We start from the raw sequence: 144,179 nt of genomic DNA on the forward strand, positions 1-144,179 counted from the left end.
CTGCTTACCGTGGGACTAGATGCCGCTTTGTTAATTGTCCAGGTTTATTTAATTTATAAATGAGTGTTGTGTTATTAAAAATATAAACTAAAAATTGGATATATTGCTCACTGGCTGTTACCCGTGACTTCATGTGCGGGGTAATTAATTTTTTTATTTAAAATAAATACAATAGCAGTAGCCTAAGTTATTCCTTACAACATTAGCTATACACGAGTGAAAGTCTCGTCAAAATCGGCCTAGCCGTTTTCAAAAATTGCAAGAACAAACATACTCTATACTTTAATTAGAAATTACAAAAAGACACTTCAATAGTGTTTATTTGTATAAATTATTAAAATTTAAACTAGGTATATAGAAATAATAAACAATGAAAGAAAATTTTACATCAAAAACAACCGTTCAATACGATTTGTATAGGAGAGTCTTTACGTTTATAAACGTCACTCGGCAAGTGTTGAGATTTATACATTATTCATATATTATAACTAGGTTTTGCCCGCGGCTTCGCTCGTGTTACTTTATCCCCTTAGGGGTGAAATTTATCAAAATCCTTTCTTAGGGAATGCCTACGTCATAGTAGCTTTATACATGCAAAGTCTCAGCCCGATCGGTTTAAAATTGACAAAGTTTCATACGAACTTTCATCCCCTATTTTATCCCCTTGGGGGCAGAATTAATTAAAATCGTTTCTTAGCAGATGCCTACGTCATAACATCTACCTGCATGTCAAATTTCAGCCCGATCCGGTAATACTAACATGGTTGTTTGTTATCTTGTTTTACGGCATTTAGAATCTGTTTAATGGGTCAGTAATGGATAGAAACTTGGAGGTAGGAGGAGAAAATTCCGACTGCCTTTGGGGATATCGTTCTCTGTATAACAAATTTAATTATACAAAATTACAATACATATAGTATTACAGACCTTACAGTTAATGGTACAATCCGGCTCGAAGGACCTGGTTTGGATGTCCAAACAGCAACGCATAACGGTGTCACATGGTCACGTGATCGCGATGCTGTACCTGAATATACGTGACGTTACTTAAACTTCGGTAGAGACTCAGCAATTCTAGTCATATAAAATGAATTTAAAATTGTAACGGTATTCTCATTGTCGACATTTATAGGGCTGCCACTCAAGAGAATTGTCAAATCTGAATATTTAACTGGCAACCCTACATACAAATTTGCGTACCGAATCGATAATACTACAATCTGCTACCTCTTTTATGAAGATACATACAGTATTACAGACCTTACAGTTAATGGTACAATCCGGCTCGAAGGACCTGGTCTGGATGTCCAAACAGCAACGCATAACGGTGTCACATGGTCACGTGATCGCGATGCTGTACCTGAATATACGTGACGTTACTTAAACTTCGGTAGAGACTCAGCAATTCTAGTCATATGAAAATCTAGTCATATAAAATGAATTTAAAATTGGAACGGTATTCTCATTGCCGACATTTATAGGGCTGCCACTCAAGAGAATTGTCAAATCTGAATATTTAACTGGCAACCCTACATACAAAGTTGCGTACCAAATCGATAATACTACAATCTGCTACCTCTTTTATGAAGACAAATATTTATAAAGGATCCATTTTATTATGGCTAGAGGTTCTATCATAGAAAATATTGTTTCACTATATACGTGACAATGTTTCATCTAGTTGTAAAATAACCAATTTCCCCGGCCTTATCTTTCGAAGCTATGTAATACTGTTTTGACATTAGACAAACCTTTGTTTGTTTTTCATTTCCATTTTTACAACAATACTTTTTACGTTCGAGAATTATGTACCTTAGTGGTTTGTTACTGTGAACTACACGTAAGAGGTCGTTTTGACATTCAAATCTTTGTTTTTTGTCATTTTACAAAATAACTTTTTTTTTTTTAAAGTTATTTTGTTTATAACACACGTAAGAGGTCGTGGCTTCAAATCTGGTTGACATAAGAAAATAACTTTTTTTTTTTAAAGAACCTCCTCGGGTGCCTTGGTACAATTATGTGAAGGGTGCACGTTTGTACATTGTAAAAGTGCATAGACTCTGTTCTGGACATTATCCATCGGCAAAGTTAGCATACCTGATGAAAAAAATCAGTTCACAAAATTGTGAAGTATGTAGTACAATATATATGTATAATAATATATATGTATGTATACTCATAATTTGTTTGTATGTATCTATTTAATATAATTAATATCATTTGGTAGAGAATGATGGCCTATTGTACAAAATCAATAAAGTTTTAAATAAATAAATAAATACAATAGAGGATGTATAACGAGAGTCTGCGGCATGGAGTAACGTCAGACCATGAAATAAATATATTGGATGTTGGTGCCATACAAACTTTTTAGCCGGTCTTTCAGGCGGTGCGGCTAAGGCAATTTGTTCATTGGTGAGGTACTGGGGTGATTGGTTTTAGGGTACAATGGGACTGACATGTACTTAGATGGTACAAAAGTCCATAAATTTAAAAAGAAATAAAAAAAAAGGAAATAGCTTGGTATCTCAATTTCCATTTCAGATTAACTCTCCGCTAAAGGAAACACTGTTATCAAGATGAAAATAAATCCGAGTAGTATTACGGAATGAGACCTATGTATAACCAATCTATCTATATTATATATATTTATATATGTTTCTTCACTTACTTTTTAAGAACAGAATAGAATAGAATATAAGTTTATTTCTAACTGTATAGATATATATATATATATCAACAGTATAGTATATGCTCGGACTTAGCAAGGGGCGGTATTATAAAAGACACAATAAGAATAGACTCTTGTAATTCAGAATTTTCGTTATTTTGAAGTAGGTTAATCAAATGACGACCAATAAAACTGTAACAAGATACTCATTTTATTGATCTATTGTGTTTACAATAGAAACAAAAGAACAAAACACTCCATTAGGTAATTTGTTTCGACATCAAGTTAAACGAATAGGTCGCTAATACGTTTAGTCTGTTTATCCCAGTGGTTCCCAAACATTGGTGGATTTTATACAAAGTGATATGTATAAGATAACACTGTTTTTTTTATTACTAACTGTCATTGAGTTACAGGCACTCTTACATTATTAGGAGGTAGTTATAATAATAGTGCTAGGTACCTACCTAAAACCAATCACTCCTACCAAAGCAGATGACTTTGTGATGTATTCCTACCTTTTTTTTTTTTTTTGACTTGGAGAAAATCCGTGAAATTCCACTGAACAATTGCAAGGTATTTCAGTTTTCAGTTACTTAATGGTTGAAACATATTTTAATATATTATTTATTAAAATAGTTAGAAAGTCGTACCAAAGCAGATGACTTTGTGATGTGTAGCTACCTAGCTAGCTAAAATATGTTTCAACCATTAAGTAACTGAAAACTGAAATACCTTGCAATTTTTCAGTGGAATTTCACGGATTTTCTCCAAGTCAAAAAAAAAAAAAGTTGTGGCGTGTTAATACGATGTTGTCGGTTGAGACGGATGATAATAGACTGATGTCTTGTCTGTCAACCTGTTATATATATATATTATTATACATGTATTTTACGTCACTACTATCTAATTATACATAACTCAAAGGTGACTGACATAGTGATCTATCAACGTGCAGCCTAAACCACTGGACGGATCGGGCTGAAATTTGGCATGCAGGTAGATGTTATGACGTAGGCATCCGCTAAAAAAGGATTTTGATTAATTACCTCCAAGGGGATAAAATAGGGGATGAAACTTTGTCAGTTTTAAACCGATCGGGCTGAGACTTTGCATGCATAAAGCTACTATGACGTCGGCATCCTCTAAGAAAGGATTTTGATAAATTACATCTCTAAGGGGATAAATTAACACGAGCGAAGCCGCAGGAAAAAGCTAGTTTTAATTATAAGCTAACATATGTTGTGTTGTCCTTATTATTAGCATTCTCAGCCCACTGCAACAGTATCTACGAACACAGTCAAGAAAACCGTAAACCAGACCACTGTGTCTCCCAAACCACGACGTTGGCAAAATCACCGAGCTCATTTGGTGGAAGCCATTTAAATTGAAAGAAGAAGAAGATTAATGAGTGACAATATGTACATAAAAATATTGATCTTATATACTAAATAACAATAGGAAAATGTAAGGTAGTGACACAGTTCAGACACGGCAGTACTTAGTAGACGATACTGAGTTTGTCTTACTAGCCATAATGTAACTGTGTCCCATGCTATTTTCTTTTAATACTAAATAGTCTAAATTGTTATATTGTAGCTAACATTTATTTCCAAATAAATGATATTTATCTCATTCGTCATACCCGTGAACGGGTGTTGCTTGTAGTGGTCTGTTTGGATTACGGACACTGATTACACTATTTTCTTTTTATTAAATTGCAATAGCATATGCTAGTAGTCACTCTTCTTCTTCCAAATTTGAATTTAAAAATGAATTTGTATTTTTGTAAACATATACAAGCTCTTTTGAAAAGAATAAGAGCTGAGTTTCTTTGCAGTTATACCATGTATGTCTTTACAAATACAATATGTAAGTTTCTACCTCAGTTGTCTACCTATAACACAAGCTTTGCTTACTGTGGGACTAGATGGAGTTGTGTTAATAATCCTGGGTTATTTATTTATTTATATGTAACTAAAAAAAGAATCTCCGTTTCAGAGAACTTCGATAACACTATAACACGAAATTTATACATATTAGTTTTTAAAAAAGTATTTTATTTTTATGGTACAGGTTGGGAACCACTGGCTCACCCGAATTCCATCATGCACAACTCTGTTGTTGTTAACTTTTCAATTAATCTTATCTTCTAAACTGAAACGTGGCTCAAATATACAAGAGCTTCATTCTTGATCTTGTATTGCCTTACGTTATGGGTTTTGAACGCACGAATTGTTTCTATTTGATATTTAATAGCATATGTCGCTTTCAATGGTAAATTGGGTTCGATTATAGTTTTTATTTATTTACCCAAAATGGATTGTTTACCCTTCAACTACCATTTACCATTGCCAGCTAATAACAGGTAAGTCATCCTCACATTCTATTACCTAAGTGGGTAGGTACTATAGGCATTGATAACTGTTTACCTGAGTAGTCAAGATGAACATGAGGTCAGGTTAGTTAGCCCATCGTGACAAATTTACCAAGAATTTATCATGAGGGAACAAAGTGGTCACCCTGACATGGTACATTGTTAGAAACGAGATCGTTAGTCCACATTACTAAAAATTATCTTACCACCTAAATAATAATTTTAGTATTATTATTAATAATAATATCAGGACAATTCACACAGCGCCATCTAGACCCAAGTTAAGCTAGCTAAAGCTTGTGTTATGGGTACTAGACAACTGATACAAATACATTCATATTTTATTGTCGTAAATACATACATATTATACATAGAAAACACCCAGATGGATACAAATAATCATACTCATGAATACAAATGTTTATGCCTTGCGAGGAATCGAACCCGCGACCACCGGTAGTAAGGCGGTATAAACCGCTATACCACTGAGGCTCAATATTCATCGTACCATACATCTCTAGAGTAGATCTCTTTCTATACATCAACATTTGCGGCTTCTTTAAGATAGGGTAATCCGCAATTGAGATTTCTCACATAAGCGGGAAATTCTCAAAACGAGAGAAAAATAACGAAGTGATTTCCCTCGCTATTATGGAAGATTTGTGGCAGGTGGGTAACTCATGGTGCTTTTAAAATCGTTAAACGATAACAGCGCGTGACCTGATTTCCATAATAACCATTGAGAACTGGAATTATAATAATAATATTATTATTATTCTGGAAGAGATAGAATGATATAAAGCAAATCAATGAATTACAATATCTTTATTCATTAACTATACACTGAACTGGACAGCCCTACCGTCCAGTTCAGTATACATACAATATAAGAAAATTAAGTTCATAAGCGGCTAAAATATCCTACGTAAGTAAATGATTTTTTAATTTGAATTTCAATTTCATGTCTCTACAGACTCATATGATGTCAACACATTGAGTCTACAGACTCATATGATGTCAAATGTATCGTCAGTTCGGAATGATTTCGAGATGAGAAGAACTGACAAGAAACTCAGCTCGTATTCTTTCCAATTAAGCTTGTATATGTTTACAATAATACTTCTCCCAAATTTGAATTTAAACATGAATCACTAGTATATGTTTTTACAATTACGTCTAAAGCAAATAGTCTAATCATTGTTCGTGGCTGAACACACCTGTTCTGAGAAGCAGCATCCATTCACGAATATGACGGATATAATAATAAACAGTTATGTTCATATGTGTTTAATATTAAACTAGCTGATCTCCCAAGCAGCACCCATTCACGAGTATGACGCGTATAATCATATGTATTTATTATTAAACTCGTAATTTCGTCTGCATCACACTTACTTAACAGTTATAATTATATTTCATCCAATTTACATGATATATTTTTAAATTATAGCCTATGTTATTCTAATGTCTAAGCTATATTACTGTAAAGTTTAGTCAAATTTCTTTCAGTAGTTTTTGCGTGAAAGAGTAACAAACATCCATCCATACTCACAATCTTTCGCATTTATATTTTATCTATTCCTTATCTTAAAATTTTAAAGTTTTTTTATTAGGTTTACAATTTGTTGATTTTAGTATCAATCTGTCTGTTTGTTATCTTTTCACTGCTAAATGGGAGAACGGATCTTATTAAGATTTTTTTTATTAGCTTTACAATTTGTTGATTTCGTTTTAAAAAAAAAATCTGTACTTATATTATAAATGCAAAAGTGAGTATCAATCTGTCTGTTTGTTATCTTTTCACTGCTACATGGGAGAACGGATCTTATTGCTAAACTTCACGTTAACAGAACATTTAAAAAGAATAAACAAAACCACGATATCCGTAATGTATAAGACTCATATAAAAAAACGGCTATGCAGTAATTTTCTTACCCCTCATCTGCTTTATTACATCTATAGCAATAACAGGCAATAATTTTGGACAACGTAAAAGAAACAAAGGCAACATTACGTTCAGGGTATTCTTGGGACAGCTGTGGTTTTTATGGCATTTGGTGTAGTCGTTATTTGCTGGACGTCACCACTTAGGTATAAAGTGCAAACGGCCCTCTATGTAATAAAAAAACGGTCAAGCGTGTGCAGGGCAAGAAAATTAAAATACATGTTTCATTTTTAGTGAATAAGAACGAAACATATAATATTTATATATTCATCCTTTAATGCTCATAATCTGCTTCTTCCTTTCCCATTTATTTGTGGTCGGCGTAATATGTTTTTATCTTCCATTCATCTCTGTTCGTAGTCATCTCGTTATTTACTCCCTTTCTCACCATATCATCTTTTACACAGTCCATCCATCTCTTTTTCGGTCTTCCTCTACCCTTATAACCATCCACATTCATATGTAACACCGTCCTTAGGATATGATCTTCATAAATACAAAAATAAAGGTGGATTGCAGGATTTAACATCTTAAGGTATTTTCTCCTATTCAATCATAGCCCAAACAGAGATTAGTGGGCGGAACATTTAACTAAATATGTAACTCAAAAAATTCAAAATATCTTTATTCATGTAGGTCTATTACAGACTCTTATGATATGTGAAATCTACCGTCAGTTCGGAATAATTTCGTGATGAGAAGAACTGACAAGAAACTCAGCTCGTATTCTTTTCAAATAAATATTGTACATGTTTACAATAATACAGATTCATTTAAATTCAAATTTGGGAGAATAGAGTGACCACCAGCATATGCTATTGCAAAAAACAAATAATCTAATCAGTGTTCGCAACCTAAACAGACCAATCCCCACAAGCAGCACCCGTTCACGAGTATGGCGGACGACATGAAATAAACATAATAAACTCAATTATACTCTTAACAATCATACAATATAAATTGGACCTGTAAAATACATAGCTTTTCCATTACAACAGAATCGTCAGTGGCGAGTTAATTTGAATTGAAATTGCTATAATTAACATTATAACTGCGGTTACCATATATCAAAGTGCTTTTTTTACTGACAAATAGACCAATTTATATTCTGATTATGGACCGTAGGTACTTAATAATTGAGTATATTTTAATTTACATCTAATGTAATGTAAATTAGACTCTATTCTCGGCATTTCGCCTACGGCCAAGATGGAAGCATCTGGGCCGTTGTTCATGTAGAGTCGAAACTACTAAAGTAGTTAAAAAGCTTCTCCAAGAAGCGTAGAAGCCTGGCTTCACAAGCTTCACGGAGCGATCTCCGTTCTGAAAATTTGTCTTCATTACGTGAGCGGCCGTTTCTTGAGCGTCAAAGCAGCCCCGACAAAGAGGACTGTCTGTACCACCTATTGTGTACAAGTGTTTGTTCAAGGGACAGTGTAAGTTTTAATTTACATGTGATGCTTTTTTATTGTATATTTAAATCTAAACTAAATAACTACCATGTGATGAATCTATTTTTTATTTTATATTGAATAAAAGATATTGGGGTCTCTTTGGTTAAGAAAACCTACAAATATATACTATACGAAAATGATCATTTAAACTTTATATGAATGAAGGCAAAAAATAAAGACAGTAACTGGTTGTCACTATATTTTTTTTAAAAATTCTGTATTACAAACGAGCTGAGTTTGTTGTCAGTTCTTCTTTGAATACGAGTAAAAGAGTAAAAGAATACGCTGAGTTTGTTGTCAGTTAAGTCACAGGATGCACTCGGAGTTTTTTGTGACCTATCAAAGGCATTTGATTGCGTGGATCATAAAACACTTTTGTACAAGCTCGAACATTATATAAAAGATAATGATCTAAAATTAATGAACTATGCAAACTGTGATATTGACGGTATATAGACATTACCAATCTTAGGCCCCTTTCTCCATCAAATGACCTTCCCTTTATGGTAGAGAAAATTGCAGATATAGTGCTGTTTATGATACTTCGTTAGTGTTTAAAATTGGACGTCAAACTAATCAATTAACGATTTTGTGCTATGTCTGCTATATTAAATTTTGTTAATTATTTTCAAAACAAAGTGTATAAAATTTACACTTCCTAATGTAAGACCAATAACAGTTATTTTAATACAATGTTTGTTAATGATCAGTTTTTTTGTATAACTGTCCATTTGTTCAAAATTGGCCAATAGACTCAGTTCAGCTGCATATGCAATTGAAATGCAATTAACAGACGTGGACCGATTTTAGATTTCCATAGCATTATTTATGGCAGGTAGGATATAAATACTATATTTAGTAGACTATGGTCTATTTTTATGGGTTCAAGAGAAACGTCAGTGTTTTAACTCAAATATCCACCGTTACTTCACAATACATTTATGGATGAATGTATACGCGGAAGAATTTAGACAGTTTTAGAAAACTTAAAGACTGTATATATATAAAATACCTAAATGCCGCCTGCACAAAGTCAGTAATTCATTCTATGGTAATTGAGATTTTATAATAAACTGAATCTGCACTAAATCTGACAGAGAGGCAATTCAAATCTTATATTAAACAATTTTTATCATTACAGGATGAATTCATGGACAACATATGTAAATAAAGTTTATTAGCATACAACGTTATAATTTGTTTATCTCATTGCTTTCTTGATTCAATTATTTTAGAAATATGAAAGCGTAGCGGGTTTTGTGTCTCTTTGTGAAATGTGAATACTATAAACATCAGATGGCAAATATATACGTGGTCTGGTGTTTTGAGTAGTCATGCTCACTAAAATGTGACTTGTCATTTAAATATGGTTATATGAATGAAGGCAAAGCTCTAATCAAAGACTTATTAATTGTTTAACAGTTGGTTATGTATTGTGCTAATCGGTGGTTTATATTCACACACTTAAACTTAGATTTGAATAAATTATTTAAAAGAGCAACAAAAATGAATCGAATGTATTAAAAAAAAAAGAATATTCAAAAGTGCTTCAATGTAAGTTTATTTGATGATTTTCTATTTTCTATTCTCTATCCCGAAATTATCCGAACTGACGATACATTTGACATATCATATGAGTCTGTAGACCTACATGAAATTCAAATTCAAATTCAAAAATCGTTTACTTACGTGGGACATTTTAGACGCTTATGAATTTGAATTTTTTATATTATATGTATACACTGAACTGGACGTTAGGGCTGCCCAGTTCAGGATATAGTTCATGAATAAAGATATTGTAATTCATTGATTTGATTTATATAATTCTGTCTCTTCCAGAATAATAATAATATCTAAATATATATAACTCAATGGTGACTGACATAGTGATCTATCAACGCACAGCCCAAACCACTGGACGGATCGGGATGAAATTTGTCATGCAGCTAGATGTTATGACGTATATCTGTATCCATCCGCTAAGATAGGATTTTAATGAATTCTACCCCCAAGGGGATAAAATAGGGGATGAAAGTTTGTATGAAACTTTGTCAATTTTAAACAGATCGTGCAGAGACTTTGAATGCATAAAGCTCCTATGACGCAGATATCCCCTACCAACGGTTTTTGATAAATTCCACCCCTAAGGGGATAAATTAACGCGAGCGAAGCCGCGGGCAAAAGCTAGTTATTATTACCAATTAATAATAATCATTGAGAATTGACATATTATAATGCCAATTCTCAATGGTTATTGTGGAAATCAGGTCACGCGCTATTATCGATAGATTTGACATATCATAAAAGTTTGTAATAGACCTAATAATAAAAATATTTCGATTTGATTTGGATTTGATTAGTTATTTCTATTCTACTCTATATTATACTACTGACCCCAATATTAGTATTCGGGATACTCTTTACCCAGAGAGTATCTAAAATCTTCCCTTATTCTTCATCCCGTTTAAACAAAGTCTGTGTAAAAAAACAAAAGACAATTCAATTATGGGGAAATTGTTGAAATCCTCTAAAAGTAATATTTCAACAAACCAGTGCAAGCTGGATTATTTAACCGAAATTTACCGGTTCTATCCGGATCTCGGTCAAGTGCTTGAATGTGGAGAGCTGACGCCGCACAAATGTGATGAGCAAAATTTTATTTGAAACACTCTTTCGTTGTATTTGTGGGAAATTTTAAATTAGGAATATATATTAGTGTCATATAGATTTTTTTGTCATCAGACGACCGACAGACATCAGACTGAGACGACCACTGGTCATCCATGACCAGGAGTGAGTACTAAAAATAATCGTTTGCCAAAACCATTTGTACTTTTTAATTTACTACCACTCAGGAGCTCTTAAAACAAATAATAAAAAAAATAACTTTATATATTTTTAATTTCAATATAATTAACTCAGTTTTCAAATAAACTTTAAAAGGCGCTAAAACAAAACACCGTCATAAAATATAACAATTAAACAGAACTTTCTTTGTTGGAGTGAAACAATAAGATATTCACAAAAGAGTTATAAACAGTGTAGTAAAAATTTTAATGCAAAACACTCCCACTTGTACATAAATGAGGTAATTAATAAATTTCTATAGAAAACTTTACGATTTTCAAGTTGGAATCGACATCATTTATATTACGAACTAGCTTTTGCCGGCGGCTTCGCTCGCGTTATTTTATCCCCTTAGATGTGAAATTTATCCAAATCCTTTCTTAGGGGATGCCTACGTCATAGTAGCTTTATGCATGCAAAGTCTCAGCCCGATCGGTTTAAAATTGACAAAGTTTCATACAAACTTTCATCCCCTATTTTATACCCTTGGGGGTAGAATTAATCAAAATCCTTTCTAAGCAATTGCCTACATCATAATATGTACCTGTATGCCAAATTTCAGCCCGATCCGTCCAATGGTTTGGGCTATGCGTTAATATAGTGATCTGTGACTGTCTGACATAGTGATCTAGACAGTCAGTCACCTTTGAGTTATGTATATTTAGACTGACTGACTACTATTATATATATTTAGATTTACTACAAGAATAATAAACATAAAGTTAAATAAGAACGTACCGGACTTGTGTTAGCTAGGGTCCGTAGTGTATTTTTTAATTTCATGTTACAATAGCTCAGGACGACTGTCCTATGGTGCATAAAGAGATTCTGCTTTTTAGCACACAGTAATTCATTTCAATTTAATTCAATTTATTTAATTGTCTTAATATTACAATAGTTTCAAACATGCCCTGCCGTTTTCGGCGTGTAAAATATTACAATAATATTTATATTACATTATTATATTTTAAATTATTATTATTATTACAATCCATTATTATCATTTAAATAATCATTTGTGGAATAATAACATTTATTTAGTAAATACTTACTTTAAAATTTTTTATTGGTAATATTTCTATAATTGTCTCGAAGATAATTGAAAATATACATGTAAATGAGATACTTGTAGATAATATACTTGTAGATACTTATTGATGTTTTTTTATCCTTACTTCCTTACTAAATATATATGCGAAAGTAACTCTGTAACTCTGCCTGTCTGTCATACGCGCTTTCACACCCAAACTACATAATGGATTTAAAGGAAATTTGATATACAGATTGTCTAGATCCTGAGCTATTTGAAAAATTTATATCTATGCATTCTTTTAATAGATTCAAGAGGAAGGTTTATATATATAAGACATGTACACCCGTGCAAACCGAGGCGAGTAGCTAGTACATAATATTTATATTTATCCATTGATCCCTAAACTCGGCTGACTTACAGAAAACGATTGTTTTGTTGCTGTTAGAATTCTAAAAAACAATATAACTCCTTCAAATGTCTTTGTAGGTGCCTAATCTTTAAAGCAAAAGTCATAACAATTTGTATTTAATATTTTTAATTCGTATAATGTACATTGTTTTTGTTTCTGACTTAAATATATTTAAGTACTAGCTGAAATCGCGACTATATTTCTAATATATAAAATTCTCGTGTCACAGTGTTTGTAACAAAACTCTTCAGAAACGGCTAGACTGGTGCTTATGAAGTTTTATGTACAGATTCAGTAGATCTGAGAATAGGACGTAATTAAATTGACGGGATATATATACAGTATAGATATTTATATATGGTAGTATGTCGTAAATGTTTACTCTGTGTTGTCCGCCTAGATCTATGTATGTATGTGTATTATTATTTTATTATATTTATTATATATGAAGGTATCCGCAGAAAACCAGCGTCGTGGCACCCCGTCACGACATATGCTGAGCGGAGACCTATTTGGTACTGTAATTATTAATATAAAATTTAATTAAATTTTAAAAATTATTTTCAGTGTACCAAATAAACAATTTTCTTTCTAGATATATGGGAGACTGGTGGTCCTAAAGCAATTTTTTTTCCAATTTTATTTTTCATATTTTTCAGCATTAAAATTACATATATAGTAGCTGATCTGGCAAATGTTGTTTTCCTATAAATATTAATATCGCTATAAAAAAAATAGGGGTTCGTGATAGAACGCTGAAAATTTAGGGTTGTATATATTTTTAATGCCACGTTTTAAAAAATTAATAAAATTGACAAAAAAAAAACGTTAGGAGTGGACAGCCATTATCACTTAGGGGTATGAAAATTTGATAGTAGCCGATTCTCAGACCTGCTGAATATTCATATAAAATTTCATCAAAATCGGTTAAGCCGTCACGGTGAAGTATGGCAACTAACATTGTGTTAGGGTTCACATAGATATTGTCGAAAAATCTGATATTTTATATTAAAAGAAGGTAGTTTAATTACTTGGTATCGTTAAACTAGTTGCATATAACCCCCACTCATATCTTCTCTGTATAAAAGGGAGGGTTTTTGTAGGCCGCGGCATTCGGTCTTTGAGCACAGGATGTGCTGGTTGTATTTTAATTGCTAAAATGAATTGTGTTAGAGACATAGTTAAATTAATGTTATATAGTTGTTATTTTATTATAATACATACTTTTACTAGTACATAGAGTTGATATATCTAACAATTCTAACACGAGAATTTTATATATATAGAGTTATATACATAATATCAGTCATAGTGATTACAATAGATGGAGCCCAACACGTAAATTTGATTCAGACAACTGAATGATGAGTCATTGGGAACGACATACGCTATTGTTTTTCCGAAACAGCGTATTTACCACTGTACCACTAAGGTCACAGCTGATTTAATTAAACGTCGTTTAAGTTTTTACGTCATGTTTTTACTTCATTTGCATTTTCCCCATAGAACCATTTGTTTTTTTACATTATGACCCGAAAACAAGGAGGTTAGAACTAAACTCACTTCCACCGTAAAAAGATAATTAAAGTTGGGAATAGCAGAACTGGGTAACAGAGGGTTCAACTTTTAGTTTTAAGGTTTATCGGTCACAATCCAAATAAGGATTACAGTTTGTAGAAAACCGCACTGTGGAGGACCGCCATTCATTCAGATGATCAGGATGGTATTTTAGTTTCTCGGGTGGTACGGTGGTGAAAGTCAGCAGGTGGTATTAATCCAAACAAATCCCCAGAACACTCCCCGTGGTTGCTGTAGAAAATGCACAGAGATGCAATATCTCGCCGCAATCTCATCAATTAAGTCAATGGGTCGAGCTCGAGAGAGTGACGTTGACACAAAGACGTTGATTACCAATGATTCTGTCTACTCGGTTCTGATTTAATTAAATGTCATTTAAGTTTTTACGTCATGTTGCATTTTCACCATAAATCATTTGTTTTGTTGTAACTGTCTAATCAGAAATGTATTTTATATTCTAAATTTCTATTTGAATTTATTTCTTTTATTGTACATTCTTGTTTTGGTACATTAATTTCTGTTGTACAATACTTTCTGAATATAGAATAGAATTTATTATTAACTCGTTTTTACAGTTATAACATAAGAAGTACAAGAATAATTTACACATTAAAAAACGTAGTCAAACCACAACTCAGCATAATGCTGGAAAAATTGAATTTCTTCTATTCTGAGAAACACTGTTTCTCAACTGTATCTATATAGTGATTGTAACTGGCTAGTAAGAAATGTGTTTTATATTCTAAATTTGTATTTAAATTTATAGTTCCTTTTAGTACATTCTTGTTTGTTACTTTCATTCTATTCTGTTATATGTCAGTCCATCCTAATATAAATTTTTCTCCGTATACCAAATCCTTTTCTTTTTCTTACCTCAATTTATAATAAAATACAACAAATTATTTATTTTCTCTTTATTGTACTAGAAGTATAATACAAAGTACATTTATTTCTCTTCACAATCTATTTCGCGTTAAATTTTATAAGAATCCATTCATTCGTTTCGTAAATGTTTACAAATATACAGACAGATATACTTTCGGATTTATAATGTTTGTATTTTAATATCCTTGCATAATACACACAGCGCCATCTAGTCCCAAGCTAAGCAAAGCGTGTGTCATAGATATTAGTCAACCGACAGATATAATTAAACACCTTTTTGGAAGTACATACATAATATACATACTCAGACTGACGCAAACAATCATACTCATGAATGCAAACATTTGTACTGTGGCAGGAATCAAACTCACAACCATCGTAAGTAAAGCGGTATTCTAAACCGCTCAACCACCGACGCTGTTCTGTAGGTGTATTTACGACCTTATCAATTACGATTCCAATATATTGTTTAGTGTCAAATACAAATTGACATAGATGTAAAAAAAAATTTAAAGCAACACAATTCCTCGAAAGTAAGTTTCCTCAGGAAACCATCGTGATAAATTCACGGTTGATTTATCAGGATGGGCTAACTGACCTGACTTCATGTTCATTCTATCATCCTCCACTGGTGACCAGCGTCCCTGGAAATAATTGTGATAAATTCCTAGTCAATTTTTATGATGGGCTAACTTACCTGACATCAAGTTCATTCTATCATCCTCCACTGGTCGCTTGGAAATAATTGTGATAAATTCACTTGGTTCATTCTATCATCCTCCACTGGTGATTTGGAAATAATTGTGATAAATTCCTAGTCAATTTTTATGATGGGCTAACTGACCTGACTTGACTTCATGTTCATTCTATCATCCTTCTAATTGTGATAAATTCCTAGTCAATTTTTATGATGGGCTAACTGACCTGACTTCATGTTCATTCTATCTCCACTGGTGACCAGCGTCCCTTGGAAATAATTGTGATAAATTCCTAGTCCACTGACCTGACTTCATGTTCATTCTATCATCCTCCACTGGTGACCAGCGTCCCTGGAAATAATTGTGATAAATTCCTAGTCAATTTTTATGATGGGCTAACTGACCTGACTTCATGTTCATTCTATCATCCTCCACTGGTGACCAGCGTCCCTGGAAATAATTGTGATAAATTCCTAGTCAATTTTTATGATGGGCTAACTGACCTGACTTCATGTTCATTCTATCATCCTCCACTGGTGACCAGCGTCCCTGGAAATAATTGTGATAAATTCCTAGTCAATTTTTATGATGGGCTAACTGACCTGACTTCATGTTCATTCTATCATCCTCCACTGGTGACCAGCGTCCCTGGAAATAATTGTGATAAATTCCTAGTCAATTTTTCATGACGGGTTAACTGACTTGACTTCATGTTCATGCTCTCATCCTCCACTGGGACCAGCGTCCCCTGGAAATAATTGTGATAAATTCCTAGTCAATTTTTCATGACGGGTTAACTGACTTGACTTCATGTTCATGCTCTCATCCTCCACTGGTGTGTCCCTCTAGCCATGATGGGTGACTTCATGTTCATTCTATCATCCTCCAGACCAGCGTCCCTTGGAAATAAGGTCGCTAGCTGACCTGACTTCATGTTCATTCTATCATCCTCCACTGGTGACCAGCGTCCCTGGAAATAAAAAACTAGTCAATTTTTATGAACCTGACTTCATGTTCATTCTATCATCCTCCACTGGTACCATGGAAATAATTGTGATAAATTCCTAGTCAATTTTTCATGATGGGCTACCTGACCTGACTTCATGTTCATTCTAATTACCATCATATCATCTAATTTGCCATATTTTGTCCGCATGGTAAACAGTACGGTATGTGATCTTTTATGGAATGTTAGAAATTTCGCAATGGCTGTATGACATTCTCGTATCTCACTGCACTGTAATTAGCTCACGCCCCTGCAAATTAAAGGGAATGATGGAAGCTAGAGAATGTTCTATGCATGCATAACTACAATCCTTACTAACATCATAAGTGTGAAAGTAGCGATGTTAGTTACACTTTGACCCAAAAACTACTGAACCGATCATCATGAAACGTACACATATTCTTGGAGGCATTGGAATGAACATAGGATATTTTTTATTTAAAAACGATCTCGGATACTTATTTAATGTATTCAATTCGAGCGAAGCCGCGGGTCAGAGCTAGTTTGACATATAGTATACAGTTTTATTTTTAAATATTCTTTATTGCACTTAAATACATTTGTAATTATATATTAATTACAACTAATGTTAACAAAGGAGGACGTATCTCTAAAAGAGATCTCTTCCAGTCAACCCAATATAGCGTGGCATAGGAAGTATTGAGTGGGTCAAAATGTAAAAATTTTTCGTAGCAAAAGAACTTTATATAATTCCTAGCAATTAAATTTAAATTCAAATTCAGAATTATAAATATCTTTATTCATGTAGGTCTATTACAGTCTTACGATATGTCAAATCTACCGTCAGTTCAGAATGATTTCGAGATGAGAAGAACTGACAAGAAACTCAGCTCGTATTCTTTTCAAATAAATGTTGTACATGTTTACAATAATACAGATTCATTTTTAAATACAAATTTGGGAGAATAGAGAGACCAAATAACATCTCACTACTGAGCACACCTGTTTTAGTTACTTGTCCTCCAAAATATTATAATATATATATAATTCATATTTTTTTAGTAAATACATACCTACAATATATATATATATATATACTAAAATATACGTACAATACACCCAGACCGATACAAACAGTCATACTCATGAATACAAACATATGCACCGTGCGAGGAGTCGAACCCGCGACTGGAAGTGAAGCGGTGTGCTAAACCGCTATACACCGAGGTTCTCATAAAACGGTATTCATTCCAACTGTATGATACTGTAGCTGTAAACGGTTCTCAATTTAGTTTTGAAAAGCTTGGTACCGAGCGGCAGCAGTTCATTAGTTTTGTTTGGGCTGTTAACTTAATACCGGAAAGTCGCGCTTCACTGAGCGGAACAGTTTCATTTTGAATAGTAACTAAATTTTTTTCTGTTTTTTGTAGTTTACTTACACAAAATGTGACGATGACAATCCCATCATACCTATACTAAATATGAAATTAAAAAAAATGTCAACTTAAAAAACTTAAACTAATGTGTATTAGGCACATTGATTTAAGTAGAAAAAGTATAATCCATCACATTTAAAATAAGTATTGTTGCTAAGTAACAGTTTGTATGTAACGTGCAACTGTGATCGGCACGAAAGTAAATTATATTTACTGCTATATATATAATCCACTGAATATCTCTATTAATGTGATACCACCTAGAATATTCTAGAACAATAACTTGGCTGTTCGAATTGAAATATAAGGTAAACGTGTTAACGTAAAAGTATTGTTTTTTTAAGAATACAATATTCTTTTTTTTGACCCATGTACGTATATGGATAAAAACTCAACCGAATCGTTGTTTTTTAAGGAAAAATTTTTTTGTTAAATTGATGCATTTAAAAAAAAGTAATTCAGGCGAAATTTTAGCCAATTCTCAATTGAATCTTTATGCGGATAGTAGAGAAAAAATACTAATAAAAAAAACTGACGTTCAGAAGCAGCTATAGTATCCTACAGATTTTTAAAGTGAATAATTAAGAGAAATTATAGTCTCTTTCTACCTAATCCATAAAGAAATTGGCACAAAGATAGATTAAATAAAACGCGGTCATAAAAACAACAAGCTTGATTCAACGGAGTGAAATATTTGAGGTGATTTGAAACTTTCTTAATAATGTTTAAGGAATTACAAACAAAATTCATAATTAGTAAGTGCGCCTCCCATCAGATAAATGTTATAATCTGTATTGTCAACAAAGATCCGGTAAACGCAATTAAAACTTTGAGCAATGACCACAAGTCACAAAATAGAGCGATAGACTTATCAAATGTATTCATAATATTAATACTAGATTTTATGACAATCTTGCTGTCCCCAAGCATCGTTTAGAAAAAGTCAATAGGTCTATGGGAATAGGTATTAAAATTTACAATAAGATACCAAAGGATATACTGAAATTTCCCTTAAATAAATTCAGAACGTCTCACAAATTATATTTACTGAGCAAAGCCTAGTAATCACTAAACGATTATTTGAATGACAAGCGTGCATGGCAATAGTTGTTCATGCACGGGATTTCCATTTAATGTTAGATATACACACCTATATAAAAGTACATTGTAAATAAACTGGCTTTTAAAAAAAAAGTAATTCAATTGAGTTTCTTGCCAGTTCTTCTCAATTGGATCTATATACTGAACTACGGACGGTAAGGAAAACAATTATAATATAAAAAAATTGACGTTTTGGCGGCTAAAATGTCCTACATGAATAAATATTTTTTGGATTTTAATTTCAAAATAATTATTCTAAAATAAATATGCAAGTCATTTTTAAGACCGTCCAGTTATGTCAATTGGGAATAATATGGTAATTTTTTTTACTCACTTTCAATCTTTGCGTATTGCATAGCGATTAAATATAAAAATCTCTTGCCTGAAGAATTAACATCTTACAAGATCATCTTTCAAATAATCGTTCACCGAATAGTTAGCTTAATAGCTTTTATTCAAAAACTATTTCTTAATAAGATCCATATACTTGAATACCACCAAGGTGATATAAAAAACTATATTCCAATATTTAGTGTGGGGATTTTAAGGTCACAATTCCATGATAATGACAGTAGTTGATTGATTGACTGATAAGGAGTTTTTGCTAAACAAAACAGCCTCGGTTGATGGCTACTCGAACACTGATTTTATTGCTAAAAGAAATGTAATGAGGTGAAATGCGTCATGAGATGAAATTGCATGTGTCGGTAATTCGCACAGTAAGCAGGCAAGTGTACAAATACTTTTATGATCTTGCGTGCTATCTGTTATTTTGTATTCGCTCAAAATCAGAACAACAATAATGTATATCTTTTATTAATATCTTGCAGTCCCCTCCAATCGATCCCCCGAAACGGGGATTGAAATTACGACGGCCTGAGCCGAGGTTCGAACCTCTAGTGGTGCCCTCAGACTAAATTCATATCCTTCAGGCGGGAGTTGGCCTTCAGCCGCTGTATAAGTCTTTCCTTTGGTTTTGAGTACCACCTGCACTCGCCCTATCGTTCCGTGAAGCTGTAAAGGCCAGCTGCGGCCAACAATATTAAAGTAGTTTTTTGAAAAAAGTCGTAGCAGTCCGCCAAAATCTTATAAAGTATACCACACCATAAATAAGCCTCAATTTGTGGACTTGCGGAGGATCCGCATAAAAGGAAATTGTCGGTACATCTCGCAGTATAATATTTCGTTGCTTTTCAACGTCCAAATTGATTTCATAGTACCTGAGTTTGAATTGAAGTATAATTTAATAATGTGCAGATTACATGCTCAGGATATATCAGTAATATAAAATATTAAATTAAATAATGATGTGACCAGTTTTGATTCAATAATTCCTCAATAATATTATAAATGAGAAAGCAACTCTATCTGTCTCTCTGTCTCCCTTTCGCGTCAAAACTACTGAACCGATTTAAATGGAATTTCGTAGAGTCTAGACCAGTGATTCCCAAAGTGACCTGTATCGACCCCCAGGGGTCTACGGCAGCGGTCATCTTCATGTTTGTAACACTAAACTTTACTACAGTTAGAAATTTATAAAAAAAATTAATATCAGGTAAAAATGGGAGGTCTACCCAAAACGAAAAAAATGGCAAGGAGTCTACGACACAAAAAAGTCTGGGAACCTCTGGTCCTCCTCAGTCTTCCTCAGGTGGACATATACTAATTTTTAATGCGAAAAAAAGGGTATGGACGTCATTCTTGGCCGGTGCAAACATTTGTATTCATATGTATGATTGTTTGTATCGATCTGCGTGTTTTCTATATATATTATGTATGTATTTACAAAAAAAAATATGTAAGTATTTATATCAGTTGTCTAGTACCCATAACACAAGCTCTTACCGTGGGACTAGATGACGCTGTGTTAATTGTCCAGGATAATTTATTTATGTTTATTGGATAAATTTTATTACCAATATTTTAAATGAAATATGATTATTATAGTAATGCAGGAATGCAGATAATTTCGCAGTATATATATAAGATCGATGACTCTACTGACTGACCATTAAATCGTGGAGTGTCTAGTAATTCCCTGTTCATTACATTCAAAAGCTTAAATATAAGTCTGATATAGTGCTAATTGCTTTCAATTAAACTAATTAAAAGCTTAATTTTTTTTCTTGCACAATAAAAATGCCGATTAAATTGTTTGTAACTAAGTGACAATTAAAAATAAAGATTTTTATGTGGGTAAAAAAATTTATTGTAATTTGTTTTATTTTTAACTCCGGATGCAAATATTCAAAATCAAAGCAATAATCATTTATTCGTGTAGGATATTTTAGTCCCTTGTGAAAGTAAAGCCTTTTGTATTATACTAGCTACTCGCCCCGGCTTCGCCCAGGTGTACATGTATTATACATATTGTAATGGATCGGTGCACTGTATGGGTGTCTAAATAATGAAAACACGTATAGAATAGTAAAATATATTTAAATACAATTGCCAACTATCCAAAAGACAATGAGTGAATAATAAAGTGACATATATCAAATAACATGACATATAAAAAAGAACTGTTCTAGAATATATAAATTTAAAAATAATAACAATATCAAAGGAGTTCGGCGGTCGGTCGCCAACACATATAAACCTTCCTCTTGAATTGCGTTGCGTAGTTTTAAAGATTTAAGCATATATATGGACAGACAGCGATAGTGACTATGTTTTATACTATGTAATGATTTTCTCTTCATCCTTACAGTCCAGTCTTAATAATACAGATGCAATTAGAGAACAACTGACAAGAGATTCAACTAAATTTATTTTGCAGGCAGTTCGTTAACATTATATTAACACAAGTGTATTTATATATTGTGTGATTTATTATGTATATATATATATTTACACGAAAATATATCTATGATATTAGTATCTAACTCAAGCTCTGCTTAGCTTAGGACTAGATAGCGGTAAGTTGTTCTGGGATATTAAATATGATTAAACAGAAGTTCTAAATTTATTTAGTTAAATTCCATTACTATTTACACTCCATAACACAAGCTCTGCTTAGTTCATGACTAAATATATATAAATTGTTCTGAGATATTAAATATGATTACGGTAGATTTGACATATCATAAGAGTCTGTTATAGACCTACATGAATAAAGATATTTTGAATTTGAATTTTGAATTTGAATTAAATAGAAGTTCTAAATTCAAAAATCCATTATTTACTTAAATTCCAAACCCATTTCTATATATGATTAAATACAAGTTCTAAATTCAAAAATCCATTATTTACTTAAATTCCATACCCATTTCTATATATGATTAAATAGGAGTTCTAAATTTAAAAATCCATTATTTATTGAAATTCCATTCCCATTTCTATCCGAATATTTAAAAAAAGAACATGACGCCTGATAAGCCCCGATCTTTGACGCCATTAAAAACTGAGATACGAGATCGATGGGTTTTCGAAGAAACACATATCCGGTACAACGCTTGTCGATATCAGGATTATCCGTATTTGGGGGATGACACTAACAAGGGTTAGATTTTCTGGCCCGTCGCCGCGGTGTTCCTGCTCCAATAGGGTGGACGATTGAGGGGTTAATTGGACAGTTTAACTGGGTATTTTTTAACCGTTTACAGGGTTAGTTTGTAGTGTGTAAATTTTCGGGAAAAATCTTAGGATGTTTATACTTGAAAATTGAAGGGTTTATTAAGTTAAGATATAGTGTGAGGTATCAGGAATTAAAAATTGTAAAGTAAACACATAGTTGCTTCATGTTTAAGATAACATGTGTATTGGCTTTACAATTTTATAGATTAAGGGAATATAAAGTAAGACTGAGACGGAACGTCAGACGCCAGACCCTATATACATAAGGTTTGAGGGCAATTAAAAAAAAATAGGACTTTTTTTCTGTCATTCATATTTTAGAATTATTTGTATATTGTATACTTCTTAATGTGCATTAAAGACGTATTGTCATTCAGAGTTAAAATATATATGTATATTCTAATAAACAATGGTCACAATTTTCTCCTACTATCTTGTTTTAAAGCTGACCTGTTGTCATTGATAAAATAGAAAAACGCAACATAATCTGTCCATCCGTTTAGTATGACGTATGATGACATCAAAACCATATACAAATACATAAAACATTTTATAGCGAGCATAACTGTTAAATTATATTATTTGCATAGGTCCAAAATACTGTTTTCACCCATTACATATATATAGAGAGTCATTACAAAATTTATAATGTTTATTGTTATTACATTATCCATGTCAATGGGAAAAATTATATGCCTCATAACAAAAGTTAAAATTGTAATTAAGTCCACACATTGAGTCATTTAAGTAGTCGTTTCTAATAAGCTTCAGAGCAGTGTTTTTTTTACATGTACAAAGGGGGCTGTCTGTAAAACACTATCTGGCAATTTATTATGTATAAATGTTTGTTTACTTTTTTGGACGACAATGGCATATTTAATTTATTTTTATTCCTTGTATTACGTGTGTCCCTATTTTCATATATATATTGAGGTAAGAATGTCTTTAAAGCGTTCTCTAAGAGATTCGCGACACGGTAAATTATATATTGAACGTGTTGTAATATAAAAAATTCTACATGGCTCTTCCCCACAATATAATACCATACGACATTATACTATGGAACTAACTAAAATACACTAGTTTCGCTGTTAGATTGTTCGCAATCAGTGTGAATTATGTTCCATCAATTTATTATTATTTCATCGGTCGCATCAACAAATCCATGATGTATCGAAGTTGTCGTTACTTTTTTACATACAATTTTTTTTATTGAATCTAGATTATTTATAAACCAGTTTAGAACATCCTCGCAATATTTATATTATTAAAATCCGTATTTCTTTTCACTTTGAAAATAAGTGATGTCATCAGCAAACAATACTATGTCAAGTATGTTTTGAAACTGGTATGGTAAGTCATTTATATAAACAAGAAAAAGTCAAGTATAGACAATTTCATATTATTTAACTACGATCGATTCGCAAATATGATCCAATGAGTTCTGGAGGATTTTTCTCTAATTCCATAATGTTAGTTTGCGTAATAATATCTCTGTCAACGCAATCGACTCTAGAGAGATACTAACATTCTCATCCGCCTTGTTTCACATGGACTTAACTAACGACCGACACGATTATGAAATAAATAGTATTAAAAACTAAACGAATAGAGTCGCAAAAATCAGACTAAATCCTGTATCGAATCTAAAATTTGATATATTGTTTTTACAGATTTAAATTTTTTTATGAAAAATAATGAATATAGTATAGTGTCCGCCATTCATTTCGGAAGATGACAAGATTAGCATGACGTCAGCTCAGATAGTTCGTCCCAACAATTTTAGTAAAGTACCTGCCATTCATTCCGGAAGATGACAAGATTAGCATGATATCAGTTCAGTTAGTTCGTCGTGACAATTTCACTATTATTTAACTACGATCGATTCCAGGGGCGACCGCGTGGAGGTCGACCTGTTACTAATATCTCTGACTTCGACTCTGATACTAACATTCTCATTCGCCCTGTTTCACATGGACTTAAATAACAACCTTAGCCTCTTTCTTAGTTTCTTTACTGTAAAATTTTTATCAAAATGATTTTATATTATATTTAAAAAACGATTATATGATATATTTGTATCGTGTAAACTTCCATTTAATCTGTTTTTAAAAAATATATTTATACTACGAACCAATCCAAATAAAATAGCGAAAGGTTGCGTTCAGAAAATTCAGTATAATCAATATACCCTTAAATCATCCCTTCAGTTCGCAGGCAACGAAAGGTTATATCATGGAGATTCATAAAACGCTAACCTTTAATGTTATTTAATAAAATAATTGAACCACCTCTAATTGAAATTTGCCGAGTAAATGTATTTCGGAACGCGTTTCAACCAATGCTGGTACAATGTCAATATTGATTAAAACTAGTTTGTGCCGGCCAGAACTAGTTTGAACTGGTTTGTGATACCTACTAAATCTAATGAACGGGCCTTGAAAACGGAAGCTGAATAGTTAACAAATGAAGCGGTTTTGTGGTTATGCAAATTTTGTTAACGGTTACTTTGCGAACTGCTTTATTTGTGAAAATGCATTGCTTTATTAGAAACTAGGGACCTATTACGTTCTTCGCACGGGTTGAATTTGATATTTTATTCAAATAAACTTGTTGATTAAATAAAACATTATACAACTAACACAGCGCCATCTGGTCTCAAGCTAAGTAGAGCTTGTGTTATAGATACTAGAGAACTGATATATATACTAGTACAAAAGTAAATAAATAAATAAATAAACAACCCTGGACAATTAACACAGCGCCACTTGGTCTCAAGCTAAGTAGAGCTTGTGTTATAGTTGTTCATGAGAACTGATATAAATATATAGTAAACAAAAGTAAATAAATAAATCTAAACAACCCTGGACAATTAACACATTTGACGTTCATAAGCGGCTGGTCTCATGAATAAATGATTTTTAAGTGAATTTAAGAGTGTTTTTGTTATTACATAGTTTGTGTATATATAGATGCTAAACAACTGATATAAATACTAGTACAAATTTATTTAATAAATAAACTTTTCAAAAAATAACGACAATTAACACAGCGCCACGGACTAGTCTCAAAATAATAATAATAATATTTTAATAATATACATCATATTATATTTTTTTAATTTTAGGTTCTAAGTTGTGTTATAGTAATGTTAATATAAAGAAATGAATATTAAATACTTAAAGTACAATATATTAAATAAATAAATAAACAACCCTGGACATATTAACACACGTTCTGCCACTTGGTCTAAAGCTAGGTGGAAAAAGCTATTGTGTTATAGTTCATTCACAATTTAAGAACAACTGATATAAATATTTAATTTTGTACAAAATGAATAAATATAATAAATGAAAAAACAACCCTGGACAATTAACACTTGAATACAATTTTATGCATTGTATAAAGGTCTCATTGAAAGCTCAGCTAAAATGGACTAGACAAGATGAGCAATTGTGTTATAGACTAATCCTGTATCGAATCAATTTTTACATACAATTTTTTTATGAATCAATGATATAAATACGGAAGATGACAAGTACAAAAGTAAATAAATAAATAAATAAACAACCCTGGACAATTAACACAGCCCTGTTTCACATGGTCTCAACCTTATCCTCTTTAGAGTATCTTTTTTGTATCGTGAGTAAAAAAAATATATTTATACTACGAACCAATCCAAATAAAATAGCGAAAGGTTGCGTTCAGAAAATTGATAATAAATACTAATCATCCCTTCAAAAGAAAGGTTATATAAATAAATAAACGGCCCAAGTGTTCCCGTATTCGGAACAATTAAACACAGAACTAGTTTGAACTGGTTTTGGTCTACTAAATCTAATGAAGGCCTTGAAAACGGAAGCTGAATAGTTAACAAATGAAGGTTATCAAATTTTGTTAAGACAACTGATATAAATACTATTACGTTCTTACGGGTTGAATTTGATATTTTAAAGTAAATAAATAAAAATTATAAATAAACAACCCTGGACAATTAACACAGCCCCACTTGGTCTGGTCAAGCTGGATGCGAGTAGAGCGATTGTGTTATATGTCCAGCAGTGGACGATGATGATGATAGAGAACTGATATAAATACTAGTACAAAAGTAAATAAATAAATAAACAACCCTGGACAATTAACACAGCGCCACTTGGTCTCAAGCTAGGTAGAGCTTGTGTTATAGGTACTAGAGAACTGATATAAATACTAGTACAAAAGTAAATAAATAAATAAACAACCCTGGACAATTAACACAGCGCCACTTGGTCTCAAGCTAGGTAGAGCTTGTGTTATAGGTACTAGAGAACTGATATAAATACTAGTACAAAAGTATATATAAATAAATAAACATGGACAATTAACACAGCGCAAAATGGTCTCAATCATACTTGTGTTAATACAAATGTATAAATACTAGTACAAAATACAAATATAAATAAATATAACAATTAACAAAGTTGGTCTGCTAAGTAATGTTATAGGTACTAGAGAATGAAATAAATACTAGTACAAAAGTAAATAAATAAATAAAATTTTTGGACAATTAACACACACTTGGTCTCAAGCTAAGTAGAGCTTGTGTTATAGGTACTAGAGAACTGATATAAATACTAGTACAAAATTCAATTATAATTAATATTAACACAGCCACTTGGTCTCATTACTATGTCATAGTCAGTTCCATATAAAAAAAAAAGTAAATAATTGAAATAAAAACCCTGGACAATTAACACATTCGATTAGCTTGTGTTATGAATAATAAACTGAATATTACTTAAATAAATTAATAATTCAACGACAATTATTAGAATATTGTGTTAAGTATATAAATAAGATTTTTTTTTATATATATTTATAATATACACACAAAATGTACGTAAAAAGAATCATACTCATGAATAAAACATTTAAATATCGTAAATATAACACAAAGTTTGTAAAAATATAAAATAAAATAGGGGAAAATTAAAAATATGAAATTTGAAATTTTTAAATAACGGAAACTTTTTTCTTTAGCTATTTTTAAGTTTAGTTTAGAAATTAATTATATTAATATCAAACTAGTTTTCCGCTATGTCTAGTCTATATGGACAAAAAAAAAAAATTAATTATTTTTATTATCTCTATACCAGTGGCTCTCAATCTTTACAGGATGATATATTATATCAAATCAGGTGTTATTTTATGGAAGTCCATTTCACTACTTAATGGATTTATATTATTTTGTTTCTTTCAGTTGCAATGAGCCCGTGTGATTTCAATAGCAGTGGTACTCAATCTCTCATTGATGATATATTTTATTGAATTAGGTGTTATCTTGCGGAAGTCCATTTCACTACTTAATGGATTTATACCATTTTGTTTAATTCAGTTACAATGAGCATGTCTGAGTTCTATACCAGTGGCTTTCAATCTTTCCAGGATTCAGTTACAATGAACATGTGTGAGTTCTATATTTACTGCTAAGAGTTTTTCTCAATCTATTTCCAGGATGATTCCTGGAAAGATTGAGAATATTATATCGAATCAGGTGTTATTTTGCGGAATTCCATTTCACTACTCAATGGATTTATACCATTTTGTTTAATTCAGTTACAATGAGCATGTGTGATTTCTATACCAGAGCTTCTCAATCTTTCAGGATGATATATTATATCGAATCAGGTGTTATTTTGCGGAATTCCATTTCACTACTTAATGGATTTATACCATTTTGTTTAATTCAGTTACAATGAACATGTGTGAGTTCTATACCAGAGCTTCTCAATCTTTCCAGGATGATATATTATATCAAATCAGGTGTTATTTTACGGAAGTCCATTTCACTACTTAATGGATTTATACCATTTTGTTCAATTGCTATTATATATTGATTTATGCCTACGTCATAGTAGCTTTATGCATGCTGCGGCATCTCCTAAGAAAGGAAACAAAAGTAAAGCCGCAAAAACTATACCTAATTAATAATAATACTTCTTAACGCGAGCGAAGCCGCGGGCAAAAGCTAGTATGATGTTAAATGTCAAGTGCGTTGTAGACGAAGTTGCACGAGTCAGCTAGTATAAAATATATGTTTATGTGTAACACTGGGAATGTACGATCCCATCAAAAACATAAATGTGAAATGATAGCCGAGTTTAATATTATGATATATGGCTTGATTGTTGACTTCTACGACAAAAGAGGTGAGATCTAAATGGGTGCCAAGTTCAATGGTCTGTCCTGAAATGTATTTATAACAATATAAAGTATCATTTCTTCTTATAACTTAGGATAATATACTGTAGCCTAAGGTCTGACTTGGCCAGTTCTCATATACCAATTATTACTTTCGATTGCTAGTTACTACTAATAATAAAATAGGAACCGACAAGTAACATGTTTAGAACTTGCGAAGGCTACAGTATATTTCGTATATGAAAACTAGCCAAACACACGGTGCTGCTCGCCAGTTCTCTTACTTGCAACTCGGCTTGACACGCTACCGCGTGTCTAGATAAATTAATACCTATATATTTTGAAGGAGGTTAATCATTAGAAATTTACACTAATCTCTGATTTCCTTTGTCTTAACATTTACATACATATCTTAAATAGAAAGGCTTTGAATTATTAAGTCACTGATTGGCAGGATTTGACTATGTAATGGCACTGAAGTGAATATATTGATTAATTAGAAGCCAATTTCCTATTTACGTCTATTATTGTTTACAAATAATGACGACCTCGGTGGTCTAGCGGTCTAGCACACCGGTTTACGACCGATGGTCGCGGGTTCGATTCCTCGCACGGCACAAACATTTGTATTCATGAGTATGATTGTTTGTATCGGTCTGGGTGTTTTCTGTGTATAATATGTATGTATTTACAAAAAAAAAATATCTATGTACATGTATCAGTCATCTAGTACCCATAACACAAGCTTTAGCTAGCTTAACTTGGGTCTAGATGGCGCTGTGAATTGTCCTGAGATTATTATTATTATTATTAAATAAAGATTTAGCGTATTAGGATTACTGTTGTATCTCAGACTAGCTGTATTCGCGACTTCGTCCGCGTGAAATTTAACTTTACTTTTCTAAAATAAGAATAGCTTAAGTTATTCTTTATTACATAAGCTGCCTGCCAAAAAAAGTTCCGTCAAAATCGGTCCAGCAATTTCAGAGATTAGCCGGAACAAACAGACAGACGCCTGTCTGTCTGTTTGTTTCGGCTAATCTCTGGAGACAGACAAAAATTGTAGAATATGTTATTTTGGTGTATGTACTGTATTTATATTCATATGCATGCAGTAAAAAACGGTTATTTCAATATTACAAACAGACACTCCAATTTTATTTATATGTATAGATAATGAGCATTAATTATTATCCCTTGAGTTATAGTTTATTTCAAAAACTACACAGAGTACTTATCATAATACAGATAAATAATATACAGACAAGGTGACAATTAGTGACGCATGACATTCTCTGTGCTTATATAAATATAAAAAGAAAACAAAAGAAAAAATATCTTGTATGTAAGAAAAACACAACTTTATCGAGTTTTTACCGTTTTCCGTAGGAAAAAATCTCGTACAAATTTGTTATACAATACATATAGTAGAGTTAGATATACAATACATATAGTATATATATCTACATTATGTAACGTATATGTAGAATAAGATTATTTATTTATTTGCGTGTTCATGTAGTATTATTTTAGCAAGACTTTATACGGCTAGTATGTATTAAAAATAGGGGTTGATGGTGGAAGGGTAAAAAATCTGCTATACAACCCAAAATTTTTACCCTTCTACTATAACCCTACTATATATTATATATGTATTATATATCTTATATATAAAATTCTCGTGTCATGTGTACCATACTACTCCGAAACGGCTTGACCGATTTTATGAAATTTCATATACAATATTTAGTAGGTCTGAGAATCGGCTACTATCTATTTAAGTCTAATTCTAAATGATAAGGGTTGTCCACCCCTACTATTTTTTATTTCTTGGACAAAATAGTTTTCTTTTTTTATAATGTAGCATTAAAAAATCTAAATTTTTACCCTTTTAACACTAATCACTATTTTTTAATACCAATATTACTACTGAATTTTTTATAGTAAAACAACGTTTGCCGCGACAGCTAGTATATATATATATATATATATTCGACGTATGTCTCTTCCCGTCAGCTATATCCCATTAACTTATTGCTAATTAACCTATTGTATAGATATGATAAAATTAATTTATAAAAAACTTGCAAAAACTTGACGCTTTTTCAAGAAAATTTAAAAACATTATAATGTAAAAACTTGACGTTCATAAGCGGCTAAAATGTCCTACATGAATAAATGATTTTTGAATTTAGAATTTTTAGAATTTTGAATTTTGAATTTTCAAATGTTGAAGAAAATAAACATTAGTCGTCATAACGATTCGGATATAAGCCGATTTGTATTTTGCTTACAAACTAAAGCAGTTTATGTTTGCACGTAGCCTTACGTTTTTCGCATGAATATTCCCCAAAGTCGGCTAATCCGACGCGGGTAAAAAAGTGGAATTTGTAGGCCCAAAGAAATAAACAAGCTTGCTTCACGGCTTGATCCTGAGAAATAATTTGGCATTAATTTTCGTGAACAACCAATGGACCACGCTTCAATCGCTTCAGCTTTATTTATTTACAGGATCTCTACAGTAATTTAGTATAGCGTTTTAGATAGTATAGTATAAGGACAACCTATATATCAGTCACTATTATCTTTACTTCATTACATAGTCTATACATGTAAATAAAATTGGAGTGTCTGTTTGTAATATTGAAATAACTCTTTTTTACTACATGCATATGCATATATATACGGTACATATACCAAAATAACATTATTTACAATTCTTGTCTGTCTGTCTGTTTGTTCCGGCTAATCTCTGAAATGGCTGGACCGATTTTGACGGGCCTTTTTTTGACAAATAGCTAATATAATAAGGAGTAACTTAGGCTACTTTTATTTTAGAAAAATAAAGTTAAATTCCATGCGGACGAAGTCGCGGGAACAGCTAGTATAAAATAAAGTCGCTGTCGCTGTCTGTATGTCCCTATGTATGCATTTTAGACCTTTAAAACTACGCAACGGATTTTGAAGCGGTTTTTTTTAACACATAGAGTGATTCAAGAGGAAGGTTTATATGTATAATACATGTACACCCGGGCGAAGCCAGGGCGAGTAGCTAGTAATATTATAAATGCGAAAGTAACTGTATCTGTCTGTCCTTGTTTCACGCCTATATTACTGAACCGATTTAAATTAAATTTGGTACATATATAGTTAAGACCCTGAAAAAGGACTTAGGGTACTTCTTAATGCGAAAATAGGGTAGTAAGTGGATATAAAAAGTTGTATAGGAGTATCGTCATTTTTAAAGCTAAAACCTCGAAACTTAGTTTTCAAACTGTTGATTATATTAAATATGACATTTAAAGTTTAAAAATTCGCCACTTAAGGGAGTAAAATATCATCATCATTGCCTTGCCTTTATCCCATTATTTGGGGTCGGCGCAGTATGTCATTCTCTTCCACTGCTCTCTATCAGTCGTCATATCTAAACATACTCTTCTTTTATTCATAATATAATATTCATATTAAGGGAGTAAAATAAAATAGATGAAAGTTTGTACGGAAATTCGTTCGGCTTTTTTTTATTACATCATTAAATATTTTTTCTTTATTTGGTCATTCCACGCGGACAAAGTCGCAGGCATGACTAATGGTATACGATAGTGAATATAATTTACAGATTCATATGGATTGATTAGCAGAAATATAATAATATATTTATATGGTATAACATAAACGTTAAACTCTATTAGAATAGAATAGAATAGAATAGAAAATCATTTATTCAAATAAACTTAATTTAAGCACTTTTGAATAGTCAACATTTTTTTTAAATCTACCGCTTATTCGGAAAGCTGTCTCATCACAAGAAGAATAAGCAAGAAACTTGTGTGTTGCTTTTTTAAACTTTTAAACTCTTTTAAAATCTTTGTAAGTTCACATTTACAAGTCGAAACGTGTGAATACAAACTACCAACCAGCACTAATTTATTTAGGCTCAAATATAAAAACACAATAAGATTAAATCAGTCGTAGTGATAAGATTAAAGTGTATATTTTATTTATATTATTAAACCGGGTCTTAAAACGAATAATATTATGGCAAATAAAGTTATTTACCTCTCTCACGTTTCGACTAGGTTACACTAGCCGTGGTCACGAGCTGACTGGAGCAACTGGTTATATTTTTATACTCAGTATTAGGTAAGACTGTTATGGTTAGATAACTTATATCTTGTACTCAAAAATAAATATGATTATATTAAACTTCTAGAATATACATTTCAAATCATATGATATAATAAGATTTAATCTTCGCTATTTATATATTTACTCAAGTATATAACAACTAGTATTTATTATTTTAAAGTAACTACCTCTTAAGAGTCGTATCTTATGAAGATCGATGATCATAAAAATGTACTTTATAGTGGCAAACGTATTAGGTGCAGAATTGACAAGCAAGATTGTCTACTTTATCGGCTTCACCGTTAGCAAACGTTCCGTTTTCGAAAAAATAGTCAAAGTTGTTGAATACAACTAGTATATATATGATTTTGAAGTGACTACCCCTTAAGAGGCGTACCTATATACAGGTACAAAAATCTACTTTATAGTGGCAAAGGTATAAGGTGCAGAATTGACAAGCAAGATTGTCGTGTACTTTATCGGCTGCACCGTTAGCAAACGTTCCGTTTTAAAAAAAGTAGATAAAATCGCTGGATACAACTACTATTTAAGATTTTAATTAGACTACCCCTTAAGAGCCGTACCTTAAAAAGTACAAAAATCTACTTTATAGTGGCAAAGTTATTAGGTGCAGAATTGACGAGCAAGGTCGTCTACTTTATCGGCTTCACCGTTAGCAAACGTTCCGTTTTCGAAAAATAGATAAAGTTGTTGGATGCAACTAGTATATGTATGATTTTGAAGTGACTACCACTTATTAGGCGTACCTTATAAAGTACAAAAATCTACTTTATAGTGGCAAAGGCATTAGGTGCAGAATTGACAAGCAAGATTGTCTACTTTATCGGCTTCACCGTTAGCAAACGTTCCGTTTTCGAAAAAATAGTCAAAGTTGTTGAATACAACTAGTATATGTATGATTTTAAAGTGACTACCCCTTAAAAGGCGAACCTTATAAAGTACAAAAATCTACTTTATAGTGGCAAAGTTATTAGGTGCAGAATTGACGAGCAAGATCGTCTACTTTATCGGCTTCACCGTTAGCAAACGTTCCGTTTTCATATCTTACACCAGCGTGTTATGACGTTGATTTTTATGACGCCCTAGTGGCTTTATCAAATGAGTAATCCGTTTAGTACGAGGTGTCTAGATTCTGTAAGTGAATTTGCTGATATTTCATCGTTGAATATTACTTTTAATCTTACCAACGTTGTGGGCGATAGAATAAATGGATTGTATGTGTGATATAAGTTAAATAGTGAATAGAAAATAATAAATACTTAAAATAAATATTACAATAAAAAATATGTCAATTCTAAATAATAATAAAAATAACAATAATCTCAGGACAATTCACACAGCGCCATCTAGACCCAAGTTAAGATAGCTAAAACTTGTGTTATGGCTACTAGATACATATACATAGATTTTTTTTTGTAAATACATACATAATATACATATAAAACACCCAGACCGATACAAACAATCATACTCATCAATACATTTTCTAGTACTATGTTTGTGCCGTGCGACAAATGCTGTTCATCTTATCATCAGGTGGAACCCCAGCGTCTTTCTCATTCCAGGTTCATAGAATAAAATTGAAAAATGTAATATTAGTTTAGTAATATTTGTTATAGCATTCTAATATAAGTGTGGGTGGGTGTGTTTTACTAATATTATAAAGTTTTATGCGGATAAAACCGCAGGCGAATCTAGTAAGTAATAATCTAAGACAATTTACACAGGGCCATCTATTTCCAAACTAAGTATAGCTTATGTTATGGGTACTAGACAACTGATATAAATATTTATATACAAGTTACAGATATACGTAATCCTTACTAATATTATAAAAGCAAGAGTACTCTGTCTGTCTGTCTGTCTCGCCTAATCTACTGAATCTATTTAAATAAAATTTGGTACACAGGTAATCTATATCCTGAGAAAGGACATAGGCTATTTTTAATGCGAAAAATGGTTTTAAGGGGCTGAAAGAGGAGATGAAAGATTGTATAGAATTATCGTTATTTCTAAAGCTAGTAGCTTGAACCTTATTTTTTGTGTTGTTGATTAAATATAAACAAATATGACATTCAAAGTTTATGTCTATATACACCTAGATACTGCTATATAGTCATAAAATAGGCAATAAAAGTTTATACGGAAAATCGTCATTTTTGAAGCTAGAATAATGAAATTTTTTTCTATGCCTTTTTGGGTTACATTATTGAATATTTTTTCTTTATTTCGTCTATCACTATAAAACGCGTACGAAGTCGCGAGCACAGCTAGTTAAATTATATTCTATCAAATTATCAAAACACCATTTCTATTATTATATACAGCGGCATAAAACAACATAATTGAACAGAATTCTGGGACCGTTGCCGAAACGTGTCTGAAATTACATCTTCCACTCTCAATAAATTATATTGTCTCTTAAAAATTATGTCTTCAAGTTTTCCTTGAAGGCATTTATTAAAATTGCTACCAATTTTATATTGGCTCCATTATTTTTGCGAGGGAAGCGATACTTGGAAAGTGTTAATAAATGTTTCTGAATTGAGACGGACGATACGATTCTATTTGGGCTGATTTATATACAGGATGAAGAAGCATATTAAATTGCACCAGTTCAGTTACACGGATAAAATATATATATACATATCTTATATATAAAATTCTCGGGTCACAGTTTTCGTTCCCATACTCCTCCGAAACGGCTTGACTGATTCTCATGAAATTTTGTGAGCGTATTGAGTAGGTCTGAGAATCGGCCAGATAAAATATATATAACATCTTATATATAAAATTTTTCATCCCCCTAAGTGTTAGGGGTAGTCCACCCTTAATTTTTTTTTATTTTCAGGCAAAACAACGTTTGCTGGGACAGCTAGTATATATATATAACTTATTTAATTTAATTCGGACTACATCCATGTTGTGTTACTAAACAACTTATAAACTATGTTATTAAATTATAATATATCGTCGGTTAAATAGAAAAATGGCAGTTTTTAAAATGTACATTTTTGTCTAGTCTTGTAGACAAGCAATTAAAATTTTTAAAATTTATTTAAAATATTTTTCCCTTTAAAGTTTCAAATTTACACACAAGTATTATATATCACTTTAAAAGTATTTAGATAATGATTAATATGGCGTAGTTAATTTAATTGACTTATATATAAGGAGGCAATTCTAGCTTCTAATTTTGAAAAATGACATTTTTCTGTTTAATTGACGATATATAGAGATATGCTCTCAGTTCATATATCTGTGTCCACGTCCAGAAGCACTGGGTCTACAGCAGTGCAACGATATCCAGTGCCTCTGAAGCGAACAATCTGACATATTTGCAATAGATGTTAGGAGGCTGTTGGCGCTCCCCCGACTCCTAACCATCAGTGATGCAGCTCTTTTACGCATTATGACTTGAAAAACTTCTATCCGCGTTGCTGCAAAAATCTCTGATGCATTACAGAACCGAGGGAGCCCCAATATATACATATATATATATCAAGTTGTTTGCGTGAGTGTCTCTGTCTCATTCTCCATAACATCTCGAATAATATCCAGCTGAAAATTTTATACACCCTTGAAAAACACATTTCGTAACTCAAGTCCTCGTATTGTTTAACGACCAAATATTGGTACAGACATACTAAAATGTAAACTTTATAAATTCTTCGTTGCGTGACAATCCGCTGTACCTCACCGAACTTTATAGAGAACTGTCGTTTCCCATAAAAATTCATGTCTTTTATATGCTATAAACAGAAGCTATTTCAAACAAGCACGACCATTAGATACAACAACAATGTTCAAAGATGGCTCTTCCCTTCTCCTGTCAGCTATAAATTTTACGCACAAATACGTAGACCTGCACGCCTCTCTCGACGCTCCAGTAATATGATGATACCAACAAGATTTAAAAAGAAATACCAATAACAGCTTTATACCCCTTTCCACCGATATGTACACTAAGTTTGTTGACTTGGATCCCTTTCGATCGATCCCCCGTCCAATTCAAATGGGGATCGAAATTACGAAGGTCTGAGCCGAGGTTCGAACCCCTAGTGGTGCTCTCAGAGTAAAGTCGTATCCGTCAGGCGATTGGAGTTGGCCTTCAGCCGCTCTAAAAGTCCTTCCGCGGGTTTGGAGTGCCATCTGCACTCGTCGCTTATCGTCCTCTGAACTGTAAAGCCAGCTGCGGCATTAGAGTAGTCTGAAAAAAAAATTTGGACCCCTTTTTTTGCACCTTAGTTACATACAGAAAGAAATTAGGTATACGAAATACTATAGTAACCCTTTTTATTGCTATTATTATAATATTTATATAGTTTTTTTTATTGTTTATCGCATTTTCCTATTAATATAATTACGCTATATAATTATGTACAAAATTTCGGCACATTTTAACATTAGACATTGTCTATTGTTAAAATACATTTATTTGTACATTTATATATTTACACTAGCTGTACTCGCGGCTTTGTCCGCGTAGAATTTAACTTTATTTTTCTAAAATAAAAGTAGCCTAAGTTACTCCTTATTACATCAGCTACCTGCCAATAAAACTCCCGTCAAAATCGGTCCAGTCATTTCAGATATTAGCCGAAACAATCAGATACAAAGACAGACAAATGAAAATATATTCTTTTAATTGTCAAATCATAAAAATATATAAATAATAATTTTATCCAAAAAATAAAATTGGCGTGGACTACCGTTATAAGCTAGGGGTATGAAAAATAGTTTACGTCCTATTCTCAGACCTACTGAATATACACACAAAATTTTATAAGATTTGGTTAAGCCATTTCGGCGGATTATTGATACAAACACTATGAGACGAGAATGTTATATTAATAGTTTTTTTTTCTAGCACAGGGGACAAACAAGTTTGCGACTCACCTGATGGTTAGTGATTATAGTCGCCCATGAACACCCGCCACGCTAGGGGAATAACAATTGCGATGCCGGCCATTTAAAAAGGAATAAGCTCTTTTCTTGAAGGTTTCAATATCGTATCGGTTCAGAAATACCATTGCTAGAAATTTTTCTGAAAACCACACCGTGGGGGACCGCCATTTATCCAGATGATCAGGATATTATTTTAGTTTCTGGTGGGTGGTACGATGGTGAAATTCAAGTGGTATTAAAATCAATATTAAAAAGATAAATGATAATAATTAATCATCATTGCTGTTGCCGATGGCAACCTTTTTGATAGTTTTTATGTTTTTTATATATATTTGAATTTTATATTTTGACGTTCTGTTTTTATATACTATTTGTTTTCTTATGCCATATTGTCTTTATATTTTTGCTAGCGAGCTGATTACACCTATTTTACCTCACCTAAGAACGTGATTTTTAACCAGCCTTAATAATTAATCCTTATAACAATTGTCTTGCCTTTATCCCATTATTTGGGGTCGGCGCAGTATGTCATTCTCTTCCACTGTTCTCTATCGGTCGCCATATCTGAACATACTCTTCTTTTATTCATATCATCTTTCACACAATCCATCCTTTTCTTAGGTGGTCCCCTCCCTTTACATCCATCCACATTGAAATATGATAATAATTAATGTCAAAATAAAAATATTTTTTCATCATTAAGTATCTGTATAATATGTCTATCTGTATAATTGACACATTCATTGCAATAAATCATTTCATTCCATAAAACAAAAAGAAGTCAAAGCTACTTACACTACTGTAATAGGTATAAATATTGAAACAACTAAAATAAATTTAAAAAAATCACTGCACAACTGATTTTAGAAAATAAAAACCAATCTCTCAAGAGACAACCTGAATAATATATCAAAGCAATGAACTCATTTTATTTACTAGTTTCCAACTCATAAAGTGTATGAGCGAAATTATTTGGGCTCAAATTATTTAGATTAAAATGCACGGCTTAGCTCCAGATTTTAGATGCTGGCGCCTATCCAAAACGTCTGTCAACACAGAACGAGATATATCCACATTGCGTGTGAAATTATTTCCCGCGTTACATAAACATGATAGAGTTCAATTTACAATGTACATTGGTTTGTAACTTATATATATTTTATCTTAGATCATACTAAACTTTGACCCATACATATTTTAAGGTGTACAAGAACATTCATTACATAAGCTGGATTTTAACTGTTCAAATTAAAGGATTCATTTTACCGTTATCAAATAAATCAACTAGATTCAAATATTCTTTGACGAGATTTGTATTTACGTGTTTTATTTCAACACAAAACATAATATTAAGTACACACATTCAATTTACATATATAATCTTTACATAGTATAAAATAAAGTCCTTTTCGCTTAAATCTTTATGGATTGTAATGCAATTTTTAGCAGGGGAAAATTTAGACTCGTGCGAATCTGGGGCGGGTATCTAGTATAATAATAAAATATAATATAGTATTCCTGGAGATCCCAATTGACATAATACTATCTAGTCAGAAACTAAATTGAGTTTGTGTTAGGGGTAATACTTAAAGATATGTTTTTTTAAATATATATATAAGATTGAAAACACCAAGATCGATATAAACAAACAATCTCATTAATACAAATATTTGTACCGCATGAGGAATCGAATCCGCGACGATCGCAAATAAAGAGGTGTGCAAAACCACTATACTACCGAGACCGTCTAAAATTGTTTAATCATCTATGTTCGTTATCGCGTTACAAACTATTTGTGGAAATCTGATATCTATATTAAAAGAGCCGTATATCAGAGTTATGATTGATTTTGATTTATCGATGATACTGGACATTCTCAGCGACAGAATGGACTTTTCAGTTATTGATAAATGAGTTATATTTGAATAGCAACACAAAATATAATAAACATAAAGGATGCCTTACCCACACATTTGCATGGGTCGATTCACAAATGATTGGAGTTTGGGTTTTATTAACATTTACAAATACTAGCTTTTTATCCTGTAAAAATAAAATATTATATATATTTTTGTGTAATACTTTCTTCTTAATGAATTATTATATGTATTTGTATTTGACGACCTCGATGGTTTAGCACACCGCTTTATTTACGATCGCCGCGGATTCGATTTCTCGCACTGTACAATTTTTTGTATTCCTGAATATAATTGTTTGTCTGAGTGTTATGTATGGTTTAAAAAAAATGTAAGTATTTATTTGAGTCGTCTAGTACCCATAATACAAGCTCTCCTTAGCTTAGAACTAGACTCTGTAGAATTATTGTTAAATATTACTATTATTTTTATTTGTTGTTTATTTCAACATCTTTGTTTTTCTTATAATTTAGATTTTTAAATATGTATCTATTGATAAAATATTGTTTATATATATCATGTTATAATAATTTTCATTCTCCTATAATAAAAGTACATGTATCCTTTTTTTTTTCTCTTCTTTTATGGATTTAAAAGAAGGTAATACTCACTTACACGGGCCTTAGCCAAGTGTCATGTGCTGGGTGGCTAATGTTAGTTCAGAATTGTCTGGTTATGCGACAGGTATTTAATATTGTGGCTTTCTGTGAAAGGATTGATAATGTCTATTTTGAATGTTTTGTACCTATTGTATAAATAATATTGTGTACAGTATCACACACTGAATTTAATAAAGATTATTATTATTATTTCTTATATATATCTTAATCAATAATCAACCATAATTGAAATTAAAACATCATATTTAACCTGCCACTTTAAGAAGCAAAAAAAAGAACGAGTAAAATATATTTTAAAAACTTTTAAAGAGACTTTTAACATTCATCTAGGTCAGTGGAAAGCCTTTACCTTAAGATTGCTCAGGTTAAGAAAAAAAACAGTTTTTTCACGGCCTGTCCCTCCGAGCGTTTATACTCCAAATGTTGTTATTAAATAGAATTATTTTTCACTAGGACTTGGGAAATTCTTGATAACTTTTTAAAGCAAAATTTACCCATATTTACCCCGGATTTCTTCATAACTAGTCGCCCAGTGGACTATAATTAATTTAAATTATAAGTTTGAACAGTGGACTATAATTAATTTAAAAATTATAAGTTTGAATATTATATAATGTACTGTCTGTGTTAAAATATTGTGCAATATTGTTTAATAATTAGATAAACTATAATAAAAATAAACACATCTATACTCAAGTTAAGCAAGCTAATGTTTGTGTTATGGGTACTAGACAACTGATACAAATACATAGATATATTTTTTAAATAACATATGAAAGAAACCACCCAGACTGATATAAACAATCATAGTCATGAAGGAATGACGTAAAGTGGGAACCGAGGTCGTCAAAACATATATATTGTATAATAAACATTTGTACATATGTATATATTAAAAAACATATGTATATATAACTGCCCCACAACGCTTTCTGTATACCTAAAGGTTAGCTGGTGGAGAATGCCATACAGCATTAAGCTCGCCTTTGTACGAGTTATATTGTGCATTATAGAGTAAATTATATATACATATAATAATTTTGTACTCCTCTATATAAACTCTCAGCGTGGGAAATATCATACTCCTTGATCATCGCAAATATAGTAAAAAACAAAGGTTTTGTTTCTCGTATTAATATGAAGATTATAAAATCGGCTACAATAAAATAGTATTTACTAATATAATAAATTTGGAAATGTATCTGTACATCTTTCTGTTTGTAATCTTTTCCTGGTTGATTTAATAATCTTTTCTGAAATGTTCATTAAATGACTGAATGCATGTCAATGATGACTATTGTCCGACTATTATATGACTTTGGTATTCCTGAGGAATTATTATTGCTTCATAATTTAAGAGCTACGCTCTTGTCGGTGGAGCTCTTGCCACTTTCCGCGATCTTCCATCATGCTCTTTAATTTATTATATTATTATAACTAATAATTATTATATATAGCTCAGTCTATATTCCATCTAATTAGAAAATACCTAACGCGGACAAAATTAACTACAATGTTTCAATTAGTTTTTAATAAGTGCCTTCATATTTATTATCTAAATAATATAATAAAAAAACTGGCTACGAATAGCTGACGGTATGAGATTTCCTGGAATAATAGAATTATTTTTATTCCTAATAATTACAAACTATTCTGAGGAATTGTTCGGATTAATACCAGCTGCTGAGTTTCACCACCGTACCACCCGCCAGAAACTGAAATACCATCCTGATCATCTGGATGAATGGCGGTCATCCACTGTGCGGTTTTCTAGAAACTTTTTGCCTCGCACAATCACATTGTGGACCTCACCTTCACCTTCCAGCAATGGTATTTCCGAACCGATACGATATTGAAACCTTCAAGAAAAGAGCTTATTCTTTTTTAAAAGGCCGACAACGTACTTGCAATTCCCCTGGTGTTGCGGGTGCTCATGGGCGGCGGTAATCACTTACCATCAGATGAGCCGCATATATATACATATTACGCCGACCCCAAATAAATGTGATAAGAAATAAGCAGATGATGATGTTTGAAAGCGGAAAAAGTGCCACTGACATATTAATATATTGAGTAATCTTATTTTAGAATTTGATATATAGAATACAATAGAATAGAAATCATTTTTCAAATAAACTTACATTGAAGCACTTTTGAATAATCATTACATTTTTTTAATCTACCGCTCAATGGGAAAGCTGTCTCATCCCAAGAAGAACAACCTAGAAACTTGTGTGCTGCTCTTTTAAATAATTTTATTCTTACTTTACAATTTAAGATTAAGTATGTGAATACGAACTACCGATTAGCACTAATTCAAGTAGTTAATCAAATAGAAAAAATATTTAATACACAACAACTGGTTAAACAATTAATGGTCGGCCCACCATGACAAATTCATCAGGTCTTATCACGACGGTTTCCAGGGGAATAAAAAACATTTCTCTTAAGAACATTCTTCAATTGATGTCCCTGACGGGTATATGCGCAAACTTTGAAAAAAGAGTGAGCACAGATGAGCACTGTGGTAAATTTACAGGTCTAAATCATAGAGTAATAACTCGAATTACGCGATAAAAAAAGTATCACCTTTTCTATCTGTATCTATACACTTTCTCAATGCCTTCCATCGAGTGCGATCTTCCGCCTTTTGCATCCATCCACTCCTGGCCACCTTCTTGATGGAAGATGACCAAGAAGCCAAGAAGACGCCCGGTACTCTGGTCCAAAAAATCCGCATTTATAAAAATTGTACGAAATATTTCAGCTTTAAACACATGCGACGCAATTCTTTACAATATCAAATGTAATTTTAAAGGCGATGTCTTTGAACATTTCTGAATTGATTCAGCACGGTCTTCATTATGCAAACTCGTAACTAACTTGATTTATTCGCGCAGTGCGTAAGAATTTTCACACATTACGTCGCTATATTTGAGATGTTTTTTAAAAATTATTAATGGGTATGCGCTTGGTCTTACCTCAATTAATGGGAAATGATGACCAGACCTAGGATGTAGCGCTAATCCAGAAGATATCTATTCATCATAGACTTGAAGAATCAAATATTTCTCCGGGAACACAAAAGCTGGAAGTGTATTCCACTCTTTGGCAGTGCGTATTAAAATGACGATGCAAAATGCTAGGTCCGAATATGTGGAATTTCGACAACGTAAGGATGAAGTTCTACTGTTCGTCATGAAGTTAGGTGATAGAAAGGAGAAGGCAAGACTAAATTGTGCAGGTTGCACTGCACTGTGCACACTTGCCAAAATGTATCCTATAAAACAAATATATACAGTAGTAAATATAATTTAATCTGGTTTTCTTCACAGTTGCACATTAGATATGACAGTTACTTAGCAACAAAAACAAGTGATGGAATATTCTTGTATTCCAAATCAAAGTACCTAATAGACACTTCAGTTGATTTTAAAGTTCACTAATGTGGCGACCTTAGATGGGAAATAGAAGCAGACCGGTTGCAAGATGTGCGGAGGGCATTATGAAAACGGCAGAGCTGACCTGGGCTAGATGCGCTGCAGACCGAATAAGGTGAAATTTATGCAAGAGGCATACATCCAGCAGTGGACTAATATACTCTTATGTTGAAGAAGAAGAGACAAGAAGAAAGTTCACCTTATCCTCTTTTATTTATTTTGTTATTGGAATGGCAAAAAATATGCCCTTCTACGTGATGATAAGTGGTGATAACCTTAGATCCCCGTTTGAATTGGACGGCAGACCAATCGGAGGGTCGACCAGGGATAAGTAAACACTCTGGTGAAGTAATCACCGAGATCAACTAAAATTATTCCAAGCTACGGTCGTAGGGTCTCTCACTGCCACGTTGGATTCTAATATCGAAAAGTGGGCATTCAGTGTTGCGTCCACCATGACGTCGATAATTGATTAATAAATAACCCTAGACAACACAGCGCCATCTAGTCCCACGATAAGCAAAGCTAGTGTTATGGGTACTAGTGTTATGGTTATAAATAATTGGACATTTTTTTTTGTAAATACATACATTTAAACACACCCAGACCTATACAAACAATCATACTCATGAATACAAATTTTTGCACTGTGCTAGGAATCGAACCGGCGACCAAAAGCTAAACCGCTAGACCACCGAGGCCGTCGATATGCATTTGACTACCCCATTCGGGATGACAGTCGTTTTTATACCTTTAAAAAATCAACTGATATAAATACTTAGACATTTTTTTTGTAAATACATACATAATATACCTAGACACACCCAGACCGATACAAACAATCATACTCATGAATACAAATTTTTGCACTGTGCGAGGAATCGAACCAGCGACCAAAAGCTAAACCGCTAGACCACCGAGGCCGTCGATAATGCATTTGACTACCCCACTAGTGATGACAGTCGTTTTTATACCTTTAAAAAATATTTGCGCAAAACATTTTCGTCTCCCAATGCGTGGAATCGCCAGCGACACGATTGAAATGTTAAAAGTTGAATTGACTACAGGTTGTTAATTTGAAATTTTGCATATTAACTAAGTTGCGAAATACAATGTAGGCTTTCATTAGCTTTCGCATCTTTGATAACTCTACCGTGACGTTATTAGCTTTTTGACAACTTTAAAGCGTTTCAGTATAAGAATTGTTAGCCAGCTGCTCAATTAGAATGTATTTCGTGTTAAATTTTAAATGATGCTATATGATTATACGTTTATTAATTTAAATATGAATATGAATGGTTATAAGGGCAGAGGAAGGCCGAAAAAGAGATGGATGGACTTTGTGAAAGATATGAAAATAACGGAAGAGAGAAAAGACGGATAAGAAAGGAAGTAAATAACAAGAAGACTGCGAACAGGGATAAATGGAAGAAAAAATATTACGCTGAACCAGAAATAAATGGGATAAGGAAGAAGCAGATGATGTTATTAATTTACTTTAAAATTTGTGTTTTACTAATTTTATGATGATATAGGCGGTTTAACACAACGCCTTATTTCCAATGCTTGCGGGTTCGATTCCTCGCACCGTCAAAACGTTGTTTTTATTGGTCTGGGTGTTTCATATGTATTTAAAAATGATGCACTTAAGTATATACAGTTTTCGAGTCCCATAACAAGAAAATATATCCGTACTTACATGAATAAGTTTTTATTTAATTTTTTGTCTGTCTGTTTTTGCTAATCTCTGATACGGTTGGACCGATTCTGATACAACTTTTAGTCGCCGATAGCTAATGTTATAAAGAGTAACTTAGACTATTTTTTTTTTTAATTTTATTTATATTTTAAAAAGTTAATTTCCACGTAAGATATAGTACATAATATGGGATTTATGATACATTCAACCGATTTTTTATTCTCGGGAGTATTTCTGTGCTCCAATAAATGATATATTGAAGCTAGACTCGGTATCAAACTGTTCGCTAACTTTGAAAAGTTCAATTGAATTTTGAAACGTGCGAAGATAAACTTTTTTTTTCATTTATATTATACTACCTACTCGCCCCAGCTTCGTACGGTGGTACATGTATTATATATATAAACCTTCCTCTTGAATCACTCTATTTATTAAAAACCGCTTCAAAATCCGTTGCGTAATTTTATAGATTTAAGCATACATAAGAACAGACAGCGACAGCGACTTTGTTTTATACTATGTAATGGTTTTGACTATATTCTGCCCATGGCGCTGGCCATGTGACTATGAGTAATCGTTCTAAAAAATAATATCATTTAAATCATGAATAATTGACGACCTCGGTGGTCTAGCGGTCTAGCACACCGCTTTACGTCCAATGGTCGCGGGTTCGATTCCTCGCACGGCACAAACATTTCTATTCATGAGTATGATTGTTTGTATCGGTCTGGATGTTTTTTCTATGTATATATGTATGTATTTACAAAATATATATATCTATGTACTTGTATCAGTTATCTAGTACCCGTAACACAAGCTTTAGATAGCTTAACTTGTGTCTAGATGCGCTGTGTGAATTTGGCCTGAGATTATTATTATTATTATAATAAATTCATGTAGAATATTTTTGGTGTATATAAACATTAAGATTTTTGTATTAATGTTTTGTAACATAACATAACTTACTAACTAATATAACTCCTCGGTGGTCTAATGGTTTAGCACACCGTTTTACTTCCGATGGTCGCGGGTTCTATTCGTCGCACGGCACAATCACTTATATTCATGAGTATGATTGTGTGTATCGGTCTGGGTATTTACTATGTATAATATGTATGTATTAACGAAAAGAAAATGTATTTGTATCAGTTATTTATGTAGTACCCATAAGACATGCTTTAGCTAGCTAAACTAGGACTAGATGGCGCTGTGTAAATTGTCCTGAAATTGTTATTATAACTTATAATATGTAAAATACAGACACTCTTCTTTTTCTCAAAATAATAAGAAATAAAGAAATTAATAAATTCAGCTAGATTTATATCTCACTATTAATTTAAACAAGGGTTTAAGTAAATCCTGTCATAGCAACGAAGGCAGAAAATTAGGCCTCGTTATAGGAAATTTTCATTTATTCAGTTTACATTGGAATTCGTTGATCTTTGATGTCTAACCTTACGAAGTTACCGACTAATTGACCTTTGGGTTTATTAAAGGTTGTAAAAATCGGCCAAGTGTAAGTTGACTTGCGATTTCATTTTCTTTATTGAATTATATTTGAAAAATTATTGGATAAATCATTTCTGATATTATAAATTCGAAAGTAACTCTGTCGCGCCAAAAATATTGAATCGATTTGATTAAAATTTGATACACCGATAGTCTAGACCCTAAGAATGGACATAGTGATTTTATATGCGAAAAAGGGGTGAAAGGGGGGATGTTTGGTTGTATGGAAGTTTCATCCTTTTTAAAACATGAAACTTATTTGTTGTACTTTTAAGGGGAGAAAATAAAATGGGGGATGAAAATGATCATATAAACACGAAAATTCGACAATTTTGAAGCTAGAACGATGAATTTTTCTTTGTTTTGGGTTAGATTATTGAAGATTTTTTTTTAATTTTTAATTTTAAAAGATTTTTTTAAATCTACGTGGGCATCGTATCGTACAGCTGGTATTCGATATTTTTATCTTTCTAAAGTGAGTGTTGTAAATATTAAAGTAGTGGTGTCAGAGGAGCTTGCTCCAGAGTACACTTAGATTGTAGAATGAACTTCCTGTCGACGTTTTCTCTAGAGACTACAGCGTACTACATACTCCATGTTAAGGTATCTTAAGAGTCGGTAACACGCGACTCCCCTGATATTTCAGGCATCCATGGGCTCTGGTAATCATTTACCATCAGATGGGCCGTATGCTTTTGCTCGATGGTAAGTGAGTCAGAGATACAAATTGAGACAAAGTTTTTGTTGTTGGTCAGATTTGATATTATTAAACAATTATTATGAAATACTGGGCTACAACGTTGTTTTCTTTAAATAACTTATACTTATAATATACTAGCTACTCGACCCGGCTTCATCCGGGTGTACATATATTATACGTATAAACCTTCCTCTTGAATCACTCTATCTATTAAAAACTGCTTCAAAATCCGTTGCGTACTTTTAAAGATTTAAGCATACATAGGGACGGACAGATAGCGACAGCAACTTTGTTTTATACTGTGTAATGATAATAGCAATTACCTGCGACTCCGACCGCGTGGAAATAAACTTTTATTTTAATAAATTGAATAAAAATTATATAATTGATGTAAGCTGTACTACTTATAACATTAGCTAGTTAAAAGTCCCATCAAAATTGATCCATTTCAGAGACTAGCAAGTTCAAACAGATAGCAATGAAAAAGGAGGAAAAATCAAAATCAAAAATAACTCATTCATAGAACGTCTATGAAGTTTTTTGCAATAATATTTTTTCTCTACCGACTATATTTAATATTAGTAGGTATGAATTACGAGAATTTATTTAGTAATAATTCTTTATTCGTAGAAAAGCGTATTATTAATTATTCATTCGTGTTGATAATCACTTACCAAGTTTAGGATATTCCAAGAAACAGACACTCAAAAGTTTCATCAAAATGTAGATTATATTAGAAAGTAATATTGTGATAATAGAAATCTTTTTTATAACTTAACAAGGTATATATGTAATAATAAAGGATTTATTACTTAGGTGATAACAAGATATACATATATAAAAAATATCAATAGTTTATTTTTCAAACTATATGTCACGCCTCGGCTTCGACTAGAATATAATGTACATATGTATATAAACCGACGATATATATATATATTATGTTGCGTGTATGTAATAGTTGAAAACAATTCGTCGGTTAAATAGAAAAATGGCAGTATTCAAAATGTACATTGTTTACAAGCATTTATTTATTTTCATTTAAAGTTTTTAAATTTTTTTAAATTATTTTTCTTTTAAAGTTTTAAATTTATACAGAAGTATTATATATCATTTTAAAAGTAATGATTAAGGTGATGTGGTTAATTTAATTAACTTATATAAAATGCTTATAATTTTGAAAAATGTCATTTTTCTATTTAATCGAAGATATATAAAAAATATCAATAGTTTATTTATAAAACTAGCTATCCCGCCCCGGCTTCGCACGGGTATACATCTAAATATATATAACTCAAAGGTGACTGACTGACATAGTGATCTATCAACGCACAGCCCAAACCAAACCACTGGATGTAATGTGGATTCATGACCCCATTACTAGCAATATACCAATTTGGTTCCCCCTGGAAACCATCGTGATGAATTCCTGGTGAATTTGTTCCGATGAGCTAACTACCTGACCTCATGTTTATTCTATCATTACTGGTGCCCCGCCAGCGTAAACCGTTAGCGCAGGCGGGAGCACCATTCTATTGTCATCCTTTAAAAAATCCCAAACCACTGGAAGGATCGGGCTGAAATTTGGCATGCAGGTAGATGTTATGACGTAGACAATAAGAAAGGGTATTAATTAATGATAAAATAGGAGATGAAAGTTTGTATGAAACTTTGTCAATTCTAAACCGATCGGCCTGAGACTTTGCATCCATAAAGCTACTATGACGTAGGCATCCACTAAGAAAGGATTTTGATAAATTCCACCCCTAAAGGAGTAAATAAACGCGAGCGAAGCCGCGGGCAAAAGCTAGTGTAATATAAATGTATTTATAAAATATGTGTTTAATTACTTATCATATAACACAAGCTCAGTTTAGTTTGGGACTAGATGGCGTTATGTCAATTGTATGAGAATATTATATTACATTTTATTATTATACTAGCAACCCGCCCTCACTTCGCACGAATAAAGCTTCCTCTTGAATGACTCTATCTATTGCTAAAAACTGCATTAAAATCTGTTGCGTAGTTCATAAGCGAACAGACAACGTCAGCGACTCATTTTATACTTTGGTAAGATTACTATAGTTGTTAACTGTGACACAGCAAGTTACCCTAATAAGAATGATGGGGTGATAGTTAGTTATGACGCGTCAACTAACCCCATTGTAGGCAATGTACCAGTTCAGGTTGACCTCCACGCGGTTACCATGATTAACATCCTGATAAATTCTTGGGAAATTTGGCACTATGCGGTAGCTGGCCTCAAACTCATCTTATTATCTACTGCTCATTCAATAAAAAACATCGAATAAATCTCCTCCCTTAAATAGTTAATTTATTTGACATATTAAATAATAATTTCTATCTGATGTATGAATAAATAATGCTTAGTAACAAAAATGATTAATTTTTGTCTAGCGTAATAAATAAATCGAGATTATATAAAAGAGCTCTGGAAAATTTCAGGATTAGAAGTAATATAAAGAAAGCTTTAATAATGGCTCTGCTTTAATTTCAGGTAATAGTCTGCCTTCAGAATATAATATAAAAGAATCTGAATAGAATATAGAGAAGAAATAATCTTTATTTAAATTAACTTTATGTATATAAGCACTTTGAAATTGATATTTATGTGCCGCCTGGCTAACTCGTAAATGTCTTTGGAGTTATACTATACTAGAGACCGGTTCTGACTTTACACGGATAGTCAGGTAGTATAATATTAGTTCAGATTAGCATCATCATCTATGACAACTGATATAGCCATCGACAGGGAATTCATCCCCACACGCTGGAACCTAAGTAGTCCCGAACAGTGCGGTTTCAGAGGAGCTTCATCCCGCGTACACTTAGATTGTAGAATGAACTTCCTGCCGAGGTTTTCCCACGAGAATACAGCATGGTGAAAAACCCCATAAGGGTATATTAAGGTTTCTTAAGGGTTGGCAACGCGGCAACGTTTCATTTATGCCCGTGTTAATACCGTAATACAATATAAATAATAACTGGTGTTTCAGCGCGTTCAGTTTCTGTGTTACGTGCTATCTGTAAATCCATTTATTCTACAAAGCCTGTATTATCAGACTTTGGGCCGTATGCTTGATTGCTACCATCGTAGTATAAAAAAAAAGTTCGAAAGATAGTGTAAGAACTTGTGCTCTCTCTCTAAAATTATTAGCTACTTCATGAAGCAGCCGTAACTCTGCAAATGAGTATGTAGTAACTTCTATACGTACTTTCTCGCTAAACTGCTATACTAATTATCCGCTGACGTAAGTGGAAGTTTCTCGCAGTTAAGGTAAAAGTTTTTGCTTTGCTAGTGTTTTAGCAACTGTAATTACCGCTTGAAATTTTTTCCATGATATCGCAATGGAAGTCGCTGATTTGGATGTGAACAAATACGAATTAATTGAAGTCGTTTTTGTATTTTACTAGCTACTCGCCCCGACTTCGCCCGGGTGTATATATTATGCATATAAACCTTCCTCTTGAATCACTCTATCTATTCAAAACTGTTTAAAAATCCGTTGCGTGCTTAAAAAAAAAAAATGTAAGTATGCTGTATGCTGCTTCTCGTGGGACTAGATGCAGCTCTGTTAATTGTCCAGGGTTATTTATTTATAATTGAGTTGTGTAATTAAAATATGAAATGAAACGCCAAAATAACATTTTTTACGTTAAGGTTCGTCTAATCTCTGAAATGGCTGGTCTGATTTTGACGGGACTTTTTTGGCGATGTAATAAGAAGTTAGTTAGGCTACTTTTATTTTAGAAAAATAGAGTTAAATTCCACGCGGACGAAGTCGCGGGTACAACTAGTTTGACAATAAAATCGAACCCACGACCATCGGAAGTGAGGCGGTGTGCTCAACCACTAAGCTATAGGAGCTGTCAGAATTTAACTAATATACATTCACAACAAGTAATTTCCATATATAATTTTTCCCATACTGCTGTAGAAGAGGGAAATATAATAAAAATACCAGGACACGTATACTCTTGTAATCACGGGCCATAAAAATTCATGTCGTCACATTATAGGGTGCGGGTGGAATTAATATATTTTAAGTATTCATGCGAGTGTCGCATTGTACACTCAGCCTCATAATAATATGGATCACGCGTCAAGGGCTGTCAAAATTATTAAACACGATAATGAATTGATGGTATGGGAATGGTGCACCCGCCTGCGCTAACCGTTTACGCTGGCGGGGCACCAGTGGAGGATGATAAGATGTGTATGAAATCATGTCAGTTAGCCTATCGTGACAAAACCACCAAAAATTTATCACGATGTTTTCCAGGGGAACCGCGTGGAGGTCAACCTGACATAGTACATTAATAAGATCGTCAGTCCACATTACTAACAATTTCCTTTCTCCCTCAAATTAGGGTTATGGATTCAAATTAGTGATCGTAATAATGTATCTCTCTAAACATATTAGATTGTAGAAAATCTATGAATTCTGATCCAAGTCTAGTTTTCCTTTTTGCAACGTTCAGATGAAGATGACAAAATATGTACACACATTTATAGATAGTTAATGTTGAAATTTATTTGTGTTATTGCAGTTCATTTGCGTGCAACTGAAATGCAATGTTGAGATGGATGTGTGGTTTGACAAGGATAGACAAGATAAAGAATGAATACATCAGAGGAAGTATGAAAATGGCGCCGGTGTCGGAGAGGTTAAAGTTTATCGCAGTATAGGCATGTAATGCGTAGGAATGAAGATCATATCCTAAGGAAGGTGTTACATATGAATGTGGAAAAAGAGATGGATGGACTGTGTGAAAGATGATATGGTGAGAAAGGGAGTAAATAACGAGATGACTGCGAACAGAGATGAATGGAAGAGAAAAACATATTATGCCGACCCCAAATAAATGGGATAAGGAAGAAGCAGATGATGATGTCGATTTACAACTTACACAAAAAACAAACTATTTTTGCCAACCCTACCAAAGTCTTCTATTCTAATTTATTTAATATATTTACGAAGCTGACTGTACTACTATGGGTTCACCGATAGATGGCTACGAGCCTATGACTCTTTATAGCATTTTCGGAGTTTGCTTTATAATATATTCTATTGTATTCATAATAAGAGTCAAATCTTCCTGACGAGATATAGCCATCGTCCCATCGGAATATTTTAACGAGCGACCTTATGCTGACTGTATTATAAGGTTTATATAAAGAAAAGTTATATTCTATTATACGAGAAAACTATTTAATCTAATACTAGCCGGCACCGCGTACTTCACTCCGCCTCAGAATTAAATAAAATGTCAAAGTTTTTTGAAGTTTCGTTACACAATAAATTTCTGGACGCACCCTGTTTGGTAGGTACGAGCAGTTCATATGGAAAAGTAAAATCGTTGCTTTTATTATTTTCCATGCAATTTCTTCTTATTTTGCTCACTACTTAAATCTTCCTTTAAGTTCTACAAATTCAAAATCAAAATTTTCCAAATCTGTGTAGATGTTTTCGAGTTTTAACGAGACTAACAAACGTCTTTTCATTTTATATATAAGACTAGTTATGCCCGCAACTACGTCGGCGTCGAATAAAAACCTTGTAGAATTCATTATTTAATAATTAAGTATAAAACCTCAAAGAAAAAAGTTTCATCGTTCTAGCTTCAAAAATAACGAATGGCCATACAAACTTTCATCCCTATTTTAGCAACATTTGCAAAAATATTACCCTCAAGGGGGTAACCCTGAATTTTGAATGTCATATTTGTTTATATTTATCAAGAGCCCAAAAATAAGTTTCAAGTTTATAGGTTTAAAAATGATGATACTTCTATACAACCTTTCTTCTGATTTTTCAACCCAAAAAGCAAGGGTTCTAAGAACCCTTTTTTACATTAAAAAGAAGCCTATGGTGTCTAAAATTTAAGTAAGTCGTGTTCCTTATTTAAATAGGATTGGCACGTGGCGATGCGACTCGAATGATTAGACAGTACTTGGAGATGGCTTCAGCAGATTACGGGATATAGAAAATGATAGATTTAATTTGCTTTTATTGAATTTAATTGGTAAATCCTTACTAATATGTAAAATGCGAAAGGAACTCTATCTGTCTGTCTGTCTCGTTTTTACGCAAAACCTACAGAACCGATTTAAATTAAATTTTGTACACAGATAGTCTAGACCCTGAACAAGGACATAGGCAACTTTTTAATGCGAATAAAGGGTTATAAGGGGTTGTAAGGGGTTGAAAGGGGAGATAAAGGGTTCTATGGAAGTATCGTCATTTTGAAAATTAGAATTTTGTAAATTTTTTAGGCTGTTCATTAAGTGTAAATAAATATGACTAAGTTTGTAAAATTGTTACACTTAAGGGGGAAAAAATAGGGGATGAATGTTTGTATAGAAAATTGTCATTTTTTAAACTATAACGATGAATCTTTATTCTTTGCATTTTTTGGGTTAGATTATTAAATATTTTTTCTATATTTGATCAAGTTCACTATAACATGCGGACGAAATCGCTAGTTTACTATTAATTACAAAATTGGTTGAGTGAACAAAAGTACATTGTCTCGATCGATTTGATTTTGAAAGTCTGTGTCGTTATATCGCGGATTCAAATTGGATGGGTGTGCGCTCTTATCAGGACGCTCCTTTTGTGTTGCGTTTTGTTGCTGCTTGTACGCGACAAGGATCAGTCTTATAAGTATAATTCCAAGGCTTTAATTAAAATATATCGCTAATTAATCAATTGTTAAAAATATATATCAGAATTGTATACGATTTGATGAAATCTAATTAATTGAATATAGTCTTACTGCTAATTATAATTACTTTGAGCAATGTTACATTATATTTGTGTAATCTCCAGCTTACTAATATTAAACGTGGAAGTTTGTGAAGATGAATGGTTGTATGTTCCTCTTTCACGCAAAAACACCTGAATAGAGCAACTGTGGTTTGCGTAAGGACTTTTGAGGTACATTCGTTCTAACATCCAACGGTGTTACATCTATATCAGTTATAGTTTTACTCATCTTATCTTAATAATATTATAAACGTGAAAGTTTGTGAGTATAGATGTTTGTTACTCTTTCACGCAAAAACTACTGAACGGATTTTGATGAAACTTTACAGTAAATAACTTGTGCATCAGAATAAGAAATAGGTTATATTTTATATTGAAATTTAACGCGATTGAAACCATAGGTACAGCTACTTAGTAAATAATAGATTATTTTTATATAAAATTAAATTTAAACAATTTGATTTTTTATATGTCCACAGGATATGACTACCGTAATTAGCATGACTTAATTTTTTTTTAATTCCATTCCATTTAAAAACGAATTCATCTAGTAAACTAATATATTTGAAACTCATCAAATATTTTCTCATGTCATTGGTTTTATCGATTATTACTGTTAAAGCCCAACTGTAGTGGGCGGATTCATATTTACCATTCAAGTTATTAGAAATACGTTTATTGAAAATTTTATAAGAGTATCTAAGTGTATGTGTAATTTAATAAAATTAATTTCTATAAAAAAAATGTCTCAAGCGAAATATACTGTGAATTTGTACATCTTAATTACGTATAATGGAAATAAAGTACTTCAATACAATTTCATAAAATAATATCTATATATATTATGTGTGTATTTAAGAAAAAATTGTATCTATGTATTTATATAGGTAGACTAGTGTGGATAATAGACTACAAGTTATAGGTAATAAAAGCTCTGCTTAACTAGAGACTAGATGGCGCTGTGTGAATTTTCCAATGATATTATTATTCTATTTGATATATACTTTATTCCACTTGTAACCTTAGTAAATGGGATATTTAAAAGGTCGGCAACGCACTTGCAATTCCCCTGGTGTTGCGGGTGTTCATGAGCGGCGGTAATCACTTACCATCAGGTGAGCCGTAAGCTGGTATGTCCCCTGTGATATAAAAAAAATGTTTTATAATATGTTTTTCTCTTCCATTCATCCCTGTTCCCAGTCATCTCGTTATGTTATGCCTCCATATTCCATGATAGTTCTGCCTTATCTTACAATTTACAATTAGAAAGCAATTAGCTTGGCGGCTGAAATATGTAGGTGAAACTATGGAACTCACGCAGACGGTTTAGTGCGGTACGAACTCATTACTACGCAGATGGTTTTACTCCAGTACGAACTCATTACTACGCAGACAGTTTTACTCCGGTACGAACTCATTACTACGCAGATGGTTTTACTTTGGTATGAACTCATTACTGCGCAGAGAGTTTTACTCCGGTACGAATTCATTACTACGCAGAGAGTTTTACTCCGGTACGAACTCATTACTACGCAGATGGTTTTACTTTGGTATGAACTCATTACTGCGCAGAGAGTTTTACTCCGGTACGAATTCATTACTACGCAGAGAGTTTTACTCCGGTACGAACTCATTACTACACAGAGAGTTTTACTCCGGTACGAACACATTGCTACGCAGATAGTTTTACTCCGGTACGAACTCATTGCTATGCAGAGAGTTTTACTCCGGTACGAACTCATTACTACGCAGAGAGTTTTACTCCGATATGAACTCATTACTACACAAAGAGTTTTACTCCGGTACTAACTCATTACTACGCAGAGAGTTTTACTCCGGTGCGAACTCATTACTACGCAGAGGGTTTTACTCTGGTACGAGCTCATTACTATCTGTAGTCCTCTTAGTAATATAACAGTACTAATAATTGTATTGTTATCTCTCAAGTGATATGCTTACCATATTTATATTTACTGTCGGCCTCGGCGGTCTAGCGGTTTAACACACAGCTTTACTTTCAAAGGTCGCGGATTCGATTTCAATTCCTCGCGCGGTGCAAACATATGTTATGGAGTGGCTGAAGGCCAACGCTTTCGCGGATACAGATTTCAGTCTGAGCACCGCTAGGGGTTAAAATCTCGGCTCAGACAGTTGTAATTTCGATCGTTTGAATTGGACGGATGAAAGATCATAGGGGGTGTTTAATAAACGATTTAATGATGATATTCGATGTTATTTTTATAAATTCGTCACTTTACCCCGCGTTAGATCACTGGTTCAGGGCGTTTACAAATATACATCTGCCGTTGCCTATTGTCTGATCACTTTTGTGTACTGGAAAGAATAAATAAAATATAAAAATATCCCTGTGCTCACCCTAAAATACCCGCCAATTTGCAACAATTCAAAACATCACCTCGACCTGAAGACCTCGGTGGTCTAGCGGTCTAGCACACCGCTTTACGTCCGATGGTCGCGGGTTCGCTTTCTCGCACATTTGTATTCATGAGTATGATTATTTCTATCGGTGTTTCCTATGTATAATATGTATGTACGAAAAAAATTATCAATGTATTTGTATCAGTTATTTAGTACCCGTAACACAAGCTTTAGCTAGCTTAACTTAGGACTAGATGGCGCTGTGTAAATTGTCCTGAGATTATTATTATTATCACCGTCGTTCGTCCTGAGATCGATTTAGTCCACGGTGTGGTTTGGTGTTGTACTCCACGTCCAAAGGGCAGGATTGCCTTACTTTTTTTTTTTGTTATTTTTTTATTTATTTATCATGAACAATGTACATTGTATTTGAATGTTGATATGATGGTTGATAAAATTAATAAAGTTACATATTGTCATAAGAATGTATAATGTTTAATAACAAAAAAAAACTATCAAAAGTCGTCAATTGAATACAGGCATTTCTCTATTAGTAGTGACTTCAACTCAAATTATTCAATAACATCCCCAATACTAACATTTTACAGGGACGTATAAATACATTAATATAGTGTGAGTGTGTTATGGTATGTTGAAGGTGTAGTGCCTCGAAAGTGTCCATAATCGCAGGAAAATTACACAGGGGAATTATAAGTTCTAAGCGCGTAACGGACTGCCTTGTCTTTACCTGCCTTATATATATATGTTAATTCATTCATTCATTTATAAACTTAAGACCAACGCTCTTGTCTGTAGAGCTCTTGCCACTTTCTACGATCTTCCATCATACTTTTTAAGCCTTGATACGTCTTCCTCTGCCCCTCCACTCTCTTTCCTTCTATCTTTCCCTCAATAATTAGTTTCAAAAACTCATCGTGCACATACATTCATAATATTAGGTTTAGTTTGATGCACTGCATATATTAATTGATTAATCCTTAATCTGTCGCTCGGAAATCCTACATACAAATACGATTTCGCTGCGATGCTTGGTATTTGAATAATTGCATTTAATAATTTGTATGCAAATCTACATTTCACTAATCTATACATATAAATAAAATTGGAGTGTCTGTTTGTAATATTGAAATAACCGTTTTCTACTACATGCATATGAACATAAATACGGTACATACACCAAATGAAATTTTTTACAATTTTTGTCTGTCTGTCTGTTTGTTCCGGCTAATCTCTGAAATGACTAGATCGATTTTGACGGGACTTTTTTTGGAAGGTATCTGATGTAATAAAGTCTAACTTAGGCTACTTTTATTTTAGATTTTTTTTAATTTTAGAATAGTTAAATTCCACACGGACGAAGTCGGGGGAACAGCTAGTATTAAATGAAAATGTTGGACATCATGACAGGATTATTTAATAATCATGATGAAAGTTGGAAGCATTTGTATATATATATACATATATGTACCGGCTGGGTGGGTGTACTGTACTGTCATACTCATGAACGAGTGCTACTTGTAGGATACTGATACTAATCTCTAATTACTACTTTACTCAACCAGTTGGTTGTATATTTAATATTCTCTCTATTTGAGTATTTAGTTGAATTAGTGCTAATTGATAGTTTGTATTCATACACTTCAACTTAAAAATGTACAGTAAAATAAAATTATTAGAAAGTGCAACAGGCAAGTTTCTCGCTCGTACTTCTTTTGATGAGACAGCTTTCCGAATGAGTGGTAGATTAATAGAAAATGTGATGACTAGTCAAAAGTGCTTCAATGTAAATTTATTTGCATAAATGATTTTCTATTTTATTCCATTCTATAGGTGACAGACATCACTTATTATCAGATCAGCTGACAGATTGTTGGTAATTTCAGTTATATAAAAATGAACTCTATTGTGAAAGGATTTAATTGCTACTTTAGTAGAGCCAATATATCGCTTTTATCAGATGCAGATCTTTTTTTTTCAAATCGGATTAACAAATTTTATAAAAAAAAAAGTATATACTTTTAAATGATTTGTCACTTATGACACTATTATTTAAACTACTGTTGTTCTATTTTGAAATACGATTTATTTTCTTATATGGTAATGCTACTTATTTTTATTGTTTTTAAAGACTTGTTAGACCATTCCGTACATTCATACACATAACATTCTTAGACCGTTTCTTAGACCATTCGAAAGAGAAAATTATGCTTTTTTAAAGTAGCCCAAAAACCATACGAGGTGGAGGCAAGTTGCAAGGGGCTTCACCAAAGACCACAACGATACCATACCATTACAAAAGCCATGACCACTCTGCCAAGAGTGAGCGACTGAAAAAGAAAAAAAATCAGTAACTTGAATTTTGCATTTTGTTACTAGAAGTATAAATAAATTTATATAATTTATATCTTGCTTATATAAATTTAATGTAAAAATTGTAATGATACAACAAAAAGTATGAAAACTGATTTATAAGTAGGTACTTCTATTCTTCTCGGAACAATGCATACAATTTTTTTGTGGATTTATTTTGAAAAGCACGTGTGTAAAAATCAAATCCAATTAGACGGATGCCAGTTGATCGTGTTTCAGCTCAATTACTTCGATGTGTGGTGACATACAGTCGGACAGAACATTTATTACTGTAGTCTTTCCTATAAATTCTCCTATAATGTCAAATTTAAAATATCTTTATTCATGTAGGTCTATTACAGACTCTTATGATATATCAAATCTACTGGCAGTTCGGAATGATTTCGAGCTGAGAAGAACTGAATAAACTCAGCTCGTATTCTGTTCAAATAAATGTTGTACATGTTTAGAATAATACAGATTCATTTTAAAAATTAGAGTGATTACCAGCATATGCTATTGCAAAAGCAAAAAGTCTAATCAGTGTTCGTAACCAGAACAGAACAGTCCCCACAAGCAGCCCTCGTTCACGAGTATGACTGATATTGTAAGACAATATTAAAAAACAATTGAATAACTTTTACCTTTCATAAATATTTATAGTATGAAAGGTGCTTACCGTCGCTTACATGCATGGTTAACATTACGGATATAATGTTGCCATGTGATGGCATGATACCTCTTGATTATACCTCTTACCTAGTAATTTCACTGCTTAATCTACACCCTACAACCGGAACACAGCTTACAAAGGATGATGCTTGCTAAAGTGAGACTACGGTAGCAATGGAGGCGACCTAATTCTATTTAATAGACTTAATTAATGAATATATAGAAATAGAAATAATCTTCATTCAAATAAGGTTAATACAAGCACTTTTGAATAGTCATATTTTATTCTACCATTCATTCCAAACGTAAATTCATTACAAGAAGAATGAGCAAGAAACTTGCTTGTACATGCACAAGGTACCCACTGATGGATATACATATACAGTGGATATAGAGCAGAAAATATAATTCACTCTTAATTTCATCTCAGTAAGTTGCTAAGTAACAGTTATTTCTTACTTGTATAACACATAACTGTTACTTAGCAACAAGAACATTAATTGCTGGTCTGTTTAGGTTTTTTTTACAGATGATAATGAAATGGTGCACCCGCCTGCGCTAACTGTTTCGCTGGCGGAGCACCAGTGGAGGATGATAAGATGAGCATGAGGTCAGGTCAGTTAGCCCAACGTGACAAATTCACTAGGAATTTATCACGATGGTTTCCAGGGGGAACCGCGTGGAGGTCAACCTGAAATGGTACATTGCTAGTAATGGGGTCATGAGTCCACATTACTAACAATTCCATTCCCCCCAGGTCTGTTTGGGTTGCGAACACTGATTATATTATTCATCACCATTTGCTTTTGTAATATCATACGCTGGTGGTCACTCTATTCTATCAAGAATTTAAAAATTAATCTGTATCATTGTAAACATGTATAATATTAATTTCAAAAGAATACGAGCAGAGTTTCTTTTCAGTTCTTCTCATCTCGATATCATTCCGAACTGCCGGTAGATTTCATATATCATAAGTCTGTAATAGACCTACATGAATAAAGATATTTTGAATTTAAATTTTAAATGTGATGGATGGAATTACCTTTTTTCCAAAATCAAACTTCATAGTACCCACGCAAACCACTTTTTATAAAGTCATCCTTATAAAACTTCTCATCAGCTGGACCGGTTCATTACTATAGAATAGAATAGAATAGAAAATCATTTATTCAAATAAACTTAATTTAAACACTTTTGAATAGTCAACATTTTTTTTAAATCTACCGCTTATTCGGAAAGCTGTCTCATCACAATAAGAATAAGCAAGAAACTTGTGTGTTGCTCTTTTAAACAATCGTAAGTTCACATTTTACAAGTCGAAACGTGTGAATACAAACTACTAACCAGCACTAATTTATTTAGGCTCAAATATAAAAACACAATAAGATTAAATCAGCCGTAGTGATAAGAGCAGACCAGTCCGTACAAATAGCAACTATGTCTGCTCTATAAAAAATCGCTATGTGTAACTTCGTAATAATTAATTAGAAGTATGCTACCCGTTTTTCAGCTCTGTGTATAGTAATTCTGTACGCCTATCGTTTCCCTAACGAGTTACGACCTACAAACAAACTTGTTCGCTACGTTACGCCTGTCGAACGAACATATCGATATACTTTACGTATTTTAATTGTAAAATTTATCGATATATTCGATATACAGGCCTACTGAAGTATCGATATAAAGGTATCAATCGATATTTCTTTGCAATAATTTCACGTGCGAAATTATTTGATAACCGATTACTGTATGTGTAATTATCTAGTAACAGGTTATTAAACAGAAGTCGATATTAAAAAAAAATGCAATATTTTTAATAAATTTTACCTAAACGTCGATATTTTTAATGTATTGGGAAGGAACTGTCATACGGCTAATGCTAGTTCAGAAGCCAGGACTACGCATAAATACTGAAAGGATTGATATTGTCTAGAAAATGTACCTATTGGATAAATAATATTGTAACGATCCTTCTGAATTTAATAAAGATTATTATTATTTTAAAAACTGTTTAAATCTTTTTACAATTCATACATTCAAATTCAAATTCAAAATATCTTTATTCATGTGTACATACTTATGATATGTCAAATTATGATAAGATGAGAAGAACTGACAAGAAACTCAGCTCTCATTATATAAAGGAGATATTTATCATGACAATATTATTTACGATCTCCCGATATTTCAGCGCTGTTACGAAAGATTTGGCCAGTTTTTATTACGGTTTTGAAAAATTGAAAAACATCCATTAATATTATTATTTACGTATGTAGCTAATTCTGCGGTGGATTTACTTAGCATAGGGATGTCGGAAGTAGCAAACAATGTCGATATTAAGTACCGCTAATAAGTAGCAGATAATATCGATAGTGTTAGTGATAACAGTAAATAAAAAAATATTAATAAATACATGTGTATAGCCCCTCTGGTGATCTTCAGTACAGGTGTAATATTAGCGAACCTGCAACGTAGCCTGCGTGTCTTAAATTGACCACCGAATAAATATATCACAATGCAAAAAACAGTAATATCAAATACACACAGTTATACCAAATACGTACAGTTTTTACAGCATCTTACAGGAAAGAGCAGTAACGAAAGATATTTAGAATTACTTGGTCATTCTGACCCGTAACTCAAAATTATGATACCAAATAATATCTAATTAAAAAAAATAAAAAAATAATAATATCGATATCGTTTGATATCGATACATCTATCATCACTACGCCACGTAAACCCACCGCGGAATTACCTACTGTGGAATGATGGCTTATTCCGAACTACTATTATTATACGTCAATATAATTGAGGGTAGGTTGCGAGGAGTTGGAAACTTAGAGCTTTGTTGTTAACTAAAGTGATTTGAAGAGATAAGATTGGGACTGAGATAAATGGTCATCTGGATAATGTGGTATTTAGAAAGATTACAATTAGATTACATTGACGATACCACTGTCTATAAACGAGTACTATACTATAGATATAAATATATATAACTCAAAGGTGACTGACTGACATAGTGATCTATCACCGCACAGCCTAAACCACTGGACGAATCGAGCTGAAATTTAGCATGCAGGTAGATGTTATGACGTAGGTATCCGCTAAGAAATTTTGATTAATTCTATCCCCAAGGGGATAAAATAGGGGACGAAAGTTTGTATGAAACTTTGTCAATTTTAAACCTGAAACTTTGCATGCATAAAGCAACTATGACGTAGGCATCCATAAAATAGGGGATGAAAGTTTGTATAAATCTTCTTAGATTTTGTAGGCCCTAATTTCTTACACACGCTAAACAAAAGTAAAGTCGCAAAAACTAACTATAACACAAACCTAATTAATAATAATACTTACTACTACGCTAAGGGGATAAAATAGGGCATGATAGTTTAGTATACTCATATAATTGATTAAGTATGCAACACGCTAAAAAAAGGGCACAATAGATAATATAGTAACGATGTCGCAGACGAAGTAATAAAAAGAGGATCTGGTGTGGTGGTGGCAGCGCCCCCTTCCGCTTCTGCCCCCTTCCCTTCTCGTGGCATGGAACTTGGATACTTCAGAGATCAATAGTCAATTTGCCAGAAAAAAAATCAAATGTGTCATAAAAAAATTTCTTTGTAAAAAAGCTTATTATAAAATTGAAGAATTTATAAATGATAATAATGTTTTTGTAGAAAATATCTAACTTAAATTCATAGCGCTGACAATGTTATCTGATTGAACAGAGATTAAGTGCGTAGCGGTTTTTATGTTGATTGTCGCATGCCTAATCTTTGTTGTTAATTAAATAAGTAAATCAATATTTATTTAAAAGAGCAACACACAAGTTTCTTGCTTATTCTTCTTGTGATGAATCTGCATTCCGAATAAGCGGTAGAATAAAAAAACTTGACTATTCAAAATTGCTTATATTAAGTTTATTTGAATAAAGATTATATCTATTTCTATTTCGATCAACTAAAATAGGAATAGGTTTTCTATTTTTTAGGATTTGTTAGGATCGACAATAACATGTTTGAAAGTAATTCTAAGACTACATCAATCAGAACATATACACTTAATCGGACAGTCAAGCTGATCTTCTAGCCAAATCCGATATAAACTGTATCTTGCTGCAAAATAAAGTAGGAAGCAGAAATAATCTTACACTGAGATGGATCCCCGAGCACTCAAACATTGAATGAAAATCCCGACCAACTGGCAAGGTTGGGGGTAAAAACTGCCCAACAAGGCCCTGCACCCTTTTGTGACATGCCTCTTAGCCTAAAAATGGGACATCTAAAACTAATAACTACACAGGAAGCACTGTATCTGTTGAGAAAACTCTTTTAATATTAATATATTTAAAGTTTTCTTGTATTCTATAATCAAAAATATAAAAACAAATTTAAGTTATATAATTGTCACTTCACTCTCTACCATCTTACCATTAAATATATTTTTCCAGTCATAAATAGTTTTACTACATATTTCTACAACAGTAGCACTGGTAGAATATTGGCCCAGATCAGTAATTCAATAGCCATAATAATAATAATAATCTCAGGACAATTCACACAGCGCCATCTAGACCCAAGTTAAGCTAGCTAAAGCTTGTGTTATGGGTACTAGATAACTGATACAAATACATATATATTATACATAGAAAACACCCAGACCGATACAAACAATCATACTCATGAATACAAATGCTTGTGCCATGCGAGGAATCGAACCCGCGACCATCGGTCGTAAAGCGGTGTGCTAGACCGCTAGACCAATTAATAACGAGTAACTCGAATAAATACTTTAATACATTCTCAACAAAAATCTGCAGCTTTTGCAAGCTGAAGAGGACGTATTCTATGTGGTTGTAACCTTATATATATGATATGATATATATGATATGATAAATATCATCGATCATAAAAATATCGTCCAATTCTTGTCCCCGACGGGTCTAGGTAGCGAACTTTAAAAAAGGGCGAGCACAATAGATCTATGCAGTTCGCAGTGCTACAGGTACTAGCCCATGACCCTCAAAAATCCCCTCAATATAAAAAAGACCACTCTGATCGAAGAATTTTTTTATACATCCGTTAGGCTGCTTTCTGTTCCAAACAGTCCGCGATAGGTTTCTAAAGAAAAAAAACATTATTACGCTTGTTATCCTTAATGGAATAGTCAGAGGCATTGTCAACTGTCGATATTATGGTAATAATAATAATATCTCAGGATAATTCACACAACGCCATCTAGTCCCAAATTAAACAGAGCTTGTGTTATGGGTACTAGACAACTAAGATAAATACATGGATAGTTTTCTTGTACATACATACATATTATACATAAATAACACCCAGACCGATACAAATAATCATACTCATGTTTCATGATTGTACCGTGCGAGGAATCGAATCCACGACCATCGGTTAGTAAAGCGGTATGCTACCACTACACCACTGAGGGCGTCTAAAAAAAGTAAGTCTGTAAACGGAACACTTGACATTCCAACCCCGTTGAGTTCAAAATATACAAAGCGAAAAAGGGGTGAAACTGACGCCGGCATCACGGTTGGGTATTTCTGTATCACTGCTGTTTAAAAAACTAGAGCACAACGCTTTCCGCATTAGTCAGATTTCTATACACCTATTTTCTCAACTTACTAATTAGATGGGCGTGTGGAATTTTAATTAAATTCTTCTCACTACACCGCACAGAATTCCGCATACGATTCAGAAATGGTCTGCGAAATGTGGGCAACTTGAAATTACCAAGATACTACTAGACTGAGAATATTGCTAATTAAAGAAGTTGCAGTTATTTGTTTTATTTTGAACAACAGAAATTGTCTTAGAATACATCTATATATAAAAAATCAAATTAAAAAATGGTAAACATAATGACGGCTTTTTTTAAGTCAGTAATTCATTCTATGGTACTTGCGCAAGATTTTATAATAAACTGCCAGAATCTGCACTAAATCTGACAGAGAGGCCATTCAAATCTTATATTAAACAATTTTTATGTAAGAAAGCCAAAATATATCAAGTAAATAATTAGTTTATTAGCATACAACGTTATAATTTGTTTATCTCATTGCTTACTTGATTTAATAATTTTAGAAATATGAAAACGTAGCTGTTTTAGTATTGATTGCCGCATGCATTCTTATGTAAAATGTGAATACTAAAACATCAGATGGCAATTGTGAGTAGCTATGACGTAGTCTGGTGTTTTGAGTAGTCATGCTCACCAAAATGTCCAGACTTGTGGCGGCGTGGTGGGCCGGGTCATCGGGCTTCCTAAAATATGGTCGAGCGCAGTGATGGCTGGCTCATCCGTCATACTCGTGAACGGGTGCTGCTTGTAGGGACTGGTCTGCTCTAATCACTATGACTGATTTCCTCTTATTAATTGTTTAACCAGTTGTTGTGTATTCAATATTTTTTCTATTTGATTATTTAATTGAATTAGTGCTAATCAGTAGTGTATATTCACATACATAATAAAATTATTTAAAAGAGCCACACACAAGTTTCTTGCTCGTTCTTCTTGTGATGAGACAGCTTTCCGAATGAGCGGTAGATTAAAAAACAATGTGATGACTATTCAAATTTGCTTCAATGTAAGTTTATTTGAATAAATGATTTTCTATTCTATTCTATTCTTCTTCTTCCTTCAGAAACAGAAATCCTTTTGTGTTGCATTTTGTTGCTGCTTGCAACTTGAAAAAACGAGGAGGTTCTAAATGAAATAACTACCTGCTTAATTATCTATGTCATAAAGAAGAATTTACTTTTCTATGGTAATTTATTTGTGACCCCCAACGTATGAAGCTGTCTGTAGGATTGCAGTTCCTACATGAATGGATCGATACTGATGTTTTTTTGTTCGAAATCTGATGTGATCAAGATGTTTTTATAACTACAATTTTTTGGGTTTTTTAATCAAGATTACTTCTTTCTTATATGTAAAATTCTCGTGTCATAATGTTAGTTACCATACTCCTCCGAAACGGCTTGGCCGATTTTTATGAAATTCTTTATGCATATTCAGTATGTCTGAGAATCGGCTACTATCTATTTTATATATCACTAAGTGGTAAGGATTGTCCTACCCTACCGTTTTTTTATTTTTTTTATAATTATTAAAAAATACACTCAACTCCAAATTTTCACCCTTCTACCATCAACCCCTATTTTTAATAGCGATTTTAATTTATATGGCAAATAAACTTTTGCGTGTTCAGCTAGTAATTATATAATTGTTATTACTATGGTTATGGAGATTATTCTCCACATATACACAAACTCGTAAAATCCGCAATCTCTCTAGTTTGCGTTAATTAATGTTTGTTGCGATGCAAACAGATTACATGATACCTCAGTGGGATTTTTATTTGAAGAGCCAACATACGTTTAACTCGTTTGTTGAAACATAATTATTTTGTATACTAGTAGAGTGTAGTACTAGTTTTGTATCCATAATAATAATACTGTACATACTGTACCTATTGTACTTTCTTCTACGGGTATTGTACCCAAAACACTTCAAAATAGTCTGCAAACATTAAACATTCATCCATCCAAAACATATCTCCTACAGAAAGCCACAATATTAAATACCTACCTGTCGCATAACCAGACAATTCTTAACCTCCTCAACAATATCTTCACCCAGCACAACCTCTCCCACACTTGGCTAAGGCCCGTGTAAGTGAGTATTACCTTCTTTTAAATCCATAAAAGAAGAGAAAGAAAGGAAAAAAAGAAAAATAATAATAACAATAATCTCAGGACAATTCACACAGCGCCATCTAGACCCAAGTTAAGCTAGTGCTTAGCTTGTGTTATGGGTACTAGATAACTGATCCATATACATAGTTACTTTTTTTTCTGTAAATAAATAAATATTATACACAGAAAATACCCAGACCGATACAAACAATCATACTCGTGAATACAAATGTTTGTGCCGTGTGAGGAATCGAACCCGCGACTAGACCGCTAGAACACCGAGGTCGTCACCCATATAACCATTATCTATATTTGTCAATCTATTCATATAAAAGAAAGACAGAATTTTAAGCGAAGTTTAACAGTATATATTTGTGAAAACCGCGCCCAATTCAGTTTAGCTATATCGGAGTTTAGTGCGTAAAAACGTACATACTGAAAAATTCTAACATTTTTCTTTAATTTCTTGACGCGAAAATTTGTGAGTATTGGTTTTCATACATTGATAAACTACCCCAATAATAGATTTTCTTATATAGATTTTCCTTAACATACAGAATAGGAAATCATTTATTCAAATAAACTTATATTGAAGCACTTTTGAATAGTCATATTTTTTTATTCTACCGCTCATTCGGAATGCAGACTCATCACAAGAAGAATGAGTTAGAAACTTGTGTGTTGCTATATTATAAATGATGCTACTCTTGTGTTGAACTAACGCAATAATTATAATAAGTACCTATCATATATTTTATGCGTAAATCTCTTGGAGCGTAAACAGAATGATTTATGTAAATGCAAACGGGATGGTTGTTTCCCGTCATGGAACGGGTTTGCCGCGTCATCCTCGGGAACGTAACGGGCTCGTCACTAAGATGGAGGTCACGCGTGACCTGTCGGCCGGGTCTATTAACGGCTGCAAAAGTTATATTACGGATGACTTCAAGCCATAAGGCGCCAAGAAATATTAATAATAATGAAGATAATTTATTAGAAAGATAGATAGATAAAACATTTATTACCACCATTAAATAAACTACAATAATAATAATAATAATAGTCATAGTCAATGAAAAACTAACAAAGTACACAGATCTAGGAATAGAATTAAAAAAACAATGGAAAGCACACACCATCCACAAAGTACCCATAGTTTTGTCATCCACAGGAATTATACCAAAAAGTCTGAACAAACACCTAGACACGTTCCCCTCCTCTACAATAGACCTATTACAAAAAGCCGTCATACTAAACACATGCCGAATAGTCAGAAAATTTCTATCTTCATCACATAACTCATCCATGCTTGGCTAAGGCCCGCGTGTTTGAATATATTACCCCCGTAATAAGGGAGATATAATAATAATAATAATCTCAGAATAATTCTCACTGCGCCATCTAGATCCAAGTTAAGATAACTAAAGCTTGTGTTATGGGCACTAGATAACTGATACTAATACATAGATTTTTATTTTCCCGTAAATACATACATATTATACATAGAAAACACCTAGACCGATACAAATAATCAAACTCATGAATACAAATGTTTGTACCATGCGAGGAATCGAACCCGCGACTATTAGTGTGCTAGACCACTAGACCACCGAGGTCGTCAAATAATACATAACTTAAAAAAGAAAAATAAAACATACAAAGTTGGCAATAGGAGCTGCCTCAGTTGTTGCTGATAACCTCAATGAGGTGCACCTATACAGATCTAGTTATCAGGCAGCCTCCATTACTCATTAAAAAAAAACATTGCTACCGTATTACATATATTAATATTAAATCACCCGAAAAACATTGGTTTGCCATATAAATTGAAATCCTCGTTGGTATAGCAATTTAGCATACAGACTTACATCCGATCGCCGCTCGTTCGATTCTTGGCACGGTACAAACATTTGTATTCATGAGTATGGTTGTTTGAATCGGTCTGGATATTTACTATGTACTTACGAAAAAAAACTATATATTTGTATCAGTTATCTAGTAGGTACCCATATCACAAGCTTTAGCTAACTTAACTTGGGTCTAGATGGCGCTGTTTTACTTTTGTATTACGTATAATACTAGCTACTCGCCCCCGGCTTCGATCGCTTCGCAACAAGCTGACATTATACAAGTCTTGCATCCGTCCGCTCATCATCCGGGAGCTTCACACCGGTGCCCCCGGTCGCCCGTCCGATCGATCCCCCATTCAATTCAAACGAAGATCGAAATTACGACGGCCTGAGCCGACGTCCGTACCCCTAGCGGTGCCCTCAGACTGACAAAGACAGAGTCGTATCCGTCAGGCAGGAGTTGGCCTTCAGCCGCTCCATAAGTCCTTCCGCGGGTTTGGAGTGCCATCTGCACTCGCCCCATAACGTCCGGTGAAGCTGTAAAGGCCAGCTACGGCCAACAGCATTAGAGTAGTCCGAAAAAAAAATTAAAAGAAAAAAAAAACCCCGGCTTCGCACGGGTGTAAATGATTGAATGTATAAAAAGATTTTTTTTAATAGATAGAATGATTCAAGAGGAAGTTTATATAACATATTATATATATAAACCTTCCTCTTGAATCATTCTATCTATTAAAAAAACCGCTTCAAAATCCGTTGCGTAGTTTTAAAGATTTAAACATACGTAGGGATGGACAGACAGCGACAGCGACTTTGTTTTATACTATGTAATGATGTGCATGATATACATAGTAAACACCCAGACCATACATATATCACTGTGAGTATGATATATAGAATACTATGAGTATCGAGCGAGATTCAATAATATCAAAAAATTTATACGTTTGAAGGTAGACGAATATGTCTGCGCATAATTTTATTTACCATCTACCAGCTGCTCTTCAACCCGTGATCATAGCGGTTGAAACATCGGTAATCGCTGTAATATCGGAAATACAATAAAAATAAAACGTGGTAAGATCCCTGACTTTGTATTAAAAGAATATATTTATACTAATACTAGCTGTCCCAGCAAAATATATAAATTTTAATTTATATATTTATTATAATTTATATAATTTAATTTATAATTTTAATTTATTAATTTATATATTTTATACTAATACTAGCTGTCCCGGCAAACGTTATTTTGCCTAAAAAATTAGGGGTGGACTACCCCTAACATTTAGGGGGATGAAAAATAGATGTTGGCCGATACTCAGACCTACTCAATACGCTCACAAAATTTCATGAGAATCGGTCAAGCCGTTTCGGAGGAGTATGGGAACGAAAACTGTGACACGAGAATTTTATTTATAAGATATTTTACCAGCGTCTCGCCTCGATTTTGCACGGGTATCTTTAACGAATTACAAACGTACACTTTCCTTAGAATTCACTCTATTGATAATTGAAACCGCATGAAAATCCGTTCAGATATTTCTGACATTATTGTGACTATATATTATACATACAGACGAGGTGAGTGAGTTTATTATATAATACTAAGTGATCCCGCAAAAGTTGTTTTGCCATATCAATTAAAATCGCTATTAAAAAATAGGGGTTGTTAATAGAAGGGTAAAAATTTAGGTTTGTATTTTTTACGCCACATTAAAAAATATATGTTAGGGGTGGACAACCCTTATCACTCAGGGGTATAAAATAATAGCCGATTCCCAAACCTACTGAATATGCATATAAGATTTCATAAAAATCGGTCAAGCCGTTTCGGAGGAGTATGGTAACTAACATCGTGACTCGAGAATTTTATATATAAGATTATATATAAATATATTTAATGATTTTTGACTCACTATTGTATAAACTCATCCATGTCCTGCCTTCTTCAAAGTGGAATTACCTTCGGTCGGTATTAAGAGATCGGTCCAGAGCGAAAATTAGTTTCCTAAGGGTAGTTATGTGAGAGCTGGGGGTTACTCATGAGTAATAAGTTTTGTGACGACAAACCAAACAGAGTTTCCTTATGCCACAGTGATGGTAAACAGTCATATGCTTCATGTGATAACGAATGGTTACTGAATCCTATGGACGCTTGAAATACTAGGTGACCCGTACTTGTAGCTGACTCTCATATACTGGCCACCAGTCGCTAGTTTGAATATTTATAATATGAAATATATCTATTTGACATATGTCCATAACGATAAACTTCTGATCATTAAGACACGAATCAGATGTACACGAACCTCCAACGGTTGGACACCATATCAGCTTCTGTTCAATCGAGACGTCAGAACCAAGCTCCATGTTATGTTTCTCACCACACCAGCACTAGCGGTAGCTGAATCGAATAACAGACCACCTGTTAAACAAATATATATAAAAGGTGACCGGCTCCAAGCTAGAAACTACTCTGTACGCGGCCCAAAATGGGAATTTGGCAACATGTTGAATAGACTGGGAAGATTGCACTACAAAGTACAGACCGACCAGGAAGCTGTGTGTGCTCAGGCACGTGGAGCAGCTACTACCGGCCCCAGGAGTCCTGAAATAGAATAGAATAGTGCAGAATAGCGGTGGACGACTGTCATATACTGGCCACCAGTCGCTAGTTTGAATATTTATAATAGGAAATATATCTACTTGACATATGTACATAATTTTCTATTCTAATAAATTAACTTATGTAAATACACGTATTTTATACTGATCCTTAAGAAACCATTATTAGCATTAAGAGTAGCCTACCTATTCTTAGACCTACCAAATATTTGCCAATATATTTGATAACTTGTAAATAGAACAGGAAAATTATTAGTCAAATTCAAATTCAAAAATCATTTATTCATGTAGGAAATTTTAGCCGCTTATGAACGTCAAATTTTTACATCAGTCAAATAAGCAAAAATCAGTCAAATAATAATAAATAAATAAAAAAAATAATTAAGAAAGAAAATAATAGAAAAATGGCAACAGGAGCAGCCTCAACTGTTGCTAATATAAGTATACCCATAGCGATGTGTATTTTTTTTATGGATAACAATGGAATGGTGAACTCGTCTGCGTTAACGGTTTACGCTGACGGGGCAATACAGGAGGATGATAAAATGAGCATAAAGTTAGATCAGTTAGCTCTTCGTGAATTTGTCACGAGGGTTTCCAGGGGAAACCGCGTGGAAGTCAACCATGGTACATTGCTAGAGCGAGATGTATTTGAACTCAACATATTAAGAGAGGCGAGCCAACATCTGTGAGATTAATTTCTTATTTGATATCTTTATTTCCTTCAACGAAAATTCAGTAAAATTACTATTTTTTTTATGTCGGCAGATATCAACTTACAACCGTTTAATGTAATTCAGGGTAGTAAATCAGTAGGTCACTACGGTATCTCGAGACTAATTAATGTAAAATATTTGTAAAGCCCAAAATATAATATCATAGCTTCATAATTAATTCATAAATAAATAATGAGAATGAATTTAAATTCTCTGTGGTACTTTTAATTATAAAATGGCAGATTTAATATTAATTAATAACTGCGTTTACACGACACGTTCTTTCACGCGCGATCATATAGCGCGCGCGATATAGCGCGGGAAAATCGACGCGCGCTAATATTAGTGACTTTTTCGGATTACTCTAATGCTGTTGGCCGCAGCTGGCCTTTACAGCTTCACCGGACGTTAGGGGGCGAGTGCAGATGGCACTCTAAACCCGCGGAAGGACTTATAAAGCGGCTGAAGGCCAACTCCCGCCTGACGGATACGATCAGTGATTGCATTTAAATATTTTTTTATTTATTCGTTCGAGTGTGATTGCGTGTATATATGTCCCTTTCTTTTAAATATTTTTTTTTTAATTCTACAGATTTTATATTCCAAACACACGTTAAAAGTTTAAAAATTACTAGTTGTGCCCCCGGTTTCACCCGCGTTAACTTTCAATATAAAATTAACCTATGTGTTATTGTGATGCATAAGCTATATTACTGCAAAATTTCATCAAAATCCGTTCACTAGTTTGTGCGTGAAAGAATAACAAACATCCATACTTACAAACTTTCACATCTATACATTTAAGAAAATTGGAGTGTCTGTTTGTAATATTGAAATAACCGCTTTTTACTACATCCATATGAATATAAATACATATCTCAAATTATAATTTTTTTACAATTTTTGTCTGTCTGTCTGTCTCTCTGTTTGTTTCGACTAATCTCTGAAATGGCTGGACCGATTTTGTTGGGACTTTTTGGCAGGTAGCTAATGTAATAAGGTGTAACTTAAATAAATAAAAAAAAATAAAAAAGCCTTTTATTTTCCAAAATAATGATATTACATGCATTTCTTTAATTATATTACTATTTAACTTATATTATTCTGATAATTTTTATTCACTTTATTTATATATTTTTGTTACCTCATTATTAGCATGCAATAATTATTAGAATTACACCAATTATCCATTTCTCTTTTTTATTTGGGTATCCATTTAAGGCAATTTTTTTTTTAATTTTAATTTTAATAGTCGCACACAAGTGACTCTAGACATAAAATCTTATATGTACAGACATTAAATCATTTGTTTTAATTTTTTTTCATATTATTATTATTATTTATTTATGTTTTCTGTTCAATTTTTTCATATTGGGGTGCGTAAATATTTACAATTTATTATCTTAAAATGTGTAACTTAGGCTACTTTATTTTAGAGAAACAAAGTTATATTCCACGCGGACGAAGTCACGGGTACAGCTAGTTTATAATATAAATAAGAACAATAACTTATAATTTTACTTATTTACTCCGTAGTCATTCAGTGATGATTAATTATTACAAAAAAATGCTAAAGCACACACGACTACAGGACGCTGTAGTGCGCGTATTTTTTCCCGTTCTCTTTTTCTACATTTACATGCACACACTTACCTGCGTGAATGCCGATTCGCACGTAAAAGACCGCACGTGTAAAGGCAGCTATTAAACTATTTAAGCTAATATAACGGTTCTTTTTTTACTTCTTTTTAAATTTAGGTACTTTTGTACAATGTAAAATACATGCCAGTCCCATTGTACCCTTAAACTAATTACTCCATTACCTGACGAGTTAGCGGTTCTAGATTTTTGAGATTACACATATATATAGTAGCGGTAGTTTGAAGTTTCTGAGAGTATGATTGATGAAGAAATTAAATAACTGGTGACCCACAAGTGTTTTGTTGGAGAAATATGTAGTAAAACTATTTATGACTGGAAAAATGTATTTAATGGTAAGATGGTAGAGAGTGATGTGACATAATATAATTTTGTTTTTATAGTTTTTGTTGACGGCGCCACTATATCTAGTATGTATTAATTATAAATATAGTATAGTTTGTAGTATAGTATGTATAATTAAATAGTACTGTTAGTATAAAAATAATGTAGCATCATCATCTGCTTCTTCCTTATCCCATTTATTTGCGGTCGGCGTAATATGTTTTTCGCTTCCATTCATCCCTGTTCGCAGTCATCGCGTTATTTACTTCCTTTCTTACCATATCATCTTTCACACAGTCCATCCATCTCTTTTTCGGCCTTCCTCTGCCCTTATAACCATCCACATTCATTTGTAACATCTTTCTTAAAATATTATCCTCGTTCCTACACATTACATGTCCATACCATGATAGACGATTACTCTTCAACCTCTCTGACACCGGTGCCACTTTCATACTTCCTCTAATGTATTCATTCTTTATCTTATCTTGTCACGCCACACATCCATCTCAACATTCTCATTTCAGTTGCATGCAGTCGTCTTTCATCCGTCGCCTTTACGGGCCAGCACTCTGATCCATACAAGACAGCAGGCCGGATCATGGTCTTGTAAATTTTCCCCTTAAGCTTATGTAGCAAATATAATATAATGTAGCAAATAGGTTATATATTTCACAATGATTATCTGTAGAATGCAAATGTTGTTTACGTAATTTAGTTCCGAAATGAATACTAGATGGCGCTGTTAGATTTCTGAAACTCGATATTATTTCGTTTTCATCGATTGATATACACGATTGTAAAATCTTATTATTCAGTATTTTGTAACACCATTTTTTGATATCATTATACTCTTTCCTTCGTATGTGGTGTTTCATTTCGAGGTTTTTGGGCTGTCTGAATATCGCGGCGCGGGCATCTTCAGTTTTGATTATAGAATACAAGAAAACTTTAAATATGTTAATATCAAAAGAGTTTCTCAAGAGTTTTTCCCTTAGTACTTAAACGATTAAGATTTATATAATTGTATATGCATATTGATAAATCTAATCTTCCAAATAAAGATGGGTGACACTGCATGTTGTCAACTCACCCGGCCGGCCAGCGGTGGTTCTGGGCCAGACGGATAAGGTCTGCCTCGGTGTCACTGTTAGGCAAATTGTAACATCTCGGCTGGAGTTGTACAAAAATGGAAATTAAATAAATATAATAATATTAAAGTAAATTAAAAAAGGCACGGACGAATATGTCTGTGGAAAAAAAAAAGTACTTAAACGAATTTTTAAGTACCTAATAATGTGATAGTGAGATGACAATTAATTAATAACGACCTCGATAGTCTAGCGGTTTAGCATTAGACCATCTCCGATGGTCTCGGGGTCGATTCTTTGCACGGTACAAACATTCGTATTCATGAATAAGATTATTTGTATTGGTATTTTCTATATATATTATGTAAGTATTTACAAAAAAATATTTTAGTATTTATATCAGTTGTCAAGCACCCATAACACGACACTGCTTTCCGTGGGACTAGATGGGCGTGAGTAAATTGTCCAGGCTTATTTATTGAATTTCATAATTGATCTGAAGGTAAATGTTAGTAAATTATGTATTTTTAAATATTTGCATGCGTAATTCAACAAAACATTATGGTATATTTTATTTCACAATCGTAACTTCTAGACTACCTATGTTTATAGCAAAATAAATTTGCTTTGCTACTACAGTGCTCTCAATCCACAGATCAGAAAATATTACGTATAGTATTATCATATAGATTCGTTCGTTTCGTTTATCTGTATGTCTATAACCGAACCAAATTAACATTCGCTTTACATAAATCGATACTAGTATATCTTCTATACACTATACATATAAATATGAAAACAGTAATAATACATATTTAGAAATTGAAATCTGCACATATAGGTTTCCAGGGGGAACTGCATGGAGGTCAATCAGACATGGTACATTGCTTGCAATGGGGTTATTAGTCCTATAAATAAAATTGGAGTGTCTGTTTGTAACATTGAAATGACAGTTTTTTACTACATGCATATGAATATAAAACGGTACATACACCAAAATAACATTTTTTACAATTTTTGTCTGTCTGTCTGTTTGTTCCGGCTAATCTCTAAAATGCCTGGACCGATTTTGACGGGACTTATATTGGTAGGTAGCTGATGTAATAAGGAGCAACTTAGGCTACTTTTTTTTAGAAAAATAAATTTAAATTCTGTACGGATGAAATCGTGGGTACAGCTAGTTATAAATAAAAATATACGATTAAATTTTTTAGAATATTTTTTTCTTAAGTTGTATGAACATATAAATTGACACTAAATGTTTTTGGTCTCTTCAAGATTGAGTGGCTGTGAGGTGGTCGATTGCCTTGAGTAGTCATGATCACTAAAATATCCAGACATGTGGCGGCGTGGTGGGTCGGGTTATTAGTAGCTGTGACATGGTAGAGTGTCTTGAGTAGTCATGCTCACTAAAACGTGGCGGCGCGGCGTGGTGGGCCGAGTCATTGGGCTCCCTAAAATGTGGTCGAGCGCAGTGACTGCTGGCTCATCCGTCATACTCGTGATGTAAGTGAATTTTTCACTTACTACAACTGATTTACACTTATTTAGTTACTTAACCTATTAATTGTGAATTTAATATTTTGAATTAGTGCTATACATTTGGTGGTTTGTACACACACATTTCAAAGTACAAATGTAAAGTTACAACAATTATTTAAACGAGCAACACGCAAGTTTTAGGCTAGTTCTTCTTGTGATGCGACAGCTTTCCGAAATAGCACTAGTTAGTTTTCAAAAAACAAGAATGACTATTCAAATGTGCTTAAATTTAAGTTTACGTGCATTAAGAATATTCTATTTTCTATTTTTATAACCTTCAAGGCATGAGACATTGTAGTAAATCTCTAGGGAACGGGTCTCTCGTAACATATAAACTAAAACTTGATGGAGATGTTCAGTGGATTATATACAGTAGCAAATATAATTTATTCTCGTTCCGATCAGTTGCACGTTACATATAAACAGTTACTTAGCAACATGATTACTTATTTTAAATGTAATGGATTGGACTTTTTCTTCTAAAATTAATGTGTCTAATAAAACAGCGTAATAGTATCGTTTATCTGCTTTTCTGTGTCTATCTCTTTCCTATATATTTTTAACACAAGGAAGACATCGTCCTCGCCGGCGAAAACGACGACCTCATACACACCATATCGCGCATTCAACCGGGCGCTCCACACCGGCGCCCTCGGGCGCCCCTCCGATCGATCCCCCGTCCAATTCAAACGGGGACCGATGTTACGATGGCCTGAGCCGAGGTTCGAACTCCTAGCGGTGCCCTAAGACTAATGTTGTATCTGTCAGGCGGGAGTTGGCCTTCAGCCGCTCCTTAAGTCCTTCCTTTGGTTTGGAGTGTCATCTGCACTCGCCCCCTATCGTCCGGTGAAGCTGTAAAATCCAGCTGCGCCATTAGAGTAGTCCGAATTTTTTTCGGACTACTCTATATATAGTTTATGATCAAATAACTTAGCATTCGTTTTACATCAATTTCTATATACTACACTACTCTGTATAATACGAGAACAGCAATAAAAATTTATTTTAAAACTTAGTATAACTTCAAATCCCGCTTCTGCAGACGCACTCCAATTTATTTTAATTGAATTCATCGCATCAGTGGAAGAGCTTTGCGGTGAAGCGATCCATATTTCCTTGTGATGAGAGGAAGCTGTAGTTACGTTCCCTTTGATGAATGGAGCTGGTCTTTTCAGATAAGTGTTATTGGATTATTAATGGTGAGGAACATCGTTTTGACAGTTTCGCCTGATCTCGCCGGTTTATCGATAAAACGGTTTTTATGCGACTATTTCACTTCCCGTAGGCTTTTTAACAATAACTTTTTATATTTTTTATGTAATTGAATGGATAGCCTGATGGATTACTATGGGGTATGAACTGATGGACTTACGTGATGGAAAGTTGTGAGTATTTGCTTTATATATAATAAACATCACAGCCTGTTCTATACCCGTTGTAAGCATCGATTATTATATTAGAACCCGTTAGTTTCTATTCTCCTTTTTTTCCTTACTTATGACAGTACTCACTAGTGAGTGACAGTAGTCACTCAGAGGGCAATGGAGAGGGCTATGCTCGGAGTTACTCTGTGTAATCGAATCAGAAATGAGGAGATCTGCAGAAGAACCAGAGTGACCGACATAGCCCGAAGAATTGCGACTCTGAAGTGGCAATGGGCAGGGCACATAGTTCGTAGGACAGATGGACGTTGGGGCAGTAAAGTCCTCGAGTGGCGACCACGGACCGGAAGACGCAGCGTGGGCAGATCGTGGGCGTGAGCAGCGCAGGACCGATCGTCGTGGAGATCTTTGGGGAGGCCTATGTCCAGCAGTGGACGTCTTCCGGGCTGCGATGATGATGATGATATGACAGTACTGACCGCCATGTCTCGCGCGCGTTCCCTAATTATAATAAAAAAATAATTACAAACAGAGTTGAAAAGTGTATGAAATTAAGTAAAAACATCACCTGGATGCTGGCCCGTGTTAAGGAGATCAGGAAACCCTATCAGGTACGAGACAGACTGTTAAATATGTCACTTTGAATATTGTCTCAATATTATAATTATTATCAATTTGTTAATTGTAATAATGTAAATATAACTGTTTGTTCCATTGCCTTTAACCATATTAAAAAAGTGAAATAACTTTGGCGCCAAAATACTGTCAAAAGATAAAAGAGATAATGTTGTATAGAGATTGTATAAAACTTAAGAACAAATATATATGTACGTATAATTAGTAAAAATCACGGTATCTTACCACGTTTTATATTTTTTACTTCATCATCGCTATTATCATCATCATCACTGCAGTCCACTGATGTAATATTTTTTTATATTAACAACAATTATGTTGAGTACCGTGATATAAAAAAGCAAGCAATCTACAACCATTGCTTTTGTTTTCATACAAAAACAATTCTTACATCACAATTATTTTCTTCGTAAAGCGTTTGCTTGTCAGTTGTATATAATAAAAAGTAATTAGTCGGTACTTCATTACAGTTGTAATTTAGTAGTTGTGGCTGCTATTAAAGAAATGAGTAAGCCATGAGTTCGAGGAAATCATCGATTGTCTGACTGTTGTACAGTAATGATGGGAAACAAAGCAATCCTGCTATTACCATTCTCACATTGTTTCATTTTGTATTGTTGCTAAAGTAAAATTAGATCACTGTAACTATTCAGTTTATACATATACTAGCTTTTGCCCGCGGCTTCGTTCGCGTTAATTTATCCCCTTAGGGGTGGAATTTATCAAAACCTTTTCCTTAGTTTGTGACTAGATGGTATTTACTTAGCTATATATATATATATATAAATAAAATTGGAATGTCTGTTTGTAATATTGAAATAACAGTTTTTTACTACATACACCAAAATAACATTTTTTACAATTTTTGTCCGTATGTCTGTCTGTCTGTTCCGGATAATATCTGAAATGGCTGTACTGAATTTTGACAAGACTTTTTTTGGTAGGTAGCTGATGTAATAAGGAGTAACTTAAGCTACTTTGGTTTTAGAAAAATAAAGTTAAATTCCACGCGGACAAAGTCACGGGAACGGCTGGTTCTAAATATAGCACGACGAATCACAAAGGACAGTTTACTAAAAGTAAACAAACTAAAAATAAAATGTCTAAAAATTAATAATTTTAAAGGTAGAAACTTTTTATACGTTAATTTACATTACAACACCGCAATATTTACACATTTCGAAACGTTTCAAAAAGGTCGGAGTTAATGTCAAAACAGAACACGCCGTAAAGAGTGGAAATCACGTAACATTTTTATATTAAAAAATATTATCCAATATCTAAATTCGGCTCAATGGACGACCAGCTATCATTTCGGAGCCCGAACGAAAGATATCTACGTTAAAACGATCATAAACTGTCTTCAAAATATCCCTTTAGGATGAAGAAAATACTTCCATCTGGTTAAATTTGCAGTTGAATCGAGTCGATGCTGGACAATTTTGGACGTTATGCTCTTTGATAGAAAAGCTATTAGTGCATTTCGGAATGTGCGCCACATATTTTGTTCATGTGTTAGATATAATCTAAAATCAATACAAGGGTAAGACTTCTATCATAATATCTGGATGACGTTTTTTTGTCACGCTTATGACAATGGCACATTTCGTTTGCGGAGTCGTATTTTTGAAAATGGGATTATGCAAACGGACCCCGACCGCTATCTTCACGAATTCGCATTTATATCACACTCTACATTAAATGAGAGTAAATATTATTTTTTATATTTATATTCAAGGGAAATGTCATAAGAAATAATTTAACTTCATTCTTTATAAAACATTCAGTTGAGTTTCATGCCAGTTGTTCTCAATTGAATCTGTACACTGAACTGGACGGGAAACAATATTAGTACAAAAAAATTGGTGTTCGTAAATGGCTAAAATGTCCTACATGTATAAAGGTTTTGAAAACAAAAAATTTAATATAAAAAATAAAAGAAAGAAATCATTCCTGAAATAGTAATTAATCATTGATTAAATTAACTAAATTTTGCTTCTTTCTGAATTCAGATTTAGGAGAGCAGAGAACAAGGAGAGCATAGGCTAAAATTAAGTAAATGTGTTAATTAAAATTCTTTTTACGTGATACATATTATAATAATAATAATCTCAGGACAATTCACACAGCGCCATTTAGACCCAAGTTAAGCTAGAAGAAGAAGAATTTACGAAAATATAATTTAAAAATAGATTTCTATATATTTGTTATCTAGTAACCATAAGTCACTAAGTCACTAAGTGACTTATGGTTACTAGATAACAAATATATAGAAATCTATTTTTTCTTAAATACATACATAATTACATAGTATAAAACAAAGTCGATGTCGCTAGACAGCGACTTAACTTACGGATAGACATCCGTCTCTATGTATGCTTCAATCTTTAAAACTACGCAACGGATTTTGAATCGTTTTTTTTACTAGATAGACTGATTCTAGAGGAAGGTTTATATGTATAATACAGGTACACCCGGCTGAAGCCGGGCGAGTAGCTAGTATTATATATAGAAAACACCCAGATTGATACAAACAATCATACTCCTATTACAAATGTTTGTGCTATGCGCACGCAGAATCGAACCCGCGACCACATATTAGTATTACATTATCTGTGGTATTACAAACCTCAAACCCATATTGATTACTAAAAGCCTTTCAATTTTTTTATTCCCACCTCTTGGGTCATATAACGAATTTGCATATTTATACGTAATTAATGTTGTGCTTGTTTAGGCCACTGTAAATTTTTTTTCCGTTCCCTTGGGCTCTTAATTTGGGCTGGGACGATGTGTGTTTTATGTTGGTGAAACAAACACGGTTGAGTTTTACCCCCTAACGCTTTGACAAATTTAACAATAATAAAATAAGGGTTTAAACGTTGCACGTTTTCCACACTGTCTACGGTTACGATAAGATTATAAAAAAAATACGTTAAAAGTTAAAAATAATTAGCCGGTACTGTACCAAAAAAAATTTTTTTTTGGACTACTCTAATGCTGTTGGCCGCATATGGCCTTTACAACTTCACTGGACGATAGGGGGCGAGTGCAGTGGACTTCAAACCCGCGGAAGGACTTATGGAGCGGCTGAAGGCCAACTCCCGCCTGACCGCAGCTGGTCTTTACAACTTCACTGGACGATAGGGGGCGAGTGCAGTGCACTCCAAACCTGCGGAAGGACTTATGGAGCGGCTGAAGGCCTACTCCCGCCTGACCGCAGCTGGTCTTTACAACTTCACTGGACGATAGGGAGCGAGTACAGTGCACTCCAAACCCGCGGAAGGACTTATGGAGCGGCTGAAGGCCAACTCCCGCCTGACGGGTACGACTTTAGTCTGAGGGCACCGCTAGAGGTTCGAGGCTCAGGCCATCGTAACATCGATCCCCGTTGAATTGGACGGGGGATCGATCGGAGAGGAGGTATACTAAAACGTATATGATTTTTTTTATATCAGTGAGGTGGCAAACAATGATACGGTCCATCTGATGGTAAACGGTTAGCGCCTGTAGACGCCTGAAACACGAAGGGTATCACGAGCGCATTGCCGACCCTTAAGAAACCTTGAAAAACCTCATGCAGTAGTCTCGTGAGAGTTCAAAAAAATCGTAAGCACAGATATTATATTATATTAGAGTCCGTTAGTTTTCTGTTCCCGCGCGTTCCCTTCCCCTCCCTAACTAGTAACAAACGGACCGTACAGCGGCCTTGACGCGCGCGCGCATTTGTTGTGAATTGAAATAAATTAGAACTGTGTTAAACCTACTGTGAACCTGGGAAAGTGTGTGAAAGCTAGCGAAGATATCTTCGAGACCCTGAAGCCCAAGAAATCCGCATAACCATACAGGTAGGAAACTGACGCTTCCCTAACATTTTGGTAGCAGAGTAGTTTCCCAAACAAAGTCTGTTTAACTTTTCAACCGTTTGACCGGATGCCCACCGGTGGGTCACACCGCAGCATTACCGGCCCGCGTTCTCACGGTTGGACACATGTTTTACCTGGGGACCGCCTGTACACCTGTGGGCATGATTTAAATTTAAATTTATGTACAGTAGTTCATTCGCTGGTCCCTTGAAGAGATACTGTTAATTTGACATAGCCTCACGTAATTACATACACACTCACAGACCTACACACACTCACACACTATAGACTAGAACAAATATATATATACATATGTACATCTTTAATTTTTATTATTATTTTTATTTTTTGTCATATATTACCAGTATTAATCTATACATATAAATAAAATTGGAGTGTCTGTTTGTAATATTGAAACAACCGTTTTTTACTATATGCATATGAATATAAATACGGTACATACAACAAAATAACATTTTTAAATTTTTTTTCTGTCTGTTTGTTCCGGTTAATCTCTGAAATGGCTGGACCGCTTTTGACGGGACATTTTTTAGTAGGTAGCTGATGTAATAAGGCTACTTTTATTTTAGAAAAATAAAGTGCTCTGCTACTGTGGGTACTCATTCGTAGATACATAGATAAGATTTTTTTTATTTCAGTACACACATATAGGCTTAATAACAAATATTATACAATACAGATTATTTAAACCTATAGCTACCCTAGTGCAGTGGTGGCTGGCTCATCTGTCATACTCGTCAACGGGTGCTGCTTGTGTGGACTGGTCTGCTCTAATCACTATGACTTATTTTCTCTCATTAATTGTTTAACCAGTTGTAGTGTGTTGAATGTTTTTTCTATTTTATTACTTCATTGAATTAGTGCTAATCGGTGGTTTGAATTCACATACTTAAACTTAAATTGTAAGTAAGAATAAATTATTTAAAAGAGCAACACACAAGTTTCTTGCTTGTTCTTCTTGTGATGAGACAGCATTCCGAATGAGCGGTAGATTAAAAAAAATATTATGACTATTCAAAAGTGCTTCAATGTAAGTTTATTTGAATAAATGATTTTCTATTCTATTCTATTCTATTCTATATATAATATGAAGACTGTTAAATTTACTTACATTGTATGCCTAAATGAAATAAAGAAGACAAATTACGTCGGACTGTCGGACATGAACTATTTTTATTTCACAAAACCGGACGCAAGTAACAAGTGGGAGGAAATGTTTTATATTCTCTTCATCAGTCACTGGTTAAGATATTTTTGTATATTCCTTTAGTCATAAATAAAAAAGTGTATATAGCCCAAAAGTATAAAATTTAATCTTAATTTTATTCATTACATAGATACGAGTTTCTTTCCAAATTCAAATTCAAATTCAAAATATCTTTATTCATGTAAGTCTATTACAGACTCTTATGATATGTCAAATCTACCGTCAGTTCGGAATGATATCGAGATGAGAAGAACTGACAAGAAACTCAGCTCGTATTTTTTTCAAAAAATAGTGGAACATGTTTATAATATACACTCATTAAAATTCAAATTTGGGAGAACAGAGTGACCACCAGCATATGCTATCGCAAAGAACAAAAAATTTAATCAGTGTTCACAACCTGAACAGACCAGTCCCCACACGCAGCACCCGTTCACGAGTATGACGTATGAGCCAGCCATCATTGTACTCAACCATATTTGAGGGAGCACATCGACCCGGCCCACCACGCCGCTACAAGTTTGAACTTTATATTATTATAGCGAACATGACTGTTTCAGGTTACTCCACTACGTCAATTATATTATTTACAGCATAGGCTGTACCGATCACAGTTTTCACCCATTACAATATTAAATTTACAATATGTCATTTCCTGTTCGTAGCTGGAACGTACTCTGCAATGGCGAAAGATTCAACTTATCATAAGTATGTAGGATGCAATAAATATAGTAAATAGAAATCTTTATTCCAATAAACTTAATTTAAGTACTGTTAAATCTACCGCTCATCGGAAAGCTCTCTCATGACAATAAGAACGAGCAAGAAACTTGCGTATAGCTCTTTTAAAGCATTGTTTGACTTCACACATTACATAGTATAAAATAAAGTCACTGTCGCTGTCTGTCCGTCCTATGAATGCTTGAAACTTTAAAATTACGCAACGGATTTTGAAGCGGTTTTTTTAATAGATAGAGTGATTCAAGAGGAAGGTTTATATGTATAATACATATAAACTCGGGCGAAGCCGGGGCGAGTAGCTATGAATATTATAAACGCGAAAGTTTGTGAGTATGTTTGTTAATCTTTCACGCAAAAACTACTGAACGGATTTTTATGACACTTTACAGTAATATAGTTTATATATTACAATGACATATAGGTTATATTTTTTGTTGGAACATTACGCGGGTGAACCGTAGGCATAGATCATGTAAATAATCCTCGACAACTCGCACAGAGCCAAGTTCAAGGTTAACCAAAGCTTGTGTTCTGGGTACTGTAACTCACGGATGTACTTAAATATGTTTTTATTTGTAAAAACTTGCATTAATATACAGAAAATACCCAAATCAATTGAAATTCAACATATCTCTATTCATGTAGGTCTATTACAGACTGTTATGATATGTCAAATCTACCGTCAGTTCGGACTGATTTCGAAAAGAGAAGAGCTGACAAGAAACTCAGCTCGTATTCTTTTCAAATAAATGTTGTACATGTTTACAATAATACAGATTCATTTAAATTGAAAAATGGGAGAATAGGGTGATCAATGCAATCATAGTTAAATAATAAATAGATCCCTGAACAATCTACACAGCGCCATCTAGTCCTTGAAGAGCTTGTTTTATGGTACTAGATATATATACATAACTCATAGCAACTCTACAATACAATTTGATTTGTAAACATTTACATTAATGTATATAGAAAATACCAGAAATAGAACTAGAAATAATCTCTATTCAAATAAACTCATTACAAGCACTTTTCAATAGTCATATTTTGATTCTACCACTCATTCGGAATGTAGATTCATCACAAGAAGAATGAGCAAGAAACTTGTGTTTTGAACTCTTTTGAATAGATGTTTTATTTTTATAAAAATAATTACAGTATAACAAGTAACAAGCACGCGATAATCAACATAGAAATCGCTACGCACTCATTATTAGTGTAATCAGATAATATTGTCAGCCCTATGGATTTGAATATGTTTTACCTAGACATAATCATACTTGAATACAAATATTACTATCGTACGAGGAATCGAACCCACGATCGTCGGAAGTATATAGCTAGAGGCTATATATCTACAAAATTGTTTACTTTAAGATATTTTTCCATTGACCTCTAAAAAATAGAATAAGCTCTTTTATAACGAGGTGAAAGAAAAGGGTCTCAGCTGGAGTAAGTTGTTTGAAATTCCTCAACTGAAATGAAGCGGAGTTAATTTCAATATAAAGGCAACTTAACTTGTGAAAGAACATAATTTTGTAGTAAATAATGATTTTATAAGCCAAGTGAATAAATTCTGACTCCATTCAGATAGGATTTCAATAAGACTCACGGTCTAGAAACTTGGGAACGACACTTTATTAGTTAATAGAAATATTCGTCACCTCTACAAACTGGACTTAATATATTTTCGTCTAATTCTAATAACTAAACTGAGAATTTGTTTGTTTCTTCTTTAGATACAGCAGACAAATTTATGAAGCTTGTAATTAATAAATGAAATCGTCGTGACCTAGTGATAAACTGCCTCGACTTACATTAAGAGGTCGTGAGTTCAAATCCGACATCTCTCTCTGTCTAAGTTCTTTCCATTTAATTTCTCTGTCGCGCTTTCATGCCAAAACACCTGAACTGATTTTAGTGATATTTGGTACACAGATAGTCTAAACCCTAAGAACGGACATTGGGTACTTTTTAGTGTGAAAAAAGTGTTATAAGGGGTTGAAAGAGGAGATGTAAGATTGTATAGAAATATCGTTATTTTTATAGCTAGAATCTTGAAACTTATATTTTAGCTCGTTAATTAAATATGACATTAACAGTTTGTAAAAATTTTACCCTTAAGGAGGTAAAATAAATTGATGATGAAAGTTTGTATGAAAGTACGTCGATTTATTCCACAGTTCAAGTCACAGGCACAGCTAGTTTCAAACAAATAAAACGGTAGTTACTCAGCCTACGCGGCATTTAGACGGCAGTGCTGTGAAATGCAAATAGAGCCTAGCTTTTATCCCAAAAACGTGATTGTATCAACCACCACGATAAAGGTATTGTGCCACTGCGAGCGAGTTGTTTATTTTTCTCCCGTTTTCACAACTAGGGATGTTCCAACACAAGTGAAAGCGAATAAGTAATACAATCAAAAGTAATTATGTTGCAATATTTTTGGTATCATTGGTATCAACGAAACAGGTAGGTAAGTAACTAAAAAAAAGATATATCATTGACATGTAAATCGGATTTCTTTTACTCGGAAAAAAATGGTAATCAGCCGCCGCAATCTAGTTTGCCCATTAAGCATAGTGGGAAACTATCTAAATATATATAACTCAAAGGTGACTGACGTAGTGATCTATCAACGCACAGCCCAAACCACTGGACGGATCAGGCTGAAATTTGGCATGCAGGTAGATGTTATGACGTAGGCATCCGCTAAGAAAGGATTTTGATTAATTCTACCCCCAAGGGGATAAAATAGGGGTTGAAAGTTTGTATGAAACTTTGTCAATTTTAAACTGATCGGGCTGACTTTGCATACATAAAGCTACTATGACGTAGGCATCCCCTAAGATAGGATTTTGATAAATTCCACCCCAAGGGGATAAATTAACGCGAGCGAAGGGAAAAGCTAGTCTGAAATATTGACAATTGCGTACGTAAACTCTTTCTGGAATTAAAAGATACCGTCTGAATATTTGCAATGTAAATATTAAACGCAATGTTAGCTATGCGGAAGGCATTGTGATCGAATTTAAAAGAAATTATACAGCAACAGATTTTTTAATTAATTTCTTTTATAGCATTGTAACGGAGGGAGACGAAAGGCGAATGTTTCGGGATAGTAATACGATGTTGTCGGTTAAGAAGATGTATATTACAGATGATAGTGAACTGACAGAATGTACATAATATCGATGTTATATAATAAATAATAAATAACACTAGTGTCACTGTAAGAATGACGATCTCGGTTGTCCAGCGGTATAGCACACCGCTTTATGATGAGTATGATTGTTTTTATCGGTCTGGGTGTTTTCTTATTAGTATAATTATTTTTTCGCCATTGTAGAGTACGTTCAAGCTAAGAACAGGCAAGAAACTCATATCTTATTAATTTTGGATGAGCTTGTACACGTTTATAAAGATGCAGAATTAAATTAGGAAGAATGTAGTGGCTACCAACATATGCTATAGCATTTTTGTCAAAAAGAAATAATTTAATCAACAACTTTAACTCAATGCTAAACACACAGAATTAAATTAGGAAGAATGTAGTGGCTACCAACATATGCTATAGCATTTTTGTCAAAAAGAAATAATTTAATCAACAACTTTAACTCAATGCTAAACACACAGAATTAAATTAGGAAGAATGTAGTGGCTACCAACATATGCTGTAGTATTTTTGTCAAAAAGAAATAATTTTATCAACAGCTTTAACTCAATGCTAAACACACAGAATTAAATTAGGAAGAATGTAGTGGCTACCAACATATGCTATAGTATTTTTGTCAAAAAGAAATAATTTCATCAACATCTTTAACCCAATGCTAAACACACAGAATTAAATTAGGAAGAATGTAGTGGCTACCAACATATGCTATAGTATTTTTGTCAAAAAGAAATAATTTCATCAACATCTTTAACCCAATGCTAAACACACAGAATTAAATTAGGAAGAATGTAGTGGCTACCAACATATGCTATAGTATTTTTGTCAAAAAGAAATAATTTAATTAACAGCTTTAACTCAATGCTAAACACACAGAATTAAATTAGGAAGAATGTAGTGGCTACCAACATATGCTATAGTATTTTTGTCAAAAAGAAATAATTTAATCAACAGCTTTAACTCAATGCTAAACACACAGAATTAAATTAGGAAGAATGTAGTGGCTACCAACATATGCTATAGTATTTTTGTCAAAAAGAAATAATTTTTGTTGTTTGTTTTTGTATTTAGTTCGCGTAAGCGACTTCCATTGTTTCATATATCTGATATCTCGGATTGTGTTTTACATTATTTATTTCGTTTTTGCAAATATTTTTTCCAAGATTGTGCTGGTAGTCAAAAAGATGGTATCGTTTTTATGTCTTCTTCTATATTGTTGATGCTATTAGGAGAATCTTTTATATATACATAGGCACGGCCAGACAGCGATAGCGACTTTGTTTTATACTATGTTATATGTAAAGTCAAATCATCCTTTAAAATAGCTATACGCAAGATTTTTGCTCTTACTTCTTGTAATGAGAGTGCTTTCGAATGAGCGGTAGATTTAACAGTGCTGAAATTTAGTTTATTTGAATAAAGATTTCTATTTCCTATATATACAGCATCCTACATACTTATGATAAGTTAAATCTTTCGCCATTTCAGAGTACGTTCGAGCTAAGAATAAGTAAGAAACTCGTATCTTATTAATTTTGGATGAGCTTGTACACGTTTATAAACATACAGAATTAAATTAGGAAGAATGTAGTGGCTACCAACATATGCTGTAGTATTTTTGTCAAAAAGAAATAATTTAATCAACAGCTTTAACTCAATGCTAAACACACAGAATTAAATTAGGAAGAATGTACTGGCTACCAACATATTATGCTATAGTATTTTTGTCAAAAAAAAATAATTTAATCAACAGCCTTACCCAATGCTAAACACACAGAATTAAATTAGGAAGAATGTAGTGGCTACCAACATATGCTATAGTATTTTTGTCAAAAAGAAATAATTTAATCAATAGCCTTAACCCAATGCTACACGCGCGGTTGACATTGCGCCCGAATATTTACAATGCAAATATACAGCCGCGGACCCCGCAGTTTCGAACTGTCTGTTATCTTTTAGTTTCAGGAAGAGATTTACGTATTTAGTTCGCGTAAGCGACTTCCATTGTTTCATATATCTGATATCTCGGATTGTGTTTTACATTATTTATTTTGTTTCTGCAAATATTTTTTCCAAGATTGTGCTGGTAGTCAAAAAGATGGTATCGTTTTTATGTGTTCTTCTTCTATATTATTGATGCAATTGGGAGAATCTTTTAGTGATATTGTTTATTGTTTATGATATTTATTTAGTAGCTAACCTTTTTTTTTTTTACGTGTGGAAAATCTTCAAAAGACCGTCACCCCGCCGGAGGGAGGGCGGGGTGGTGAGTGAGACTTGTACTCACGAAAAACCACACAGTGTACCAACGAGCGCCTATGCCGGAGCCAGGGGATTCGCATGTGCATTTCCACCCCAGCTCCGACGGCGACGGCCCGCCCTAGATGTTGTAGGGCAGGCCCCATCTCGTTATGTGGTTAGGGCGACCTATTTCACCCTACTCCACTGTGTAGGCGTGTGGGTACACGCGCACACCTCCGGGGCCTTTGGATTGGGGGACTGCCTCAATTTAGTAGCTGACCTGACCCAACCTGACCTTACCGGAATGATGATCACTAAAATGTCCAGACATGTGGCAGCGTGGTGGGCCGGGTCATTGGACTCTCTAAAATATGGTCGAGCGCAGTGATGGCTGGCTCATCCGTCATACATGTGAAAGAGTGCTACTTGTAGGGACTGGTCTGCTCTCACTACGACTGATTTAATATTATTGTGTATTTATATTTAACCCTAATAAATTACTGGTTGGTAGTTTGTTCACACGTTTCGAATTGTATAATGTGAACTTACAAGAATTGTTTAAAAGAGCAAAGCACAAGTTTCGTGCTCGTTCGTCTTTTGATGAGACAGTTTTTCGAATGAACGGCAGATTAAAAAAAACATTGTTATGACTATTCAAAAGTGCTTAAATTAAGTTTATCTGAATAAATTATTTTTTATTCTATTCTACCTATGTCCACTTCGTTGCTTGGTAAATATTTTTACTTATTAGGTATGGTCCACCGAGAGTAAAATATTATTACAATGCTAATATGGTTATTAACAATAGCAGTTGGTAGTTAAGAGTGAAAATTTATAATTTAATGCACATTTAATGCCAAATCATATTTTTTTAATATATTTGGTGTTGCCCTCACTTTTCACTTAGGGGTATAAAAAAAATAGATGTCAACCTACTTTCAGACCTATCGAGTATATATAAAATTTCCTCAAAATCGGTTTAGTAGTTTAAAGCACCTTCATGGACAAACAACGTATCAGAAAATTTTTATTTTATTATACAAAGATTATATATTACAAAAAGAATTTATTTCAGCGTACATACACACTATGAAAGCGTGAGATTTTCAGCGTTTGGAATGAATTAAACTGGTGGACGGTAATCCTTTTCGGGGATGTAGTTTTTTTAATACATCTGCGAAATGGATGTTATTTTCACAGATTAACATTCCTTTTTCCAGTACGGTCGATAAAAATGTTATTATATTCTGTACTAATATTAAAAACGGGAAAGTATGTTGTGTAGAATAATCCAGAACAATTCACACAGCGCCATCTTGTCCCACGGTAAGTAGAGCTTGTGTTATGGGTACTAGACAACTGATATAATAATAATAATATCTCAGAACAATTCACATAACAACATCTAATTTTATTGATACTAAACAACTGATATAAATATTTAAATACATTTATTTTTGTGAATACATATCTAATTCAATTCAAAATATCTTCATTCATGTAGGTCTATTACAGACTCTTATCATATGTCAAATCTACCGTCAGTTCGGAATGATTTCGGGATTAGAAGAACTGACAAGAAACTCAGCTTGTATTCTAATTCCAAATATATATAGGAAGCACCCAGACCGATACAAACAATCATATCTACTCATGAATACAAATGTTTGTGTAATCCAAGGGATCGAACCTGCCACAATCTGAAGTTAAATGGTGTGCAAAACACTAAACCACTAAAGCCGTCAATGGATGGATGTTTGGTACTCTCTCTTGGATTGTCAAGAAGTGCAGTATAAACGAATTTTTACAACTCAAATCAAAATATCTCCATTCATATCTATTACAGACTTCTGATACTTCAAATCTACCGTCTATCTAGTTCTGTATAAATCAAATCAAATCAAAATATCTTCATTCATATTGTGGGGTACACAATTAAAAGATCTTCGATTTTCAAAATATGTGGACTGTATTTCAATTTGTTTCTTATTCTATGGGTCGGCCGGCCGGAGTGGGGTTTTCTTGGTCGTTGCGCCGGCGGTGGTTCTTCGTCGGTGGCGTATGCGTAAGAGAGCGCGATCGAGAACCAACCCGCCTTTTACGGGCGCCCGAGCGCGTCCTTCCCCACCCCCGCCGAGCCGTGCGCGTCGGCCGTCCCACCCTCCCGACAATTCCTGCACATGTCGGTGACCGACGGGCCGGAACAGCGAATACGCACACATTTAAAATTAAATACAATAGTAACAACACAAAAAACTACAAAAAACCACGTGCGACTAAATGCCACATGTTCAGGCTACACTAAAGCTGTGATCCCTAAGAATTTACACAATGGGCGGACATAGAATTCACAGTATCTATGCCGCTACAAAGGGTATATGGTACAAACAATAGTCTAACCTAAACAATAGTCAAAACACTGGAAAAATACAAATTTATACACAAATTTATTTACATATTTTCGATGCCGACTCGTGGTCCGCAACAGCCTCCCCCCGGCGCAGATCTTCGCAGCCCTTATCCCTAGGGAGGACCACTAGCCTTCGGGTCGGCCTTCGAAAAATTCCCCCTCGCGTCCTCACGTCCGCACTTCGCACCACGCCGTCGGGCCCCTCATAGGTGCGCTCCACTTGCCCGCGCGGCCACAGATTGCGAGGTAGCAGGCCGTCCACTATTAAAACCATGTCGCCCGGCTTGATGTTTGCCGTGCTCCGTCGTACGTCGTCTCTGGGCGTCAGCGTCGGTAGGTATTCTCGTAACCACCGCTGCCAGAATCTATCCGCGAGCGCCTGTGCTGCGCGCCACGTTCTGCGGTCGGCAACGTCGGTGGTACCTACGTACGGTAGGCCGACGGCTGAGCCCATCAGAAAATGGTTGGGGGTCAGCGCCTCTTCGTCCTCGGGTCGCACTGAGACGTGGGTTAAGGGGCGTGAATTGACGGTGTGTTCTGCTTCCGTCATTAGCGTTGCGAGCACCTCTTCTCTCGGCGCCCGCTCGTGCAGTACCACTGCTAGCGCTCTCTTCACGCTCCTTATCAGTCGCTCCCACGCTCCTCCTTGGTTCGGTGCGCCCGGGTCGCTGTACCGCCAGTTTATCCTCTTGTTGCTGACGTACTTTTCCAGTTCAGGGAGCCATTCCTTAAACGCAGTCGTAAGCTCCACGTCGGCTCCGCGAAAGTTCGTTCCGTTGTCCGACATAAAGGTTCGTGGCCAGCCGCGACGCGCTGCCATGCGTCGTATCGCCATTATAGCAGAGTCGGTCGATAACCCCGCTATGAGTTCTATATGCACGGCCCGGGTGACCATACACGTGAATAGGAGCCCCCATCGCTTCTCTCGCCTGCGACCTATCGTAGGCCCGAAACAATCCATACCGCATCTTGTAAACGGCCGGGCGTATGCGTCGAGTCGCTCCTTTGGCAAGTTCCCTTTCACTGGGACGTCGGGGTTCCTCCGGCGTACGGCGCATGTTGTGCATTTGCGTAATACGGTCTTGACGGTCGGCCTTAAACGCAGCATCCACACGTATTGGCGCAGGGTGTTCACCGTCTGTTCTCTGCCGGCATGATGATGTAGCTCGTGTTCTCTCTTAATCATCATCTGCGCCAACGGGTGCGCTCCGTCCAGTATGGGTGGATTCTTCATTTCTAGCGGCACCTGTGCTGCGTTTATACGTCCGTTCAAGCGTATTATGCCATCCTTGTAAACGGGATCCAGGCGGAACAGACGACTTGTCCTGTCTACGGTCTTTCCTTCGCGTAGACACCGCGTTTCCTTCGGGAAACTGTCCTGTTGCGCCTGCCGTATTATTAGTTGCTCCGCTTTGGCGAAATGCTCTGTGCCTAGCTTCTGTGCCCGTCGCCTGCATTTATCTGCGAACAGTAGCACTTGCGCCATGGTCCTCCTCACTCGGTCTGAAGAGAACCGTGCAATGTCGATCACGGGTTCTGCTCCCGGACGTGTGCTACCATCTCTGCTGGGACGGGCTCGCTCTCATGAGGCCATTCTTGCTCCGGAGCGTACAGAAATGCCGGCCCGACAAACCATCTGTCGGCAGCGGTCATTTGTGTGTATCCCGCGCGGGTCGCGTCGTCGGCTACGTTGTGGGCAGTCGGTACCCAGCGCCACTGTGTCGGTTTCGTCAGTTCGGCGATTTCTGCCAAACGATGAGCCACGTATGGAGTATATCTGACGGTGTCGTTCCTTATCCAGTGTAGCACCGTTTTCGAGTCCGTCCATAGGAAGACTTCGGCCTCGCGACTATGTTCTTTCAATATGTCAGCGGCCAGTCCTCCTATCAGGCTCGCCTAAATATACTGCGCTTTCATGGGCGCTAGTGGCTGCTACCAGGACGACGTTAACGCTACGATCCTCGCGTTCCGTCCTCCAATACGCGGCTGTGGCATATGCCTGTTCGCTTGCGTCCGTGAATACGTGCAGTTGCGACCGTTGGCTGTCGTTCGTGCCATACCATCGCGGCAATCTCAGTTCCTCTATATAGGCTAAGTCATCTCTCCATTCCTGGAACATCCGCGCTTCCTCGGCGGGCAGAGAGTCATCCCATTCGACCTTCTGCACCCACAGCGCCTGCAAGATGATTTTTGCTCAGCAGCCCGAGCGGGTCGAACAATGACATCACCGCTCCTAAGGCTTCCCTTTTCGTCGGTATCCGCGTGCCGTGCTTCACTTCTCGTGGGACGCGTGGCATGCCGGTGTTGAACGCCAGCTGGTCTTCGGCTGACATCCACAATAAAATGTCTTTCCGTATGGATGTGCGTTGGCTCCCAGTTCCTTCGGCGTCCTCGCTCGCTGGTCCTCACGCACATTCTCTAGCAGGCTCGGTCGGTTTGTATTCCAACCCGCCAGCGTGCTATCCCGCCATGAACCTCTACTACCTCTCGAATGGCGCGGGTTTATCTTGTCAAAGCTATCGACCCAGTCGTCCATGTAGTGGTTCCTTGTTATGGCGGTGTACGCTGACTGCGACTCTCGGTGCTCTGCCGCGTTCCTGTCTCGAACGCTGTGTGCGATGAACGGTGAGCTCCTCGCCCCGAAAATCAAGGTCATTACGTATTTCTGCGGCGGGTTAATCCTGTCATCTCCTCGCCACAGAAACTGTTGTGCTGCTCTATCTTCTTCCCGTATCTTAATCTGCAGGAACATCTCTCGTATGTCCGCCGTGATAGCTAATATAACACACCGTTACATATCTGGCCCATAATATCGTTATTCCTTTCGAACGGGCCGCGGCAATAGCAGCTTTCCGGGTTTATTAGTTCCGAAATGGGGAAGGTACCACGCGCGGTCGTGTTGAACCGGTCGTCGGTTACTTTCTCGGCGTAAATGCACTTGTTTAATGAATTCCAAATCATATTCCCCTCAGTTTTTTAATACGACGTTATCTCTCTCCCACGGCAATCCTACGACGTATCGCCCATCCACTCTCGTCGCTGTGCACTTGAATGTCGACTTAGCGATGGGTAATCTCTTCGACGATAAAAAAAATGCGCTTTTATTATGCCCTCAATGTCTGGCTCGGCGTTGCGCTGTGTCGTGGAGGACATGTTCCTCGTCTTCGACACTTCTGGGTATATATAGCGACGCTGCGGGTTGATTGTGCCTTCCTGTGAGCAGCTTCCGCGTAACAATCAGATGCCAGTTGTCTAGATAGTTCTGGCATCTTCGTAGCACACACCTGTCGCGGACAAATAACGCTAGGGTGAGATCCCGGATCGTACGCGCCCTCAAGTGTTCTTTTATTTTATGCCAGCTATATTCTCAGAGATCGCGTCGGACCTTCGGCTCCGATCTGTTCTGCGATCTTATATATTACAGCCTTCAAAAGTACGTCTCTACTTCGCGTCCCGTCTTGCCTTTCACGATGATAGGACACACCTTTACTTGGCTGTTCTCTGAAGCGTGCGCTGTAATCGCGGTGATCTTGCCGCTTCGTTCTTCTGGCAAGGGCGTGTGTGGCTTAAACACTCTCTACAATTTGCGTGGACTTGAACCTTCTGTTTCATTGGAAGCACATCTTATTTGTTTTCGCCAACTCCCATCTGTCCGATAACGACATGTCGTTTCGGCGTTTTAATACATCTGTTCGCTCTTTTCTACGGCGGCGTATGCGATGTTCTGTTTCGACAGTATGGGTTTAGTGGGTTGCTTCGGGGGCTGCTTCGTGGGTAGCGCGCTCGTTCGTCTCGTTGGTGATGCTTTTCGCAGATGTCGGGTCATGAGATCGGCTTCGCTCATTAAAAACTCTGCCATCTTGATGATCGTAGGTCTAGTGTCCTCCTTGTTTTTTCAGCGTAGTGACACCATGGACCTGTTGAAAAAGCGCGGGATTAGAATCTCGCCCCCCTGTCGATATCCGCGACGATGGTGGTGATGTTCTGTAGTTTAATGGCGAAGTCAATCACCTCTGTTGTCGATGTTACTATTACCGGCATCCTTCTCAGATCAGCGCGGTCGATGATGGCCTTGTCCGGCCGTACCGCTGCTCCAACGTCCTCATGATCTGCGACGGTTCTGTGATTAACGCTGCGACTGTCTCTCTCGCTTTTCCACTAAGAGGCCCTCAGCCTGGCAAGGTTCTCCGCTGGTGTGATCCTGTACGTCTTTGTAACTGGTCTAATAATAATTATCTCTGAAGAGAGACTACCCTATCCGCTCGTTCGTCCACAGCTCGTTCAGCTTTGGCCAACCGGGTGAATCCTTCTTGCAACACCTCCGTCTTTGCTTCGGCGTCCTAAGCTTGCCTTTCTGTTGGCTCTTTCTGCGTTTTATTCTCTTGATACGTTGAAAAATCCGTTATACGTTGCAGGCCGGCATATAATCTCTATCGGTCTCTTATACCGCGGCGACATTAAATAGCCTGTAATTTCGCCATCTGTAGCGCTGCCTTACTGCCTCTTTAATTTAGCTATACCGCTAGCGGTAGACGGCGCGATTCACATCTGTCGTTCAAATTAAAATGCCTGTGGCGCAACGGCGCGGCGGAATATCTTTGTTCATTTTCCCGCGTGGTCTTTTTCTCTGCTCCCGGGGCTGGCTTCTCGTAGTCGGCATCGTGTTCTGGCACTCTTATCCCTACCATAACCGTCCCAAATCCCTCAGGATAACACCCGAGGGGATGGACTATGGGGATAGGAGAATTACCCCGCAGTGGTGCGTATGTACAGACGGGGCGCTCAGGGCCGGTTCGGGACCCCTTTGGCAGTGCCTACAGTCCGGCCCCCGCTATACGATACACACGTACAGGCGTAATAGTGCTATTCGGTTGTGATTCTCAATGGCGTTAACCCACACTCCGAATATATATAGGAGCCGCGGACACACCGCTTAGACGTTATCTATCCTATATGGCGTAGACGTTATTTATCTATCCTCGCTGCACCCTCAAGTTTTCACCTTACGACGGCAGCTAAATTCAAGCTGCTAGCGTCGCACCGTTGGGTGATCTTGTTGGGTGATCTTCCGCGGCGATTCGTCGCACCGTTGGGTGATCTTCCACGGCGATTCGTCGCACCGTTGGGTGATCTTCCACGGCGATTCGTCGCACCGTTGGGTGATCTTCGGTCTTGATATGCGGCTGCGATGGACCACAAAATTGTGGGGTACACAATTAAAAGATCTTCGATTTTCAAAATATGTGGACTGTATTTCAATTTGTTTCTTATTCTATGGGTCGGCCGGCCGGAGTGGGGTTTTCTTGGTCGTTGCGCCGGCGGTGGTTCTTCGTCGGTGGCGTATGCGTAAGAGAGCGCGATCGAGAACCAACCCGCCTTTTACGGGCGCCCGAGCGCGTCCTTCCCCATCCCCGCCGAGCCGTGCGCGTCGGCCGTCCCACCCTCCCGACAATTCCTGCACATGTCGGTGACCGACGGAACAGCGAATACGACACATTTAAAATTAAATACAATAGTAACAACACAAAAAACTACAAAAAACCACGTGCGACTAAATGCCACATGTTCAGGCTACACTAAAGCTGTGATCCCTAAGAATTTACACAATGGGCGGACATAGAATTCACAGTATCTATGCCGCTACAAAGGGTATATGGTACAAACAATAGTCTAACCTAAACAATAGTCAAAACACTGGAAAAATACAAATTTATACACAAATTTATTTACATATTTTCGATGCCGACTCGTGGTCCGCAACACATATCTATTACAGACTTCTGATACTTCAAATCTACCGTCTATCTAGTTCTGTATAAATCAAATCAAATCAAAATATCTTCATTCATATCTATTACAGACTTCTGATTGATAGACCTACATTGAGAGTCACTGGCAGTTTTTATATATTATTTTATCCATATTCAAAATATGATGTTCTTTATATACTTTTTATTTTATAATACTTCTGTCACTGTGCTCTGCAATAAAAGACGTCTGTTCAAACATCTACCTATTTTCATTAATTTTTACTCTGATACTTCAAATCTACCGTCTATCCAGTTCTGTATAAATCAAATCAAATCAAAATATCTTCATTCATATCTATTACAGACTTCTGATACTTCAAATCTACCGTCTATCTAGTTCTGTATAAATCAAATCAAATCAAAATATCTTCATTCATATCTATTACAGACTTCTGATACTTCAAATCTACCGTCTATCTAGTTCTGTATAAATCAAATCAAATCAAAATATTTTCATTCATATCTTTTACAGACTTCTGATACTTCAAATCTACCGTCTATCCAGTTCTGTATAAATCAAATCAAATCAAAATATCTTCATTCATGTCTTTTACAGACTTCTATCAAATCGTACCGTTAGTTCGGAGTATCTTCGAACTAAGAAGAACTGAAAATAAATTTGTATTCACACACTTAAACTTAAAAATGTAAAGTAATAATAAAATTATTTAAAAGAGCAACACGCAAGTTTCTTGCTCGTTCTTCTTGTGATGAGACAGCTTTCCGAACGAGCGGTAGATTAAAAAAAACGTAATGACTATTCAAAAGTGCTTCAATGTAAGTTTATTTGAATAAATGATTTTCTATTCTATTCTATTCTATTCTATAAACTAAGCTCTTATTCATTTCAAATGAGCTTGTACAAAAACTTGATTACAAAAATACATTCATTTTTTAATTAAATTAGGGAGAATGTATGACCACCAGCATTTGTCAAAAGGAGATAATTCAATCAGTTATCGTAATCCGATTCTACAAGCAGCATGCGTTCACGAGTATGACGACCAGTTATAATTGCATTAATCTTATTAGAGGGCGCACATTGACTCGTGTACATGAACAGAATTATAAAGTTGTGTATAAATCTTTCTAATATTGTAAATAAGTTTGTGATTATGGATGGATGTTTGCTACTCTTTCACACAAAAACTACTAAACGGATTTTGATGAAACTTCACAGTAACATAGCTTATATATCAGAATATCACATAGGCTATAATTTGAAAAGATATTATGTAAATTGAGTGATATATAATGAAAATTGTGATGCAGATGACGAATTCGCGCGGGTCATCTCGTATAGGATATAAAGATATTTTTGATTCACCAGTTGCAACAACTATCTTGGCCGAAACCGGGGTGAACCGCTAGTCTGGTATTAAGCCAATTACATTACAAACAGAGTAATATTATGTATAATTGATTGAACACCGACTAAAACAATTAGGCTCAGATTATCTTTAAACGATAGTGAAACTTTGATGGAATTGAACTGGAAACTGTTTAAGACGCTACGGGAGACAGTCATAAAGTCGTTTTATGGCCTACAAGTAGTGATGCCAGATTGGAGGTTTTGCCCCAAAATTTGGGTGTTTTGTGGCGAAGGGGAGAATTTTGGAAGGAAATGTCTATGAGAGAAAAAAATATTTCAGGCTGTGAGGAGTTACTGAGATTTATGTACATACAAAAGAGGCTAAAGGTAATAATATCTGTGGAAGAAGTCTAAATAAAGGCGTCATTATTTTGACAAACCATTTCAAGTATAAAATCTACTTTATTAAGTACAAAAATCGTCCAATTCAACGAGAAAAAACGAAAAATTTAAGAAACCATTTCAAAGACCAAAAACTTCATGAACAGAAGAAGAAGCAAGGAAGTAGAAACTACAAAAATGAAGAATTGGTACATAACCAGCGGTCTAGAAAAAGATAGTGTGAATACAGTTTTCTAATGAGTGGAGTTTTCATGAAACGGTAAAAATTTGGGGAGATTGTGCTCAAAATTGGAGGAGAATACCAGACAATCGTTTGGCAACACTGCTTACCAGTGAAATCTGGAGTTTAGTTGAACGATAAAATCTAGATTCTATCTAGTTTATGGTCATGATACAAATCTCTCGAACGAATTTGGCCATTATTTTGAAGTTGACTTGTGTATCGCAAGTATATAGTTTAAATTGTTATTAACTAGCTTTTGCCCAGGGATTTGTCTATATGACCGATGTTATGAATGATAATGGAATGATGCACCCGCCTGCGCTTACGCTAGTGGAGCACCAGTGGAGGAAAATTCACTAGGAATTTATCACGAGGTGGAACCATCGTTTCAAGGGTGACCATCGTTTTTTCATAATTTCCTTCCCCCATATGACCGAAGTCTCACCTTTCAGCCATTGATCAGATTGCTTTGTACTGTCTTTTGGTTGTAGGGTGAGATTAAGCAGTGAAATTGCAGGATAACAGATATCTAGAATGGCAACACATGTATTTTGACTGTTACATGATAACGTGATATCCCGTATTGCTGTTCATGTATAAATGTAGTTGGTTACGGATCTATTAGGTGGATAGCTAACTTATTTACGATTCCAATTATACAAAAACATACTAATAATAAAAAGTATCACCTTCTTCAATCTAAATGCTATTTTTAGCTTTGTTTCACTAATTTGTGTACATCTCTTTAGGAGTAATTGAGTAGCAATCAAAAATTGTTACAATACCGAACACAGTGCGAATGGATGTTTTGTACACACTAGCCAACTTGTTTGTTTGTTTGTTTGTAATTCTTTATTGTACAAAATATTAATAGTCTTAAAAAATAAATAGATGGTACAATGGCGGACTTATCCCAAAAGAGGGATTTCTTCCAGTCAACCTTTGAGTGACTGAAAGGAAAGTGGTGGATACAAGTACAATAAGAAAATACGCGTCGAAAAGCAATATATATAAATATATAGTACAAGAAATAATAGTAAATCTAATAATAATTTTAATAGAAGCATAAATAATAACAACAAAATATAAATACATAAACATATATACACATACATAACAAAAAAAAGAGAAAATATTATAAACAATTGGAGTATTAAAAGACCCCAGAGCTTGCAAAGGCACCTTTTAAGGGTGCAAGTCGAAGGCGATAACTTGTTTACGATTCTATTTATATAAAAACATAATAACAATGAAAAGTATCACCTTCTTCAATCTAAATGCTATTTTTAGCTTTGTTTCACTAATTTGTGTACATCTCTTTAGGAGTAATTGAGTAGCAATCAAAAATTGTTACAATACCGAACACAGTGCGAATGGATGTTTTGTACACCAACTTGTTTGTTTGTTTGCAATTCTTTATTGTACAAAATATTAATAGATACATGTGTCTTAAAAAATAAATAGATGGTACAATGGCGGACTTATCCTAAAAGAGGGATTTCTTCCAGTCAACCTTTGAGTGACTGAAAGGAAATATCGTACAAACGACTTAAAAATATCGGCCTTCTATTTGAATTCAGTTAAGAATTATCACCGTAATTGCCTAAATTAATCTAATCTATATTAAAACCCAAACTCCCGAGTTGCGAGCTCATTATGTACATATGTATGTCCCATTCGATTTCGAGTCACGTAGACGGTTGTCCGGGACGGTCTGCCGTTCCCGGGAATTGCCGGGATATAAATCCCGGCCCGGTACATGTGGGAGGCTGCATAGAAACTACATGTACGAGTAACTTGCAAGTACGACGCTGCAAAATTACATTTCGAAATTCGTTCCTCAGAACAAATATAGTCAAAAAGTGCTTAAAATGCGAAAGCAAAAACTACTGAGCGGATTTTGATGAAACTTTACAGTAATATACCATATAATAATAATAATAATCTCAGGACAATTCACACAGCGCCATCTAGACCCAAGTTAAGCTAGCTAAAGCTTGTGTTATGGGTACTAGATAACTGATACAAGTACATAGATATTTTTTTTTAAATACATACATATTATACATAGAAAACACTCAGACCGATACAAACAATCATACTCATGAATACAAATGTTTGTGCCGTGCGAGGAATCGAATCCGCGACCATCGGTCGTAAAGCGGTGTACTAGACCGCTGGACCACCGAGGTCGTCAAATGCATTCGAATAACACATAGGCTATATTTTTTTATTGAAATTTAACGCGTGTGAATCCGCGAACACATCTAGTTATATTATAAACGCGAAAGTTTGTGAGTATGGATGGATGTTTGTTACTCTTTCACGCAAAAACTACTGAACGGATTGTGATGAAACTTAGAGTAATATAGCTGATGCATCAGAATAACATATAGGCAAAATATAGTCTATATGTTATTCTGATGCATCAGCTATATAACTCTAATGTTGAAATTAAATGTGCGTGAAACCGCGGGCACGGCTAGTATATACTAGCGACCCCTTGTTGTGAAAGAAAGAAGTAAGCGTCTTTTCATAATAATATTTATTACTTACAAGGATTGTTTAAAAGAGCAACACACAAGTTTCTTGCTTATTCTTCTTGTGATGAGACAGCTTTCCGAATAAGCAATAGATTTAAAAAAAAATGTTTACTATTCAAAAGTGCTTATATTAAGTTTATTTGAATAAATGATTTTCTATTCTATTCTATTCCTAGGTCCATATACTAACATATGTACCTGTATACGCAATCGGCATGGATACAGCGATTGCTCTTGGAAAGTATGTCCCAACACTTTCCAACAGTTGATGACTCAAAAGAACGACATCCAAGAAGTACGAGAACAAAAGAAGGCAGGTGACTGTCACTCTAGATTTAGTCGCGAACGCGAATAGCTTAATTTCGTTATAGAATAGAATAGAATAGAAAATCATTTATTCAAATAAACTTACATTGAAGCACTTTTGAATAGTCATAACATTTTTTTTTTAATCTACCGCTCATTCGGAATGCTGTCTCATCACAAGAAGAACAAGCAAGAAACTTGTGTGTTGCTCTTTTAAATAATTTATTCTTACTTACAATTTAAGTTTAAGTGTGTGAATACAAACCACCGATTAGCACTAATTCAATTAAATACTCAAAAAGAAAAAATATTGAATACATAACCAACTGGTTAAACAATTAATAAGAGGAAATCAGTCATAGTGATTAGAGCAGACCAGTCCCTACAAGCAGCACCCGTTCAACAGTATGACGGATGAGCCAGCCATCACTGCGCTCGACCATATTTTAGGGAGCCCAATGACCCGACCCACCACGCCGCCACAAGTCTGGACATTTTAGTGAGCATGACTACTCAAAACACCAGACCACGTCATAGCTACTCACAATTGCCATCTGATGTTTATAGTATTCACATTTCACATAAGAATGCATGCGGCAATTAATACAAAACCCGCTACGCTTTCATATTTCTAAAATAATTGAATCAAGAAAGCAATGAGATAAACAAATTATAACGTTGTATGCTAATAAACTAATTATTTACTTGATATGTTGTCTTCTATAAGTTGAATCAATCGCGATTCATAATTGTAAGTTAGAATTAAATAAATAACTTAAATGAACTTTATTTTCTTTTAAAAAACCCATCATTAACCGTCAGAACGTAATAACTATAATAATTAATAATACAATACCTTCGCTCACATGTCAACGAATGAAACCAAATAGAATCCTGCGAGGATACGAATCCGCGACCATTAGAAGTAAAGTGGTGTGCTATACTACCAATTCCATTTACACTAGATGAGATTAGATATATTTGCGATTAGATATATCTAAAGGTGTGTATATACTATACTAATATTATTTATTAACAGGAATAGAAATAGAAATAATCTTTATTCAAATAAACTTAATATAAGCACTTTTGAATAGTCAAGTTTTTTTATTCTACCGCTTATTCGGAATGCAGATTCATCACAAGAAGAATAGGCAAGAAACTTGTGTGTTGCTCTTTTAAACAAATATTGATTTACTTATGTTTAATTAACAACAAGAATAATAATACGTATAATTAGTAAAAATCACGGGATCTTACCACGTTTTATATTTATTTGCTGAGTTCCCGATATTTCGGTATATTCTGGTTGAAACACTACCGAAATATCGGGAAATATAATTAATGACCGCGTCAAGTTTAAAACAGTATATAATAATAATAATAATACTATGGTATATACACACCCTTAGAATACATAATATTAATCTTAATATTGTTATTAATAATATGTATTTACTAATATAACAATGACAACCAATTAGTTCACCTACTCGATACAGAACACAAAGGTACTCGTAGTGACATTATTGATCAATCTGAATTCGATTGATTACAGTTCAAACATAGCATACGCATAAATTCAACAATGTTACACCGACACGTAGGGATAGAGTAGACATTTATTATAAATTGTTTTAATTTGTATAAAAAAGTATAGTAGATGTCACCAGAGATTTTATTTACGTAATCTTTAATTTAAAATAGTTTCTTTTTTTATTTTTCTATTAAAATACTAAATGATACCCGAGACTTTGTCTACACAATCTTATGCAGGTGTCATCAATTTAGCGGTTATTGTGGTAGTGCTATTATTTATCTTATATACAAAATTCTCGTGTCACAGTTTTCGTTCCCATACTCCTCTGAAACGGCTTGACCGATTCTCATGAAATTTTGTGAGCGTATTGAGTAGGTCTGAGAATCGGCCAACATCTATTTTTCATCCTCCTAAATGTTAGGGGTAGTCCAACCCCTTTTTTTTTATTATTTTAAGGCTAAACAACGTTTGCCGGGACAGCTAGTTATTATATATTTGTGTTTTTGTAATGTATAGTATCTGTGTACATCGCAAAAGGTTGACTGGAAGAGAACGACTATATCGTTCTCTTCTAGTCAACCTTTTGCGATGTACACAGATACTTGAAAATAAAAAAAAAAAATACTCATAAATATGTACATATATTATTAACCTTACCTTTTGTACCAATTTTAGTGGTCAATAAAGTAAAATAAATAATAAAAAAAAAAACAAGTAAATTCTCTCTACTATGTTCATCGGAGTGGTCAGATACGTGATTGAGGTGAATCGTGATTTTAAGGTCGGCATGCCGCAATCGTTTTGTGGGAGAGTTTACGTTTTACGTTTTTATATGTATATTGATGCATAATTTAACGTTAAATCCAACATAAAACATCTTTGATTATTTATTCAAACGGAATAATAACGAGTATGAAAACGTCGAAGAGCAGGTTTACTTAAGGATTCGATTTCAGATCTGATCTACAACAATTCGTTATGAAACTGTGGTAATTTAAACACTGATAACAAATTAAATGAATTCGAGACGATAATAAATTCAAATTCAAAAGTCAAATTCATCATCATCTGCTTCTTCCTTATCCCATTTATTTGGGGTCGGCGTTTTTGTTTTTGTTTTTCGCTTCCATTCATCCCTGTTCGCAGTCATCGCGTTATTTACTTCCTTTCTTACCATATCATCTTTCACATAGTCCATCCATCTAAAAAGTCAAATTAAAATTCAAAAATCATTTATTCATGTAGGACATTTTAGCCGCTTATGAACGTCAAATTTTTACATTATAATTTTATTTTTTCCCTACCGTCCAGTTCGGTATATAGATCCAATTGAGAAGAACTGGCAAGAAACTCAATTGAATTACTTTTTTTTTAAAGCCAGTTTATTTACAATGTATTTTTATATAGGTGTCTATGTCTAACATTAAATGAAAATTCAGTGCATGAACAACTATTGTCATGCACACTCGTCATTCAAGTAATCGTTTAGTGAGTAATAGGCTTTGCTCAGTAAATATGATTTAACAGATGTTTTGAATTTATTTAAGGGTAATTCCAATATATCCTTTGGTATCTTATTGTAAATTTTTATACCTATTCCCATAAAAGACCTATTAACTTTTTTTAAATGATACTTGGGGAATATATTCACGCTTAGACATTCAGAAGTGTAATCCTATCTTTATATAGTATAAAATGACGTCACTTCCGCTTTTTTTCGCTTAGATCTCCTAAACTACGCAGCGCATTTTAATACAGTTTTTAGCAATATACAGAGCGATTCAAGAGGAAGGTTTATTTATATGATACATGTACACATGTGCGGAGCGGATATCTAGCACATAGATAAAATTAGAAAGCTTATCTAAATATATAAGATAACGAACAAGAGTCGTCCACTCCGATAGATCCAATGTTCAGTTCAAATTAGAATCGAAATTACGACTGTCTGGACCGAGGTTCGAACCCCTAACGGTGCCCTCAGCCTAAAGTCGTATCCATCAGGAGTTATTATGGAGTTCTATTTCTATTTCTATTTCTATTTCTATTTCTTCTTAGTCGGTACACTCTTGTCAGAGTGGTCGTGGTCAACATTTTGAATCACGATGTGTGAGGTTTGGTAATACGGCGCCATTCGTCGCGGACTGCAGCTTTCCGGGTACATTCGTAAACTGAGCACTTAGTTGCGGCCTTGATCTGGTCTGTCCATCTCATTGGTGATCTACCACGTGGCCTGGTGCCTTCCACTTTTCCCTGCACTACGAGACGCTCTATGGAGTCATTACCACGACGAGATACGTGGCCGAAGAAGGTCAGAATGCGTGATTGTACTGTGGTTGATAGGCGCTGTCTGATGCAGAGTTCTTTTAATATGGAATCATTTGTACGAAACTTTGTCCACGATATTCCTAGCATCCGTCTCCAGCACCACATCTCTAACGCATCATATATAAATACATGCCATAAAATTATAAAGTGAGTAAAAGAAGCAAGGATATTTACAAAATCCTAAGTCAGCCCGCCAGGGTAAACCGTTAGCGCAGGCGGGTGCACCATTCTACATATTATCATCTATTAAAAAAATTGTTCTGACAACCCTAGAAGCTAAATATCACCTAATAACAACAAAATATTACCAACCCTTCAAGTTCAAATGTTAGGGACGTTTCATACAAATGACTCTTTTAGTCATTCCCGAAGCGTTTTCGTCCGCCATTTTGTTCCTCTCAACCTCATTTCTCATTGCGGTGTATTTGCATAAGCGACAGTGTTTAGAGTGGTGTCTTTAGAATAAGAATGCGTTTTTTTCTATCAATAGCTAACATTGTTTCAGCTAATGAATACTAATCGTTACAGAGTATAAAACCAAGTCGCTGTCGCTGTCTGTCCGTCTCTATGTATGCTTAAAACTTTAAAACTACGCAATGGATTTTGAAGCTGTTATTTTAATAGATAGAGTGATTCAAGAGGAAGGATTATATGTATAATACATGTACAACTGTGCAAAGCCGGGGCGAGTAGCTAGTGTTTTAAAGACGCGTTCATTATTTATATGTACAATTAGTAAAAAAATCAATCGGGAAGACGGTTATAGGCTCTCTAATCCAGTGAATGAACAAAAACAAAAACCCGTCAGAAAGTGATATACTTATATGTATACATCTATACATATACATAAAATTGGAGTACCTGTTTATGATATCGAAATAACCATTTTTGATTACATGCATATGACTATATATACGGTACATACACCAAAATGTCATTTTTTACAATTTTAGTCTGTCTGTCTGTTCCAATCTCCGAAATGGCTGGACCGATTATGATGGGACTTTTTTTGGCAGGTAGCTGATGTAATAAGGAGTAACTAAGGCTATTTTTATTTTAGAAAAATAATGTTAAATTCCACGCGGACGAAGTTGCGGGTACAGCTAGTATATATGTTATATTTAAAATGTATATTCTCATTACCTTCGTTATAGGATGATAGCGGTAAATACAAATGAGTACATACAAATGCTTTCAATCCATTTCGCTGCTAATTGCTCTCAACCACAATCCATTGTAGCCATCTTGTATGGAATGATACATGTACTGTACATTGAGAAAATAAAATGTTTGCAGTATCAGAACAACAATTGTAATAAATTATCTTCTTCTTCTTCTCCTCATGCCTAATTTACACTCAGCCCGAGTGGGCAGGGAAGTGAGCAGCGCGAGAGTATAAACACAAGTGGAAACACTTCCCATGTCATTGGCGCTGCCACTCGCGCTGCCCGGCGCTCTTTGATTGTCGGTTTTTCGTGCGATAGTCAAAGGACTGGCAGCGCGAGTGGCAGCGTGTTTTTACATTCAGCCCTCTCGCTCAGTTGTCGCCCGGCAATGTTTCCGGCAGCGCGAGTGGCAGGGGAAGCGGCTGAATGTAAACGTAGTTTTAAACATGGGGTACCCCACCGCTGGACAACGTACTATACATTGATGTAATTAAATGTATGCAGTAGCAGAACAACAATTGTAATAAATTATCTTGTTTTCTTCTCCTTCAACATGGGGTAGCCCACCGTTGGGCATATGTCTGATCCGATCCCACGCTACACGGTTGTCGATAGTGTTATATCTACAATGAAATTACTGGTAGTGTTATAGATTCTTTTATCCATATTCAAAATATAATATTCTTTATCCATGTAGGTCTATTACAGTTTATCAATTTCTTAATTCAATACAAACAATTACAAAAAACAATCATTGTAATCCAACGCGGCACATCGAGGCAGCGTACCCAAGATACTGGCAGCGTTGCCTCTTTGAATGGCCATACTTAGCCTTTGGGCAAAATAGTTTATATACATTTTGTTTTATACACTTCTGTCATTACGCTTTGTGGTTATAACTGTCTACAAAGCATTTCTCTTAATTTTCATTCATTATTACTGATAACCATCGGACCATCTTCTTGTGATCTGACAACACTTCTCACGCGGTCTCCACTCCATAACGCACTTATTCCATCTGCCGTTTTATCTGTAATGATGTAACTTGAAACAGTCATGCTAGCTATAAAGTTCAAACTTGAGGCGGCGGGTCATTGTGCTCCCTCTAATATGATTGAATGCAGACTCATCACAAAAGGAATGGAAAAAATCTTCCGTTTTTTGCTCTTTTAATAAAAAAAATTTGTTCTAGTAAATATACATTAACAAAGATTAGGCATGCGACAATCGACATAGAAACTGCTACGTACTCAATATCTGTGCAATCAGATAATTTGTATTATGGGTACTATATAACTGATAAATACCTAGCTATTTTTTTCCTAACTACATACATATTATATATATAGAAAACACTCAGACCGATACAAACAATCATACTCATGAATACAAATGTTTGTGCCATGCGAAGAATCGAACCCGCGACTTATGGATGTAAGGCGATGTGCTAAACCGCTGCATTACCGAGACCGTCAATTCTTTGTTTATATTTTTTTATATGTATATACTAGCTACCTACCCCGGCTTCACACGGGCGTACATGTATTATATATATATAAACCATCCTTTTGAATCAATCCACCTATAAAAAAAACCGCTTCAAATTCCGTTGCGTAGTTTTAAAGATTTAAGCATACATAGGGACAGACAGCGACAGCGACTTTGTTTTATACTATGTAATGATAATGATATACGATAATGATATACCTACATATGTCAAAAATATAAATGAAGAGATTCATTCTTAAACAAATATTAATATATTAGGTAAATATTTTATCCGAAATCAATATTATTTTCTTAGTGAAGCAGAGATACTTGACTCCCTAACCCTCTGTTAGTATTGCAATCTCGAATACGAGTAGACTTTACGATCTAAGAAGAACTAAGCTGGTACAATACCTAGATACAGCTACAACGAGCTCTGGATTTACTGTCGTATTACAGACTACAATTTTATTGTATACGACGACCTCGATGGTCAAGCGGTCTAGTACACCGCTTTACGTCCTATGGTCGCGGGTTCGATTCCTCGCACGGCACAAACATTTGAATTCATGAGTATGATTGTTTGTATCGGTCTGGGTATTTTCTATGTATAATATATATGTGTTTACGAAAAAATATCTGTGTAATTGTATCAGTTGTCTAGTACCCATTACACAAGCTTTAGCTAGTTTAATTGTGGTCTAGATGGCGCTGTGTGAATTGTCCTGAGATTATTATCGTATTTGCCATACTGTTATTAAATAGGCGTAGTATTATGTCCTTGTACATAGCGATCAGGTTATAAAAACTTCATTAAAATATATAGCAAGACCACCGAAATGTAATAAATAATCGAACCCGCAACCATCGGAAGTGAAGCAGTGTTTTCAACCGCTAGACCACCAAGATGTAATAAATAGAGATTACCAGACTATTATATGTTCAGGGATGCGAACTCAAGCATTATACTATAAATCAGGTCCATCTTTTAAGAGTTAAGTGCGTTACAGAGATAAATAAATAACCCTGGACAATTCACACAGCGCCATCTAGACCCAAGTTAAGCTAGCTAAAGCTTGTATTATGGGCAGTGAATAACTGATACAAATACATAGATATTTTTTCGTAAATACATATATATTATACATAGAAAACACCCAGACCGATACAAACAATCATACTCATTAATACAAATGTTTGTGCCGTGCGAGGAATCGAACCCGCGACCATCGGTAGAAACGAGGCGTCATTCACCAATAGACCACCAAGATGTAATAAATAGAGATTCCTATTATACGCGTACGAACTCAAATGTAAACCAGGTATAGCTTTTAAGAGTTAAGTGCGATACAGCGACAGTGCTAGGATGGACGACAGTCGTCTGTCTCTGTCGGATTTTGCTGTCGCGAACTCAAGAGTAATAGGTATTGTTAGGGACGAGGTTAGAGCAATAATAAGGCGTGCGTAATAGCTCTATATATTTTCTTCAATATTATCTTAATACTTCCTTAATAATGACAGCTCTACCGGTGGAATCTCGGTTATTATTATTGTAATTTCAACATGGTGTTTTTTATTATAATACTAGATGAAAACCCGGCTTCGCTCAGATGAAATGTGGGTAGATATTTCTGTAGTCATCGGTTCTCATGGAATATTAAAAGTAAGCAAGGTATGGATTTGTAAAGCTTCGTTCATTCTGTTTAATAAATATAGTAATTAAAAAGTTTTTATACAAATAATTTTTATTTTTTTGTAAAACTTTAAGTTGGGCTAAAAAAAATAGATATATCCAGAGCATAGAGCGTAAAACAAATTAATAAAAAAAAATGCCAAATTTGTCTCGCAATCGGCCAATTTCAGGTTTAAAGAAAAAACACATACTCTTTTATCATAAAAAAGTGTCAAAAACATTATTTTCGCGAAACGTCAACGACCGAAGGAAATGCTAGTGAAATGAAAAGATGGCGACTGCGGTTTGTTTGTCAGTGTCATTAGAATTTAACGAAATACTCCATAATTCGAAATTTGCGGATATATGTTGTCGACTCGAAATAATAATTTTTTTATTTTTGTTATTCACATAAAGTTTCGTTCTAGTCTACCGTACCCTTTGACGAAATTATTAATATAGATACCTCCTATTAGGTAGCCGCCTCGACTTTGTATGGCTGTATGTGTATAATACATGTAAACCTTCCTCTTGAATTACTCTATTTATTAATAACTAGCTGAGCCAACGACTTCGTCCGCATGGAATAGACGACGAATGAGGAATTTCCATTACATCCCCTATTTTATTTTACCCCCTTAAGGGTGAAATTTATACAAATTTTGAAAATAATATTTATTTACATTTAGTCAGGAATCTAATAAATAAATTTCAAGTTTCTAGCTTTAAAAATTAAGATACATTCATACAACTTTGCATCTTCTCTTTCAGCCCCATACAACCCTTTTTTTGGTCTTAAAAAGTAGCCTATGTCCTTTCTCAGGATCTAGACTATCTGTGTACTAAATTTCATTTGAATCGGTTCAATAGTTTCGGCGTGAAAGCTAGACAGACAGACAGTGAGACAGACAGACAGACAGTGAGACAAACAGACAGACAGTGAGACAGACAGACAGACAGAGTTACTTTCTCAATTATAATATTAGTAGGGAAGTAGGAATAACTGCATGAAAAACCGTTATGTAGTTTAGAAGATATAAGCGAACAGATAGCGGAAGCGTCTTCATTTTATACTATGCAAAGTTGTTAATGTTACAAATGAACGTATATTTTATCGGAAAGTGTATATGGAACTTAATATTTCTTTTAATAGCAGATACTGACCCTTGAGAAGCTAGCAGCTCATTCCAGTTCTTTCCATTCTAAGAAATGTAAATTATCTACAAAAAGCCTTACGAACTTGTTAGTATGATACTGAATCCGGTCACGAACAATTTTCACATTCTTGCATTTTTTTTATACAATAGAATAGCATAGAATAGAATAGAAAACTTTAAATTGCAATAAACATTTAAAATTAAGATCTTTTTATTTTTTTAATCTACATACCTCTTTACATTACCTACCACATTGACTACTTTGTAATTATTTTACTATTTACTGTATTTTCTTATTATTTTATGTGTACACAATAAAGAGTTTTATTATTATTATTATACCTCTCAATCTTAAAGTAGTCTCATCACAAGAAGAACGAGTAAGAAATTCGCGTATGGCTCTTTGTATTGTTTAGTAGAATTTAAAAAAAAAACATTAAATCAATAAAAAAACATACTATAAAGAAATTTGCCTATTTTTATCTACTTTTAAATAATTGTTTTAGCAGAATTGAAAATATTAAAGGAATAAAAATCATAGGTACTATAATTTGACAACAACGCATAATATGTTCTCTTTTGTTTATTGTATTGTTATAGTCTGTGGTCAAATTGTGAATAAATTAATATAGTTTGTCTTTAATATTATTTGTCAATAGTGTTACTGAATGTTAAATTAATTATCGTCGAATTTGGGCCACTGGGCCCTGGGCTATGTCTATGTATATATTTCTAGTTGTGAAATATATACATAGACATATATCTATACCAAAATTATAAAGAGGAAAAGTTTGTTTGTTTGTTCTGAATAGGCTCCGAAACTACTACACCGATTTAAAAAATTCTTTCACCATTAGGAAGCTACGCTATCCCTCAGTGTCATTGGCTATATTACATTTCCAAACAAATTAGGGATTTTGTATTTTTTGTAACCCGACGCAAAAAAAGAGTATATTTGTGTGAGAGTGTCTGTTAAAAATTACAGGTCCTTAATTTTTTTTTAAATACCCGTGAGAAGTCTTGGTAAGCCGCTATGAAGTATAAAAGAATTTCGCTTCCCATTGTCTGTTATAGTTATAGTATATATGTTTTGATCTTAAAAAACTACGCGGCTTTTGATAAGTTTTTTTTAATAAACAGAATAGATAGAGTGACTTAAAATGAAGGTTTAAGTTATATAACATCCCACTACTGAGCAGTATAACCTATAGTCTACGCGGGCGAAGCCGTGGGCGGAAAGCTATATATACATATTATGGTGCGTAGATGTAATCCCTGAAAACAATCATATAATACCAAATTTTAAATAAATCGTAATTATACACTTTTTTTATTAAAATGTCCATATAATCAGCGGAGTAACAAATATTGAAGAACAGAAAAACAAATGACAAACATAAACTAGAGACCACATCGTTCTAAAAAAATTCAAAATAATTTTATTCATGTAGGTCTATTACAGACTCTTATGATATGTCAAATCTACCGTCAGTTCGGAATGATTTCGAAATGAGAAGAATTGACTTGTATTCTTTTCAAATAAATGTTGTATATGTTTACAATAATACAGAGTCATTTTAATTCAAATTTGGGAGAATAGAGTGACCACCAGCATATGCTATTGCAAAAAAACAAAAAATCGCTGTGCAGTGTTCGCAACCTGAACAGATATTTGAATATTATGAAATAAATTATTGAAGAGGTATTAAAATTATATTTATATTTATATTTATATTTATATTTATATTTATATTTATATATATTTATATTTATATTTATATTTATATTTATATTTATATTTATATTTATATTTATATTTATATTTGATTTATATTTATATTTATATTTATATTTATATTTGCATTTATATTTATATTTATATTTATATTTATATTCTCTGTACCACCTATGGTTGACTGATAGAAAATACCGCATGGTGATAAGTCCACCAAATGTACTGTTACTTTTGTACTGTGTGCATTAAAGTTATATATTAAAACAAAATACTTATTTTTGTCGGAGTTTCCAACAATATTAATATATATTAATTAGATATATCTACCGCAGTCATAGATCACTGGCAACTACGAGATATTATATTACTTTTTTATCAGATCTAGAGACGAACCTAATACTGTGATGGAAAAAATCAAATGTTCCGAAAGCACTCAAGGAAATTAATATGAAAAATATATTAAAGTAAAACGGAGGGAATTTAATCCCCAGTAAATTGCAGGACTGACTTTTTTATTTACTCGCTACAATGATGGAAAATGTCCGATTTATATGAAACACAGATCTAGTTTGACTGGACTTGCCCATTTATAATAACACGGTTAATAATCAGTAGCTTTTTTTTATATTATACCAGCTGACCCTCAAACGTTGTTTTGAGATATAAATTAAAATCGCTGTTAAAAAAATAGGGGTTGGTGATAGAAGGGTGAAAATTTAGGGTAGTATTTCTAATGTCACATTATAAAAAAAGTAAAAATAAATTTTGTTCAAAAAAATTATAAATAAAATGTTAGGAGCAACCTTATCACTTAGGGGTATGAAAAATAGATAGTAGCTGATTCTCAGACCCTCTGAATATGCATATAAAATTTCATAAAAATCGGTCAAGCTGTTTCGAAGGACTATGGTAACTAAATAGAATTTTATATATAAACTAGTAAATATTTACAGCCCTCAAGAGCATCCGCAACACCAGAGGAATTGCTGATGGATAAGTGGATTATATTCAAATATAAAAATCAGTTGGTTACATAAGCTGTTACTTCAACATGATTACTTATTTTAAATGTGATAGATGATTCTTGTTCTTATTAAATCAATGTGCCTAATAAGTTCTCAGATCCTGAAGGTTTAAATTGTCAACTGCCGATGTATTGGTGTGCAACACAGAATATGCCCAAATTTCGCTCAGTACATTTGAATTAACTTTGAATAATATACAATTTACATTGAATTCAATTTGGCAAAAAACGAGCCTACCGATTGCTTTATATTTAAGAGCCTCGGTGGTCTAGCGGTTTACCAGACTGCTTTATTTCCGATGGTCGCGGGTTCGATTGTTCCCACGGTACAAAATATTTGACATATACTAACGAAAACTAACTCATTTGAGTAATATTAAATACACAACCTGCAGGTTGAGAACTAATTGATTGAATGACAAAATAAGAGTAAATCATCTGTGATAGTAGTCGTACCCTAAAATATTTGGTATACCTCTCTCAGTATTCAAAACAGCCATGTACCAGGTACCAGCAGGTAACATATATAGATATTAACAGAAAATATAAAAAAAAATATAAATTTATTTCATTCTTGCTTTATGTATTTTACAAATCCCAAATTCCAATTACAAATAATAAAAATCTCAGGAAAATTCACACAGCGTCATGTAGACTTAAGTTAAGCTAGCTAAAGCTTGTGTTATGGCTACTAGATAACTGATATAAATACATAGATTATATTATTTTTTGGTAAATACATACATATTATATACATAGTAAACACCCAGACCGATACAAACAACTCATGAATACAAATCTTTGTGCCGTGTGAGGAATTAAACCCGCGACCATCGGAAGGCGGTGTGCTAAACCGCTAGACCGTTACGCACAGAGGCTGTCGTTTTTCTTTTAATTATCGCAGCTGTAATTTGAATAAAAATACGTGTTATATTTATGACTACTAAAAAAATAGCAAAATATCATGCAACTATATATTATAGATTTCAACAGAGACTACAAGAAAAACTGTTGTTAATTTGTTTTTGGTAAGGAAGAGTGTTTTAAATGAAACTGTGACCTCTTCTCATGAAGCGTTTATTGCAACAACTTAACGTTTTTTAATTACATAGAGGTGGAGTGTCCATCCCTTTTATTGGTGCTCATATGTGTCGCGTGATGAGCGGTGGTTCTCATTGGTCGATTGTGTGATGCCGTCATCGACGTTTGACGTCGACCAGTGATGGTTGAGGATGGGCGCTGTGGTATTGAGCATTATACTGCTCACAGCAGATTTGCTACTACTGTTTTAACACTGTACAAAATTAAGCCACTCTATCTTTATGCATTTTACGAGGTTGCAAATTCCAATTTGAAATAAAACCGCGTATGCACGACAAATGAAAGATTGGGGTAGAAAAGTTTTTCAACCCATGAAAAGGGGTACGTTGACAGTTCGACGATTAAATGTCAAACTGTCAATGTAAGGTATATTAAAGTAATTTTAAGTAGATAAATTAATTGTTTCTGTACAGGACTCCTTACGTTCGGGCCACTGGTTGGTACGACAATTTTTATTTTTAAATATTTATATTTTTATACGAATATTATCATTGTTGCTATGGTTTTGTTATACCTTTTTCCTCTTGTCTTCTGCTATCATACATAGTTTGGTACGATATATATTTTTATAATATACTATTAAAACTTCATATTGCGCTTTTAATTACCACCATCGTTGGCTGCACCGAACCCAGCGTCCTATACACAAACCCACACAGTTTCCTTCACACTACAGCATGGGGTTTTTCAAGAAGGGAAGAAGAAGAAGAATTAAGGTTTCTTAAGGGTCGGCAACGCGTATGTGACACCCCTGGTGTTTCAGGCGTCCATAGGTTACGATAACCGTTTACCATTAGATGGGCCGTATGCTGATTTGCCACCTAAGTGGTATAAAATAAAAAAAAAAGATACGCATACCTATTTTTTTTTTAATTATAATGGAATGGTGCCCTCGATTGTGTTAACGGTATACACTGGTTACTCCTTATACATCATCATACTACAGTATGATGACATATAAGGAATTCATCATTCATTCATCATATCATCCTTCACTGGTATCCTACCAGTGAAGTAGGATAGGATGAATCTGAGCTCAGATCGTCGACAATTTATCACAATGGTGTCCAGGTGGAACTGCGTGGAGAATCTGACACTGAGGTTATCAGTCAACATTATATACGCTGGAAGGGCCATTGAGGATGACAAGAAGAGCATGAGGTCAGGTCAGTTAGCGCATCATAGCAAATGCACCAAGAATTCGACCTCGGTGATCTAGCGGTTTAGCACGCCGCTTTACGATCGATGGTCGCGGGTTCCATTCCTCGCACGGCACAAACATTTATATTCATGAATATTATTCTTTGTATCGGGATATATGGGTATTTTCTATGTATAATATGTATGTATTTACGAAAAAAAAAATCTATGTATTTGTATCAGTTGTCTAGTACCCATAACACAAGCTTTAGCTAGCTTAACTTGGGTCTAGATGGCGCTGTGTGAATTGTCATGAGAAAAAAAAATTATCACGATGGTAACAGAGTCGCGTCGAAGTTAAGCTGACATGGTACTTATAGCTATGGAGTCATCAGTCCTCATTACTAACAATTCTATACCCCCATATCTATTCGTATTATATACTTCAAAGGCTTTTCGTATTATATACTTTTTACCAATGTTTTAGTACGTTTTACTAGTATAAAACGGGGGTAGGGCAGACAACTAAGTAAGAAAGTGATGATGGTAATTTACACAAAATTTTGTTACAAATTCGATTCTTTTATAACATACAAACATACATATTTTTATCATATTTATATGGATATATTTGTCGTGGTATGGGCATGTAATGCTAAGGAATGAAGATCATATCTCGGAAGAAGGGCAGATAACTAAGTAAGAAAGTGATGATGGTAATTTACACAAAATTTTGTTACAAATTCGATTCATTTGTAATATACAAACATACATATTTTTATCATATTAATATGGATATATTTGTCGTTGTATGGGCATGTAATGCTAAGGGAATGAAGATCATATCTCAAGGAAGGTGTTACAGATGAAAGTGGATTGTTATAAGGGCAGAAGAAGACCGAAAAAGCGATGGATGGACTGTGATGATGAAAGATGATATTTACCATATTGGGAATAAAAAACGAGATGACTGCAAATAGGGATGAATGGAAGAGAAAAATTACGCCGACCACAAATAAATGGAATGAGGAAGAAGCAGATGTTGATAATATAGATATTTCGCATTGTAATTCAGCGAGTGCAACGTGAACGAACTAACGTAATCACGGAAGCATCCGTTATGGGATGCAGGAGAGCTAAATTTATTATAATCGTTTTCTTCCCTCGTGAACACATTAACTGCGCAGATAAGTAAATTTACAGATGAACTGAATATACTTCAGTTATAGAACATTGTTAACCTGATATATATTTTCAAGTATAAGACAAATTATAATAAATTCATTGATATCATGTTCCCAACAGAATAATTATACCCAATATCTATCTAATATCTGTATGTATTGTGGACTGGAAGAGATCTCTTCTAGGGATAAGTCCAATTTTACTCACATTGTCTATATATTATATTATTAATGTTTTGTCTATGCAAGAAAGGATACATTGATATTTCTTTCATGATATTCAAAATAAATTAAATAATTATTTTAATTTTAAAATACGGTCTTCAAATATAGATCTTGAAATGTCTCTGATAATGTATCCTAATATTCTCTGAATATATGGACAACGATAATAATAATAATAATCTCAGGACAATTTACACAGCGCCATCTAGACCCAAGTTAAGCTAGCTAAAGCTTGTGTTATGGGTACTAGATAACTGATACATATACATAGATATTTTTTGTTTTTATTTTTTGTAAATACATACACATAGAAAACAAACAATCATATTCATGAATACAAATGTTTGTGCCGTGCGAGGAATCGAACCCGCGACCATCGGTCGTAAAGCGGTGTGCTAGACCGCTGGACCACCGAGGTCGTCAAAAATAAAAATATAATCTGATCCGACAGATAAATTGTACTGCTTTAACTATAAATATTGAAATCACAATTATCTTTCATAATATTCTGCGCAACTGTCTTAATATTTTCTTTCATAAGAACCTTCTTCTAACATTAGTAAACACAACAAAAAAAGAATCAGCGAAATCGGTACAGCCATTCACGCGTGAGGCCGTGACCGAGGTAAATAAGTATTATTTTTTATATATTTATACATACAATACATATTTGATTGACGTTCCGGATTGTATCTGGCGCAAAGGATTTCCCCAGCAATTCAACGTGGAAATGCTGCGAGCGTTATGGGAACCTTTAAGCCGGGTACGTTACGGGACAATCTTAGCAATTAACTTTTAGGTTTTTTTTTATTGTATATTTGCCATGTAATTATTTATACATACATATATAAATATGAATCCGTATTTCCCTTGGTATATATACATGTGTACATCTCTGACCTGTCGGCGTCAAGGTAAATGGAACACATATCCATATTTCTGGAAATATGAATCCAACATCCAAAGGTCAAGCGACCGTCATCTGCCTGATTAATTTGAACATTTTGACGACCTACGTAGTCTCAGGATATCACCTTATTTCGAATGGTCGTAAGTTCGATAATATAGAAAAGACAAGTGCCATTAAAGTGACAAATAACTTGAAGGTTCATCTAGTGTAGTCTAGTTTGTATAATATTGAGTTTATTTCTCCTTCTTGTAAGATATATCAACTCTATGTACTAGTAAAAGTATGTGTTATAATAAAATAACAACTATATAAATTTAATTTAACTAAGTCTCTAACACAAGTCACTTTAGCATTTAAAATACAACCAACACATCCCGTGCTTAAAGACCAAATGCCGTGGCTTTTTTTTTCGGACTACTCTAATGCTGTTGGTCGCAGCTGGCCTTTACAGCTTCACCGGACGATGGGGGGCGATTGCAGTGCACTGCAAACTCGCGGAAGGACTTATGGAGCAGCTGAAGACCAACTTCTGCCTGACGGATATGACTCTATTCTGGCTAGGAGTTCGAAAGTCGACTCAGGAGTTCTTAATTTGAACCGTAGTCCGAAAAAAACTGTCCACGCCGTCCAGTTCGACTATTATTTTTAATTTAAAATTTAACATTACGATAATGTAAACACAATATACAAACTTTTCATTAACAAAACATTTATTTCATTATCTATTCCATTAACAGGCATATTTGTGGGTCCACTAATTATATGAGCAAACAATTTACCTTGCGCTAAGCTACATAGCACTTCATTAATCACGTCCTCAACAGCGAAGGCAGAGAACAGGTATGGAATGGATATACCTTTATTACAAAACAGGTATATATATGTTATAATTAATTAAAAAAACGAATGGAGTCAAGTAAAATATAGGTAAAATGTGATACATTTTTTTTATGTAAAACCTTGTAGAGTTGATTAAAATAATATCAAAACATTTCTAAGTTTATTTATGTAACTAGAATGACGAACAAACTGAATTTAATAAGAATAAAAATAACAGTAAAAGCTGTAAAATAATAATAATAATAATCTCAGGACAATTCACACAGCGCCATCTAGTCCCAAGGTGACCAGAGCTTTTGTTATGGGTACTAGATAACTGATATAAATATATAGATACATTTTTACATAATACACATAGAATACATCCAGACCAATACAATCATACTCATGAATACAAAAATTTGTACCGTGTGAGGAATCGAACGCCACAATAAAGCATTGTGGTAAACCAGTAGACAACAGAGGCCGTCTAAAAACAATAAGATTGTGAGTTCGAGTCGTGGATACACTTACTGTCAATATGTATTTTGAAATGACTCTTTGTATAATTTTTATTTAATTGAAATGGTCAATCTGATGGAAAGTGGTAACCATCGTTTATAAACATGAACAGTATCACGAATACACACAATTATTATATTAAGTCTTTTATTCAACGCTCTATTTTTTATATATTTTTATATAACCTTATATATTTTTCTCCATTGATTACACATACTTCTAATTCTACATTTAACTCACACTTCATTTTATATATTTAAAGCCAATAATACCATCATCAAGAATGCTATTTCTTTTATTCGAGTGGTACCACTGAAAATCAGCGCTGCAGTGACACGCTGCGGCACCAGCTGAGTGGAGCCCCTTTCAGCTCATAGCGAAATATTAGTTTTTAAGTTTTCTACATTTTTACTCTGTACTATGATAAACGATTAATATTAACTAGCTGTTGCCCGCGGCTTCGCTCGCGTTAATTTATCCCCTTAGGGTTGGAATTTATCAAAATCCTTTCTTAGGGGATGCCTACGTCATAGTAGCTTTATGCATGCAAAGTTTTAGCCCGATCGGTTTAAAATTGACGAAGTTTCATATAAACTTTCATCCCCTTTTTATCTTTTTGGGAGTAGAATTAATCAAAATCCTTTCTTAGCGGATGCCTACGTCGTAACATCTACCTGCATGCCAAATTTTAGCCCGATCCGTCCAGTGGTTTGGGCTGTGCGTTGATAGATCACTATGTATATCAGTCACCTTTGAGTTATATATTATTAAATATTAATATCACGTTATCACACGTCTGTGGATATCACACTATATATGCCATTCCTAAAGTTTAAAGTCATGCCTTTATACGCTGTAATTTCGCTGCTTTATCGCAGATATCAAAGGAAACATATCGGGCAAAGCAAGCTGTTTGAGATCTGAAATAGGTAACATAGAGTTACCAACGTAGAGGACTTACAAAGTATAAACCACACTATAATCATTTAGTGTGTTAGTGTAATAGTTAGTGTTAGTTTTAATGATAATTTTCACTGTTAAAATGTTCAACTGAAATTAATAATTGTAGATACATATATAGGTATTTTTATGCCAAAACAACGTTGTTGTCCCAGCAAACAATGTCTTGCTATAAAATCCATCGGATTTATGGTGAAAATTATGTGTATATATACTTGCGCAACGTCGTACTACTTCACAATTATATTTTTCACACAATTTACTTAATATCTCTTCAATTTACAGCTTACGTTTTATTCTGATGTATAAGCTATATTATTATCAAAATCCGTAGTTTTTGCAAGTAAGAGTATCGAACATCCATCCATCTGTCCATCCATACTCATAAACTTTTGCGTTTATAAAGAATAAAAAAAATCAGGTAAACCACACATAACACTTCTCCCTATGAAATATTGTTTAGGTTCTATTCTCAGATCAACTATGTATATGATATATATACAACTACTATATCTTATATGTAAAATTCTCGTGTCACAGTTTTCGTTCCCATACTCCTCCGAAACGGCTTGACCGATTCTCATGAAATTTTGTGAGCGTATTGAGTAGGTCTGAGAATCGGCCAATATCTATTTTTCATCCCCTAAATGTTAGGGGTAGTCCACCCCTAATTTTAGGCAAAATAACGTTTTTATTTTAAGGCAAAACAACGTTTGCCGGGACAGCATTTGTATATATATATTGACGTCCTCGTATAATATGTGTTTACGAAAAAAATCTATGTACTTGTATCAGTTATCTAGCACACCCCTTGGGACTAGACGACTGAGATTATTATTTTATATATAATTAACATGCACTCAAAATTCATAAGAATCGCCCGAGTCGTTTCTGAGGAAGTTTCATTACAAATACTATTATATGAGAATTGTATATAACAGATATTCTCTGTTAAAACACGATAATCAAAATCTCAAACAAAACTCGTTAAACTAGTACCCATAGATTAAAGATTAAGATTATCTCTAAAACACCGATATCAAATATACATATAAAGTCAATAAAGGAACAAGCCAATATAAACTGTTTGCCACGCACAACCACACTGTGGAATCACCTTCCAGCAATGGTATTTCCAAACCGATACGATATTGAAACTTCAAAAAAAGAACTAAACTTAACTTTCTGTTTTTAAAGGCTGGCAACGCACTTGCAATTGTTACGGGTGCTCATAGGCGGCGGTAATCACTAATAAACAGGTGCGCAAGTCCTACGTTTATACTCTATGCTATAAAATAGTACTGCAAAAATATTACCAAAAAAAAACCATTCGGAATTCACTTATGTATCGCGTAATGTAATGCTTAGGAATCTACCCGAAACACATGTTGATATGGGAACCTCTTTTTTTGTAGTCGGTCAAAAAGGTTGGGCGAAATAAGACACAGCCATTTGTCAACAGGTCCTAAGGTCAATATATAACAAAACGACTGCTTCAGGACAAATAGGCAGCACTTTGGAGGACCGATTTACTTCTATTTCAATGATGGACACACGGCCCAAATACTGTGTAATAACTATTTTTATATCACGTAGGTGGCAAACTAGTATACGGCCTATCTGATGGTAAACGATTACCGTAGCCTACGGACGCTTGAAACACCAGGGGTGTCATTTAAGAAACCTTAAAAAACTCTAAAAAATATTTGTGTGCTAACTTTTTTTTATACTACCTAGGTGGTAAACTACCGTAAGCCTATCTGATGATAAACTGTTACCGTCTATAGACGCCTAAAACATCAGGTGTTGGTTTACAACATTGCCGACACTTAAGATATTTTAAAATACCCTTCTCAAATAACCCCAATTCTAAAAAATATTAAGGAGTAGCTGTGCTCGCGGTTTATTTGTTTATAGCCATTTTGATGCCTAAACTATATTACTGTAAAGTTTCATCAAAATCAATTAAGTAGTTTTTACGCGAAAGAGTAACAAACATCCATTCATACTCACAAACTTTCACATTTATAATATTAACTGCCCCGGCTTGGCACGGGTGTACATATTTATATATATGAACCTTCCTCTTGAAATACTCTTTCTATTAAAAAAGCCGCTTCAAAATCCGTTGCGTAGTTTTAGAGATTTAAGCATACATTGGGACGGACAGACAGCGATCGCGACTTTTTTTTTATACTATATAATGATAAGAGTCAAAGAAAAAATTTTGAAAAGATCTATTATTTTTCTCTTTTCAAAGGGCACACCTACTCCTCGTAGGTGTGTCCCGTACCCGTGTCGGAGGCCTTGCTACGCTGCGTCTGCCGGTCCGCGGTCACCACTCGAGGACTTTACTACCAACGGCCATCTGTCCTACGACCTATGTGTCCTGCCCATTGCTACTTCAGTTTCGTAATTCTTCGGGTTATTCGGTTATCATCCATAAAAAGCCCCCATCGGTCCCTAAACTGGGGGGCTCTATGAAGATTATCCTGCCTTAAAAAAGGAAGGTTATTACTTTTTATCAATCACGTACTTGTTTACTTTTTTTTATGTAACAATCCCCTTCATTTGGACAGAATAACATTTTTGTTTTGTTATCCGAGATACGATCTTTTCATTTCGATTATACAATACGGCAATATTTTTCTATATTAATTGAAATAAAAAAAAAAAGAATAAACTCGTTTGATAAGTTGTTTTTCGTTCGAATAGTCGACGATTTTTTCCTCAATTTGTGTAATTGTTCCTTTTTCGTATTGAAGAAACAGTCAAAGGTTTTATTGATATTTCCGTAAATACGGCAACATTCTTTTTATGCAACTTATATGGTAAATAAGCTGAGGCCACATCTACCTGCCATCATCATCTTAATCTTATTGATATTATGTACGCGAAAATCTGTGAGTGAGTATGGAGAATGAGTATAGATGGATGTTTGTCACTCTTTCATGCAAAAACTACTGAACGAATTATGATGAAACTTTACAGTAATATGGCTTATACATCAGAATAACACATAGGCTATAATTTAAAAGGTTATTGTATAAATTGGGTGAAATATAATGATAAATGTCAAACAAGTGTGATGCAGACAAAGTTGCTCGGGTCAGATATTTATCTATATATGAGTAATGGGACTTAAAGTATGAAATTGTCGTCCTATAGTATCTATACTTTGAATTGATATAAAACCTTCATGGTGTAATTTTCGAGTGAAACTTTTTTCACATGATACATATGAGATTCTTAAATAATGTGCAATATACAATTATATATGACCCATAGTTAGCGACCACGTTAGCGATCATGATAAATTTCTAGTAAATTTGTTACGATGGACTAGCTGAGCTGACCTCATCGTCCACTCATATACCGTTAGCGCAGACGGGTGCACCATTTCATTATCATCCATTAAAAAAAACGACTAGTATAATAGTTTGTATGTATGTAACTAGTCTGGCCATTATGTACAGGGTTTAACCCTGTTACATGATCACTTTTTTTTATCGTTTTAATTATTTTGAATTTCGAACACGTATTATTATTATATTATTATTTTAAAAACTTCTTTCGATTTTGCGCCATTTTATATATATTTACGTGTTCATTATCAAATTACAATATGGTATGTGATGTTAAAGAAAAAAAAAAAGATTGCAGTGATCGCTTTGCACAAAGTGGGTATTTCATATTCAAATTTATCCGTAATAAAGTTTTAAGCCGTCATATTCAAATTTTATATTAAAAAAATGTTATGTAAAAAAGCCTATTATAGGATAGATGAATTTATAGATGATAGCAATATATAGCAAGAATAAGTTTATTTGCGGACAACGTTATAATTTATTTTTCATACTGCTTTCTTGATATATGATAGCGTAGCGGCTTTTGTATTGATTGCCGCATGCATCCTTATGTAAAGTGCGAATACTGTAACTACCATATAGTAATTTTTGGAGCTGTGACGTGGTCGAGTGGAATGAGTAGTCATGCTCGCTAAAATGTCCAGACATGTGGCGGCGTGGTGGGCCGGGTCATTGGGCTCCCTAAAATATGGTCGAGCGCAGTGATGGCTGGCTCATCCGTCATACTCGTGAACGAGTGCTGCTTGTAAGGACTGGTCTGCTCTTATCACTACGACTGATTTAATCTTATTGTGTTTTTATATTTGAGTCCAAATAAATTAGTGCTGGTTGGTAGTTTGTATTCACACGTTTCGACTTGTAAAATGTGAACTTACAAGGATTGTTTAAAAGAGCAACACACAAGTTTCTTGCTTATTCTTCTTGTGATGAGACAGTTTTCCGAATAAGCAGTAGATTTAAAAAAAATGTTGACTATTCAAAAGTGCTTAAATTAAGTTTATTTGAATAAATGATTTTCTATTCTATTCTATTCTATTCTATTCATTCCAGATAAAAAAATGCATTTTCATTTGTAACAGACATTATGGCTGAACTAGGTATATATAAATAAGGACAATTTTATATAAGTCTATTTATTTCAAATTGTAAGAGGAGCCCATCTGAAATAGTGCTTTATTCTGTATTCGGAGACCTAGTCACGTAGGTAAATACTGGTGAGCTGGTGCCAAATGCAGCCTCTGATGCTTAGCAGCACCTATAGGTCCTCGTAAGGTTCTCACTAAAGGATGTTCGACTTCGTCTGTGTGTCTCTGTAGTATATGTGTGTTAGAATTCGCGTCATTATTGTAGACAAAATCCGATATTTTAAAAATATATTAAAAGAAGGTAGTTTGTTTTTAGTACTAATGAAGTACCCGATGTTAGGATTATTACGAATATTGTAAATAGCGCCATCTAGTATTTATAGACCAAACTACTACACTGACTTTGGTCTATAAATACGGAGGTCGGTAGTTGAATAATCCTCTTTCGTTGCGTGAGCCGCGGCATTCAGTCGACGAGCGCAGAGCGTGCCGGTTGTGTTTTGGATATTAAAGTGAAGTGTATTAGAAATGGGTTTATCTCGGTCTTAGTTGGGCCTGGGGGGAAGCTGCAAGTAGTGAAGGTGAGTGTTAAAGCATTCTGAAAGAGCCTTTTGAACCTACACCCGTGTCACAAGTCACCAGCGCTACTTGGGGTCTCTCTTGCGGTAGCCGACTTCAAAGCGTCAGTCGTTCATCTTAATTAGTGCTTCTTACATGTGGGAAAGAGATAGAAGGCGGGTACATAATTCCATTGTCATCAATAAGATAATATATATATATGTATATATATACATACAGGCAGCTAGGTGAAGCGACGATATATGTAAGGTTGCTGGTAAAAACTGGAAGAAGAAGGGCTGAAGATCATGCCCAGTGGAGGCCTGTGTCCAGCAGTGGACTGCAATGGGCTGATGATGATGATGATGAAGTTAACCACATTCAAAACACAACATAAAGCAGTAGTGGGGAAAGGGATCGTTAGTAATGTGGATTAATAACCTCATTGCTAGCAATATACCATGTCAGGTCGACCTCCACGCGGTTCCCCCTGGAAACCATCGTGTTAAATTCCTGGTGAATTTGTCACGATGGGCTTTTTATTTATTTATTTAATTCAACATGCCCATATTATAAATACCTTATAGACTAAAATCTTATAATCAAATCTTATCATCCTCCACTGCCCCGCCAGTGTAAACCGTTAGCGCAGGTGCACCATTCCATTATCATCCACAAAAAAAAAACAAAGCAGTATGAGAGAATTCTTTTGCCAACCATCGAAAGATTAGTCTGAAAATCGTGAGTTATACGCACACAAATGGTTGGGGTAACAAAATCCACTGGGGCTTCCAAGCCGAGGATATTTATCATACTCCGCTGGATACTGCGTTTAAGCGTTTCTAAAAGGAAAATTTATAATAGCAACTCACATATTTTAACGTCGTAAACCCGACAATATCTGGTTACACGACTGTCTGTTGTTACATTTTTATCTTTATTCCTCTTACAATAGGATTGAAAGTAAAGCCACAATATATGCAGATCAATATATGTACTGCTAATGTGCTTGATCGGGAAAAGGCCTCGTTATCATCATCATTACATAGTATGAAATAAAGTCGCTATCGCTGTCTGTCCCTATGTATGCTTAAATCGTTAAAACTACGCAACAGAAGAAGAAAGAAAGAAGCGAAGGGGTATAATAGATAGAGTGATTCAAGAGGAACGTTTATATGTATAATACATGTACACCCGGGCGAAGCCTGGGAGAGTAGCTAGTATTAAAATTGTGTAACCAAAAAATTATAAAAAAAAATTAATAAACTGTTTGGTAGACCAATATTAGAGTATATTGTGTGGTAAAAGATACATGGTTGTACAGTAAGATGTTTATATGTTAATATATAGGTATATATGTACGTGTATGTTTATATGTGTGTATAAAAAAATGTCTATACATGTACATGTATATGGATGGACATTTTTTTTTATTGGTGATAATGGAATGGTGCACCCACCTGCGCTAACGGTTTACGCTGGCGGGGCACTAGTGGAAGATGATAAGATGAGTACGAGGTCAGGTCAGTTAGCCCATCGTGACAAATTCACGAAGAATTTATCACGATGGTTTCCAGGAGAACCGCGTGGAGGTCAACCTGACATGGTACATTGTTAGCACTGATATCATCAGTATATATTACTAACATTTCTTTCCCCCCTGTAGGGACATTGTGTTAAGTGCTTTTGCTGAACACAAACTTCTAAATAATCTTGCGGTTTCATTCATCTATTTTGTTTTGTATTAATTTGGGTATCATCAAATAAATATATAATATATATACCCATATGAATACATATATATGTACACAACCTGTACTGTTAACTGTTTGACGACCTCGGTGGTCTAGCAGTCAAGCACACCGCTTTACGAATTTTTATCTGTCTGTTTGTTTCCTCTCACGGCACAAGCATTTGTATTCATGAGGATCATTGTTTGTATCGGTCTGGGTGTTTTCTATGTATAATATGTATGTATTTACAAAAAATATATATATGTATTTGTATCAATTATCTAGTACCCATAACACAAGCTTTAGCTTGCTTAACTTGGGTCTAGATGGCGCTGTGTGAATAGTCCTGAGATAAAAAAAAAACTACATATGTATTAAAAATAAATAATAGCAATGAAATAAGTGAATACTTTGGTCGGTAAATATGATTTAACAGATGTTCTGAATTTATTTAAGGGTAATTGCAGTATATCCTTTAAATCTTATTGTAAATTTTTATACCCATTCCCATAAAAGACCCATTGACATTTTTTAAACGATATTTAGGAATTGTACATTTATATGAAAAATAATCTAACGGACTCGGTGCGGTGGTCCAGCGATTTAGCACACCGCCTTACTTCCGATGGTCGCGGGTTCGATTCCTCGCACAGCACAAACGTTTGTATTCATGAGTACGATTGTTTGTATCTACGTGTATTCTATGTATAAAATGTATGTAGGTATTTACGAATATATATATATATATATATCTACTACCCATAACACAAGCTTTAGTTAGATTAATCTGGGTCTAGATGACGCTGTGTGAATAGTTCTGAGGTTATTTCATTATCATTATTTTTAGTATGTTAACTATGATTTTCATTTTTTAAATCATAACAAATCCTTTCAGTAATAACAACAAAAAACATATAGGAGGAGACAAGAACGTAATGTTTATGAAAATACTCGGTTGCTACCGTATCTACGCAGCGTCATTTTCCAGAGGACTGGCGCCATATCACGAACGTGTGATGAACTGAAAAATGAGTTTCGGCTCGCTATCTTCGCCCCCGGATTTGTTCAATGCCATAAAATCGTGTAGTACACGTCGAGGAATAGATTTGAAATAATCTTTATTCAAATTTGACGGACTTATTATTGACGGTGTGGGACACGGCTTTTCTTTCGATGGTCGCGGGTTCGATTCCTCGCACGGTACAAACATTTGTAGTTATGAGTATGATTGTTTGTATCGGTTTCGGTGATTTCTATGTTTATTTCAAAAAGTATATATGTCTAAGTATTTATAACTGCTTCTTGTACCCATTGGGAAATGGCAGTATATGAAATATTTAACATAAAATATAGAATGGAATAGAATAGAATAGAAAATCATTTATTCAAATAAATCATTCAACACTTTTGAATAATAACATTTTTTTTTAATTACGGCATTCGGAATGCAGTCTCATACAAGAAGAAGAGAGACTTGTGTGTTGCTCTTTTAAATAATTTATTCTTATTTACAATTTAAGTTTAAGTGTGTGAATACAAACCATCGATTAGCACTAATTCAATAAAATAATAAAATAGAAAAAACATTCAATATACTGTTTAAACAATTAATAAGAGAAAATAAGTCATAGTGATTAATTTGACCAGTCCACACAAAAACAACTGCTCAACCATATTTTCCATATTTTAGACCATATATAGGTTCCTTTGGCTTAAAAGGTGGTAAAGATATACTAGATAAGATAAGATAAGATTAAGATAAGCTTTTGAAATGGAGAAGGATGAAAAGAAATGGAAAGATGAAATGAGAATGAAGAAGTACTGCAAAGGGCTAAAGAGATGAAACATCATATTGAGAATAGGGGTTGAGAAAAATGGTGGGGCATGGGAAAATTTTGGGGCACTTGATACGACACGACGAATTAATTAATAATATTATCGAAGGAAAAATAGAAGGGAAGAGTGGAAGGCGAAAACCAAAACAACTATATCAAGCAGATTAAGGAATGAGTTGGAATCGTGTCGTATCAACAACTAAAAAGATCGTGGAAAATGGCAAGAACTCCATCGACAAGAATGAGGCTTTTAAATCTTAAATTATGAATGAATAAATGAATAAAGAGATCGATACGAAGATCCTAGTTAATGGCAAGAGTTCCTTCGACAAGAGTGAGGCTCTTAAATTATGAATAAACAAATGAATGAATCTAAATCTAACTTGGATTGAAAATGATATTAAGATTAGATTGTAGAGAGAACCTGCTATTGCCTAATGAACTTAAATACTTAAGACATTAACTGATATAAATATAAATGAGATTACACTAAGTGGAGAAGCTTTTAACGTTCGCGAGGATGAAGTGTGTTTACTTGATGCTTCAGTTAATACGTACATACGTCTTCATTTATCATTTGAGGCAAGGTGTGCGACAGAGATCTAAATTGAGTGGAACAGTTTTTACAATTTTGGATTTAAATTTATATAAAGAAGTAACGAATTAACGAAGTATTTATTTATTTATAATTCTTTACTACACCGATATTTAAAGAAGATATAACAATACATTAAAGAAGGAAGAAGGTACAGAAGGCGATCTTATGGTTAACGCAATCTCTCCGGACAACCTTAGAAAAAGGAGAGACAACTAATAAAAATATAGTAGGCGGCACATCAGATATCAATATCAATAAGATAACAAAATTAAAATAAAAAACATTAAAAAAATAATATATAAACTTATGTAAATGAATTAAAATTATGTATACAGATGTAGGTATAAGTTTAAAAAGTAACAGCGGTAGCAGCAGGATCAACGGCTGGCCCTGCCGCGGGCCCGCAGACCCAGGCTGTTTTTGGGCCTCGAGCTTATGCTCCGTGCGGACATTCTGCCGGGGTGAACCAACCCAGCGTCGTTCATTTACCAGCTACTTTTAAGTAGTCGACTAAATACGACACGAGAAGTGAATTGAGTGTTGAGGTACGTCGGCAAAGAAGACTCTTAAATACTATAAAGGTGTAGAACCTTTATGGTCATGTAATATAGTCATATGCTTTTAATCCAGTCAAAAAGGATAAAAAAATAATGCCAAAATTCGCATAGATGTGAAAATTGGTATAGACGTTAAATAAACCATTACAAATGACATGTCAAAAATTCAGATTTTTCCCATTTTTCTCTGAAACCGAAAATATTATCGTCAAAATAGATTAAAAGAAAGTTGTAGATCGTACAATTCTCTACAAAAATTGTTGTACTACTTTTTTACGTACTATTCACCATTCGCGAGATATCGCGATTTTAAAAGTTGAAAAATTTATAATATTCACACATTTCCGCACCACCTATGAGATAATGTACTTGGCGCATTTTTTTTAACGTGCTTTCCCTAGTAGGCATACTCCATGGTCTATTACTATTGCTAATATTCAAAGTGGATTTCTTCTAAATGTTCTTATGGTAAATAATTTTCAAAATCTACTTCAACAATTATTTCTTCATCTTCACTTCCTTCTTCTCCTTGCAGAATTTCTGTACGCTGCTCTATGCGAATTTGGGCTAACTTAAATGCCTATTTTGACTGGACTATATCACTTATAGATTGAGGACTAATGTTATAGTAATAATACAATTAATAATGGGATAAATATTTTAATGCAAGTTGTAGAGACATGTATGGATGCGAGCAGCGCAGAACCGATCGTCGTGGAGATCTTTGGGAGAGGCCTATGTCCAGCAGTGGACGTCTTCCGGGCTGCGATGATGATGATGATGTAGAGACATAGTTTCTTTTGTAGTTTCAATTACAAAATACAAACAAAAATATGCCTTAAATATAATAAAAGAGTTTCTAAACAACAACAGATGTATCTGGTAATTCCTTAACAACAGGGCGTACGTCACTTCCAGTAAATTATTTTAGGCATACCTATGATCAAGGTGTGGAAGTATGTAATATATTTATATACACTAATTTGCAATCAGTCATCCCTTGGCAGTTTGGAAGGTTCATAGAATTAGCACAATTCCAGTGATTAAACCGTTACGTAGCCTTAAACGAATCAAATCAAATAAAAACAACTTTACTCATGGATAGTTTTATTACAGACTCTTATGATATGTCAAATCTATAGTCAGTTCGGAGGTTTTTAGGTACTCTTTACATCTTAGTTGTGATTGGTTGAGGGTTATTTATCTTTATCAAATGGTATTAATGGCATTTAAATAAAATAACTGTAAAATTGTTTGCTTTTGACTGAGTAATAAATAAATAAATAACCCTAGATAATTAACACAGCGCCATCTAGTCCCACGGTAAGCAGAGCTTGTGTTATGGGTACTAGACAACTGATATAAATACTTAGAGTTTTTTTGTAAATACTTACAAGTAAGTAGACAGACAGACAGATATAAATACACAGATATTTTTAATAATTTCATAATGTAAACAAAACACACATACCAATCCAATCATACTCATTAATATAAATGTTTGTGCCGTGCGAGGAATCGAACCCGCGACCATCGGTCGTAAAGCGGTGTGCTAGACCGCTAGACCACCGAGGTCGTCCATGTACCAGGTACTCACGTAAATAAATAAATAATTTCATTACAATATAAATTTGTAATTTCAAACGTTTACAAAAGCAAAGCGTGAGGTAATTTCATTCTTTACAAATATCCTGAGTCATTGGTCACATTACAGTCTAAGGAAATTTGTCATTTGTATTCCTCAAGGAAATTGGCAAAACCCATTCCCGTCTGCTAAATCCATCTTAATCTATGACAAGCCCTTTACGGTCCGGGTAACCCAATTGCCCTTTGTAGCGAGTGGTCCTTTAGAGATCCTTAGACGAAGTCAAACCTACAGAATGAAAGCAGATATTGACCAGTAGTTCAAGATTGCATAATTAGTTTGAAGATTTAAGATCATTTATTTACATTGGCTGTATGCAAATTTACGTGTAGTAGTTCTGAACTGGGTAGAGTTCTAAAACTTTTTCGCTTTGATATAATTCTGGAGGGAATCGGTTTCATCTTATATATAAAACTAGCTTTTGCCCGCGGCTTCGCTCGCGTTAATTTATCCCCTTAAGGGTGGAATTTATCAAAATCCTTTCTTAGGAGATGCCTACGTCATAGTAACTTTATGCATGCAAAGTCTCAGCCTGATCGGTTTAAAATTGACAAAGTTTCATAAATTTTATATGCATATTCAATCAAATTCATTTCTTAGAGAATCGGCTACTATCTATTTTTCATACCTCTAAGGGATAAGGGTTGTTTTACCTTAAAATAAAAAAAAATTAGGGGTGGACTCACCATTTGGGTTATATATAAATAGATGTTGTTACCGATTCTCAGACCTTCTCAATATGCTCATAAAATTTTATGAGAATTCGGTTGGCAATCCGTTTCGGACGAATATGAGAACGATAAGGGTTGTGACACGATTTTTTTTTATATATAAGATTACTCATTTCACATAGTACGTAGACCGTATGACTTGGTACATGTATTTTATTTTTCTGATAGAAAAATAATATGCTTGTGTATTGTGTTATAGAATTTTATCAGATATTGTTGAGGCGAACATCTTATCATACCATATTCATCATGTGGGTGATGGGTCCATCGTGTAGCAGACAGGAAAACTCCTAGCAGTTCTCAGGACTTGTGATCCGGGTGTAGGTTTCAAGGGACCCCTGAGTACTTACCTTCATGGTTCATATATAAATAAGATAAATTAATAATTACATAAAAAGAACGTGATATTACTTAATTATCAGCAGCTTTCCATTACTAGTCGAAGATCAAAATATAAAACAAGAACAATTTTCAACGTTTTTATCTTTTTCTTAATATACTATGTAACGATAATTCTGAAGATGATAATAATAAATTAGAATTATTACACTATTCTAGTATATATAGTCTTTGATTGAATTTATCTATAACTTTATAGTGTGTGTTTGCATATACTATCTATTAAAAAAAGTAGAATCTGTCTGGTTATATGGCGGGATCGGCCGAATTAAATGTGTACACTGATTTTGCTTTTCATTTAAATTAATATTTAAATACAGTACGCCTATATTTAAGACTGACAAAGTAATGGCAAAGAAGAATAGCAAATAAATCATATAGTGGTAAAGTCATTAAATTTTAAAATGAGATATTGCTATAGCTATTTAAGAGAAAAACATATTATTCCACAAAGAGCAGTTGAGCTACTGCTACACTTTATTTTACAATGTCCCAAAGGTCTTAAGATGATAGTATTGTTGTTTGATCGAGTACCGAGGACTCCTTTGCGGCTTGTATCAGATGCCAATGAAATTAAATCTTCAAGTCAGTCATGTGAATTACTAAACACTGCCCAGTCAATAATTATAAACAACACAACGCCATCTAGCCTCAATCTAAGCATAGCTTGTGTTATAGATGCTAGACAACTAATAGAAATGCTTAAATACATTTGTAAATACATACATAATACATTTAGATTACATCTAGACTGAAACAAGTAATCATAATTTTATTTCCCTTCCTAAATATTGGCTCTCAGACGCACATAGGTATTACATTTAAGCTATGAACGCCCGTTCTTACTAGGCGTTCATAGCTTAAGAGCCGCATGACGCCAGCAGTGTGCGCTAGAGATGACATAATACTTCCATCTCTTTCCCACATATGCTAATTATCTTCATAAATTTACAATTTCTCATTTGTAACAGTTTTACATGTAATATTAGAATAATAAAAGTAGAAGATCCACGCATCTGAGTATCTCGAGGTTGAGTGTTGTCTATATATGATAGCATATACATATAGTCGTAAATACATAATTTTACTAGCAATACCAATGCAGCTATTTCTATAGGCGTCATCTTAAAGAAGATTGATGGAAAGCGAGCAAGTGACGTATGGTTTTACGTGTAAATACGAATAGAAAATCTAATCTATATCTGTATTTTTATAATTTTACTAGTTACTCGCCCCAGCTTCGCACTGGTGTACAAGTATTATATATACAAACGTTTCTTTTGAATCACTCTATCCATTAAAAAAACCGCTTCAACATCCATTGCGTAGTTTTAAAGATTTACAGGTAGCGACAACGACTTTGTTTTATACTATGTAATGATTTTTAAATGTATTTTTTTATTTGTCATCACAAAGAAGTATACATATATAAGATTACCCAAGTAGATGACTTCTTACAAAGTCTGTATAATTATTTTAATGATGTTAAAAATATCGAGATACTTGTCTCAATAAATTATTCATGCAGTGAGTATCTTATAATCCACAGCGTACTTGATACCGTTAATAAACAAAGCTTCTTTAATATTGTACAATTCTGTATCATCAAAGAGAACTCAGATAATGTTCCTGACTAATTAATCGGGTAATTACAGGGATTTGAGATTAGATTTAGTGTACATTTGCGCGCGTCCATTTTGCAAGCGACAATTACTATAAATGTACGAGTAGATGTGTGTAGTTTTTTTCTACGGCTTCGTCTTTCGGTAATTAATGTTATGAAATAATAATTCTGAGACGGATTATATAGATCCACCATATGTTTTTTAAGAAAGAAAAGAAGGAATAAGTTTATTTAATTATTAATTAAGTTTATTTGATACACATATAATAAGTTTTTTTAACAATTTGGAATATTTTGGTACCAAATAGGGAGACCTATCAGCATATGTCGTGACGTCATATGATGTCATCTTGATATGTTGTCATCTATGAATTCGTCTATCCTGTAATAGGCTTTCTTACACAAAAATTGTTTAATATAAGACTTGAATTACCTCTCTGTCAGATTTAGTGCAGATTCTGGCAGGTTATTATAAAATCTTACGCAATTACCGTAGAATGAATTACTGACTTTGTGCTGACGGCATTTAGGTAATATTAGCCGGAGCTAGCGATAACAGATCTATCTTTTATCTCTAAAAAACTAACATAAAAAAATGGTAGGTAGTATACCCAATCTTTTAACAGACTCCAAAAAAGGAGCAGGAGATCTATAGTTAATTATTTTGACTCTAAAGAATTAGTGCTAAAAAATAAAATTTTTACTACCAAGTAGAACTAATTGAAAGTTAAAAATGTAAAGTTACAGCAAAATTGTTAATCAAAAGAGCAACACGCAAGTTCTTGTGATGAGAACTTTCCGGATGAGCGATGAATGAATAAAATAAGTAATGACTATTATAAAGTACTTGCGAAATGTAAGGTTATTTGAATAAATGATTTTGTATTCTATTGTAATTCGGTATGGGATACAGTTATCTAGATTGGTAATTCTTCCTTCAAGGTAATTGCAAATAATTACGGCTGGTGAGATAAACTAAATATTGTCAACTTAGCACTGCCGTGTCTAAATTGTGTCACCGCACTATACACTAAGCTGTACTCGCAACTTCGTCCGCGTGGAATTTAACTTTATTTTTCTAAAATAAAATGCAGTCTAAGTTATTCCTTATTACATCAGCTACGTGCCAATAAAAGTCCCGTCAAAATCGGTGTAGCCATTTCAGAGATTAGCAGGAACAAACAGACAGACAGACAGACAGACAAAAATTGTAAAAAATGTTATTTTGGTGCATGTATCGTATTTATATTCATATGCATGTAGTAAAAAACGGTTATTTCAATATTACAGACAGACACTCCAATTTTATTTATATGTATAGATCTAAGATTTTTGTGCACATTTGGCATTTCATTATCGTGTCTAATAATAATAATAATAATATCTCAGGACTATTCACATAGCGCCATCTAGTCCCAAGCTAAGCAGAGCTTGTGTTATGGGTACTAGACAACTGATATATATATTTTTTGTAAATAAATACATATTATATATAGAAAACACCCAGACCGATACAAACAATCATACTCATGAATACAAATGTTTGTACCGTGCGAGGAATCGAACCCGCGACCATCGGATAGTAAAGCGGAGTGCTAAACCACTAGACCACCGAGGCTCTAATATACATCGCCTCAACCGACAACATTGTATTATTCTCCGTAACATTCGGCTGTATTCTTTTATATATGTATCATATATCCGCTACTTATAAACAGTAAAAAAAAACTTTTTTTTCTATGTCTTCAAAATAAAAAAAAACGATTTTTTCAAGTCGGTTTACTTTCAGATTGATTTTTTTTTTTGTGATTCGACAATTTTTTTGTTTTAAAAGAAAATTTTAAGTCTCACAAAACGTAAACGATTAGAATTCCGGTCAAGGAAACCAACCGCAAGGCCTCTAAATATACCCAATAAATTCAATAATAGTCTGTTTACACTCGAAGTCTTGTTTACACAACAAGTTCATACTTGTTCCCATCCAAACTAATTAGTAAGCGCCTTTGAAAATTGCCAAATGGCGTAGAATCTTGCTAATCTTGTGATTTCTAACTAAATTGTTGAATAGGATTTTGATTTTAATTAATGTTCACTGTGTGGTATAATTTATTGAGATAAATTAAACTAGATAACTAGACTAGTAGGTTGAGCCTTAAATCTAGTTTAGGTTCTGACAGTAATTTAATCCAGTTCAATGATTAGCAAAAAAACTGATTGAAGGTAATTACAGATTTCGTTTTTTTTTTATTTTATGATAATGGAATGCCGGGGGCACCAAATTTCCAAATTTATGAAAAAAAAAATTTATAACCTCTTTGGTAGACCAGTATTAGAGAATATTGTGTGGTAAAAGATACCTGGTTGTACAGTAAGATGTTTATATGTTAATATATATATGTAAGAGTATGTTTATATGTATATATAAAAAAAATGTCCATACATGTACATGGATGGACATTTTTTCATTGGTGATAAGGGAATGGTGCACCCGCCTGCGCTAACGGTTTACGCTGGCGGGGCACCAGTAGAGGAGTGGAGGAGTGGATAAGATGAACATGAGGTCAGGTCAGCCCATCGTGACAAATTCACCAAGAATTTATCACGACGCTTTTCGGTAGAGGTCAACATGACATGGTACAATTTTGACATTTCATTTGTAATGGTTTATTTAACGTCTATACCAATTTTCGGCTCTATGCGAATTTTGGCTAAGTTATAATTTTTTTTGTATATTTTGACTGGATTATAAATGAAATAATGGATCAAAAATGACAACTACTTGTAATGGAGGTACGAGCAATGATATTGAAAAAGCGACAATAATATATATGGCAACTAGCAGACCCCGCCACGCGTTGCTGTGGCTAACAGTTTCTATATATATAAAAATAATTTGCAATAAAACAATATTGCGACTATAAATTGAGATGTAAGCTATCCTATCTTTCAAGTTGGATCAAATTGCAAATCAAATTTGCAATCGGTTCAGTAGTTTAGGAGTCTATCGCGTAGAAATAACAATGTTGTATATAAAGATTCTAAAACTAATAAAAAAGACATTAAAGTTTTAACACATCAATATATTAAAACGTGTAGAGTTTGAAATACCAATTGTTGGTAAGAACAATAACATTTAACATTTCTTTATTTACAAGTTTGTATAAATTTCGCTCTCATCCGACCGCCATCGTAAACTCAACATTGTTGTAATCTTTACATAATACAAAATGAAGTAACTTACGTTGTCTGTTTACTTACATAGATCTTTCAAATTGCGCAACGCATTTTAATGCAGTTTTGGTAGTAGATAGAGTGATTTAAGAGAAAGGTTTTTGTATATGTATAATACTTGTCCATTCGTGCGACGCCGAGGCAGATAGCTAGTTGTATAATAAATAGAAATGATATAATTCTTGAAGCTCTTATACTGCTGCACCCGTGACTCCCTCCGCGTGTAATTTCACTTTATTTTTCTAAAATAAAAGCAGCCTAAATGACTTCTTATTACATCAGCTACCTGCCAATAAAAGTTTCGTCAAAATCGGTCCAGTCGTTTCAGAGACAGCAGGAACAAACAGACAGACAGACAAAAATTGTAAAAAATGTTATTTTGGTGTATGTACCGTATTTATATTCATATGCATGTAGTAAAAAACGGTTATTTCAATATTACAAACATACATTACAATTTACCTTAATAAACATGGCAAATAATACATCCACACGGTCCACAAAACCAGTAAGTAGCATAAAATTACTATACTTTATCAATTTTTTTTTTAACACAGGGGACAAACGAGCATATGGCTCACCTGATGGTAAATGATTACCGCCGCCCATGAGCACCCTCAACACCAGGGGAACTGCAAGTCCGTTGTCGGCCTTTTAAAAAGGAATAAGCTCTTTTCTTGGTTTCAATATTATATCGGTTCGTAAATACCATTGCTGGAAGGTGATTCCACAATGTGGTTATGCGTGGCAAAAAGTTTCTAGAAAACCACTGTGGAGGACCGCCATTCATCCAGATGATCAGGATGGTATTTTAGCTTCTGGCGGGTGGTACGGTGGTGAAACTCAGCAGCTGGTATTTTCCTAACAATTCCTCAGAACACTCCCCGTGATATATGCGGTAGTCCTAATTTTAAACTTCTTAAAATAATAAATGCTCAGTGAGTTCTAAATGGAAGTGGACATATGTTCAGACGCAAAATATATCAATGAAGTGACTCTTTGGTATCTCAAAGACACAGCCAAGCACAGAGCAAGCCAGCGCACGTGGAAAAGACGATATCAACCTTGCTCTAGGATCCCTCTGGAGGGTTGCAGAAGACAGTTCAATGGAAAAGGCTGGACGCCTATGCTAAAAGGCACACGAAGTTGCAGAATATTCTGTAAAGTATAGAATACATTCTACCCAATCTTGAAAAATATTTTACTATTATTATTAAGTAATGAGTTCTTGAGATAATTAAATGAGTTCGTAACATAATTATAATAATAATAATCTCAGGACATTCACACAGCGCCATCTAGACCCAAGTTAAGTTAGCTAAAGTTTGTGTTATGGGCACTAGATTACTGCTACAAATACGTAGATATTTTTTTTCGTAAATACATACATCTTATACACATAATGTTTTCTAGAGCGACAAAAACAATCATACTCATAAATACAAAGGTTTGTGATGTGTGAGGAATCGAAGCCGCGACCATCGGAAGTAAGACAGTGCACCACTACCGTCACCACCGAGCCCACCGAGGTCGTCAATTAAATGAGTACTCAATGAGTTCTGGACATAATGAAATGAGTTCTTAATATAATTCAATGAGTTCTAAATAGTCATGTCAGTTATCCTGTACGATGTCTCCACAAGTTCTAATTACGAAAAGGGGAACTAATTGATTAGATAAGTCTTGGGATCTGGCTCATTAGGCGACATTATCTTCGACAGGGGATGCTCGTGTTAAGTGTCAGCTAATAGCGAAATGTAGGGTGACCATCATTTGTTCATGTTCTGAGAAGAATGATGTCTGGCTGTTTTGTATGCATATATATACAAAATGAAGTATTTAAGTATTTATTTTATAAGTTGAGTAATCTCTCCGATAAGGGCATAGTTAATGGAGAAATAGGGTGACCGCCATTTTGTAAAATTGAGGGACATAATGTGTTTTTGTCTCGCAATTTTATAAAATAAAGTTTACTATAAATAAATTTCCAAAAATAGTAATTTTTTATATAACTATATAGTTGAAATCTCTTTGACAATGGTCGTGTTAAGTATCTAATATAAAAGTATAGGGTGACCTTCAGTACTGCAAGTTGTAGGACAAATTACGTTAATTTTTTTTTAAATTATTGTCGCCACTTGCTCTGTACACATGCCCTGGCTATTTCCTTGGCGCTACTCGTAAACATAATATTGATACATGTTAATCAAAACTAATATAACTTTATATAAATAGGTCAAATATATTTTTTGACGAACTTTTTTTTTATTTATAAATGACAAAAGTCAAAGCTCACATCGTTATGATATTAAGTTAAATGTATTGACAAAATGACAATTTATTAATGTTTGGGAAACTACGCTCTGCTACCAAAATGTTAGGGAAAACGGTAGGTCACGAACCTGTATGGTTCTGCGGATTTCTTGGGCTTCAGGGTCTCGAAGATATCTTCGCTAGCTTTCACACACTTTCACAGTTTCACAGTAGGTTTCACAGTTCTAATTTATTTTAATTCACAACAAATGCGCGCGCGCGTCAAGGCCGCTTTACGGTCCATTTGTACTAGTTAGGGAGGGGAAGGGAACGCGCGGGAACAGAAAACTAACGGACTCTAATATAATATAATATCTGTGCTTACGATGATACAGGGTAGATTTTGAACATTAAATATGTCTATCAGTTGTATTCACTATGACAAGGGACACTCGTGTCAAATGTCACCTGATAGTAAGATGACCTTCGTTTGTGGAAGTTATAGGACAAATTATGTTAATGCTGTTGATTGTTGGTATGTGTATGTGTATTTGTGTATATATTGGGGTGTTATTAACTGACTTAAAAAAATGTTCTATTCAAAAGTAGTATAACTTTATATATATAAGTCAATTTTTTTTTTATTTTTTTTTTATTTAGCAACGACAAACAAAATTCAATACTCACAACTTTATAATATTAGGTTAAAATGACAATCTATTAAATATGTCTATCAGTTGTATTCACTACGACAAGGGACACTCGTGTCAAATGTCACCTGATAGTAAGGTGACCTTCGTTTGTGGAAGTTATAGGACAAATTATGTTAATGCTGTTGATTGTTGGTATGTGTATGTGTATTTGTGTATATATTGGGGTGTTATTAACTGACTTAAAAAAAGTTCTATTCAAAAGTAGTATAACTTTTTATATATAAGTCAATTTTTTTTAATTTTTTTTTTATTTAGAAACGACAAACAAAATTAAATACTCACAACTTTATAATATTAGGTTAAAATGACAATCTATTAAATATGTCTATCAGTTGTATTCACTACTACAAGGGACACTCGTGTCAAATGTCACCTGATAGTAAGGTGACCTTCGTTTGTGGAAGTTATAGGACAAATTATGTTAATGCTGTTGATTGTTGGCTCTTGTGCTTGACGATATGTGTATGTGTATTTGTGTATATGTTGAGACTGAAAAAAAAAAACTGACTTAAAAAAAAGTTCTATTCAAAAGTAGTATAACTTTATATACATAAGTCAATTGTTTTTTATTCATAGTTGATTGTTGGTATTTATGCTTGATAAAGTAGAATATTATGTCTATGCTAGCGTATACATAACCGACTTCAAAAAAGAAGTACTATGTTTGATCACTATGTATTAGACGGCCTCGGTTTAGTACACCGCTTTTCTTTAGATGGTTGCGGGTTCGATTCCTCGTACGGTGCA

General features: G+C 34.1%; 1 protein-coding gene across 1 annotated transcript; it reads right to left on the reverse strand.

The window, feature by feature from the left end:
* Nucleotides 1–16,711: 16,711 nt before the first annotated feature.
* On the reverse strand, nucleotides 16,712–95,021 carry LOC131840795 (uncharacterized). The gene is made up of 2 exons (XM_059188993.1): nucleotides 93,708–95,021; nucleotides 16,712–16,867 (listed from the first exon to the last, which is right to left on the reverse strand). Exons 1-2 carry the CDS (start codon nucleotides 95,019–95,021, stop codon nucleotides 16,712–16,714), a joined length of 1,470 nt encoding a protein of 489 aa, XP_059044976.1.
* Nucleotides 95,022–144,179: the final 49,158 nt, after the last annotated feature.

Source organism: Achroia grisella, unplaced genomic scaffold, assembly GCF_030625045.1.
Source record: "Achroia grisella isolate CSIRO2021 unplaced genomic scaffold, CSIRO_AGI_Agris_v1 utg149, whole genome shotgun sequence".
Taxonomy (NCBI): Eukaryota; Metazoa; Arthropoda; class Insecta; order Lepidoptera; family Pyralidae; genus Achroia; species Achroia grisella.

Excerpts from the sequence above, each read along its gene's own strand:
- LOC131840795 (XM_059188993.1), bottom strand. The coding sequence starts at position 95,021 with ATGGCGCAAGTGCTACTGTTCGCAGATAAATGCAGGCGACGGGCACAG. Across the intron at positions 16,868-93,707 it reads GCGTGGTGCGAAGTGCGGAC|GGACGCTGGTCACCAGTGGA; the intron begins GTGAGGACGCGA and ends TTTTATTTCCAG.